This window comes from Pongo pygmaeus, chromosome 15 (assembly GCF_028885625.2).
Source record: "Pongo pygmaeus isolate AG05252 chromosome 15, NHGRI_mPonPyg2-v2.0_pri, whole genome shotgun sequence".
NCBI lineage: Eukaryota > Metazoa > Chordata > Mammalia > Primates > Hominidae > Pongo > Pongo pygmaeus.
The window spans coordinates 47,318,592-47,462,770 of NC_072388.2; positions in this window are offsets into that span (position 1 = coordinate 47,318,592).

The following is a 144,179-nucleotide window of genomic DNA, read 5'->3' on the forward strand; positions in this document are numbered from 1 at the left end:
TGACAGTGGGGTGTTAAAGTCTCCCATTATTATTGTGTGGGAGTCTAAGTCTCTTTGTAGGTCACTCAGGACTTGCTTTATGAATCTGGGTGCTCCTGTATTTGGTGCATCTATATTTAGGATAGTTAGTTCTTCTTGTTGATCCCTTTACCATTATGGTAAATTGATCCCTTTACCATTATGTAATGGCCTTCTTTGTCTCTTTTGATCTTTGTTGGTTTAAAGTCTGTTTTATCCAAGACTAGGATTGCAACCCCTGCCTTTTTTTGTTTTCCATTTGCTTGGTAGATCTTCCTCCATCCGTTTATTTTGAGCCTATGTGTGTCTCTGCATGTGAGATGGGTTTCCTGAATACAGCACACTGATGGGTCTTGACTCTTTATCCCATTTGCCAGTCTGTGCCTTTTAATTGGAGCATTTAGCCCATTTACATTTAAGTTTAGTATTGTTATGTGTGAATTTGATCCTGTCATTATGATATTAGCTGGTTATTTTGCTCGTTAGTTGATGCAGTTTCTTCCTAGCTTTGATGGTGTTTACAATTTGGCATGTTTTTGCAGCAGCTGGTACCAGTTGTTCCTTTTCGTGTTTAGTGCTTCCTTCAGGAGCTCTTTTAGGGCAGGTCTGGTGGTGGCAAAATCTCTCAGCATTTGCTTGTCTGTAAAGGATTTTATTTCTCCTTCACTTATGAAGCTTAGTTTGGCTGGATATGAAATTCTGGGTTGAAAATTCTTTAAGAATGTTGAATATTGGCTTCCACCCTCTTCTGGCTTGTAGAGTTTTTGCTGAGAGATCAGCTGTTAGTCTGATGGGCTTCCCTTTGTGGGTAATCTGACCTTTCTCTCTGGCTGCCCTTAACATTTTTTCCTTCATTTTAACTTTGGTGAATCTGACAGTTATGTGTTTTGGAGCTGCTCTTCTCGAGGAATATCTTTGTGGCATTCTCTGTATTTCCTGAATTTGAATGTTGGCCTGCCTTGCTAGATTGGGGAAGTTCTCCTGGATAATATCCTGCAGAGTGTTTTCCAACTTGGTTCCATTCTCTCCGTCACTTTCAGGTACACCAGTGAGACATAGATTTGGTCTTTTCACATAGTCCCACATTTCTTGGAGGTTTTGTTCATTTCTTTTTATTCTTGCAGACAGGGATATTTAAGTCTGCAGGGGTTGTTGCTGTCTTTTGTTTGTCTGTGCCCCGCCCCCAGAGGTAGAGCCTACAGAGGCAGGCAGGCCTCCTTGAGCTGTGGTGGGCTCCACCCAGTTCGAGCTTCCCTGCCGCTTTGTTTACCTACTCAAGCCTGAGCAATGGCGGGCGCCCCTCCCCCAGCCTCGCTGCCGCCTTGCAGTTTGATCTCAGACTGCTGTGCTAGCAATGAGTGAGGCTCCGTGGGCATAGGACCCTCCAAGCCAGGTGCAGGATATAATCTCCTGGTGTGCCGTTTGATACGCCCATTGGAAAAGCACAGTATTAGGGTGGGAGTGACCCAATTTTCCAGGTGCCTTCTGTCACCCCTTTCTTTGACTAGGAAAGGGAATTCCCTGACCTCTTGAGCTTCCCGGGTGAGGCGATGCGTCACCCTGCTTCAGCTCATGCACGGTGTGCTGCACCCACTGTCCTGTACCCACTGTCTGGCACTCCCCAGTGAGATGAACCCGGTACCTCAGTTGGAAATGCAGAAATCACCCATCTTCTGTGTCGCTCACACTGGGAGCTGTAGACTGGAGCTGTTCCTATTCAGCCATCTTGGCTTCACCAGCCATGGATGAGGTTTTAAACTTTATCTATCATCGAAGACAATTGGGACCAGCTGACAAAGTATTTTTTCAATGAATATGTATGTACAATGAATGACATTAATCCACATAACTTAGACTACATTGTTGAGGTAATAAGCCACCCACCTTTAAGGTATACTGGTAAACCTGAATAACCACTTGTCTGGAATATTGCAGAAAGTTTCAAGCATCAAACAAAGGACATCATGGCTCATATCAGGTCCATAACTCCAAGAATTTTAGTAGCCACAAGATAGTTGTTAAAACAAAAACATAAACACATTAGCTATCATGCAAATTGTAAATGACAAATGTAAGAAAAAAAGTTAAACAATTTGATAAATATATGGTTAACTGAAGTTTTAAAAGATACTTCTACATTATAATAAAATTTATTAATTTCAAAAGAATAAAAGGAAAGAATGGCAGTGTATGACTAAGATTTATGAAGAATAAAGTTCTATCAGAACTATGGAATGTGAAGTAGAAAGGTTTAGCTTGACCTTGGATGAAAAATCCAAACTATGCATGTGATATATTATAGGATATCAGAGAGCAGAGAAAAGAGAATTATGAAAAACACATGACAGAATCAGGTGAAAATGTCAATATATTTTAACTCAGTTCTCTTGAAGATTTTATTAGCTGTGTTAGAGTTGCTCTTTGAATTACACTTTGTCACCCTTAATTATGGCTACATATGCATAAGTACAAATAACTGTTCTAATCTAGAAAACTCATTGATAAAAAAAAAATGGTCAGACTGTGGGGAGACTTGAGAGATTAGTCCCATCAAAAATAGTAGATGTGGTAGTTTTAGCTTCTATTTTTACTTAAGATGCTGACTATATACCAAATCTATGTGTTCCAGTCTTCAGAGAATAGACTGGGCCCAAAGGAGCTCCTCTTTATTTAAAAATGCACCTCTATAATTTGTCTGCTCCTCTAAAGTGCTGATTCTAATATACCAAATTGTGTGGCTGTATTTTGACCTCATGATTCAAACGTTATCTGCCTAGCCTGGTATGTTTTAGAACTGAAAGGCTTGGAAACATCTAGTCCTTGCTTCCATGATTATCTCTCTGTCCCACCTTCCAAAAATGAAAGGAACAAATATATTTTTCTGCTCCATTAATATGCAAATTCAGCTTCCCTTCATTGAGAACTCTGAAGTGCATATTGTTGTAACTGATGGGGAAGTTGAAGCTGGTATAAATGCTCCTCTTGGCCTTGACATAAGAATAGATGATTAAAATAAAATTGCAGTTCTCTGGCAGTGTTAAGCATTGGCCAACTGCCCAAATTCAGCAGTGCACATTCTGGTAGGCTTAGCTTCTCTCTTGACACATTGCACAGCTGAGCTCAGACTTCCCCTGCCTGTTACTTCAGATGTGCTAGATTGATATATTTATCCTGCCTCATTGCCTGTGAGTACCTAAGGCATTAAAGAAAAGATTAACCTGCAGGTATGATTAACTCTGGGGACTCCTACATTAGATGTCACTTCTTAAAGCATTGTCCTTAAGGATCACACACACACAGCCAGATCAAAATGAAGCCTGTGTTATGTTAGTGGTTTTTAACCATTTGCTAGAAGATTGAAAATTATATTACATCGTATCATAGACTAAGAAAGGTTTTGTAGATTTTCTATTTAATTCATAGCTCCAGGCATTATAGTTAAGACACAAAACAGTATCAAAGGATTCCATTTGATTGTTCAGGGAAAAAATAAACTATAGAAATTCTTCCTTTGTATAGCATGCCAAAACCTGAAAACTTCTTTTTAAACTAATTTAAGAACATTTTCTTTTCACTCACCTACACCCTCCACTGCATTGATATCTTGATTGCATTTTTACAGATTTAATTATATATTACTACATAGAATATAAATCACTATAGTGTAGTGACTCAAATTGATGATGCAGCATTTCCAGAATTTTAATATGAGATCCACCCTTTAGTAACTGTGTGACCTAGGGTAGGTTTCTAAACATGTCTTACCATACCTGTGCCTCAGTTTCCTCATCTTCAAAAAAATGAGCTACTCTCAATAAGGTTGCTGTGAGGACTAAATTATGTAGTAAATAATAAGAACCTAGAACAGTGCTTGACACATAGTGAATGCTCAGTTAATATCAGCTACTATAATTAAGCAGAGTAGAAATGAGCACACTGAATGTTCAAGAAACCATGTCATGCATGTAATTGCTCATGTGTATCCTACAGAAAAGCAAAATTGGAAGTTAGTTGATAGCTGTCTTCAAATGTCTGAAAAGTTAAGTTATTAAGGCATTAATCTATGTACCAGAGAAAAAAACTAGTAAACACTAGTACGTAGACACTATATATATATACACATATATATACATGCCAATCATCTCTCTGTTTCCAACCCTATGGATCCTGATGTAAATTTATACAGAAATTTCATCTGCACTTTCATAGACTGCGTACTCAAAAAATAATCAGATAACGTGCAGATCCTGGCCTCTTAAGAGACTTATGTGTTCACACAGACATCATCAACTCCAAAAGTACAGTAAATTTTCAAGTGCCCTCCTCCAAATTCTATCAATTCTCAATAAAAATATATATTGTTTCTTTCAATGATGAAATAAATAGAGGGAGTAAGAAAACAGCCTTTTTTTTAAGCTTTATTACTCTGTTCTTTAGTGTTATAAGTAAACTAGTCTGACTACTTAGTTGAAATTTAAAAATCTTTAATTCTAAAATATATATATATAAATATATATATATTTATATTTAATAAGAAAAGAGAAGCCTTCTGCACTGTTGAGGCCTGCTGGCTTTTTACTAGGATGTTCCAACAGAATTCAAACAGCAGTAATGCAGTTCCGAATACAAGTTAGAATCATCTGGAAACGAGAAAATGCTGATATCCAGGTTCCTTCCCCAAGGAGTCAGATTTTATTAATCTGGACTGGCAATCTGGAACTGGTATATATGAAAGCTCTCCAGCTGGTTTTAATATTCAGCCAAAGTTAAGAAGCACTGGTGGAGTCTTAATTATTCCACAGAGGATTCTAACAGAATTAACTGGGAAAAAATATTACATAACAAAAAATTATTACATCAACAATGAAACATCATTATATAAGTTTATAAACATTGAAAGCCATGGTATGGTAGAGATCAGTAGAAGGACAGCAAGTTTGGACCCTAAGATTTCAATGTTATTATTGATAGCAGGTTTCTGTGTAAATATCAATACAATAACTACAACACATATATGAAAACAAATTTCAGATGTTTCATTACAGTGTGGCCACTGGGAAAAAGCACACTTACTAGATTCAAAAATAGGATTACAAAGATAGATAAAACAATGCCTCTGCTCACAAGCAGCTCAAAATTGAGATTTGAAACAAAATAGCAGCATAGCTGGAGCATGAGACTAAAGTTTATTTATTGAGTTCTTATTGTGTGCTGGGCACTGCTCTAAGCATAGCACATGAAATGTCTTTGCCCCATTTTACAGGTAAAGAAATGGAGGAACTTAAAGGATAAGGAAATTATCCAAAGTCATATTGTTGGTAATGGTGGAGCAAGGACTTTAACCACAACACCACACCTGGAGAACCTGCACTTGTAACCACCATGCCATACCACTTTTCAATCTCAAAATCTCTCAGATTCTGTTACTCAATGATCCACTGTGTCTTCTGTGAAAATTTGTATGCCCTTATTAAGAAAGAAGTGTTCTTTTGAAAACCGAAATTATTTGGTGCCTTATTAAAAGCAAGATTTGAGATACTTTGTTTTCTTTTTTAAGGTTTTGAACAACGTTTAACAAAAATAAATTAGTGATGTTTGACTTTCACTAGTGGAAAACAATTCTTGGTAACTTACAACCTAGATAATTTTATAGAAGTGATTGGATAAAATAACTTACAAAATTGAAAGAAAACCTGGAAAAACACATCTCGGCAAGTTCAGGGACTGAAGAGGTTCTGGCAATATGGGAAGCAAGAACAATGAATTTTTTCAGGTCTCTCAGATTTAAATAAATCATATTCAACCATGTCCTCTGCTTGTATCACTTTACTAAATATTCAGATTTCAGGAAGAGTGGGATTGGCTGAGCTTTGGGTCACATGCCCACCTGCTAACCAGGAGAGACTTGGCGTCTTGATAATTAATTCTACCATAACCACTTGAAATGTGGAGAAATATGTCTCCAGAGAAATTTCTTTAAAGAATGATGGAATCAAGCAATAATCTCTGGCTAATAAACCCCTACTGCTATTGAAACGGAGCAATGCAATAATTTTTAAAAGACTTATAAAATAAGTCTGTCTGTTGGTTAAAAACTGCCCCAAAGAGGAAGTGGGAGGGTACAAAGTGTAATTCATTTGCAAGATAGCTGCAAGGACAATTACCATGCATCAATAGGTTTATTCATCCTCCCCTGAAACCTGCCTTCCTAACCTCTTACATTATGCTTTCAGAACAAGATTTTGGAACAAGATTTGTCCTGTTTTAGATAATTAAGGCTGGAGCTGCTGATTAACCCCAAAGCTTCTATCATTGAAATGGATTTAACATGAGACCAGGAAAAGCTCTTTGCTAAGCTAAAATTTGAAATGACGACTTGTCTTCTCTTGACTAATTCCCTTCTGAAGGCTGCATCTCACTCTCCAAGTAGAACAAGAGAGGTATTTCTCCACACATTTCTGGCTAGGCCTAAGCATTTTCTCACAATATCATTTCTACATTTATGACAGTCTTTTCATCATTTGATTTCAATGGTAATGATCCTTCTGTTGTCTATGAGATCAAGTTTAAGTTCCTCATCACCAGTTTTCCAGCTGCACATCACCCTACTACTTCAGAAACACACTGCATTCCAGCCACACCAAAATATTAACTGTGCCTCCACAAAATGGGGTGCCTTTCCAAGTCTGTGTCCCTATACATTCTCTGCTTTTCTTAACTTTTCTATTTCATAAAGTGTCATTCTTGTATTAAATAAGTTCAAGGATCAAGCAACCTACTCAAGAACTATAGACCTCTCTAAGTCTCTATTAGTAGCTTGTACAGTACAACAAGCTTGATGAAGAATCTTGAGCCATATCCTATCCAGCAGCTGCTAGGGCCACCCACTCCTAGGATTCCACACCCAGCGTAGCCTGCCATGTTTTGCTCATATTTCTATTAAAATAGTTTAACAGTATTATAATTATTCGTTTACCAATACGTCTCTCCTTTTACACTGTGAACTGCTTAGGGATAGTGCCCTTTTGTAACCATCTATAACCATGAATTCAATAAACATTTATTGAGTATCTCCTATGCTGAAGAACTTACCTAAGTACTAGGGATTCAATTATAAAAATATAAATAAATCCTGCTGTCATAGCACCTAGAGCACAGGGTCTTGACAAAAACACAGACAATGAAGCAGGCCATTATAACATTCTGTGATGAGTACAATGATAGGAAAATACTGGATTGTATAGGAACACATTGAATCCTTATAACCATCCCATAAGACAGGTCCTTCATTATACTGATGAAGAAATTGGAAAGCTAAGATGTTATAATTAATTTGCTTCAAGTCAGGCAGGAGACAATAGAGCTATACACTATCCCAAACCCTGAATACCCAAAACTCAAGGCTCATCTATTGTGTTATGTTGCTTCTTTTCCCAGAAGAAGATGAGAACAGATGCAATCACCTGTGGAAGTTGGGTGAGAAAAAGAAAGGGCCTAAGACATACTCCCAGGTAAAATCAACACATAAAGACAGAGATAAAAGCTTGCCCTAAAAGGCAAAGTGAAATAGGATAAAACAAAAAGTAGGTTGAAAACCAGGACAGTTTGTATCCATAGAAGCAAATAGAATAGAATACCTGACACAATGACCAGTGTGAAATAGCCACTTAATACATTTTTTTTTTTTTGAGATGGAGTTTCCCTCTGTCACCAGGCTGGAGTACAGTGGCACAATCTCAGCTCACTGCAACCTGCGCCTCCTCGGTTCAAGCGATTATCCTGCCTCAGCCTCCCAAGTAGCTGGGACTACAGGCACGTGCCACCACGCCCAGCTAATTTTTTGTATTTTTAGTAGACATGGGGTTTCACCATGTTGGCCAGGATGGTCTCAATCTCCTGACCTCGTCATCCACCTGCCTCGGCCTTCCAAAGTGCTGGGATTATAGATGTGAGCCACTGTGTCCGGCCCACTTAATACATATTAAATGACAAACTAGCTTAATAAATACAATCATGAAACAAGTCTTCTTGTATTTCTTTCTAAAGAAAGCTTGAGGATTATTTCTAACTCTTTGTAGGAGAACTTAAACATAGTCTATGTAAAATGATGAATATAAACATGAAAATCACTTAGATGGCATTTTTCAATTATGTTAAAGTAGTCACAAACTGAGACATGCACTTTAAATTGTGTGGCTTTATTATAATTAAACTTACTGCTGTAAATACAAGATAACTGGATGATTAGATACTTGCTTAAGGTCTTATGAATACTTTCATCTTTTCTAGAAGACAGCTTACAAGTAGAAATTGCCAATTCATTGAAAGCTCTGACAACATAATCCATCAAAGATGAAACTGCTGACTAGATTCTGCCTCTAATACTGGGATAGATTCTGACTTAAGTACTTTATAAATGAATCACTATTTTTACTTGATGGATAATATAAAATACATTGCTGGACATATATGCAAATGTTCAAACATAGAAATGACCACAAATAATAAGTGAAAAAAGAAGCTTTAAATTCGGTTAGCACTCTGCAGAGATAGAATAAGGATGGAATTCATTCAAGACAAATCATTGTGGTAATCTTTCCAGATAATATTTTAAGATGTGAGAATCATGAGGTTAACTTTGCATTGGTCTGGCTTATTCCTAGACTCTGCACAATCAGATTCTATTGTGCAGTGCTATCAGATGTACTATTTTGTATATCACAGTACATGCCATTCATCAATCTGGTCAGTGAGGGGATAAAGAAGGAAGAACAAAGGTAAATAAATTATAAACTACTGTTTAATTGAAGTTACTGTAATAGTTATAATTGACTCAATTTCATAACAAGGTTAACTCACCTAATGTATTCTCTTACGTTCCATTTTAAAAGACCTTCATTGAACGAGACATTATCAAACAAGTATTGTTTTCAGTTGGTGAAATTACCTCAGTAAAAAAATAAGAAAACATAACAATACTTTCATAGTCAACATGCATTTTTTTCAAATCAAATTTTCAATCACCCATAAATTCACAAATAGTTGTACTGGAATTTGTTCTCAGCATAAGGTATAATTTATCTTATTTCTAGTATGCTAACTCACCCTATCGTGTTACTGATACATTTTCTCCTATGAAACTGAATGAAGGGGCATATGAATTGTGTGTCCAATAACCAGTCATCTACGAAGCACCTTGATTAACGATGCTTTCACATCTGTTCTCTTCCATTCATAGTCCACACTTTGATAATCTAGTCCAATGCCAGAGTCTATTGTGCAGTGCTATCAGATATACTGTCTGATGGCTAAAACAGTAAGTATCCTTAGTCACCTTTTGCTAGAATATCAATTTAAAAATCCAAACAGACTACAGCTTCTAAAGTGCTATAGCGGTGAAAGTTTCCAGTTGTTTAATTCCTTGTGTGATATTATTTTCCCAAAAGTTGTATGTCAGGTTATTCTTGCAGCTATATTTTATCAAATAATAGTTTGATAAGATAATATTTTATCAAATAATACTTTGATAAGATAATATTTTATCAAATAATAGTTTGATAAGATAATATTTTATCAAATAATAGTTTGATAAGATAATATTTTATCAAATAATAGTATGATAAGATATTTTATCAAATAATAGTTTGATAAGATATTTTATCAAATAATAGTTTGATAAGATAATATTTTATCAAATAATAGTTTGATAAGATAGTATTTTATCAAATAGTTTGATAAGATAATATTTTATCAAATAATAGTTTGATAAGATAATATTTTATCAAATAATAGTTTGATAAGATAATATTTTATCAAATAATAGTTTGATAAGATAATATTTTATCAAATAATAGTTTGATAAGATATTTTATCAAATAATAGTTTGATAAGATAATATTTTATCAAATAATAGTTTGATAAGATAATATTTTATCAAATAATAGTTTGATAAGATATTTTATCAAATAATAGTTTGATAAGATAATATTTTATCAAATAATAGTTTGATAAGATAATATTTTATCAAATAATAGTTTGATAAAATATTTTATCAAATAATACTGTTATCAAATAACAGTAAAGCAGTATTTTCTAGTTCATTTTTGCATGTCCTACCCTTTCGAAGATTGATTAAAAACCTACCATTTCAAGCACAAAAATTGAAGGACAAACAAACACTGTCCCTCGTATAAAATATGTACTGTGACAAGCACGAATATTTAAGGACAAGGAAAGCTTTTAATTACTATAAAATATGAACAAAGCTACTTATAATCACATCCAATACTTTTTCCTTTTAGGAAGTCCTTTTCCTACTACTCATTGACTACTCAATTTACTCCAGTCTGAATTGTGACATCATTCCACCAATAATTTCTTGTTAAGAGCACCAATTTAGGGGCTGGGCGTGGTGGCTCACACCTGTAATCCCAGCACTTTGGGATGCTGAAGCTGGCAGATCACTTGAGGTCAGGAGTTTGAGACCAGCCTAGCCAACAGGGTGAAATCCCGTCTCTACTAAAAATACAAAAATTAGCTGGGTGTGGTGGCATGTACCTGTAATCCTAGCTAGTGGGGAGGCTGAGGCATGAGAATCGCTTGAACCTGGGAGGTGGGGTTCGCAGTGAGCCGAGATCATGCCACTACACTCCAGGCTGGGCAACAGAGTGAGACTCTGTCTCAAAAAAAAAAAAAAGCACCACTTGATATCATTAAATTTACAACATTGATGGACCTGAAGTACATTATCCTAAGTGAAATAGGCCAGAGACAGAAAGAATCAAATAAATAGAGAAGAGAGAGAAAGAGGGAGGGGGGGAGAGAGATGGGGGGAGAGAGAGGCGGGGGGAGAGAGAGAGAGGGAGACAGAGAGAGAGAGAGAAATAGATTGATAGATTAAATACATAGAGAATAAAACAGAGGTTCACCAGAGTTGGGATGTTAGGGAGTGGGTAGAAAATGGAGAGATGGAAGTAAAGGATACAAAGTAGTAAATATATAGGATGAAAACATTGAAAGATCTAATCTACAACATGAAGGCTATAGTTAATAATAGTGTATTATATTTAGGATTTTTGCTAAATGAGTAGATTGTAGCTTCTCTTGCCAAAGGGAGAAATAGGTGGCCATGTGAGATGATAGATATGCTAATTTGTTCCACTATAATAACCATTCTAATATATACATATATATATATATACACCAACATATATATCTTAAAATATCATGATGTATACTTTTAGACAATAAAATTTATTTAAAAAATGCAATGGTCGCTCTTCTTTGTCTTTCTGGAATTATCAGAGGTATATTATACAAGTGTCTGCTCAATCTTTGTGGAAAAACTCTTCTCTTTACTTTCATGACTTAGATCCTTCTTATACTGAAGGACGTTTTTGTATGAAAAGATAAGATGAAGCCAAAACAAAACAAAACACAAAAAACAACTTTCCTTCTTCACACGTAGGCTAAGAATAAAATTTTAAATGTAGCCTTCTTCCTTGAGATAAATGGACCCAGATAGCCACGCTATTTTCAGAGTCCTACCTTTTGCAAACACTACCAAGAGATCAATTAAGAAATGATTTTTTATAATAATTTTTATGTTAAAAGTACTACATTTCCACTGGAAATATGTCACATGTTCTGATTATCAAAATAAAAAAGATCTAAACACAAAGCTTAGATTATAAAACTTCTAGAGGAAAATATAGGAAATAATATTTACAACCTTTGGGTAGGCAAAGATTTCTTAGACCACAAAAGCACTAACAATAGAAGAAAATGAACAACTGGAGTTCATAAAAAGTAAAATATTCAACTTTTCATGGTATTGTTAAGAAAACGAAAAGGCAAACCACAGGGAAAGAGAAAATGCTTGCAACACACACATAACTTAAAAAGTAGGAGTTCTTATAACTCAATAATAAAAAGACAACATGCCATTTTTTATTGGGAAAATGATTTGAATGCACAATTCACAAAATAATCTGTTAATAACATGTGAATAGTTGGCCAGCACCTTTTATCACCAGAGGAATAAAATTTAAGCTATACAGAAATTCCAGTAGGTATTTACAGGAATAGCTAAAATTTAAAAAGCTGACAATATTAAATGTTGATAGGTATATGAAGCCATTGAAACTCTCACTCATTTTTGGTGGTGGTGCAAAATGCTACAGCAACTTTGTGAAACTCTTTAGCAATTTATTGTAAAGTTAAACATACTTCTACTCTTACTCAGCAATTCTAGTTGTAGGTACATAACCAAGAGAAATAAATCATTTCCTTATAAAAAAAGACATATATAAATGTTTCTAGCAGCTTTATTTAGAATAATAAAAAAGTGGACATAATGGAAATATTCATCAAGGAGTGAATGGAAAAGCAAATTATGAAATGTTCCCGCAATGTAGCCTTCGATTAAATGGAACAAATTATTGATTCACACTGCAACAGAGATGAATCTAAAACTCAATATATTGACCAAAAGAAGATAGAAACAAAGAGGCTACTGTATGGTTCCATTTGTGTTAAAATTTCTAAAAAGCAAAATTAATTGAGAAATAAGATCAGTGGTTGTCTAGGACCAAAGGGAGAGTGGGAAGATTAACCACAAAGGCCTCTAGGACATCGTTCAGGTTGATGGTGGCACAAAGGCATACATTTCTCAAAATGCATACAAATCTACACTTAAAATTATACTTCAAAAAACTGACTATATGATTATATTCTCACTAAAATATTTTAATGTTCCATAGTCATTTCTGATTATAAAAGTAATATACGCTAATGATAAACCTTCAAATATTACAAAGGTACAAAACATAAAAATGGATATCTCCTATATTATTACCTCCTCCTGAGGAAGACATTTTAAAATAATGTGGTATATCTTACTTCAGAATGTTGTATATATAATATACATACTCATACATACACACGTATCTATGTATATACATATTTTACAAAAATGGGACAAGCTTCTTATAACCTATTTTCTACTTGTTTTCTTTTAAACTGTTGATTCTTTATGATGTTCTATGTCAGTTCATACAAAATTCTAATGAATTCAATACAATTTTCTAATGAATGCCATACTAACGGTATGGTAATATATTTTATAGCTGTACTATAATTTATCAATATCTATCAGTGGAAAAATATTCAAAATACACTTTCAGATATTTAACTTGACAAATAAATGTGTCCCCCTTATAATAAAAAGATATCTTTATTGACTACTTTAGTAAAATAATGCTTTGTGTAATTTACCCAGAGTCGGAATATATTCATATCAGCCATGCATCTTCAAAACTGATGAAAAATACTAAGAGTAGAAATACTGCATGATTAAGTGTGAAGTTTTAAGAAACCTTTGGAATCAAATGGAGAAAATGCAGCTCGGGTTGATTAAGAGAAGTATCCAAGGTCACATAGATTGTGGTTGGCAGAGCCAGCATCAGTGCCAAGCACCCGAATCTTAGTGTAGTGTTTTTCACACATTTTCCTTTGTGCAGAATTCACTAACCTGGAAGGGGCTTCAATCCACAATCTTGGCATCATTAACATTGTATCAGAACACCTGAGGTGACCAATCTTACCTGCAGTTGAATTATTCAGTAGAAACACTACGCAATGAGGGTACAGAGGTAGCATGCCACTTGTCTTTCAGGAATGATTCTTCATGCTTCACAATTTAACATACCGCAACAGCATGATGCATCTAATGATTTTTTAAAACAGCTTTCTGCTGACAGCATAAACAGAAACAAGTTTATTTTGAGTGAGCAGCTGCTGTTTTTTCATCGAGGAACGTCGCTAGCTGAAATAATGCGGCAGGCTGGCACTGCCGTGAGTGGATAAACATCTACGGGGTTTGTGGACTGGCAAACATAAGACCATTCTGCTTCTGTTGCAATTACCAATAAACCAAACAGCCCATCTTCAATTTTATGAGACTGAAAAGTTAAGCCAGTCTGCAAAAGAGTTACAGAAATGGGCTGCACAGATTGCCTTATTTTAATGAATGGATCAACTGCAGATGTCAGATTATTATTTTTTGTCCATCTATGTGGTATTTGTAAGTTTCTTTATTTTTCAGGTTTTGTTGAATTAATTATTTTTTAATGTACTCACATCCCTTTAAACATATTTCTTACATGAAACAGTTACGTTTATAGAAAAAGTTAAGTTCATTTCAGCAAAATTCCATCTTTTTGATCTGTGACAATCTATTCATTAATATTTACATTTTCTCAACAAAGATTTTAGTGCCCTAACTTTGGTCTCAAAGAAAAAAAAAAACAATATCTGAGAAAGAACATTCGGCCGGTAAATGACCTCAATAAAGTTGTGGATTGACAGTTTTGAAACAAGTGATTTCTCTTTTTTGGAGTGTTTTATGTTTTCGTCATTCCACCTTCATTTTAGTGCTTCAGGGAAGGCCAGGAAAGTATCTTGTTTGTCCACTCCTGCACACCTCTAATTATGTGACACCATCTTTTTGGCTGACCTCAAAAATTCCATTTAAGTATAATAACTAATTACGTGTTCTACTAAGAAGGTTTTTTTTAAAGTTTTAACTTACTGAAGAGTTGAGAAAATAGTACAGAAAGTCCTCATATACCCTTCACCTGGCTTCCTTCACAGTAACATGTTGCATAACCAAATAATATTTATCAAAATTAAGGAATGTTTTGTATTAGACTTTATAATTTTTAAAAATGTGATTAATATAAGAATGCTATGAAATGATAAACATACTGTACAAGCACAAGAAGCTAAAAGAAGAAAAATCAAATATCAAGAGATTTCTGAGAGGGGAGAGATTACTTCCAACCAAGTAATTCACTGAAGGGTTCATGGTTTAGAGGAATTTCCACTGGGAACTGGATGGTGACGGGGATCTAGACAGATAGCAATGAAGCTGGAGGGAGACCTTTTAAGTTTAAAAATAAGGAATGAGATAGAAAGCAAAAATTCAAGTGTACATGGAGTTGTGAAAATCACCCTAGGAAAATTTGGAAACAAAAGACTAATTTACCTTGTTTCCCTTTCATTGACTTTTCAATGTAACAATTTTATTGTTAAATCATTAAAGAACTATAAATTGTGAGAATCAGATGAAAATTAATAATTAAAAGAGAGTCTGCAAACCTTGATCCCATGGTAAGCTATTGAATGTGCCATTAAATTAGATAGTGAACTCTTTCTTGGCCTAATCCGAGATAATTATAATTCTGCTCTCACACACTCTCACCTTTGCATAGTTAGCATCTCAGCAGTTGAAGAGTCATGTCCTTAGGGTGTCAATTAATCAAATTGCAGAAACTTCATCATTTTCTTTAACACTTTAAGCACATTTAATACTGGTATCCTTGAGGATCATGGACATTTGCTAAATGGTAAGTATAAAAAGCAATCAATTATTCATGTGCTGTGTTATTAATATCATTTGGATTTCTATAACACAGCTGTTTTAACAATAGGACTAGTCTGGATTAATGAAGGTATAGGCCAGTTACAAAGGCAACAAGTTGCCAAGATAATTCCCAACGCCCCTTGGGTTAAGGAGCAATAGCATGTTGTTGGTAAGAGCAGTTGTTGATATTGGCTGCCCTACAAAGATTACTTAATGCCTACTGGATTGTTTGTAGAAAGGACAGAGGTGTTACATAAATTCTCATTCTAGAAATTTAATTTTATTTCAAAAGGAGTGAACATCTCTCCTTATATGGAACTTCCAGACCATTGAAAGCAGATTGAGCAGAAGAATGCAAACAAATTTGTTTTGATCTTTATTCAAATTCAGCAACATGAGCAATCCTTATTTTGGGAATAGAACCTGGAACTTTATGGAAGAGTGAACACAGATTACCACATATTATGCTCTTTTTTTCCTTTTTTTTTTTCGGCTTTTTTTTTTTCACTGAAGTCATCACTAACAAAAAATTCAATTCTAAAGGTAATTCCCACCTCTTCTCAATCTACCCAAATTTTATCTATTATGCATGACCCTCGACTTTCAACTTTATTGTAAAGACTTAACTGGTCACCTTTCCTCAGGAGTGTTCCCTCCTCTCATATTTCTGTAAAACATGTTCCATACCATCTATTGCACTGTTCTATATTGTATAGTTATTTGTTCATGTGCCTTATTACTTCGTCTTCCCAACTAGATTGAGCTCTCCTTGAGAACAGATCTGGTACTTATTAATAATCCTTCCATTGATAAATGTTCCTGAACTAATTGAAGCCTGACTTTTCTCTTATTTAACTTTTGTTTTAGTTTTAGAGCTACAGTTGCAGGTTGGTTGTGTAGATACACAATTACGTATTGTGGGAATTTGGTGTACAGATTATTTCATCACCCAGGTAATAAGCATAGTACTCATCAGGTAGATTTTAATCTTCACCCTTCTCCTACCCTCCACCCTCAAGTAGGCCCTGGTGTCTACTGTTCCCATCTTTGGTTCCTTGTATACTCAATGTTTAGCTCCCACTTATACGTGAAAACATGCGGTGTTTAGTATTCTATTCTGTGTTAGTTTGCTTAGGATAATGAATCCCAGCTCCATTCATGTTGATGCAAAGACATTATTTCATTGTTTTTTATGACTGTATAGTATTCCATGGTATATATGTTTCCTCATTTTATTTATCCAGTCTACCACTGATGGATATTTAGGTTGATTCTATGTCTTTGCTATTGTGAGTAATGCTGCAATGAACATATGCATGCATGTGTCTTTATGGTAAAATGATTCATATTCCTTTAAGTATATACCCAAAATTGGGATTGTTGGATCAAATGGTTGTTCTGCCTTAAATTCTTTGAGAAATTGCCAATCTGCTTTCCACAGTGGCTAAACTAATTTACATTCCCACCAGCAGTGTATAAGTATTCCCTTTTCTCAGCTTTACCAGCATCTGTTATTTTTTGACTTTTTAATAGTAGCCATTCTGACTGGTGTAACATGTTATCCTACTATGATTTTGATTTGCATTTCTCTGATGATTAGTGATGTTGAATTTTTATTAATATGTTTTTTGGCCATGTATATGTCTTCTTTTGAGAAATGTCTGTGTCCTTTGACTACTTTTTAAAGGGGTTGTTTTTTGCTTAATCTGATTAAGTTCCTTAAAGATTCTAATATTAATATCTAATATTCATATCTAACATCTAATAAAACTAAATCTAATGTCTGATTTTAATATCTAAAGACATTCTTCCTTTGTTGGATGCACAGTTTGCAAGTATCTTTTCCCATTCTGTGGGTTGTCTATTTACTCTGTTGATAATTTCCTTTGCTGTGTACCTCTTTAATTAGGTCCCATTTATCAATTTTTGTTTTTGTTGCAATTTTTAGGGTCTTCATCATGAAATCTTTTCCAGGGCTGATGTCCACAATGGTACTTCGTAGGTTTCCTTCAAGGGTTTTTACAGTTTTAGATTATCCATTTAAGTCTTTAATCCATCTTGGGTTTTCATATGTGCTGTAAGGAAGAGGTCCAGTTTCAATTTTCTGCACATGGCTAGCCAGTTATCTCAGCTTCATTTACCAAATAGGGAGTCCTTTCCCTATTGCTTGTTTTTGTCAACTTTATCTAAGATCAGGTGGTTGTAGATGTGTGGCTTTTTTTCTGGGCCCTCTATTCTGTTTTACTGGTCTATTTGTTTCGGATCTATGATGGCCACCCCAGGTATGGACCACTGCAGAGCACTATGCATCGCCTAAGTCACCAGGTCATTTTTATTCATCAAGTATTTATTAAGGGCTCATTAACAGCAAAGCACCATACTACAGATATAAAAGAATGAAGTATATCTGACGTGCGGATTCTGTTTCTAAGGGGATTGCTGCTTAAGAGAAAAATAATTCATGTCCAACAATGATAGACTGGATTAAGAAAATGTGGCACATCTACACCATGGAATACTATGCAGCCATAAGAAATGATGAGTTCATGTCCTTTGTAGGGACATGGATGAAATTGGAAATCATCATTCTCAGTAAACTATCGCAAGAACAAAAAACCAAACACCACATATTCTCACTCATAGGTGGGAATTGAACAATGAGAACACATGGACACAGGAAGGGGAACATCACACTCGGGACTGCTGTGGGGTGGGGGGAGGGGGGAGGGATAGCATTGGGAGATATACCTAATGCTAGATGACGAGTTGGTGGGTGCAGCGCACCAGCATGGCACATGTTATACATATGTAACTTACCGCACGTTGCGCACATGTACCATAGAGCCTAAAGTATAATAATAATAATAATAATAATTACAATAAAAGAAAAAATAATAATAATAATAATAATTCATGTGCATAAATAACTATAATAAAGTGGGGAAGCTCTGTGTGCTTAAGAGAATGACTGTCAAAAAAAAAAAAAATTCTCCATGTGCTAACAATGCACTTAGGTTAAGCCTTGAGGACAAGAGGATTTTAGAGTAAGAAGGTAACCAATGCAGGAAAGTATAAAAAAAAAAATCACAGGGAACAGCACATAGTTAAAATTAATAGAATAAAATAATTAATTCTAATTAATTTTGAAAATTGAAACCAGGTCTACATAATGAACATACTAAAAGTATCATTTTAGTTTTGATTTTATTGGTGTTGGATAAGAAACACTTATAAGTCTTTGTAAGTGTGAATCTAAGAAGTGGTCTTTAGATAATCTTTAGACCATGAGTAGAACATGTTGTATATTTCATCCTTCAACAAGCACTCCATCATCTCTAAGGACCCACATTTGAGATGAAAAATATATTAAAAGTAAATGAAGAATAGTAGATATTTAGAGTTCCCAGGGGAAAAATTTGAATAATTCTTTTAACAATTTTTCATACAAGTTTAACAAAAAGATTTACTAAAGAGGAGCAAAAGGGGGGTTTTAAAATAAATATTTTAGAATAAAAGAGATAAGAATTTCAGTGTGCCCCCAAAATTTAAAAGGACCAGAAACATTAGTTTATAGCAAACATTACAGCGTAAAAGAAATCCACAATGTCAAGATAAAGTTAACGGCCTAGCAACTTGGTTGTCAACTTTTTATTTAATTACACTCTGGACATATTTGAGAGGTCTTCATATGGGTAAGAAAACTATGCTGCTAAACGTCCACCAAAGATAAACGCAGGTCTATGTACCAAGAGTATATACAATCAACCTTCCCATGAGCCAAATGTTTATTATACCAAAATTCAAATGATCTTTTAGGCTATTCCTCTTTATTTCTTGTCTTTTTGTTTAGTACCTGTATTAGTCCATTCTCAACGCTGCTAATAAAGACATACCAAAGACTGGGTAATTCATAAAGGAAAGGAGGTTTAAGGGACTCACAGTTCCACATGGCTGGGGAGGTCTCACCATCATGGTGGAAGGCAAAAGAGGAGCAAAGTCACGCCTTACATGGCGGTAGGCAATAGAAGTGCTGAGCAAAAGGGGGAAAGCCCCTTATAAAACCTTAGCTCTTATGAGAACTCAGTATCATGAGAACAGCAACATGAAAGTAACCACCCCATGATTCAATTACATCCACCTGGCCCTGCCCTTGACACCTGGGGAGTATTACAATTCAAGGTGAGAGTTGGGTGGGGACACAGCCAAACCATATCAGCACCCAATATAATCATCAATCTAAAGAAGCTCTGTGAATTTAATCTTAATGTAGATTATTCTGGTATCATAATATATTATTAGTGAAATTGGAGGGATTAATACTTTGTAATAGGGTAAAATTAAGGAAAGGAAGTGTGAATCTAAGACCAAGTTGTCTACTTGCAAGGCAAAAGAATATGCTCTGAGGAGAAAAAGCCCAATAGGACCTATAGTGAAAATAAATAAATAAATAAAACTTTGTTTATAAATTAAATATAAGGTTTACTTAGTAGGCTAGGACACCTATTAACTTGTATTGATCAAAGTAGTAACATTAATACACACAGCCAAGTTTGTTTTCTATGTATCATCTCTTTCCCTCATGGAACATTCTTACAGAATTGAGCAGGTCTATGAGAAGCTGCTTCTTAAGCAAAGATGCCACTTATGATGCAGTTGGTGCTGTAGTTTTAGGTATATGACTGGAGAAGCCTGGTATGTTGGCAAGGGAGACATATATATTCAGCCATTCAGCCTCCTATTCCCCTCTGACACCATATGTTAAGTAAATATGTATCTATATCCCTAAAGATCACAGTGCCAATGATGCGATCCACAGTCAATCAGCCTATTGCTCAGACATGAGACCATACAAGTAGTCTCTGATAATTTTTTTAATCTCTTGATCTTAGTGTTAATCTAGAGATTCTAAGAAATTAAAAGTTTTATATTGTAAATTAACTATGTTTGAAAAAGACATAAGCAGATTTGGCATGTGGTGTTAATAAACATGTACCATGTCATCTAAGTTCTACAGACCAAAAGCATTATTAATTTTCTTCACCTCTCATTGGTTTGTGTCTCTGCCTCCTATAAATCCAGCAAAACTAAAAAAAACCCTAGGAAATACTATTCTAGACATAGGCCTTGGCAAAAATTTCATGACAGAGACTCCAAAAGCAATTGCAAACAAAAAACACAAAATTGACAAGTAAGACCTAAATAAAGAGTTTAGATTAAATTACACCAAAGACCTAATTAAACTATCAACAGAGTAAATAGGCAATCTACAGAATGGGAGAAAATATTTGCAAACTATGTATCTGACAAAGTCTAATATCCAGAATCTATAAGGAACTTGAACAAATTAACGAGCAAAAAAACAAACAATCTCATTTAAAAATGGGCAAAAGACATAAACAGGCACTTTTCAAAAGAAGACATATCAATAGCCAACATTATATAAAGTCTTATTAGGCTCAACATCGCTAATCATCAGAGAAATGCAAATCAAAACCACAATGAGATACCATCTCACACCAGTCAGAATGGCTGCCATTAAAAAGTCAAAAAAATAACACATGCTGGTGAGGCTGCAGAGAAAAGAGAATGCTTATACACTGCTGGTGGGAATGCAAATTAGTTCAGCCACTGTGGAAAGCAGTTTGGCAATTTCTCAAAGAATTTAGAACTACCATTCAACCCAGTAATCTAATTATTGGGTATATACCCAAAGGAATATAAATCATTCTACCATAAAGATGCACGCACACTATGTTCATCACAGCACTATTCACAATAGCAAAGACATGGAATAAACTTAGATGCCCATCAACAGTGGACTGGATAAAGCAAATGAGGTACATACACATTATGGAATTCTATGCAGCCATAAAAAAATGAGATTGTGTCCTTTGCAGGAACATAGATGCAGCTGGAGGCCATTATCCTAGTGAATTAATGCAGGAACAAAAAACCAAATACTACGTGTTCTCATTTATATGTAGACCTAGCCATTTAGTACACATGAACACAAAGATGGGAACAACAGACACCAGGGCCTACTTGAAGCTACAAGGTAGGAGGGAGGGTAAGGATCAAAATTACCTATTGAGTACTGTGCTTATTACCTGGGTAAAGAAGTAATACGTACACCAAACTCCCTTGACACTCAATTTACCCATATAACAAACCTGCAGATGTAACCCCTGAACCTAAAATAAAAGTTGGAAGGAAAAATAAAAATTGTAAAAAAATCAAAACAAAACCAGGGAAAGATTTGGCAGAAGTCAGTCCAGCAACTACTTTAAGAAAAAAAAATAATTTCCTCCCAGGAGTCCTTAACACAAAAATAGGCATACATTTCTTGCATTTATTTAATAAGATGATGCCACAGTTGTATTGGGGAAAATATGAAATAGTCATAATAAATAACTCATTTTATTCCAAAATCAACTATTAATATATGGATTCAAGTTGCTTATTAACTATTCCCACTGTTAAACAGTTCTCTGGTAATGAGATGGTCCCTCAACCATACTATAAAATAGAATATTTTACTATGTCTTAAGTACTTATGGGCAGAAACAAACATATCTCAGCATGAAATTATCTATGCCTTGTAACTAAGTATGAAAACATAGTGAGGACAGTGAGAGTTATTTCCCTGAATTATTTACTTTTAATTATTTATGATAGCAGGATAAAATTACATAATCACCTTCAGAATCCATGCTTAATGAACTTATTTCATCTACTTTGAAAAGTCATTTTTCATTTCTCCATCCTTCATAAAGCTGTGCACTTCTCAGGGTTCCCTTTTATGGAGTGTGGTACAGAAGCAAATAAAATGAAAGAAATAGTCCACAAAAGTCTTCCCAGAACAAGACATAAGAAAAAATCAGACTGTGGAATGCAGCAAGGAAATCACAGGAAATATTTTAAATGTTTCTTCTTTTAAAAAATCAGAAAATACAAATTGGCCATTAAATTCCAAAAGTACGGATTCCTAAAAATTGTTTAAATGTCCTGAAAGGTAAGGACATGTGAATTTATGACTGATGAAAGGAGATAGCAAATGCCTTACACCTGGATATTTGCAAGCATCTGGAAAAGCTTTATCTGTGGAGCAGTTCCTGAGTTCCTTCACCTACCCAAGACTATTTATTTGCTAAATGCACAGTCATTGTAAGAAACAGATGGAAGAGGTGCTCGCTTTTGTACAACAACATAATTACATTAAAATAAAGCATAGTGATTTTGTCAGAAGAGGAAAAATGCATAATGCACTTGCTTAAATTGGCTAATTGATTTCACAGAGCCAAGGAGACACAGTGGTATGAGTGGATGTGTGTGTACACACAGAATCTTTCTTCACATCTGGAGCATTAAAGAAATGCTAACTTCAACTACGCCATTACCATCCTTAGCACCACTGTGAACATTGAATTTCTCTAAGATTTTTTGAGGTACAATCGCTATACCAAAAATTATACATATCTAATGTATACATTTTGATTAGTTTGGACATATATATATACACCTGTGACACCATCACTACAATCAAGGTATTATACTAAACATATTCATTGCCTCCAACAAATTCCTTGTATTCTTTTCTGTTTTGTTTTTGGTGAGAACACATAACATGAGATCTATCTTCTTAACGTATTTTAAAGTGTGTTAACAATACAATTAGTGCATTAACAATACATACAGTGAATTGTGTTGTTAACTACGGGTACTGTATTGTACAGCAGATCTCTAGAACTAATTCATCTTGTATAACTGAAACCAATTTTTCAAAACAATGGAGAGGGATCATTATGGTAACAATCTTATGGTCCCTTAACCTTCTTGCTCTCTGATTTCATGATAATAATGGCAGCATCCAATGCTGACACTATTTTGGGTATTGTATGTACATATATACATGTATATATGTACGTACATGTATATATGTACGTATATATATATACATGTATACGTACATGTATATATATGTATGTACATATATGCATATATGTTTTCGTCTAAATGAAGAAACAAGGGAAGGGTGGGCTTGTTTTCTCCCAGTGATTCAGGGCAGAAATGTGATATTCCAACCACTGGAATAATGGAAAATATATTGCCCATACAAATACAGGATACTGCTGTTAATTTTTTCTACAGTGCCTACTAAAAAAACTTTAAGACCTTCTGTAGCCAATTACCTAGATACCAATAAGTTGCAAAGAAAGAAAGTTGGGCAGGAGCTTGAATTCAAGCATGCCAAAAGAGGGAAGAAAATGCTTGCTCAACTAGGATCACCAAATGTAAAACTGCTGAGCAAGAAAGAAGTATGTAAATTGATTAAATTTTTCAAGAGAGAGTCATTTTCCTTTCTTTTCTCCTCATGCTGAGAACATTTCTTTTTTAAATATCATGGTCACTAGAGGTTGAATATTCACTAGAAAGCACATTTCAGCACACTTATATGTCAAATCTTGCCAGACAAAATGTGTGCAGGTCTTTGGGAGTAATAATACCTTTGAAATAAATTGCGTGTTAACAAACAGTCCATTCTGGTGTTACAAGTTAATTGCATAATTATGTTGAGATAAGACAATACAATTACCACATCTCACTCTACACAGATCTCAGGATAGGTATCCAATTAACTCAGGTCAACAGACTCCTTGCTTAGGATGTGGTTTTCAGTCTGCTCCCAAGATGACATCACACAGTTGCCTATCTCCTAAAGTGCAAGAAAGCTTTTTAAGGAAATAAGGCAATTTTGAAGAGGTTAGGACCAAACTGCCCTGATCTACTTGATTCAGAAAGTAGTATTCTAATAAATCTCTTTCAGTGTGTCATGAAAATATTGTTTAAAATTGATCAGAGTGGCTAAAATATACAAAAGTTCATTATGTTGTTTTCCATAAATATTTCATTCAAGGATTATATCAAAGCTGAGGACATGAGAGTTGAAAGTAGTCTCAAAAACATCAGAAAGCATGGAAATCCTATATGATAAAGGTATATTTAAAACTGAGAAGATTACCAGACTATCACAAGCAAAGAGAGAGCCTAGCATGTAATTTTAGAAAATATGAAATGCCTTTAACAACTTGCCAAATAAATAGGTTTTGATATATAAAGAAATGTGTAATATCATGGAAGGATTCATTTTTAATTCATTTGTTATCCTGAATACAAAAGCAGCATTGAGCAGAAATGTCAAAATAGGGAACATCTGTTGGTGCCATCCCCTCCAGCAGAAACTGGTAACCCCTTTTGCAATTACATAGCATTTACTTACCACTTTTCTATACACTTGTCATATTGCAACACAATCATTTTTAAGACTCTTCCACAATAAGATAAATTGCTAAGAAACAGGGAAGGTGTCCAAATTCACCTTTTCATCTCCATCTATCATTCACTTAGTTCCCAATAAATGTGTGTTAAATAAGAGAAAAATGTATAAACAGCAATGTAATAAATTGTATTATCATGCCACACAGATATGGGTCTTTTGTAGTTATTTCAACATTAGCCATCCTTAGGTTTATTTAAAGGGGAAATGAATAGAATGGCAACGCAATGTTATATCCTACATAAATGGAATGCTCTGGTTGATGGTAATGGAATGTAGCCAGTTGGAAAAGCCATGAAGTGGAACTAAACAGTGAAGTCAGTGAAGTTGGTACAGATGCTGGGAGAAACTCCAGGTGGATAGACCTCACACAACATCCAAATATAAACCAAGATAATATGCTGGCATTGATATTTCTCATATGGGATATATGAAGCCAAATGTTATCTTGTAAATCTATATCAGCACATTGCCTAGATGTTTAAGCTCTGTCCACAATTTCCTGGCTACCACGCTGGCATTTAGAGACAGGCCTCTTTGTCTCAAATCTAGGCATTAATGAGAGCCAGCAAGGCCCTGGTCCTAAAGAGGCTAAGATATTGGGCAAAAACAAAGACATGATTTGAGCAAAAACAAAGACAGATATGCTTTTTCACTGGAAAAAGCATAGTTATCCAGAAGGCAGAGATGACATGGAATTAGACTTGCCAAATAATTCACAAGTCCAATACAGAGCTTTAAATATAATAAAGGTTGAAACTGGAGCTTGGATGACTTGATTCAAAGCCTTAAGTCACTTAATTTTCTTTTATTTTCTGTGTAAAGTCAGGATTGGATCTGGAGACAAAGCTGGTTTGAACATGTTAATGGGGGCTGAGCATCTCATTTTCAATTTAAAAATGTATGCCTTGTAGTATAGTTTGAAGTCAGGTAGTGTGATGCCTCCAGCTTTGTTCTTCTGGCTTAGGATTGACTTGGCGATGCGGGCTCTTTTTTGGTTCCATATGAACTTCAAAGAAGTTTTTTTCCAATTCTGTGAAGAAAGTCATTGGTAGCTTGATGGGGATGGCATTGAATCTATAAATTACCTTGGGCAGTATGGCCATTTTCATAATATTGATTCTTCCTACCCATGAGCATGGCATGACTTCAAACTATACTACAAGGCTACAGTAACCAAAACAGCATGGTACTGGTACCAAAACAGAGATATAGATCAATGGAACAGAACAGAGCCCTCAGAAATAACACCGCATATCTACAACTGTCTGATCTTTGACAAACCTGACAAAAACAAGAAATGGGGAAAGGATTTCCTATTTAATAAATGGTGCTGGGAAAACTGGCTAGCCATATGTAGAAAGCTGAAACTGGATCCCTTCCTTACACCTTATACAAAAATTAATTCAAGATGGATTAAAGACTTAAACATTAGACCTAAAACCATAAAAACCCTAGAAGAAAACCTAGGCATTACCATTCAAGACATAGGCATGGGCAAGGACTTCATGTCTAAAACACCAAAAGCAATGGCAACAAAAGCCAAAATTGACAAATGGGATCTAATTAAACTAAAGAGCTTCTGCACAGCAAAGGAAACTACCATCAGAGTGAACAGGCAACCTACAAAATGGGAGAAAATTTTCGCAACCTACTCATCTGACAAAGGGCTAATATCCAGAATTTACAATGAACTCCAACAAATTTACAAGAAAAAAACAAACAACCCCATCAAAAAGTGGGCGAAAGACATGAACAGACACTTCTCAAAAGAAGACATTGATGCAGCCAAAAAACACATGAAAAAATGCTCATCATCACTGGCCATCAGAGAAATGCAAATCAAAACCACAATGAGATACCATCTCACACCAGTTAGAATGGCGATCATTAAAAAGTCAGGAAACAACAGGTGCTGGAGAGGATGTGGAGAAATAGGAACACTTTTACACTGTTGGTAGGACTGTAAACTAGTGCAACCATTGTGGAAGTCAGTGTGGCGATTCCTCAGGGATCTAGAACTAGAAATACCATTTGACCCAGCCATCCCATTACTGGGTATATACCCAAAGGACTATAAATCATGCTGCTATAAAGACACACGCACACGCATGTTTATTGTGGCACTATTCACAATAGCAAAGACTTGGGACCAACCCAAATGTCCAACAGTGATAGACTGGATTAAGAAAATGTGGCACATATACACCATGGAATACTATGCAGCCATAAAAAATGATGAGTTCATGTCCTTTGTAGGGACATGGATGAAATTGGAAATCATCATTCTCAGTAAACTATCGCAAGAACAAAAAACCAAACACCGCATATTCTCACTCATAGATGGGAATTGAACAATGAGAACACATGGACACAGGAAGGGGAACATCACACTCTGGGGACTGTTGTGGGGTGGGGGGAGGGGAGAGGGATAGCTTTAGGAGATATACCTAATGCTAAATGACGAGTTAATGGGTGCAGCACACCAGCATGGCACATGTATACATATGTAACCAACCTGCACATTGTGCACATGTACCCTAAAACTTAAAGTATAATAATAATAAAATTAAATTAAAAAATTTAAAAAAAATGTATGCCACGGTAAGGAATTAGGCAGAACCTGACACAAAGTCTGCAACTTTTGTTCCCCACCAGCATATTCAATTTGCTATGGGCAGCCCCCACCCATGACTTTACGAAGTAAACATAAATAGAAAGCAACTAGAGATTTTTAGCCCCAGGATGGCTCTAGTGCATTGTTCCATTGAGATTCTGCTACCTGAGATAACCCCAGATCTATTACCCACTCCTGTTTGAATTTCACTTACTATGGACTACCCTTTTTTGGGGTTTTTTGAACCTAAATTCTTAACTACTCAAGTCTTGGACTCGCTATGTTTTATCTTTGTTTTGGAAACCTAAACACTTAGCTCAGGGGTTAGATGTATGTGTTTGGACTCAAATTAAGTTCTGAATAATCCTCTTGGCTTGATAAAAACCCACATTCCTGTAGCAGTTGGCAAGAATCTTCCTGCTTCTCACTGTTCATTCCACTCTTGAGAATGTGAGATGGTATGGCTCCCGCATTCTTCCAGCTAAGTATCCCTTGCTGTTCAACTGCAGCATGAATGACTAGACCCTGGTTAGACTATATTTTAGCTCATACCCTAAGCTCATGGACCTTGGTAAAACAGCACACAGAGTCCTAGTGCTGCCTATTTGTAGTTCTACCACCACACGCACCTCGTTGCCTAAATCTTTAAAAAATATTTGCTTAGGGTGTCCAAGCAAGGAAGACAGATTGTAGCAACTGCATGCTTCTGTTTCTGCTATTTAGAAAGATATACTGTGTACATCCAGATGGTAGCACTACCAAGTCCCTGGACATTTCTCCCCAGGAGCACAGAGTCAGACACTGTTAACTATGACATTTCTTTGTGATATTTGCAGAGAAGTGGCAAATTAATATTAATATAGATCACACAGCCAGGAAGGAAGCCCTATCCTTGAAGTGAAAATGTGCATATTCCAGGAAGGGGGCCTGCAGCAATGGGAACACTGGAGAGGCCCTTCTTCCCATTGAGTTCTAGCAAAACATATTTCCCAAACAGTGAAAGAAAATCAAGAAAAATATGTGCTAAATATTAAACTTTAAAGCCAACTCTACCAAAATGATTCAAACTCACAACTTTGTTTCAAATATTTTCAACACTGGCCTGCTTTTATAAACTAAATTCAAATTAAGTTATGAAAATATTTTGCTTATCCTCATGATACAGATGTTAGAGGCATGCTTAACAGCTTTCTCAGTTTCTTTCTTTACAATGAGTTGTCTAGTCAACCACAGAGATTTAGTGAGTATTTCCAGGTCTATTTTTACATGTCCCTCAAAAATTAATAGCTGACCTGGAAAATCATGTTATACATATTATATAAGAGAAATGAGCATGATTTTTGTTCTCATCAATCTCTCTATGTAAGTTCTCAGAAGTTAGAATACCTGAGGGTGAAGTGACATTTAACGGTATAAAATGATAAGTAGTCAAGAACTATGTGCTAAGTTTTAAATTTTCTGTTTTTAAAAATTGAAACTGATTTTTAAATATTACATCTTCTTCAAAATATTTTAGGCCGAGCGTGGTGGCTCAGGTCAGGTGCAGTGGCTCACGCCTGTAATCCCAATATTTTGGGAGGCTGAGACGAGGGGATCACCTGAGGTTTGAGACCAGCCTGGCCAAGATGATGAAACCCCATCTCTACTAAAAACACAAAAATTTAGCCAGGTGTGGTGGCACATGACTGTAACCCCAGCTACATGTCAGGCTGAGGCAGAAGAATCACTTGAACCCGGGAGGTGGAGGCTGCAGTGAGCCCAGATTGTGCCATTGTACTCCAGCCTGGGTGACGAGAGTGAAACTCCATTTAAAAAAAAAAAAAGCAAAGTTAAAATAATTAGGTTACATTTAAAAAAAAAAAACAGAAAATAAAATATACCTTTTACATCAGTTTAGTCAATAAATTTTATAAGTAAGGAAACTCTATGGAACCAGGGGATTTGGTTAAGTAACTCACATTTAGCATGAGTTTGCAATCTGAACACCGCTTCTGGTATCTTGTAAGGATTCTGGAAACACTGGAGGAATTCCATACCTTAAGATTCTAAATAGGATGGGAACATATGAATAGTATTCTAGTTTACTTAAATGTTTACCCAAAAGGTAGCCACTTGATTGATCCTGTCCTGGAACTTTTATAACAACATAAACCCCTCTACAGAATGCTAGGATAGTACACACATAGTGATGTCTAATATTTAAATGAACACTTGAACAAGTGAACGAATGAATGAATGAATGAATGAATGAATGAATGAATGAATGAACTGGAAACCTCATATTTTTTCTCACAAATGTTTCCTTCTTCCCCTCTTAAGCTGTGACAGAAAAAAAAAATCTCTCTCAACTAGATTCTATTTCCAATGGCCATAATATTCTTAAGAATTCGACATCACATACATATGCACTTAATCTTCTAAAATCCTTTCAAAATTGTGTCATATGCAATCAGTGAATTGTGTAAATTGAGCTTCTAGGAACTATAAAGTTCTTTATATGGATTCCATTTCAAATAAAAGAAAGTATTTATCTTCATAACTATGTCTTAGGTTTAAAATTCTTGACATATTATTAAAAAAAGAAACTTTCTCATCAATATTAAATAATTAAAAGTGGTCATAGTTGAACAGTAACCTACCAAGTTTTACCTTTTCCAAGTCCGGACCCACATTTTCAGTGATTTGTTTTCAGCCCGGGGCAGATGACATTCATTCCAATGAATCTGCATTTACAGAACCCATGAGCTATGGGAAATCAAATCATAGTTTTTGTTTTTGCTCTATTTATTTAAAACTATCTCAGTCGGGTGCTGTGGCTTATGCCTGTAATCCCAGCACTTTGGGAGGCTGAGGATATGAGGTCAGGAGTTCAAGAACAGCCTGGCCAACATAGAGAAACCCTGTCTCTACTAAAAATACAAAAAAGTAGCTGGACACGGTGGCGGGTGCCTGTAATCCCAGCTACTCGGGAGGCTGAGGCAGTATAATCGCTTGAACCCAGGAGGCAGAGTTTGCAGTGAGCCAAGATAGTGCCATTGCACTCCAACCTGGGCAGCAGAGCATGACTCCCTCTCAAAAAAAAAAAAAAACACCTATCTCATGTTTCCTAGGAGGTGATTTTAGCTAGCATTTATCAATAATAATTCTAGGACAATTGCAAACTCTTTAAAACCTACATATCCATAATTATGCCTTTCCCAAACTGTTTCCAGAATATTTTTGATAATAAAAATGTATTTATTTAATGAAATGTATGGTAAAGCATTATAGACTTTCATATACATAAACTCACTATTAGTCTAATCTGCCTTGAATTTAGAATTGATCCTAAAGTTCAAAATAGATTTCTCCCTTTGTTCTAAAAGTTTGCTTAGGCTTCTGGCCAAAACCAATATAATCCTAACCTAAGACCTAAGTAAAGCTTTAGTACGCTTATGCAGAGTGTATGTAATGCATGATTTCCCACATAAGAGGCAAAAAGGTGAACTTTAATAGCACAGACCTGAAGCAATATTTTCTTTCACTTGCTACTTTATAAGTATGAATTATAAGAAAACTAGACACTAACATTCTTTCATCGGGTATTTTTTTCCAGGATCAGTTTAAGATGAAAATAACTATGGTGACTAACATCATCACTCTGCTAGCTGGCACTCATATAGCTATTGTTCAACCATCACTTGTAGCATTTGAGAATTTGGGTATAGGAGGCGAATCCCAATTCAAGACTAACAGGGGCTTTCAGTAATCCAAAGAAAGGAGAAAAGAATCCTATCAAGGATCTCACAAATCGCCACTAAATAACTTACTCATGTAACCAAATACCACCTGTACCCCAATAACTTATGGAAAAATAAAGTAAAATCAAATAAAATAAAGAATCCTACCAATATGATAAGATTCACTCATGTGCCTCTTGAAAATCCCCAGACTTCATAATTGGCCTCTTCCAAATGCAAATTAAAGCCCTATTTACCCTCACTGGGTTTCCTTAGGCTCAAATCCTTTCATTCTCTTGACTATGAATTGGAATGGAAGTAGGCACAGTTGGTAGTTTCAGAACTTTATTTCCAGCCAGTTCCTTTTTCATGTCTTCCACAACTCACCACCAAACAATGTATTTAGGTACATGTATTTCATGAATGCATTTATTTATTGAAATGGTGCCGCTTCTTGTTTCAAGCTGACTGGAATTTTTTTCCATTACAACTTACTGTTGGTTTCCAACACCTGATAAATGTTCATAACAACACATATATGATTATATCAAAGCTATTCAATAATCTGAAAATGGAATATAGTTATTATGAATATTTTATATTATCCATACTTCAGATATAAAAAATAAAAAAGACTTAAAGCAAAACCCATCCATGTTCAGGACATATAATCTCATGTTAAGGCCATACAAGGTTTGTTTTGTTTTGTTTAATCTTAAATAAACTACTGGAAGCATGAATTCCCTTGACCAAATCCTCGACAAAAATTGTACTGGAGCTGGACTGAGGGGCCTAACAAAACATCTGAGCCAACTTTTCCATTTGAAAGAAAGGAAATTGAGATCCAGCTGGTGCTACATACAGGGTACTAGTGACAAGGTTGGGTCTGAGACTTCACCCTCCCAGCTTTGGGGTGAGGCTCTTTCCAGACAAGGATACATAGGAGCTGAACTGTTTCTAACTGGTTTATGTTTTTTTAAGGAAGCCCATCAAATTTTTATGTGATAAAGATAGTCATATATACAAATCTATTATATCAATTATCACGTGAAAATGGTGGAGGAATTTTAACCAAATGTGGGAATTATGTCTGGGACAATGTGACTTATATACATTGTGGGTTATGTGTATATTTGCAATTCACTTTGCAGAGCCATAATAGCTAAAGGGATCAGTAGTCATCTTTCCAAGCAGCCGACACTGAAGTCTAAAGGAGAGAACTGCATATGGGCCTTTCAGGAAAGATATAGGAACCACGGGCAGAGGGGGAGGGGCGGCACCAAATATGAGGACAGACTCTCAAATGGTAGGTTTCAAATTGAAACATGCTGTATCTAATCTGGAAATGTTTGTATAGTTTATTCCAGGGAACAGCAGCAAGATTTAATTGCACAGGAAGAGGAAGATGGTCCTGCTTTTTCTCTGTGTTTTGTAGAAGACCTCACAGCAGGTGGAAGATCCTTTCTCTCTGGCTTCACACACTCCAGAGATTTCTGCATGTCTGGTTTGGTCCCTAACCCACTAACTCCCTTAACACTGAGCCCCTGAATTCAGAATGGATAAGGAAAAGAAATACAAATCAGTATTTTTCCATATAGTCTTTTATATCCATTGCAAAAACTTTTAAAAGTAATATTTTCTGGCATCATTATATTTTTGATACTTTTATATCTGAAATAATGCCTTAAAACCCCAAACCTGAAACGAATAATATTGAATATGGATGGCAATGAAGCTGCCTCTAAGAAAGCAGCAGGGTAGGAAGTACCTATGTGCTTCAAGCTAGCAAATGAGTCGCATTTGTCTGGCAAATAAAGATATGAATCACCTCCTTGCCTAAAGCTGCTAATTCTTTGGAGCGAAATTATTGCCACAAAGAAAGTTGCTGTGCTTGTTCCTGTTACAACTAAGAGTGACAGACAGCTAACAGAAAACATTACCAAAACATTTGCTAATGATACATTTACGTTGATAAATCTGTGAAATCCCATACACAACATGTTAATAGTATATAAACCTAGATCAAGTTTTGATCAATAGCAGCAAGTGGGTATCTTGAAAAAATCTATTTTGCTTTTTCAATTTTGGATTCTGTTGTTAAGGTTATTTACTGGTTGAATTTTTGATCTTGTGCACAAAGACTGAAGATTATTAGCATTCTTTGAATATAAATGAATACTGTTATGGGATTCAATTTCTCACTGAATTTTAATTTAGAAGATGTTCTTTTTTGTTGGTTCATATTAATAATCAGAATTTTAATCATTTTCATGTGCCCATGGAAGTACTGCAAGAAAAAGAAGCAAATGTAGTTAGAAATACAAACTATACAAACTATTAAGTTTCAGTTCTATGACTACATTATGATAGTATTATACCAGAGAAAGATCTCCAAAGTAATCTCATTGCTATTTTAATCCACACAAAGAGAGATTATGATGAAAAGATGTTCTCTAACTATATCACTTTTCTGTTTCCGGGGATGATTTTTCTCAGTGAACTATATAACAACTCATCTAAGCATATTAAATCATTTTTAGTATGTACCCACATGTGGCCACTAACTGAGCTTTTTGCTCAGACACATGAACATAAACACTAGACATGCCAGTTTTTCCTCAAATTAAAAGGACATATAAAATATCAGGAAGAATTCACAGGGAGAATGGGACTAGGCTGCTATCTAGGGGAAATCTTTATAGAAAAATCTATTTTTTCAAACAAAAGATATTAAACAATAGCTCATCTTTTTCCCTCATCTCTCTCTGCCCTTCACATATATATGTGATATAGCTATAGATATAGATATAGAGATATATATTTCAGATGGAGTCTCACTCTGTTGCCCAGGCTGGAGTGCAGTGGTGTAATCTTGGCTCACTGCAACCTCCACCTCCTGGGCTCAAGAGATTCTCCCACCTCAGCCTCTTGACTAGCTCAGATTACAGGCACCTGCCACCATGCCCAGCCAATTTTTGTATTTTTAGTAGAGACAATGTTGCACTATGTTGGTCAGGCTGATCTTGAACTCCTAACCTCAGGTGATCTGCCCACCTTGGCCTCCCAAGGTGCTAGAATTGCAGGCATGAGCCACCATGCCCAGCCCCATAACATATTTTCATAAAACATTTTATTAAGTGCATTATTATAAAGTATAAAATACAACGTCCTTCCAGTTAAGGTTGATTTAACAGACTGTGACATCATAAGACTTAAATACTAAAATTAGAAGATAGTAGAATAAGTAGTTTCATTCCTGTGACTACAGGCTTCTGGATGTACATTTATTTACCCTCATTCTAAGAGTATTTAACTACTAAATATAAGGTATTTAGCACTGTACAAATAACTGTTTTGCTCTTGGTCAAAAAATCATTCTATTGTAAGTTAACTTTTAGCTGTGCTGTATATGGCAACTTTAAACTTTTATTTACTTTAAATAGGAATCAATATTAGTTCTGGTAGACTTCACTAATAATCCTTTAAGAAAAGGATGAATTGTAGGGATGTGTAACAGTAGTTGGAGATAAAAATATTGGAGCAAGAAAAGATTTGCAGTACAACAGGTCCTCAAATAACACTGTTTTGTTCAACGTCATTTCCTTATACCATTGGTGACAAAAAAAAAAAAAAACTCATTCTCATAAAAAACTGTCCATATGGAGTTTGCACATTCTTGCCATGTCTGCACAGGTTTTCTCTGGTTTCCTCACACATCCCAAACCTGTGCATGTTAGGCAAATGGGCATGTTTAAATGGTCCCAGTATGTGTGAGTATGTATGTATTATTCTGTTCTTGCACTGCTATAAAAAATTACCTGAGACTGGGTAATTTATAAAGAAAAGAAGTTTAATTGGCTCATGGTTCCCCAGGCTGTACTGGAAGCATTGCTAGAGAGGCTTCAGGAAACTTATAATCATAGCAGAAGGCGAAGAGTCACATCTTTCACAGCCAGAGAAGAAGGAAGAGAATGAGGAGGGTGGGGGGTGCTACACACTCTTAAACAAGCAGATCTCATGAGAACTCACTATCACAAAAACAGCACCAAAGGATAAATCCATCCCCATGATCTAATCCCCTCACACCAGGCTCCACCTCCAACACTGGGGACTGCAATTTGACATGAGATTTGGGCAGGGACACAGACCAAAACCATATCAATTTCCTCTGGCCCCTCCCAAATTTCATGTCCTTCTCACATTTCAAAATACAATCATGCCTTTCCAAAAGTCCTCTAAAGTCTTAACTCATTCCAACATTAACTCAAAAGTCCAAGGTTTCATCTGAGACAAGCCTGGTCACTTCCACCCATGAGCTTATAAAATCAAAAGCAAGTTAGTTACTTCCCTGATACAATGGGGTATAGGCATTGAGTAAATACTCCCTTTCCAAAAGGGAGAAATTGATCAAAACCAGAGGGCTGTAGGCCCTGTGTAAATATGAAACCCATCCGGGCAGTTGTTAAATATTAAAGCTCCAAAATAATGTCCTTGACTCCATGTCTCACATCCAGGGCAGACTGGCCCAAGGGCTGGGCTCCCAAAGACTTGGGCAGCTCTGCTCCCTGAGGCTTTGCAGGGTACAACCCCAATGGCTGATTTCACAGGCTGGTGTTGACTACCTGCAACTTTTCCAGGTGCACAGTGCAAACTGTTGTTGGATCTACCATTCTGGGGTCTGGAGGACAGTGGCTTTCTTCTCACAGCTCCACTAGGCAATGTCCCATTGGGGACTCTGTGTGGGAACTCCAAACCCACATTTCCCCTCTGCATTGCCTTAGTAGAGGTTCCCCCTGAGAGCTTCACCCCTGCAGCAGGATTCTGCCTGGACATCCAGGCTTTTCCATACATCTTCTAAAATCTAGGTGGAGGCTCCCAAACCTCTACTTTTGCACACTGTGTACCCACAGGCTTAACACTGCCTGGAAGCTACCAACACTTATGGTTTGCAATCTTTGAAGCAATGGCCGGAGCTGTACCTGGACCCCTTTTAGCCATGGCTGGAGCTGGAATAGCTGTGATTCAGGGTACCATGTCCTGAAGTTTCACACTACAGCAGGGCCCAGGGTCGGGCCCTGGGTCTGGCCCATAAAACCATTCTGCCCTCCTATGCCTCTAGGCCTGTTATGGGAGGGGCTGCTGTGGAGGTTTCTGAAATGGCTCTGAGGCTTTTTTTCCTATTGTCTTGGTTATTAGTACTTGCGTTTCTTTTAGTTATGCAAATTTCTGCCACCTGCTTCACTTCCTCCTTTGAAAATGGGTTTTCTTTTCTACCACATAACCTGGTTGCAATTTTTCCAAACTTTTATGTTCTGTTTCCCTTTTAAACATAAGTTCAAGTTTCAGATCATTTCTCTGTGTATGCGTATGAGAATAGCCTTTTAGAAGCAGCCAGGCCACATCTTTAATGCTTTTATGCTTAGAAATTTCTTTGACCAGATACCCTAAATCATCAATCTCAAGTTCAAAGTTCCATATATCATTAGAACAGGGATACAATGCCACCAGTCTCTTTACTAAAGCATAGCAAGCAAGAGTGAACTTTATTCCAGTTCCCAATAAGTTCCTCATTTCCATTTGAGACCTCCTCAGCCTGGCCTTCACTTTCCATATCACTATCAGCATTTTCGTCACAACCATTTAACAAGTCTTGAGGGAGTTCCCAGCTTTCTCTCCTCTTTCTGTCTTCTTCTGAGCCTTCCAAACCATTCCAACCTCTGCCCATTACCCAGTTGCAAAGCTGCTTCCACATTTTCCTGTACTGTTGCAGTAATTAGAGGACTGGAGAGACCAAATGGGTATTACAGGAGGATTTTTATTAAAGTGTACAATGGCTCAGTGGATTTGTATCCAAAAAGCTGAGCCTAGAACAAAGAAAGGGCTTGATTTTCATAAGCAAGCTTACAGAAGCAGAACAAAGACAGTTAATTAAATAGTGACAGGTCTCGTAATATCCAGCATAGCTTGTGACCTTGCGGCTGCATTGAAGGAGAACCCAGAACTTACAAAACTTGCAAAATATTTATGAGGAGGGGGTAAAGGGCTAAAAGAGGAATTTTGTTTTTCTTATCCTTATGTTGGGGAGTGCTGGGAGAGTCTCCAGAGAACATTCCTTTTGGGTCCTGACTTTTTAGATAGTGTTATCAGGACCTTGCCTGGGCCTGGGCTGTGTCTGTTACTGCTTTTTGGGATGCAACAGCCTAATACAGGAAAACTAGTTTTCTGTTTTAGTTTTTATTTCTTCTTTCTCTAAGTACCTCTCAGTACCTCTATAGCAATGCCCAACTTCCCTGGTACCAATTTTCTGTATTAATACATTCTTTCACTATTATAAAGAACTACCTGAGAATGGTAATTTATAAAGAAAAGAAGTTTAATTGGCTCATGGTTCTACAGGCTGCACAAGAAGCATGGCTGGGGAGGCCTCAGGAAACTTACAGTCATGGCAGAAGTTGAAGGGGAAGCAGGCACATCTTACATGGACAGAGCAGGAGAAGGAGAGCAAGGTGGGAGGTGCTACACACTTTTAAACAACCAGAACTCATGAGACCTCACTCACTATCAGGAGAACAGCACCCAAGAGGAAATCAACCCACATGATCCAATTACTTCCCACCAGGTCCAACCTTCAACATTGGGGTTATAATTTGACATGAAATGTGGGCAGAGACACAGACCCAAACTATATCAGTGGATGTGTGTGAGTGAGCACTGCAATGACATGACATCTTATCCAGGGTTGGTTCCTGCCTTCTGCCCTGAGCTACTGGGATGGACTCCAGCCATCTTCTACACTGAACTGGAAAAGAATGAACGAATGTGTACAAATTACTGTAAAATAAAAATCCATGAAGTATACAATGATCATACAAATACAAGACAATAAATAGTACAGTACATTAGGGATCAGGGAGCCCACCACATTTGTTGTTGTTTTTGAATTACACATTTGTTGTTGTTTTTGAATTACATTATTGTAAGAAGTATGCCTTGCAATTTTCGCTTTGTAAACGTTTACCCCCAGATTTAACCTACTACTGCTACAACCACCATTACTCACTGATTCACAAGCAACTGGGTAAAGAATTATCATGTTTTTATTAGTCTTTCTTAAAGGCATGTATAGCTCACATTTATTTCAATGTTTAATATTAGAAGTGTTTTGGTTTTGTTTAGAAGTTTGGTGATCTTTTTTTTTTTTTTAAAAACCAGAAATGTGCTTTAGAAACTTAACTCTTGTTATATCAATTAACCTCTGGTAAAATTGGTTTTCTTATATGTCCTTTTGCTTAAAGTCACAGTTTCCAAGAACTGATTGAAAACATTAAGCAAAGACTTACTGTTTTTTAATGTATCATCCTAATTGCCATTAAATAATTCTGGGAGGTGGGGAATTAATGCTAGATATTCCATTTACACACCAAAATATTTTTAAAAAAAGCATCAGCGTCTTTAAATCTAGTACATAAAAGTAGATTCCAACCACATGGTACATCATGTAAAACATCAAAACTCCTGTAAAATTCAAATTGAAGCCACATTTAGAGCATATAGTTGCCAACACAATGACATTTTGTTTATGTGAATGATGTAAGTGGAGATATATATGTTCTTTTTTTAATGTTTCATTTTACATTTTTCCTTATCTAAAAATTACACAACTTTAAATATTAAAATTTGGACATTTATTTTAAAATAAACTAGCAGTTCTTTCTCATTTTGTTTTTCCCCAAGGGATGATATGTCAATTTTGTCATAATTAACAGTGAGAAGGTCATAATATAAGGATATTATATTTATTTTATAACTGTCTCTTGCCTATAACACACTGCATTGTCCTCTTAGAATTTGAGGAGAGCTAGCCTTTTGAGTTGGTACACTGAGATGAAAAAGATATGTCTTGGAAAATGAGCATTTATTCACATTAGACAGATCCTCTATTCTACTAGGATCATTTAGGCCTCAGAAATTCATAAGAAATTTCTAGGAAAAAAATTTGAAAGTGCTTCATTCTTCTGAAATTTGCAATACAGAAAGACTTCTTAATTTCAGAATAACTAAGAGTTGAACCCATCTGAAGTCCTAAGATTCAGACATATAAATTACTGTTTTATATAATTAGGTAAACTATGATTTTATTTCTTCTTAAATGTTTACCACTATCTCCTGAACTTTTTCCAGAGATTTATTTATTCAGTAGTCACCCCAATACTTTGGCAAATGTCAGAGCTCCAGAAACATTTGATTTGAACTAAATATGTTGTTTTCCATTTTGACAAACCTTAATTCCTTGCTCCAGCCTTCCCTCCACCCTGTTTGCCCCACCCTAATCACTTTTAAATACATTCCAACCATTGCCCTTTTATTCTAACACTGTGCTAAATATTAAATACATGTTAACCCAACCCGATACCATGAAATGTAAGATAAATCACATTAAAGGATTAGGGGAATTTGTGTGTTTTTAAGAACTTATTTGAAATAAAACCTTCTAGAATTTTAAGTTATTTTGCACTGGAAAATGTTGGTTTCTGTATTTTCTCTGTTCAGCTTCTTAAGCCTGTGGAGAAACCTTGCCTCCCTCCAAACATATCCTCTATACAAACAAATGAGAAATCATAGAGCTCTGCCATAGCATTTGCTTTCTATGCAGCTCATTTTATGGGAGCACCTGTTCATGTAGATAAATGATGCTAAAATTGGATGTCAGCCCAAAAGATAGTGACTTCAGTGCAGGAAGCCAAGCAGGAGTTGGACCTGCACACAGTAGGCAAGTCCATCCAGCCTCTGTAGTCAGGCACTGAGGGTCCAAGTTTTCAGCAGCCAGCTAGACCTCCTACATGTCTGCATATCCTGCTTACTGTGGAAGAAATGTACATTTACAAACACAAAACCCTGAGTTAAAATCCATCTATGGCCATAAATTAAAATGGGTCCTCCATTCTATATTCATTGCTTGGCAATTAAAGAGTCCATTTGAATAAACATGGTCCTATGCAAATACTTTGAAGTGTGGCAGTTATCACAAGTGTACACATCCAACAGCCTTTGTCTGTCTTTGACTGTTGCCAACTCCACCATAAGGGGGATATTTCTGAGTCTAAAAACAGCTAGCATAGAGAAAACTTGTCAAAACTAAACAAGGCATTCCCTGTTAAAATATTCATAGAAAGAAAAATTCATTTTAGAACAAGTTTAGTTCTCAAACGAATACTACTGATTGTATGAAAACTAATATCATAAACATTAAGGTAACAGTTACTTTTTGATATACAGAGGCTCAAAACACAGATCTGTATCTATATAACTCCAGTGTTCATGTTCTGAAACTTGAGGACTTACATTATTTCATCCAATTCTCAAAACAAGTCAGTAAAATATTGTATTAGTCTTTCATTGCCGAAGTAACAAATGACCAGAAATTTGGTGGTTTAAACCCACAAAAATTATCTTACAGTTCCAGGGGTCACAAGTTCAAAATGAGTCTCAATGGGCTAAAATGAAAGTTTCGGCAAAGCTGTTTTCCATTTGGAGGCTGTGGGAGAAAATGTGTTTCCTTGCGGCCTGCATTTCTTAGCTTATGGCCCCTTCCTCCATCCTCAAAGCCAGGAAAGGTAAGTCAAGTCTTTCTCACATTGCATAACATTGACACTAACTCTTCTGCCTCCCTTGCCCACATTTAAGTACCTTGTGATTGCACTGGGCCCACGTGGATGATCCAGGATAATCCCTTTACTTAAAGTCAGTTGATTGGCGTCCTTAATCCCAACTTCATTCTTAATTCACCCTTGCCATGGAATGTAACAATTCACAGATTTGGGGGATTAGAAGTAGATATCTTTGAGGGTCAATGATTCTGTCTGCCAAAAATAGGAAGGATTGGCCTCATTAACATATGAGAAAGGTAAGGCTTAAAGAAGCTGAATAATTTGCCTAAGTGTACACAGCTTATAAGCTGAAATATTGGGAGTGCTTCCACTCATCTGTCCAATAGCTGCTGTATCCTTCAGGGTCTTGACAAGAAAGAGATGGCATATCCAAGTGGTAATTTAAGGAGAGTTTAATAAAACCATTACTTAAAAAGTGTGGCCATATGTAAGAAAATTATCATGACCTTCCCTGGGGACTAGTAACAAGGTTCTGTTATTACACTGAAGAGGTAAAGGGAAGAAGAGGTATGATCAGAACTTGAAGACAGAGAAACAGAGCCAAAAAAGAGAGATCTTAATGTACAGGCTGCCAAGAGCTACCTTGTCTTATGGAAAACAGTCAGCCATTGGTAACCCTGAAGAGAGAGTACTAGGAAATTAAGGACACTGACTTTACTCCCATTTCCCAAACTCTTCTGAGTCCTCCATATTCAAAAACCTGGTGCTAAGACAGAGGCCAACCAGGTCATTTGCTGAGTCTAAACTGGTCAGTCTCTGCAGACAGCAGAGTAGAGGAAGGCAGAGAGGGGATTGGAGGCACAGCAGAGGACACTGGGGAGTTTCTCCAAATTTATTATTGATTTATTAATTTATTGATTTACATTAATAATCATTGCTGATATCTGGGTTTTACTAAAAAATGACTTCAACATTTTGATTTTATAAGTAATTAGTATGGAGGTGGTCAAAAACTTATCTTTTCCTTCACATATTACACTTTCCACAAAAATGTATTTAGTTGGTGCAGAAGTAATTGCGGTTTTGGCCATTAAAAATAATGGCAAAAATCACAATTACTTTTGCACCACCCTAATACCTATTTACCTTTTTTTACTTTATTGGCTTTAAGCTTCAGAATCCAAAAATTTTTAAGTGCTTTTACTCTTCTGAAATTTTCAATACAGAAAGACCTAACTTCAGAAGAACTGAGAGTTGAACCAATCTGAAATCCTAAGATTCAGACATATAAATTACTGCTGTTCTATATTATTAGATAAACTATAATTTTGTTTGACCCCACTGGGAATAATTTATGATTGAACTTCCACTGGCTTCATTTTGAATAAATCTTTTCAGATACAGATAGACCAAGATACAATAGGTTAAATTATTAGAAAGGTGTCATAGGATAGAATGACTCAAGTTGAATCTGATACTTGAATATAAGTGTTAAAAAATATTTTTAAAAACTTTAAGATAGTACAGTACAATTTTTTCATCTGACAGACATTTTCTGAGACAACCTCTGAAAGATATCAGAGCAACTTGATGGCTTTTTGAGAAACCAGTTCAAGGTTGTCCCTCAGCTACCTGTTCTCCTTACTACAACTTATCTTTAGCCTTTATTTTCAGCTGTTCCATTAACAGCATTCAATATGAAAGTCAAATTTCCTGGAATTATCTCCTTATCCATATCAGGAGCTTCACCTTTCAGTCTTGCACTTTGCATGTGTCCGAGGCATTGATACCTTCAAAATGCATAAATTCACACTATTTGTACTAGATTTTTTATCCTTTGACCTCTTTCCAATTTGTTATTCAATATCAAAAGACTACAGAGCTTTGACTTGAATTGTCAACCTCAAAGGCACTTCTAAATACAAGAAAGAGAGCCTTTACATGGCCAAATACCTGTCTTCCCATTATTTGAACTCTGTCATCACGAATATATAGAAGAATGAGATAGTGGAATTAGAATGATCGAAGCCAAGAAAGAAAATAGAAGTGAAGGAGGGTGAAGAGGTCATTTATTTTATCTCAAGTCCATGACAAGGAAACGTAAAGGAAGGAATTATACCAAGTTGGGCTGGGGGATAAGGAAAGTGAAATGTAAATCTAAAGGGAATCTAAAAGCCAGAGACAACCTTAGAAAGAAATCACTGAAAAAGCTAACTTATTCTGAACTTCATAAGATACACTCCCAGGGCTGTGGAGAAAAAATACAAATAACTTAGAATCCAGAGATATCTGTTCTTTGGTATTATAACTTGAAACAAGACTTAAAGTAAGCATAAAAATCCATGTTCGCTTCAAAGTTAAACACTGTGGCTGAACAAATGCAAAAATTTTCCCAGTGATACTGCCATGGAACCATTACACTATAACCTCTTAATCAAGGAGTCAATCTTCTAAAAGCATTGATTCTATCCAGCAACCTTGTGTCAGTTTGGGCAGATCCGTACCATCAAGGTGCAACCTGAAATTTGACACGTAATGAACACAAAATCTTTCATTTAGCTATGAATTTAGGTTTGTCTTTTTGAGTAATGGCCTAACTGAAGATGAACTACTTTGGTGATTTCAAACTAAACTGAACTTGAACTTTTCCCTAATAAGGTATCTTTTTCTAAGTGTGGCATCTCTATTAACCAAAAAGAATTTGGAAATCAACAGACCATGGAGTTCCCTGCCTTCCAAATTATGTTCAGACCATGAAAACCTAGAGATCTACATAAATTGGGTCAAATAATAGAATCCTGAGCTAACTGGGGTGAGGGTTGGGGGGAAGTGTGCTAATTTTTAAATTATTCCTTAGGTATAACAATGTATATGGGCAATGGAGGGAAATTTTTAGATTCTATCAAATCAGAGAAATGCTACTAGTTTATCAAAACTTAGGCATTAATCTATTTTCCCACAAAGCTATGCAGCTGGGGGAGACACACAGATTTTTGTAATGCACATATAGATTTATGTTTTATACTTGCATATTGAATACATTTTTCAGAGGCTATACAAGGAGATGAAATAATCCTGAAAGATATACAATCAAAAGGAAAGATACTAGCAGCTCAAAAATACATGGAACCTGTTCTTCTGTGTACCTCTCAGGCCTCTCAGCACTCACCAACACCAGTAGCGAGGGGAGGACAAGTGAAGGAAGAAAGAGAGCAATGAAGCTGACTGAAGCAAAAGAGAGACAAGGAAGACTGGTGTAGAGATGGACAGGATAGCTAATGTTGACCTTTGATCAATTACAGACAGTAATTACCAATAGTTCTCTGCAATTTTTTAGAAAATTAGATTAAGAATGGCATGAATATTCTAACAAGGATGGCACAGAATGTGTGAGGGACGTAAAAAGAATTAATGAATAGCCAAGAATCAGGCAAAAGGAAGCAGGAGTTGACAGTCAAACTAGACCAAAAAGGAGATGAATATTTACCACAAACTACCTAAAGCTTCCACCAATTCCATGGTAGAGACAGATTGTGGTTAGCATCGGAATCAACTTGCATGTTCATTATAATGTATTGTTTATTCATGTTTAAGCTGTTATATGAACTATGAATAATTCATTTTATAGTCTGAGTTAAGTAATTTTCAAGTAATCCTTTTATTATATTTTTTTAAGTCCTAAGCTAAAGATTTCTCTTCCAGTGATTAAAAAATTAGAATGCCATCTGAGCTGAAGTGAGTCAAAAGTATGCTGCAGCCAGTACTTTTATGGCGTTCAGAACGGACAGACCAACTTTGTAACAACTGCCTTAGAATGCTCGCCTCACAAGACTTGTAGTGTCTGTGAGTGCTACAGATAAAAGCTACTCACTGGAGCTCAGGTTTGCCCTGAATGTTTTCTTGCTCATGATGGATTTGAAAGGCATTGCTAACATCTTCTCTCTCATTAAAAATGCAATGCTTGTTTGCAACTGGCAGTAAAAAAAGAAAAAGTCTATTTCTTTTCTATATGACATATTTTCAATGAAACAAAATGCATAAAAATTTTCATATCATTTTATGCCATTTTCTTCCCAAATGCCATTTCATAGAATTCATTCTTGCTGGAGCAGGAAGACTTGTAAGGAGCTTCCCAAAGGTGATATAGCATTCAAATATAAAATTCTGTTAACAGCAGATGACTATACTACTGCCCAGGACTGATTCTTCCTACAATGTAATCCCATTTCCCGCTGCCGAGACTAATTATCTAATGACTAGCCTTCTAATTTGTCATGCATTTTTGGTATATTTTGATTTATTTTTCACACTACAAATCTTTGATTGCCAATCTCATCTTTGCAATGGATTTTCTTGTTCCAGTTTGCATACCTAGTTTTTGACCCACTGGTTATATAAGCCCATCTGTTCAACGTTTTTCATAACCTAGTTGCAATCTCCCCCAATCTACTTTGTAACTCTGCAACTCATGATGTACCAATTGAAACTCAACTCCAGCTTCCATTATACTCACGTTTCTCTACTATAACATGACTCCTGTCTCAAGCCAGAGTCCCTAACCATCATAATTCAACTTTCGCAACTCAAGTCTTCATGTCTGCTCTCTGTAGAGAGCATTTATGGCCCACATCTTTTTACATCCCTGGTCAAAGGATACAATTCCCTGCATAGTATCTTTCTACTTGGTAGAAAAATAACTGGCAAATAATATTTGGATTGTTTCTGAACTGCAATAAAATTTTAATTTTTTAAATGAATCACCACTGAGTGTGACCTAGACAAGCTAAATGTTCTTTTGCAGCAGTAGGAATCAGAACTGCGTTTTAACTATATTCATATAAGCCATTTAAGTGTTTAATTCCTCTGAACTCAGTTTCTTCATCTGTAACACAAAAATGATTCCATCGGCCTTACATATGTCCAGAGGTTATATGACAATCAAATAAATTGAAAATAAGTGAAAAATTTATCAAAAACAGTAAGAGATCAACCATGTAGAGGAATGTGTAGAGGAACATAAAATTCAAAGCTAATGAACTCCCATACATGTCTTAAAATAGTTTTCTAGTTGTGGTGACAGGTTTGTAAAAACATAAGCAGCAGTTTTCCCCTGTCAGCATATCCTTGGAATCCTCCCTACAGTAGATGACATTGCTACCCTGCCCTAGACCCTTCTGCCCTACCACTGCAGTGACATCCACCTGCCAGGACTCACATTTAGTTTTTGCAGGGTTTATTCCAGCCATCTCAGCTCACTTTGTCATCTGCTCAGGAAGCCAGAATTCCGCATCCTCTGGGGAGAACCCTTAAACGTTAATTTTACACTGACTCTCAGAATTCCCCAGTGGAATTTGTCTGCATGTACTCAAAGGAGTAACTAGCATGATAACAAACTCAGCTGCCTTGTTTTGCTGTTTCACTGGCCTGGGATCTGTAAGTGGTATTCTGGGATCACCTAAAATATAAAAAATAATTAATGATATAATATTTTTAAAAGTCTCCTTTTACTCAAATTTTTGCTTTAGAATTTTTACTCAAATTTCAGCTTCTGAGTTAATCCAAAACAAAACAAAATTCCTCAAAAACAGAATAGAAAAAGCATTCTTGCACATAATTTTTGACCCAATTAACATTAAAAGCAATCTAATTCTGTTTTTTCTGAATTTCGAATTCAGCATGGGCTCTTCTCAACCTATCACATAGAGTTCATATTCCAGAAACATGTCCTACATATTTTCTATGCTTCAGCCATAGTGAGTCACAAATATGACATCCACTGGAAGTTTTTATGCTTCCACGTCTCTGCCTATGCTAGTTTTCTAGAACCTGAAGTATCCCTCCCCGATTCAGTACTTAGGAAGTTCCCACTGATCATTGGAGATGAAGGTTAACTATCTTCCCTTCTGTAAAGCTTGCTCAGGCTTCCCTGACACAGTTGATTTCTCTGTCATTAGTTCAACTGAGATACCTAATACAGGCTCTTGAAAAAGAGCCCCCACCAACCTGAATTTTCAAAGATTACAATTCCAAAGAGTTCTTGTATACATACAGACTCATGATCATACCCTAATGAGCACAGCTTTGATGAGATGAAGACATCAAATGGAGCCAGTTACACTTAAGATGTAACTTAATGATAGGATGAGCCTATCCGTGCCAGGATCACAACACTAATGATCAAATCAATGCCTCAAAAGTAGTGACTATTTTCATGACATGAGCTTAGGAAACACTTTCAAATAGCCAAAACAATGAACGATAAACTCAGTAATGCCAAAAGCCTTATGTTATTAGTTTTATTGCAATTACTATATTTCTTTACATTAAACATCTGCTTAGATCATGCAGTGCTTATGGGCATAATTTTTCTTTATCCCAAGACCCTAGGAAAGTACACACACATAACACAAACACAATAAATATATGTCAAATGTGGAAAAATGAAAATATTTTGGCTATTAGATTGAGAATAAACACCTTCAAATGTAATATTAGAGGTGCAAGCAGTCACTGGACTTGATGCTGGCCTAGAAGGAAGCCTCATCTGAGCCTTAAGAGGTTAAGAGATAGGAAGTGAAGCAGGGACTGCCTGTATGTTCATAAATATGCTCCTGGCTCCCTTAGTGTTTAATGTGCATTTATTTCATAATTCCTTTAGTCAGTACATCTTTACAGGGTATTTGGTATTTGCTACACATTATGAATCTGCAGAGCAACTAACAAGAACAAGAAAACTTGCAACAATGTGAAGGAGGAGTTTTGTTGTTATCATTGCTGTTTTCTAAAGGCTTTGCTGCCAGGTTTCCAGAAAAATTATTCTTAACCTCTGGTTCATAATTACCTGCTCAAATTAGATGATCCAAGAAATTATGTGTGAGTTTCTCATTTCTCTGAATGTAGAAACACTGAAATTATTTCTTATTAAAGGCCTAAGAATTTATTCCTTGAATATCTTTAAAAATAGGAGAAACTCTCATCATGCAGACATTTTAGATTATCATAATTTATCTGGAGGTAAGATGAAGGATGCACAATCATTTTAAGAGACAGGACTAGCTGGATTTCCTAGGCCGACTAAGAATCCCTAAGCCTAGCTGGGAAGGTGACCGCATCCACTTTTAAACACGGGATTTGCAACTTAGCTCACACCTGACCAGTCAGGGAGTAAAGAGAGCTCACTAAAATGCTAATTAGGCAAAAACAGGAGGTAAAGAAATAGCCAATCATCTATTGCCTGAGAGCACAGCAGGAGGGACAATGATCAGGATATAAATCCAGGCATTCGAGCCAGCAATGGCTACCCTCTTTGTGTCCCCTCCCTTTGTATGGGAGCTCTGTTTTCACTCTGTTTCACTCTATTAAATCTTGCAACTGCACTCTTCTGATCCGTGTTTGTTACGGCTCAAGCTGAGCTTTCGCTCACCATCCACGACTGTTGTTTGTCGCCGTCGCAGACCCGCTGCTGACTTCCATCCCTCCGGATCCGGCAGGGTGTCCGCTGTGCTTCTGATCCAGCAAGGCGCCCATTGCCACTACCGATTGGGCTAAAGGCTTGCCATTGTTCCTGCACAGCTAAGTTCCTGGGTTCATCCTAATCAAGCTGAACACTAGTCACTGGGTTCCACGGTTCTCTTCCATGACCCACGGCTTCTAATAGAGCTATAACACTCACCGCGTGGCCCAAGATTCCATTCCTTGGAATCTGTGAGGCCAAGAACCCCAGGTCAGAGAACACAAGGCTTGCCACCATCTTGGAAGTGGCCCACCGCCATTTTGGAAGTAGCTGCCACCATCTTGGGAGCTCTGGGAGCAAGGACCCCTCGGTAACAATTTCTTACATATGAGTCTTGAAAAGAAAGTTGAGATAATAAAGAATACCATTGGTGGAGACGTTTTCAGAGTCCAGCTGGCATATAGCAGCACATCCAGCACACTTCCTGTCTTTTACACTTTTGTTGGCGTGTAACATACCAATGCCTTCAGGTTTTCAATTCAGCGTCACAGTGCTTTCCAGCCTCTCTCCTTCTAGGGGGCTGTGAAAGCCCACGCAAGGGAGGTAAAGTCTGTCAAAAACTGCCGTCATCCTTTTACAGGTTTAAATGTTGAGGAACATTTCTTCAAAAATCCTGTGTAGACCAAGTGCCTCTTTCTAAACTTTTTACGAAGAGACCTCACCTGACTTAAATTACCAGGTTGCATGAACCAATCTAACTAGAAATTATTATTTGCATTGGAAATCCTGAGAAATGAAGTATGGAATTCATAGAATTTACTGTGAGGAATTCATAATGACAGAGAGGAGAAAGAGGGATATTCCAAAAATAACAAATGACTGAGCTTAGTAGCTCCACTATTTGTAACAGATCTCAGCTTTGCCCTTTTCTTTCTATGCATCTACTTTAGTAAGGCTTCCATGCATAAAGAAACGTGTGCAGTAGTTAGCTCTACCCTGACTGAAGAGCCCACGGTTTAATCTCAGCTGTGCATTGATGGAATATAATTTAGAGATTCAGAGAGATGTATGAAATGTATCTAAATTTAGAATCTGACACAATGGTGGTTGCTAGGAGCTCAAAAAAGAAATCAAGGAACAAAGGGAGTGGCTTTTGAAGTGGTTGAACTCATTTACAGAAGCAGAAAGACTGCCTTGTGATGTGGCCTCTGTACTGCCATAGACTATTAGGATGAATGAATAAATGACTAGAGGGGTAGCTCAGCAAAAATGTCATAAAAGCTAGAATTCCAGGAGAAGCAGAGAGGTGACTTTCATTACGATGAGCTGAGACTCAAGTATGAAAGTCACATAACAATATCTGAAGCCCATGTCTAATTTCCTGCCTGTTGAGTCCACATTTGTCTCCTGGTTTCATATAATGATAAATGTAAGGTATTTCATTTGACCTTGTCCTTTTTTTAAAGCCACATGCACAATTACTTTAGTCACTATCCATTTTCCTCTAATTCCATTCTTCCTGTATTGTTGCCAAACTCATTTTCTGCAATTTGCTTTGTTAAGCTGCTCTGTGCAAATATACAGATGGGGTGAAAAGAGGAGTTAGGAAGGAATAACAACAATAAAAAGCTTGGTTCAAATGGAAATCATCTTGATTGTGTAAAGTTATTTAATTACTTAGCTCTTTCTGTGGTACTCCCCCTAATTCCTTTAGTCACTGAATTAGGCAGATAAAGATGGAATTCCAAGAATGTTAACAAATTTCAGCTGGAACCAGCAGCTGAGTCTTCACAGTGTTTTTGGCTATTATCATTTGGCTGTTGGCACAGTACTTGTATATGAGATACTCAAAAACCTTTTATAATGATAGAGAGTTACCGTGTAATAATCCCAGTGATGAAGTTAGAAAGAATACCCTGCACATTCTAAATAGGAGTGGCAGCATGATTTCTGTTTTCACTGATAATAATCTTCTATTCAACTAGGATCAATTGAAACTATACAACAGATTCCTGGTTCACAGGTTTCTAAGAATGTCTTTATTCAAAATAAGCAGATAAACCACCAGAGACTCTCTCTCTCCTCCTTCCTCACAATCTGCTTCAAATTTATTTTAAAACTACATTTGTTTTCATACAGTCAGGAAAATTTCCTAATAAAATAATCTTACAGAAAGAATTTGCCTGGTGAAACCTAGGGAAAGAATAATGGAAGACGGGGCTCAAGGATACCCACAGACCAGGCCAGATAAAATCCCAGAGGAATGTGTGTGCTTGAGAACAGGGAACCCATCAGGAAAATGTCATGATGCTTCATGAAGAGCTCCTGAGTCGTAATGTTTATAGAAAGAGCTAAAAACCTGGAATATCAAGCTATTTAAAAGGATTGAAATAACTTATACCATGGCTTCCATGCTATCAAGCACACCTGTTGTGTTTGCTTGGTGGTTTTTCCTCAGCTCTTCTATCAGTCTTCCCCCATGTGCATCCAGAACAGCGGGGTTCCCTGGGGTTCCTTACCCAGCACTGTCTCTGTTCACCGAGTAAGCTCCTTCCAGGTGAAGGCACCTATTCAATAATTACAACTACTACTATCAATTCATTCTACCTTGAATTCACACCTCTCTTCTGAGGCCCCAGTATACAAAGGCCTCTCTATAGCTACACCAGTGCCCACAAATACATCTAAAAATGAAATATTCATCTGTCTTCACCACCTGAATTGCTCCTCCTCTCATAGTCATCATGCTTGATCATCTCTCCCTTATCATTCGTCCATTTTCTCCACATGTGGCCACTCTACTGATCTATACGTCTTATTTTGTTTATAGATATTTATTTATTGAACTCTACTGCACACTGGAAAATGGCTTGTGGTGACGCTGGTGTAAACAAACCTACTACACTGCCAGTCATAGAAAAGTAGAGCACATAGAATTATGTACAGTACACATTGCTTGAAAATGATAATAAACGACCATCTTACTGGTTTACATACTTACTATACTATACTTTATATTGTTATTTTAGAGTGTGTTCTGCCTACTTGTATTTTTTAAAAAGTTAACTACAAAACAGCCTTGGCCTGGTCTTTCAGGAGGTATTCCTGAAGAAGTTATCGTTATCATAGGAGATGACAGCTCTAGGCATGTTTTTACCCCTGAAGGCCTCTAGTGAGACAAGATGTGGAGGTGGAAGACAATGATATTGAAGGTCCTGACCCTTTATAGGCCTAGGCAAATGTGTGTATTTGTGTCTTAGTTTTTAACAAAAAGTTTAAAAGGTTAAAAAAAAATTTTTAATTAAAAAAATAGGAAATAGCAGACTGGGAGTGGTGGCTCACGCCTGTAATCCCAGCACTTTGGGAGGCAGGCGGATCATGAGGTCAGGAGTTTGAGACCAACCTGACCAACAAGGTGAAACTCCGTCTCTACTAAAAATACAAAAATTAGCCAGGAGTGGTGGCGTGCACCTGTAATACCAGCTACTCAGGAGGCTGAGGCAGGAGAATCACTTGAACCTGGGAAGCAGAGGTTGCAGTGAGCCAAGATTGCGCCACTGCACTCCAGCCTGGGCGACAGAGCAAGACTCCATCTCAAAAAAAAAGAAAAGAAAAAAAGAAAGACAATGGCTTATAGAATAAGGATATACAGAACAAAAATATTTTTGTACAGTTGTACAATCTATTTTTCTTTCCAGCTCAGTGTTATCATAAAAGAGTCAAAAAGTTAAAACAAAATTAAGTTTATAAAGTAAAAAAGTTTTGGTAAGCTAATTTCTTATTGAAGAAAGAACTTTTAAAAAATGTTTAGTGTAGCCTAAGTGTACAGTGTTTATAAAGTCTATAATAGTGTACCGTAGTGGCCTAGGCCTTCACATTCACTCACCACTCACTCACTGACTCAGCCAGGTCAACTTTCAGTTCTGCAAGCTGCATTCATAGTAAGTGTCCTATACAGGTGTGCTATTTTTTAAAAATCTCCTATGCCATATTTTTACTGTAAGTTTTCTATATTTAGATATGCTTAGATACACAAATACCATTGTACTATAATTTCCTGCAGTGTCCATTATAGCAACATGCCACACAGGTGTGTAGCCTAGGAGCCAGAGGCTATACCAGACAGCCTAGGTTGTAGTAGGCTATCCTATCTAGATTTGTGTGAGTATACTCTATGATGTTCACACCATGACAAAATCACCTAAGGATTCATTTCTCAGAACACATCCCCATTGTCAAGCTACATGGTTGTACTTATTAAATTCACACCCAGTTAAGTTACAGCCCAAACCCAATCAAGTTGAAGCCCAAAATTCTTCAACAGCTATCCATAGCCTTCAGGAAAAACAGTCCAAACTCCTCAGCATGGCATATATGACTATGATCTGTCCTCTGCCTCTCTTCCCAGTCTTGCCAAGCCTTGTTGGTATTTTTATCCTGTGCTCCTACCACACTGAATCTTTCAGAGTTCCTGAAAGTGCTCTTCCCTCTCCCCACATATACAGGAAAGAGAATCTTACAGGTGAGCATTACAGTAATTTTGCTAAAATAGACTACTTTTCTTACCATTTCTACTGTTACACATGCACCTCTCTCTGGCAAGCACATGCTCTTCCCTGTCTTGACAGCACCTCCTTACAACTATAAGTCCCTACCAGTCACTTAGCTAACTTCGCCTGCTACTCACTTTTTAAAACTCAACCCTGGAGTCACCTCCCCCAGTGGTGAGGTATAAGAAGCAGTCATCTTCTCACAGTGTCCTCTGCATACATGAAGTCTAGCACTTATCATATTGCATTTCACTTGTTGTTTTTGTGGGTCTTTCTTCCCAATAAATTATGACTGCTTTGAGTTTAGGGATTCTGTCTTATTCACATAAGCCAATGTCTGAGACACGAGATGAGCTTTAATACAAAGTTGTGTGGATGATAAAGAGGATATATAAATTAACCGCAATAATTCAGAACTTAGGCCAAAAAGTAATCAATGAGGATCAGGAGCATAATTGACTGTGTTCAGAGACCATATACCATTTCAATGATGACATCTACTAACTTATTTTACTACTTAAGACTCCCCAAACAAACAAAACTGGTACTTATTATTTGAGTCAGGTAGTGAATAATGTTTAAATATTTTTGGTAAAACAAAACATGATTCTTAGGTCATACAATTTATAATTTGGGAATTTGAAGGCAAAAATATGTTTAAAAATATTTTCTAGTATACACAGCTTCTTAATGCAAATTTTAAAAAATATTCCTGGCAATCCTGTGATATGAAACACATGTATTATTTGTAATGCCCATTTTAGAGATTAGATGATGAAGTTCTTAGAGATTACAAAGTCAGCCAGAAGTTCAGCAGCCAACAAATGGCAAAGCCCAACTGGAATGCAGATTTTTCAAATCTATGTTGCAACTTAATGTTAAACTGATATTAGGGAAGATTTTATAATATGTACCTTCTAAAATTATGTACTTGGGAAAAAAAGAGCCCCAACCATCTAATATGACTTAGGAGGAATATAGCCTATAGTAAGGCATTAATTTTTATTTTCAATTTTGCCGCAAGCTTCAAAGTTCAGACTTCTGAAACCACTTGAATTTTTAACGTATCAGCCTTGCTTCAAAGGCTTAAAATCTCTGAGCTTTTTTGTGAGTCTGAAGCAAATGTAGTTTTTGTCTTGAGAATATTCGCGTACTCCAGGCATTTTGTTATTCCCTGGCCTAGAAAATGCAAATATTATTACCTTTATCCTTTCGGCATAAACTGAATTTTAGTTAATTCATTTCTAGGCCAGAGTTAAGAGTTTTACATTTATTTGTGATGATGTTTTGTGCTGCGACCATGAAAAATTATGGTACTTTGGTTTGTGATTAACTTTAAACTTCATGTTCTGGAAAGAGAGAGAGAAAGTGAGATTGATTTCAGAGGAGAACACCTACAGCCACTTGTCAGGTTTATAGGAAAGAAATCCCTGAAAAACAGGATAGGTTTAGTTATTTGATTTAAAGAAGAAATGTACATTGAAAAACACCAAAGGAAACAGAGTAATTAAATGACCTTCAATGATTCCCACTTGTTATAGAATTGTACATTTTGCCCAAATATTTTTTTAAATTTCCAATAAAATCAGTATATCTAATGTCTATCAGCTTGAGGAAGTCATATGAGCAACAATAAAAATGGTAAAGTAAGGTCTCTGGCTTTGAATCACTTCCAGCAAACATTGCTTCAGCTGCTATCTTAAGGAGGCTGGAAATGCAGACACAGCATTCCAAACTGGGGTGGGAGGGGGTCAAGATGGCCTCAACTCAGAGATTGGATTTGCCACACCCCAACATCGCCGTGGAGCAGTGGCACTGAGCTACTCGTTACTATCAACAATTTCTTCTAAAGATCCAGAGGATAATCATCTGTTCAGGAGCATTTATTAAACAGATATCACCTAATAATTACTATTTCAACACAAAGGCAACATCCCCGGCTTGAAGGGGCTGACAATTTAGTGTTAGAGTCACATAAACAAACTACCAAAATACAATTTACTAAATGTTCAAACTGATGTTTGTACAAAGTGATCTAGGAGCACAGGAAGAGTGACTCAAACTCAGCCTGGGGAAAATAGAGAATCTAGTAACAAAGTTGAAATTAATCCAAAAAGATGAGTAGAGTTTAGCGGGACAATAATATCTTTTTTAAAATACGGACTGAGACAGAGCTTGGAGAGTTCTGGAAAATGAGATGCTTCAGTACACATACAGTACAGGATGAACAGAAGGGTATGTAGAAGATAATGCTGAAAAATTGGGAGGTGGCTAAAAATGCAGGGCATTGCATACCATGCTACAAAATTTATGTTTTATCCTTAGTGCAACAGATAGTCATTATTGTATTAAAACCAAGAGAGTGACTGATATGGTCAGATTCACACTTCTTACTGTACACTGTTGAGGCAGTATTAGGATAAATTTTAGACGGGCAGAAAAGTGGGCTAACACAACTCTCCTAGTGAAAAAAGGTTGACGATCTACTAATCAGTGATAAAGACGAAAAGGTCTGGAACTACCTCTATTGCTTTCTAACATAACATTGACTAACTGGGAGTAAAATAATCAACACGGGGAATAAAGAATAAAAAACGGAAAATGAAGATGGGAATTTTGGCTTTGCACAAATTGTACTTAGGACCACTATGGCATATCTAAGTGGAAATATGCAGGGACATTAAGAAACAATGACTTCTAACTCAAGAATAAAGTCTGGATTAAGGATATAAGTTTTGTAGTTCAATCATAAAAGTGAGAGTTAAAATAATGAGTGTGAATAATATTGTTTAAGAAATATATGTAAAATGAAAATAGATATTTTAATGAAATTTTTATTTTATCCAGATTATCACATTTTTACATGGATCATGCTTTTAGCTGATTCACCTGAGAAATCTGCTAAAAGCCATATTAGGCGTCTGCTGAATATGATGTTTCTTTTCTTTGGCTGCTTTGAGTATTCTTTCTTTGTCTCTAATTTTTGGTAGTTTATAATGTGTCTTGGGGAATTCTATATTGGGTTAATTCTGATTGGTGATCTTTGAGCAGAATGGTGCTATTTTTCTCCAGATTTGGAAATTTTTCTGCCACTATTTTTAAAAATATTCTTTTGAGGTACTTTTCTCACTTGTCTTTGGGAATTTCTATTATGCAGAAGTTAGTTTACTTAATGGTGTCATATAATTGTCGTAAGCCAGCTTCAATCTTTTTTATTCTTTTTTTTCTTTTTTCTCCTCTGATTGGCAAAATTCATATGTTCTATCTTTGAGGTTGTTAATTCTTTCCTCTGTTTGATCATGTCTTCTGTTGAAGTTTTCTAACTGGGTTTTCAATTCAGTCACTGTATGCCTTATTTCTTGAATATCTATTGTTTAAATTGCTTCTATTTCTTTGTTAAATTTCTCATTTTGTTGCTGGTTGGTTTTCCTAATTTCACTTATTTCTCTATCTATTTTCTTGTGATTTCCTGGACTTCTTTGAGATAATTATTCAAAAATCTCTGTCTGACACAGCTTAGATCTTCAATTCTTTGGAGTCTACAGCTGGAGCCTTGTTGGTATATTTTGGTGTTGTCATATTTCTGTGAGTTTTCATAGTCCTTGTGTCCTTACATTAATGCCTGCACATTTGAGGAAACAGCCACTTTTTCTAGTTCTTACAAGCAATTTTTGTAGTGTTAGACTTTTACTGCTTATTTTCAGAACTTAAATGCTGGCCCAGTGAACACTGGAAGTAAAATACTGTACTGGAACTAACACCTTACCATTGTTTCTTGGTCTGGGGAAAACTTACAGTGAGCCCCAGAAGTTAAACATGCCTTGGAGCTATATTGTTGCCCTGCCATTGTTTCCCAGTCTGGGGAAAACTAAAGCAGGCCACGTAACTTAATTCCAAACTTTTAGTCATTGCTGGACAAGGGGAAGACTCCAGGCAAGCACCTAAACTTTGTGGAAAATCTAGCCAGGGATTCAGGTCTTCCTATTAAATTTTGACACCTGTGGTACTATGGCACCAGTCATTCTCTTCAGTGCAGCATCCCCTCTGATTGGACCATAGAGTAGTCACCAAGATCCACTCATAAGTCACTGCCATTAGTACTTGCTTTTTGTTCCTAATTCACCCAAGGTGGCTCAGCCCTCCTGGCACTCCCAACAATTTCTGTGGAATAGGACCAGAGTAGGCTTCCCAGGAAGATCCCAGACCAGTGGAGAGATTCAATATTCACTTCTAATTTCCTCCTGTCACCTAAGAAACTGTGGAATCTAGGCAAATTCTCTGTGAGTGGTGTTATGCTGGCATGGGAGAGGAGTAACAGTTTGAGATGAGCATTTCTCTTCCAAGTCACAATATCTCTCGATTCTCGGGGCTCATGGGATTTCTCCACTTCTCCCTCAAGTTCTGGTGAATTCAGGGTGGTATTCTTGTCTTTGGATAGTTTGTAGGTATATTTTTTGTGGGGAAGTGAGGCCAAGGAATCTTCTATTTTGCCACCTTGCTGTAGTCACCTAATCCTATATTTACATACACTATTGTAATCAATGGTGTAGCTTGTTTCAAATGTTAAATACTAAACATAGATCATGAACACATGCTCATGAGAATGAGCATTCTCAGCCTCAAATGGTATTTCCATAAAAGAATTGGCATTATTCCTTTTAGATGCCATGAGTGTATACTCAAAGTAAAAATACAATTGACTAAAAACTACTTATTAAAGTTATCTTTGTTGTTCCAATAAAGATGAATTATGTCATTTCTGACAAATCATCTTTAATTTATAACCTGATCTATTTAAAAACATTTTACCTCGTCTGACTTTTATTGCCCTTAATATTCTGCCTCGTAATTCAACTACATATTCATACCTTTTGTCATTTTTTCTATTATTGCACTTGCTTTATCTTATTAGATTTTAAGAATTGAACCTGTACATTTTTAACCTTTATAGTATTAAAAAGTTTAAACATTGTGTAGAGAACAGTATAATATATCCCATATTCTCACCAATTATTCTAAATATGATCCATTTTTTATTATCTATATTTCTCTAGACACATTTATATCAAAACTACTCTCCCCATCACCTGTGAATTATTTTAAAGCAAATACAAGGAATCATATTAATTTATTTATAAATATTTTAGCACATATCTCTAAAAGACAAAGGCTTCTTTTAATTTAAGCAAAACATTATTATCTCTAAAAATGACATTAATTTGCTCTTCTTTTTCTAACTTCTTGAGGTGTGTACTTTATCAAATTGTATCAGTTTTTTTCTAACATTTATATTTAACACTGAAAATTTTACAGTAAGAATGTTTTACCTGCATCCTGCAAGTTGGGATGTGTCATATTTTCATTATGCTCAGTTCAAAACATGACTAAAAGAGTCATGTCTTATACAATCCATTCTTTGGCCCAAGGATTATTTAGGAGTGTATGCTTAATATCTTCATATATGGGGATTTTTTTTTATAATTGATTTTCATGTCTAGCTAATTCCACTGTGGTCAGAAAACATAGTCTGTATAATTGCCGTCTTTTGAAATTTTTAGAAACTTGCATTTCAGTGCTTTGAAATTTATAAAAATGTCCCTCATTGCCTAGCATTTAAACAATATGGTTAAATCAATATGAGTACATGCTCTAAAAGCACTTGGAAAGAATGTTTGTTCTGCAGTTGTTTGGTGCAGTGCTTTCTTGATACCAATTAGATCAATAGTGTTATCATGTCATTCCAATCATCTATATCCTTATTGATTTTATCTTTTGCTTGTTGTATCAATTTCTCCAGTTGTGGTATATGCTACGATATGCCACTCAAATTTTTTTTTTCAGAAACGAAAGACTTAGTACCATAGTTGCTGAGAGTGCAATAAGTAGACAGTTCCTAACTGTCAGCAGCCATACAGACCTTTGTGAAATGACCTACATACAATAACTGATCCACATGGGGATATAAAGACATGGCTTCCTTGTCCCATCTTGGTAAAATTTCAAAGGATCACCTCATTTTCAGAATTCTCTTCAGAGTAAACCATGAATTCTGTAGATAATGCATTATATTGCAACTTTTTCTTCTAACCAATTTTGCTTCTTTCCCTGTTCACTACAGCTGCTGATGCCAGTGGCAATCCTTGAGGAACCTACTACATTCTCATCTCCAGTCAATATATGCTTCCAGAGAACCCATCTGGTGACTGTTAGTGCTAGAAATAGTCTAAGATTGTAGCCACGGGGTTGGGATTTTAGAATAAGATCATCTGTCACCAGCTAAAATGAGGACTGCTATCTTTGGTGTAGACAGTAGGTGAAGGACAGGTAGTATCTACTAGGTAGCAGTCCAATTGTTAAACTTTCACAGGTATTGAACTGTAATGGTATCCTGGTAGAAGTGAATGCTTTTGCTGACAACATAACATAGATCCATCCTTTGAGAAATAGGAAAGAAAATTTATAAAGATAGTATAATTGGAATGTTACTATTAAACTCAATTGGAAAAAATATTTTACTAAGACACTGAGAATAATTAATCAGCAATTTAAAAGCTAAGTTGTGAAAGAAAAAGGGGCTCATTGTTTACATAGAGAGAGCTCTTGTCTCCTGCAGTTTGGAGGGCAGAGAAAGCTGAGGCCTATCCCAGAACATAATTGTGAAGGTAGCCAAACTCCTAAGAAGATTAAATTCACAGCCAACATAAATCTTCTATGTTAAGGTTGGGACCAAATAGGAAAATAACAGAATAGACCACAAAACAAGTCTCAACAAATTTAAGAAAATCAAGATTATATCAAGTTCTCTCTCAGAGCGCAGTGGAATAAAATTGAAAATCAACTCCAAAAGGAACCCTCAAAACCATGCAAATACATGGAAATTAAATAACCTGCTCCTGAATGATTGTTGGGTCAACAATGAAATCAAGATGGAAATTTAAAAAATTCTTTGAACTGAGTGATAATAGTGACACAACCTATCACAACCTCTGGGATGCAGCAAAAGTGGTGCAAGGAGGAAAGTTCACAGCATTAAATGCCTACATCAAAAAGTCTGAAAGCAAAAATAGGCAATCTAAGGTCACACATAAGGAACTATAGAAACAAGAACAAACCAAACCTAAACCCAACAGAAGAAAAGAAATAACAAAAATCAGAGCAGAACTAAATAAATGAGGGAAAAAGACATAAATAATGAATGAACCAATGCTCTTTGAAAAGATAAACAAAATTGATAGACCGTTAGTGAGATTAACCAAGAAAAGAGAGAAGATCCAAATTAGCCGAATTAGAAACAAAACAGGAGATATCAGAACCAATACCACAGAAAAACAAAAGCTTATTCAGGGCTACTACGAACACCTTTACCCAGAAAAATTAGAAAACATTGAGAAGGTGGATAAATTCCTAGAAACGTACAACCCTCCAAGATTAAACCAGAAAGAAATAGAAACTCTAAACAGACCAATAACAAGCGGCAAGATTGAAATGGTAACAAAAAATGCCAACCAAAAAATGTCCAGGATCAGATGTATTCACAGCTGATTTCTATCAGATATTCAAAGAAGAATTGGTACCGTTCCTGTTGCTGCTATTGCAAAAGATAGAGAAAGAGGGATCTCTCCTTAAATCATTCTATGAAGCCAGTATCACCCTAATACCAAACAAGGAAAGAATATAACAGAAAAAGACCAATATCCCTGATGAACATAGACGCAAAAATCTTCAGCAAAATACTAGCTAACTGAACCCAACAGCGTATCAAAAAGACAATTCACCATGATCAAGTGGGTTTCATACCAGGGATGCAGGGATGGCATAACATACACAAGTCAATAAATGTAATACACCACATAAACAAAATTAAAAACAAAAGTTACATGATCATCTCAATAGATGCAGAAAAAGCATTTGTCAAAATTCAGTATCCCTTTATAATTAAAATCCTGAGCAATATCACCGTAGAAGGGACGTACCTTAAGGTAATAAAATCCATCTATGACACACCCACAGCCAACATTATATTGAACAAGGAAAAGTTGAAAGCATTCCCCCCGAGAACTGGAACAAGACAAGGATGTCCACTTTCAACACTTCTATTCAACATAGTACTGGATGTCCTAGCCACAGCAATCAGACAAGAGAAGGAAATAAAGGGCATCCATACCAGTAAAGAGGAAATCAAACTGTCACTGTTTGCAGATGATATGATCATATACCTAGAAAATCTAAAGACTCATCCAAAAATCTCCTAGAACTGATAAATGAATTTGGTAAAGTTTCAGGATACAAAATCAATGTAAACAAATCAGTAGCACTGCCACATACCAACAGCTGGAAAACCAAACATCATATGTTCTCACATATAAGTGGTAGCTCAGCTATGAGGATGCAAAGGCATAAGAATGACACAGTAGACTTTGGGGACTTGGGGGGAAGGGTGGTAGAGGAGCAAGGATTAAAAGACTACACATTGGGTACAGTGTACACTGTGCAGATGATGGGTGCACCAAAAATCTCAGAAACCACCACTAAAGAACTTATCCATGTATCCAAACACCACCTGTTCCCCCAAAACTTATTGAAATAAAAAATGGAAAATTTATATTTTCAAATAAAAAAATATATACAATAAATTGTTAACTATGCTAACCCTATTGTGTTATAAAATACTAGATTTGTTTCATTAATCTAACAGTATTTTTGTAGTCATTATTCATATGTACTTTATCACCCCCTCCTCCCTATACTTACCGGTCTCTGACAATATCATTCCTCTCTCTGTCTCCATGAATTGAATTTTATTTTTAGCACCCAGATATCAGTGAGAATATACAATATTTGTCTTTCTATGCCTAGATTATTTCATTTAACATAATGTCCTTCAGTGCCATCCATGTTGTTGCAAATGACAGGATTGCATTTTTCTTTATTGCTGAATCATATCCCATTGTCTATATGCTACGCAGCACATATGCATCCTTTGATGGACACCTAAGTTGACTCTATCTCTTGGCTATTGCAAATAGTACTTTAATAAACATGGGAGTGCAGATGGATATCTCTTCAATATATTGATTTCCTTTCTTTTGTATATTTACCCAGCAGTGGCATTGTTGGGTCATATGGTCCTTTTATTTTTAGCTTTTTGGGGTATCTCCATATTGTTTTCCATAGTGGATACACTAATTTACATTTCCATCAAAAGTATATGAGGGGTCCCCTTTCTCCACATCCTCACCAGCATTCATGACTTCCTGTCTTGGGGATGGGGAAAGCCATTTTAACTGGGCTGAGATAATATCTCACTGTAATATATCAATTTGCATTCTCTAATAATTAGTGATGTTGAGCATTATTTTCATATGCCTATTAGCCATTTGTACATCTTCTTTTGAGAAATATGTATCCAGATCATTTGCCCATCTGGTTTGTTTGCTTGTTTTTGTTTTGTTTTCATTCTGTAGTCCAGGTTGGAGTGCAGTGGTGCGATCTCGGCTCACTGCAATATCTGCCTCTCAGGCTCAAGTGATTCTCTGCCTCCACCTCCTGAGTAGGTGGGACTACAAATGCGCCCCACCTACCCGGCTAATTCTCTGCATTTTCGCAGAGACGGGGTTTCATCATGATGCCCAGGGTGGTCTCCAATTCCTGAGCTCAGGCGATCCACCCACCTCGGGCTCCCAAAGTCTTGAGATTACAGGCATGAGCCACGGTGCCTGGCCCATTTGCCCATCTTTCAATCATTTTATTTGTATTTTTCCTATTGAGTTTTTTGAGCTCCTTACACATCCAAGTTATTAACCCCTTGTTAAGTGAATGATTTGCAAATATTTTCTCCTATTCTATGGGTTGCTCGTGCTGCCTCAGTGGTGGGAGAGGAAGAAGAAAATTCATGTATAAATGGACCTAGGTAGTTTAAACCCATGTGTTTCTGGGGTCAACTATAAACTATTACAAGATTTCTACCTTGTTTGTTAAGTAACAAAATGATAATTCAAGTTAGACTGTAATAAATTAAGGATAAATGATGAAATACCTAGGATAACCAGTTTAAAATTATTTTAAAGTATACTTTAAAAGCCAAAAAAATAGATAAACTGGAATAATGAACAGCACTTGAAGGCAGAATAAAGGAAGAATCAGTAAAAAGGAACAGATGGCACAAATAGAAAACAAATAGCAAAATGGTGAACTTAAACCCAACTATATTAATAAATATTTACAGAAGTAATGAATTGGCAGCCATCTCTTGGTTTTAAAAAGTTATAGAATCATTTAACTTAATTAATGGTTTTTAATCATTTTTACAATGTGTTTAGCCGGTGTAAAAATGATATATTTCAATGTATAAAAGTAAAATACTGAAGTGAATACATGACATGGCTTTTACTCTTAGTCCTTTCTTAAAGTAAAATAAAAGATTTGAAATATCATTTGAATTTATTGACCTCAGTGTTCTTGTATGTAAAATATAAAGGTAGACTAAAATACTTCTACTTGTAAAAATCTAAATATTCTGAAGCCATAGATAAGTTTACACTGTAAATAAAGGCTATGTAATATTGTAAATAAATATTACTGTGACTAACATGTTAAAAATTTAATGGAAGATAAAAATCTAAAATTCTGTACATTATATTACAAAAATCTATTTAATGAAGTTATATAGTGTGGATAATTTTTGCACATTCAGGCCTTGTTAAAAAGTAAAAATAATTTAATTTATACATGCACATCCAAGACTAAAGACATTCTTAAGGAAAAATTGCCTATTAAGACAAAACTACTTCTGCCTTTGAATTTTCAAACACAATATTTTCGTTGCTCTGTATTAACGGAAAAAGATGAGAGAATAAGCTATTCCTAGTATATAAAACAAAGGGATTTTGAAAGTGAAGGCAACAAATGATGAGCTTGCTCTGTAATATAAACAAGCCTCCTTGAGGTTTTCACACTGGGTGGAAAATTGTAACCCAGAAATATTTTTCTCTAAGACATTCCTTTCCATGAATGATCAGAAATTAGATTTCAGTGGTTATAGCCAGATTGAACACAGTAAGTCCAGAATGGCAATGAGGCAAAATGTCATGAGAGGCAAAGTCTCTGAAGGGAAAGAGAGTAAGGCTGGACCTCCATTGTATAGAATGGAGGGAAAGCAGCACCACATCAGTATAGCACCATTTTTACCAAATGGATAAACCTAACATTTATTTTAAGAAGATTTACAGCCCAGTGCAGTGGCTCACGCCTGTAATCCCAGAACTTTGGGAGGTCGAGGCGGGCGGATCGCCTGAGGTTGGAAGTTCGAGACCAGTCTAGCATGGAGAAACCCCGTCTCTACTAAAAGTACAAAATTAGCCAGGCATGGTGGCACATGCCTGTAGTCCCAGCTACTTGGGAGGCTGAGACAGTAGAATTGCTTGAATGAGGGAGGCGTAGGTTGTGGTGAGCCGAGATCGCACCATTGCACTCCAGCCTGAGCAACAAGACCGAAACTCCGTCACAAAAAAAAAAAAAAAAAAAGAAGATTTAGTGAACTGCTGTAGTTGGAAGGGATTACATTGTTAATAACCCTTAGGATTTCCCCCTTTGCTGCTGAGTTCAGGTGGCTTAAATTGATTACTGTATGAGAAAATAAACACTGTTTCCAAGCCTAACATTGTCTCTATATTGAGAATATACAAAGCTGATAGAGTTGGGGGCCATCTTTAAAAAAAAAAACAAAAAAAACAAAACTTATATTTAGTGGTGCTGAGCTTAATAAAACAGCTGGAGAATTACAAAAAAATTCTCAAATGTATTGTTAACAAGACCAACTAGTCTATAGTAAAGTGAAATAAACTTCAAACCTTTGAAATCCTACAACTATTAAGATCTGCCACAGCCATTTTTATGGGACATTTTTCCTAAATATTTGTGTTTCCTTGATATCTTATGTAATTTTCCAATTACATAAGATGTCAGGGAATATAATAAAATATTCTGGAAACCAATAATGAGTTCTAAGATTATGATGATTCTCATAAAAATATTTGCTTACAATAGTGGTATTTACTACTAATCTTTCCATAATTTTTCAGATGCTTTGACTTTATTATGTAATACTGCTTTTTAAATCTATTTATATTTATTTTCTATTGTTTTGGATACATAATAGTTGCATATATTTATGGGGTGTATATGATATTTTGATGCAAGCATATAATTGTAATGATCAAATCACAGTAACTGTGATTTAATCCATTGCCTGGAATATCTATCATTTGTGTTAGGAGCATTCTAATCCCACTCTTCTTGTTATTTTGAAATATAAAATAAATTATTTTTAACTATAGTTATCCTTTTGCCATCAAACACTAGATCTTATTGCTTTTATCTAGCTATATTTTTGTGCCTATTAACCATCCCTTCCTGATCTCCCATTCCTCACTATCCTTCCCAGCTTCTGGCAATCCTGCATAAAAACAACACAGCTGAAAGCATTACATTAACTGACTTTAAATTAAACTATAAGGCTATAGTAAGTAAAAGAGCATAGTACTGGCATAAAAACAGGCACATAGACCAGCAGAACAGAATAGAGAATTCAATAAAAACATCCACATATTTACAGCGAACTTATTTTTTACAAAAGTTCAAGGAACATATATTGGAGAAAGGACATTCTCTTCAATAGATGGTGCTGGGTAAACTGGATATCTATATAGAGAAGGATATAATTAGACCACTATCTCTTTCCATATACAACATCAAATCTAAATAGATTAAAGACTTAAATCTAAGACCCTGAAACTATGAAACTATTAGAAGTAAACATTGGAGAAACATTTTAGAATATTGTCTAGGCAAAGATTTCTTGAGAAAGACCTCAAAAGCACAGGCAACCATGGCAAAAATGGACAAATGGGATCACAACAATCTAAAAAGCTTCTGCACAGCAAACGAAACAATCAACAAAATGAAGAGAAAACTCACTATAAGGGAGAAAATATTTGCAAATTACTAATCTGCCAGGAGATTAATAACCAAAATGTGTAAGGAGCTCAGACAATAAGAAAAAAATCCAATTTAAAAAATGGGCAAAAGATATGAATAGACATTTCTCAAAAGAAGACATACAAATGGCCAATAAGTCTATAAAAAATGCCCAACATCACTAATCATCAGAGAAATGCAAATCAAAACTACAATGAGATATCATCTCACTCTAGTTAAAATGGCTTTTATCCAAAAGATGGGTAATAATGAATGCTGACGAGGATGTGGAGAAATGGGAACCCTCATACACTCTTTGTGGGAATGTAAAGTAGTATATCTACTATGGAAAATAGGATGGAAGTTTCTCAACAAACTAAAAGTAGAACTACCATTTGGTACAGAAATGCCACTGTTGGGTATATATGCAAAAGAAAGGAAATCAGTATACTGAAGATATATCTGCACTCCCATATTTATTAAATTACTATTCACAATAGCCAAGACATGGAATGAGCCTCAGTGTCCATCAACGAATGTATAAAGAAAATGTGATGCATACAGACAATGGAATATTACTTAGCAATAAAGAAGAATGAAATCCTGTCATTTGCAACAACATGGATGGCACTGGAGGACATTATGTTAAGTGAAATAATCTAAGCACAGAATGACAAATATTGCATGTTCTCACTCATAGATGGGGGCTTAAAAATTAAACTCATAAAATGTTTTCTAAAAATATTAAAAGTTGATATACTCTAAACTAATTCTATGAAGTATTAACTCATTTTGGTATTACGCTGATACCAAAACCAGACAAAGACACATCAAAAAAGAAACTACAGGCCAATATCTCTGATAAATATTGATGCAGAAAAATCTTCAACAAAATACTGGCAAACTAAATTCAACAATACATTAAGAAGATCATTCATCATGACCAAAGTAGAATTTGTCCCTGGAATGCAAGGTTGGTTCAAGATTTGCAAATCAAACAAGGTGATACATCATATCAACAGAATGAGGGATAAAAACCATATAATTTCAAGTGATGTTGAAAAAGCAGTTGATAAAATTCAACATCACTTTATAATGAACACCCTAAAAAACTGCGGATAGAAGAAGCATACCTAAATATAATTAAAGCTATAGATGACAGACTCACTGCTAATATCATACTGAATGGGGAAAAACTGAAAGCCTTTCCTTTAAGGTCTGGAACACAGCAAGGATGCCCACTACCACCACTGTTATTCAACATAGTACTGGAAGTCCTAGCTAGAGCCATCAGACAAAAGAAAGATATAAATGGCATCCAGATGGGAAAGAAAGAAGTCAAATTATCATTGTTTGCAGATAATATGATTTTATATTTGGAAAACCTAATTCCACAAAACAAGTATTTGATTTCACAAAACAACTATTAGAACTGGGAAAACTGGATATACATATGAAGAAGAATGCAACTCAAACCTTATCTCCCACCATATACAAATATTAAATGAAAATGAATTAACGACTGAAATCTAAGACTTCAAACTATTAAACAACTACAAGAAAACATTGAATAAAATCTCCAGGACACTGCTCTGGGCAAATATTTCTTGAGTAATACCACATAAGCACAGGAAACCAAGGCAAAAATGGACAAATAGGATTACAACAAACTAAAAAGCTTTGGTACAGCAAAGGAAATAATCAACAATGTAAAGAGACAACCCGTAGAATGGGAGAAAATATTTGCAAACTATCCATCTGACAAGGGATTAATAACCAGAATATATAAAGAGCTCAAACAATTCTTAGGAAAAAAATCAAATAATTCAATCAATAAATGGGTAAAATATTTGAATAGACATTTCTCAAAAGAAGACATACAAATGGCAAAAAGGTATATGAAAAGGTGCTCAACATCATTGATGATCAGATAAGTGCAATCAAAACTACAGTGAAATATCATCCCCCCCGCCCCAGTTAAAATGGCTTTTATCCGAAAGAAAGGCAATAACAAATATTGAAGAGGATGTGGGGATAAGGGAACCCTCGTACGCCACTGGTAGGAATGTAAATTAGTTCAACTGCTATAGAGAACAATATGGAGGTTCCTCAGAAAATTAAAAATAGAGCTATCATATGATCCAGCAATCACACCTCTGGTTATATACCCAAAATAAAACAAATCAGTGTATCATATCTACACTCCCATGTTTGTTGCAGCAATATTTTTTTTTTTTTTTAGACAGAGTCTCACTCTGTCACCCAGGCTGGAGTGCAATGGCATGATCTCCGCTCACTGCAAGCCCCACCCCCCGGGCTCATGCCATTCTCCCACCTCAGCCTCCTGAGTAGCTGAGACTACAGGTGCCTGCCACCATGCCCGGCTAATTTTTTTGTATTTTTAGTAGAGACAGGGTTTCACCGTGTTCGCCAGGATGGTCTCAATCTCCTGACCTCGTGATCTGCCCGCCTCAGCCTCCCAAAGTGCTGGGATTACAGGCGTGAGCCACAGCACCTGGCCTGTTGCAGCACCATTTACAATAGGACCAAAATTTGAAACCAACGTATGTGTACAATAGATGAATGGATAATGAAAATGTGGTACTCATACATAATGGAGTACTATTCAGTCATAAAAAGAATGTGGTCCTGTCATTTGCAACAACGTGGATGGAACTGGAGGTCATACGTTAAGTAAAATAAGCCAAGTAGAGAAAGACAAACATCACATGTTGTCAATTATTTGTGGAATATAAAAATCAAAACAATTGAACATGGAGACAGAGAGTAAAGGATAGTTTATCGAAGGCTGGGAAGGGTAGTGGAGGGGGTGGAGCAGAGTGGGGATTGCTAATGGGTACAAACAAACAGAAAAAATAAATAGCTAGTATTTCATAGCACAACGTGGTGATTATAGTCAAAATAATTTAATTGTGCATTTTAAAATAATTAAAAGTAGAATTGGATTACTTATAATACAAAGGATAAATACTTGAGGGGATGGATACCCCATTTTCTATGATGTGATTATTACACATTGCATGACTGTATTGAAACATCTCATGTAGCCCAGAAATATATACCTCTACTATGTACCCGCAAAAAATAAAAATGAAATAAAAGTTGATCTACTTGCTTTGTTTGGTGTTTCTCGTTAAAATACTATTTTTTTTTTTGGTAATGACTTCAGTTGAGAGTTTTAACAGTTAATGAAATAACATATTTTATTATGGCATTTACATATTAAACAAAAAAGACGAAAATTACTTTTGCACAATGCTTGTAACATGTTTAGACTATAAATAGTTATATTCTGAAAGTTTGGTGAGTTAGTTCAAGAGTGTTAAAGAACGTTATTGTTACTTTCAAGTAACGGATGAATAATTTAAAACCTAGGATGCAATGTTGTACAATAACATATATTGATGGCTTGGCTATTTTTAGCCCAGCTATAGAAATAAGCCTGAAAGATTTAGAGACAGTTGACTAGGAAATTCAGAATACTAGCTTAATGGTAAAAGGAAATGGTTTGGATGCCTTAAAGGTGCATATACAATTATTAGTATACTTAATGTGGAGTGCAATAAACACTTTTCTGAGATGTTGTTGAGGTCATTAACATGAAGGAATGAGTACTCAAAAATAATTTCTGTAGCTAATTACTGAAATATGTGTACATCTGTGCTATTGCTAAACTTCTTCTCTTATTGGTTTAGTGAGTAAGAAGTTAGACAAAATAATTTGGACATAAAGATGCATGGCAGGAGTCTCTTGGATCAATAACAGATTGTCTGGAACTAGATTTCTGAATACCCAAATTATAATGAAACACGTTGTAAACTGAAAACTCAGAAAAGGATTTAGAAGACAGGTGAAAAGAAAAAAGTTTGCATTTTATCAGTCAGAAACTGATTCATGGAGAAGACTGACGGAGCAGAGAGGGAAAGAATGCTATTATGAGTTCAATTTGTGTGACTTTCAAGAGAATACCTCCGCTAACCAGGATCTAGCTTTCTCCTGGAGGTAATAAACACTTCTTTTCACTTATTCATGGTTCTGTGGTAGTGAGAATACTTAGTTCAAAACAACCAACTTTAATCTATAAATGGATATACATAAAAATGATATAACAAAACAATGATATAAAAGCAGAGAAAATATGACCAAAAAGAAAAATTAAGATAATAATAGAAAATCAGAGATACAATTAGCATGCAAAATGTACCTTACCAATTTCTAGAGCCCAGAGTTGCTAGAAGGAAGTAACAGATTAGTACTGTACTTCTTAGTGGTAAAGACAAGGAAGGGAAGCTAATTACTGTATCCAGTGAATAAAAGCCATATAATCCATGAGAATAGGAATAGCTACTGCTGGATTTGAAAACTGAGAGAAAGTAATCAATGAAGATGTCACCAACATCCCTATGATAAATATTTCAAGCTTCAATTGAGTAATTATTGTATTGACCCTAAATGCAAGCCAAATACAAAGCAAATCAATGAGTAAAATTCTACACATCAGAAAACAATGTTACCTATCTAAGCAGCTTTCTGATCTGGTTTGATCTAAGGATAAAATCTAATAAAATTCCTATGCCTTAGAGCTCAGGTTTTCTATATTTCAGTAACATAAGGTGCTTGTTAACTTGCAGATCTCAGGACTTTGTTTAAAGGTGTTCTATGGTTCACAGATCACTTTAAACACGGCTTTAGGAAGTCTTTCATGAATATTGTATGAGGTAGAAAGATATTCAGATAAAAAAGTGGAAACTTAACATCATGGGCTTAAGTAAGGAATGTTAGTCTAACAAAAAGTGTGAAGGAGAGAAAAAAGACAGTTCTTCGGTGTCATAAAGACATTCTATCTTTTTGCTCTGCCATCTTTAGAATGTAGCTTTTATCTATTTGATCACAAAATTTTTCCTGTTCCTTCAATGCACCACATACAAGAATGAGTGAAAGAGAAATGCAAAAAATGAAGGTGGATACAGCCTTACTCTGTTGCTTTAAAATTTGTTTTCCCAAGAAGTCCCACCTAGCTATATCTTCTTGCAATTCTTCTTATATTTCATTGACTTGAATTAAATCACATGACTACTGCTAGAAGCAAAAAGTCTGAGAATGTGGGTATTTTAAACAGATAGATAATCTCAAGTTTTAATTCTCTGCTATGACATTACAAAAATCCAAAGTATTTTTAGACATTAAGTGGTTAAAACTAAATATGAATGTAATTTGATATGTAATGAATAAAATATTTAAGATCAATGTTAGCAAAGTTTTGTATTATTTTCTACTTTAAAAAAGTCAAACCACATGTCTGTGATTTTGTTCTACTACTCTCTATTTGGATAGTGTCTCATTTCCTACATGTAATGTCATTTTTGAGTTTACTAATGACTTTTTGTGTGTGTTCCCTATAGTTAAGTTTTGCTCTCCCCAGCAATTACGCTTTGTAAACCAAACCCCTATTTCCAATACCCAAGCCAATCTTGGAAGTAAAAGTAACAGCTCCAAAAATCTGAAAGATTAACATTTCTACTAAAGAAACCCTATTAAGATTCTTATTTTGGATTATAATGTTGTCCCTTCTGTCCTCAATCCCATCCTAAAAGTTGAGAACTCGGAAAGTAGTTGAGAAGAAATAGAGAATCAGAAAATTATATTTTTATTTCCTATTTGAGTTGCATTTTGAGAAAATTTGCAACCTCTGTATAGCATTTGCAAAAGTCCCTATAAAATAATTAATTAAAAATTAATATAAGGTCATATATAAACATATATATTTATATGAATTTACATATTAGAGTTATATTCCTATTACATATATAGTATTTATAAAATGTTGGTAAATACATGATCCAGAAAACTAACATCAAACATTTTTAAATGTCTCAGATATCCATTTAAAGTTCCATTTACTTCATTGAATAAACTAAATAAAATTACTTTCTAAAAGGAACTTCAGGTGGATTTCACAATGCTTAATATTTCCCAACTTTTATACTAATTATAGGGCTTAAGAGTGGGGTTTTGGCAACAATCATGTCTTTTTCTCTGTATCAACAGTTGATATTATATCAATGTGGCAAAATAACTTATGGAAGAAACTGCACTGATAATTATTAAACCCTAAAGGACTACTGCATACAACTATAGGAATTCAAAAGGAACAAATGACTGAAAGTAGTAGAGAAATAAGTTGATAAAGTGTCTAATAACATCCCATTTGTATTCCAAGACCAAAATAACTACCTCTATTTAATTTAAATTTTCGGCCAGTCACAGTGGCTAACACCTGTAATCCCAGCACTTTGGGAGACTGAGGCGGACAGATCATGAGGTCAAGAGATCGAGACCATCCTACAAAAATTAGCTGGGCATGGTGGCGTGTGCCTATAGTCCCAGCTACTTGGGAGGCTAAGGCAGGAGAATCTCTTGAACCTGGGAGGCCAAGGTTGCAGTAAGCCAAGATTCTGCCACTGCACTCCAGCCTGGGCAGCAGAGTAAGACTCCATCTAAAAAAATAAAAAATAAAAAAATCTAAATTTTTATCTGACTTATGACCTCCCACAGCAATTACTCACTAACAAAGCTGTAATAATATAGAAAATTGCCTGCTAACTTTCCAAAATTATACTTACATAAAATAAATTGGTGGAAATTAAATATAAATATGCTACATTGTACTAAATAGGTTATCAATAAATATTTGTTGATATTAAGAGAATACAAATTCAATATTACTTGAGTCTCAGCTATATAAACTGTTGGTATTAAAAATTTGGTATTAGGTGACACAGGATTCCTACTATAAATGAAGAGTTGCAGGATTCCTACTATACTTGAAAATGAAGAGTTGCTACATCTTCTAACACTAACCTTATTTGCAAGGTTATTCTATTCTACATGAAGAGACTTAAAGACAATGACAGTGAAAAGTTAAATTAAATGCTTTAAAGATGTGGCTTGTGGTGACCTACATGGGTGCAAAATCCTCTATTAAATTATTATCTATTTAATTGTACTGTGTAGAAGTGAGATTGCATTTTTCATCTATTTGTCATGTTTCATGAGCAATTTGTATTGTTTAAGGACAAAAAGAGATTACGGGATTTTTTGTGTGGGGAGACTCAAGTCACGTACGCATACCTTATCTTAATGAAAGCATTTAGCAAGGACTGTAAGTTTATTCCACTTAAAATATTTTAAACACAGCCTTTTGCATTTTCATGCTTGAAACCAGCTTACATAGAGAGATGAGTCAGTGCAATGGATACTCCTGATGCCTCAAGGTTCCAGAGACAACAGCTTCAAAGAAAAGAAAGATAGAAAAAGCATTCATTCATACTTTGTGACAGGCACATCTCTGTTAGCTTATAAAGCCTAAAATGAACAGCTACTGCAAAAGATATTTGAAGTGATGAATCCAACGTTTGAGAGCACTTGACATGCCTGGGAAGGCAGCTATGTGAAAGATTAAAATAGCCCACTCTGATTTTGGCTCCATTGAAGAGTACCAGAATCAGTCATGGAGGATGATTCAGAGAGCATTTATTTCACTGTGATATTATTTTCACACAGGTCCCATTTATTTGCTAATAAAATTATTCTTGAGGTTTATAATTTGTTGTAATACTTGTAGTTTCATTTTTTTATAATTTGTCCATAAATATGAAGCCTATTTCAGATGATGTATTTGATTATTATGAGTATCGCATGAAGAGAAGAAGCAAGGTCCATGCATTAGGTTTCACCCAGTGCTATGTTGAAAAGCACTGCTGGAATTCTTTTGAGGCTTTCTTGTTTGGTTTTTATTCCCTGTAAGTCTGGTTTACCTCCATCATTCACACAACAAGACTGAAGTTCACTGTCTTTTCATCCCTTAATAACTTATTATAATTGGCAATGTGATTTTTAAGTACCAGCTAATTTGGTACTATTTGCTCTTTGCACTTAAACATGTTACCTACTCTGAGTAAGCAACTGTGAGTTTATAAAACTACTCAATGGTATGGTCACCGGTTAAGAAATTTTACTCCCAGTTGACAGTTCTGCTTTGAAGCCCAGTTCTAATGACTGTGTGATTCTAGATGTGAATTTTAACTTTTCTGATCATCAGAAAATAAACACACTCCTTTTATAGAATTATGAGGACTAAAATGAAATTATCAACATAGAGTTTATCAAAATACATAATAAGGATGTAGCAAAGGTTAGCTATTATTATTTTTAAGTGTGTGTGTGTGTGTGTGTGTTTTAATCTGGACAAAAGTACAGGTGGCAAAAAGGAAAAAGTGCTGGCACGAGAACATAATCTCAGCAAATGTATTTGGGAACTGAGTGTAGACCTTTGATATGTTGGAACCAATGTTGCAGTTTGAAAGCAAAGCTTGACCTTGGAAATAACCTATAGGCTAACACATTCAAGACCTGGACACAAATGATGGTCTTTGCGTATCATTTTAGCCTTCAGCAGAAACTACTACACTGGAATCTGACATCTATAGATGTACTTGGATCAACTCTCTGATCTATAAAAGAGCTAGGATAATTTGATATTTAAGATTTAAACAACACAACAAAAACATAAGTGATGGCCTTCCTTAAGGTACTTTTAACAATCTTCTATGGAACTAACAGTGGATTTCCACACAAAATTTAAATATAGAGAACAAAGAGTCACACACACGAAAAGTCATTAGTAAACTCAAAAAACACATCAGACACAGGAAATGAGACACTATCCAAGTAGAGGGAAGTAGAACAAAACCACAGGCATGTGGTTTGACTTTTTTTTAATCAGAAAACAATACATAATCTTGCTAAAATTGATCTGAAATATTTCATTCATTACTTACCAAACTATATTCATATGGTCGGGCGTGGTGGCTCTCGCCTGTAATCTCAGCACTTTGGGAGGCCATGGCGAGCAGATCACAAGGTCAAGAGATCGAGACCATCTTGGCCAACATCATGAAACCCCATCTCTACTAAAAATACAAAAATTAGCTAGGTGTGGTGGTACATGCCTGTAGTCCCAGCTACTCAGGAGACTGAGGCAGGTGAATTGCTTGAACTCAGGAGGCAGAGGTTGCGGTGAGCCAAGATCGTGCCACTGCACTTCAGCCTGGTGATGGAGTCAGACTCCATCTCAAAAAAAAAAAATTACATTCATATTTAGTTTTAGCCATTTAATGTCTAAAAATATTTTTAATATCTGTAATTTCATTCTAGAGAAGTAAAACTTCAGATTATTTTTCCAACAAAAGTTTCTCCTATGTTTTTATGTAAATTTTTATTCTGTTTAGTTGGTAAAAATGTATTATATTTCTGCAATTTACCACAATACAATTCAGTATAAAAATATAAATTAAATATAAATTTGACTACATGAAAATGTATTTAAAACTCTAAGGCAAAAAAAAAAAAAAACCATAAGTAGAGTCTGAAGACAACTGAAAAGTAGAGATAAAAATATTTGCAAAATATATTTTAGATAAAAGGTTAATATCCCTAACACATTTTTAAATACCTAAAAATAAGGAGAGGAGGAAAAGCAAAATCACAACAGAAAATGGGCAAAAGACATGAACAATTTTTACAAAAATATAGAAACATGGCTCATAAATATATCAAATGATATATTCTCTTCAAAATAAGATAATTACAAATTAAACTACACTGCTATATCATCTTTCACTAATCAGTGCATATTTTAAAAGTGTAAATGCTGGTAAGGCTGTAGAAAATGAGCACTAGTGAGAATTCAAACGTATAGGTGACAGAGCAAGTCTCCGTCTCAAAAAAATAAAACAAAAACAAAAAACAAAAGAAAATAAACTGGTATATTATCTATAGAGGGGAATTTTGCAATATCTATTTTAACAACATATGTGTTTAGCTTTCTACCCAGCAATCTCATTTCTAGGAATTTATCCCAAAGATACACCCAACGATAAAAAAATATATATTCATAGTTATTCACTGCAGCATTGTTTGCAATTGTTTGTAATCTCCTATATGACCTTACATTGGTAAGTGCTTGAAAAAATAACTGTAGTAAAGCCACACTATGTATCTGTTAAAAAAAAAAAAAGGAGAGAGAGTGAGAGAAAGGAATGAGACTCAATGAACCCATATACAGAGATGTCAAGGATACGCTAAGGATTAAGTGAAAAAGCAAAGTCAAAAACCAAATATTGCCTGTTTTCTCACTTATAAGTGGAAGCTAAATGATGAGAACACATGGGCACATAGAGTGGAACACCACACACTGGGGTCTAGCAGAGGGTGGAGGTTGGGAGGAGAGAGAGGATCAGGAAAAATAACTAATGAATACTGGCTTACTACCTGAGTGATGAAATAATCTGTACAACAAACCCCCATGACACAATTACCTATGTAACAAACCAGCACATGTACCCCTGAAATTAAAAGTTAAAATAAATAAATATTTTTTAAAGAGTAACTTTATAATGCTTTTTTGTAAGTAAAAAGGAATTAGGAAAATATGCAGATATCTGCTCATTATAAAAAGAAACACAAGTAAAAACTAGAGACTAGTGAGGTTGGTTATCTGTAGGGGATGGGTGAGAACAAGGGGAAAACATAGAAGAAATGTGAGGAGGGAGTGAATGACACTTCTCTAAAAGAATTTTTCACACAATTCTGGCTTTCAAAACCATGTTGATATGATTTGGCTATGTGTTCCCACCCACATCTCATGTTGAATTGTAATCTCTGACATTCGGGGAGAGACCTCATGGGAGATGATTAGATCATGGGACATATTTCCTCCTTGCAATTCTTGTGATAGTGAGTAAGTTCTCAAAAGATCTGATGGCTTAAAAGTGTGCGGCACTTCCCCCTTTACTCTCTCTCTCTTCTGCCACCAGGTGATGATGTGCTTGCTTCCTCTTTGCCTTCTGTCATGACTATGTTTCCAGAGCCTTCCCAGCCATGCTTCCTGAACTGTGAGGCAATTAAATCTCTTTTCTTTATAAATTACCCGGTCTCATATATTTCTTTATAGCAATGTGAGAATGGACTAATACAGAAAATTGGTACTGGAGAAGTGGAGTACTGCTATAAAGACACCAGAAAATATGGAAGCAGCTTAGGAACTGGGTAAAGGGCAGAGGTTGGAACAGTTTCTAGGGCTCAGAGGAAGACAGGAAGATGAGGAAAAGTTTGGAACTTCCTAGAAACTTGTTGAATGGTTGTGACTGAAATGCTAATAGTGATATGGACAATGAAGTCAAGACTGAGGAGGTCTCAGATGAAGATGAGGAACTTACTGGGAACTAGAGTAAAGGTAACTCTTGCTATGCTTTAGCAAAGAGACTGGCAGCATTGTGCCCATCTTCTAGGGAACTATGGAACTTTGAACTCAAGAGAGATGATTTAGGGCATCTTGAGGAAGAAATTTCTAAGCAGCAAAGCATTAAAGATGTGGCCTGGTTGCTTCTAAAAGCCTATACTTATTTGCATAAACAAAGAAATGACCTGAAACTACTTATATTTAAAAGAGGAGCAGAGTATAAAAGTTTGAAAAATTTGCATCCTGACCACACAGTAAAAAAGAAAAACCCATTTTCTGGGGAGAAATTCAAGCTGCAAAAATTTGCATAAATAAAAAGGAGCCGAATTTTAATAGCCAAGACAATGGGGAAAGTGCCTCCAGGACATTTCAGAGACCTTCACAGCAGCCCCTCCCATCACAAACCTGGAGGCCTAGGAGGAAAGAATGGTTTCATGGGCCAGGGCCAGGGACCCAGTGCTCTGTGCAGCCTCAGGACATGGCATCTTGCATAGCGGCCATGCCAGCTATGGCCATGGCTAAAAGGGGCCAAGATATAGCTCAGACCATTGCTTCAGAGGGTGCAAGCCCCAGCTTTGGCAGCTTCCACATGGGGTAGGGCCTGTGGGTGCACAGAAGACACAAGTTGAGCTTTGGGAGATTCCATCTAGATTTCAGAGGATGTATGGAAACGCCTAGATAACCAGGCAGAAGTCTGCTACAGAGGTGGAGCCCCCATGGAGAACCTCTACAGGGGCAGTGCAGAGGGGAAGTGTGAGGTTGGATCCCACACACGGAGTCCCTACTTGGACACTGCCTAGTGGAGCTGTGAGAAGAGGGCCACCATCCTCCAGACCCCAGAATGGTAGGTCCACCAACAGCTGGCACCACGTGCCTGGAAAAGCCACAGGCACTCAACACCAGCCCATGAAAGCAGCTGTAGTGGATATACCCAGCAGAGCCACAGGGGCAGAGCTGCCCAAGTTCTTGGGAGCCCACCCCTTGCATCTGCATGCCCTGGATGTGAGACATGGAGTCAAAGGAGATCATTTGGGAGCTTTAAGGTTTAATGACTGCCCTGCTGGGTTTTGGACTTGTGTAGATCCCAGAGCTCCTTTGTTTTGGCCAATATCTCCCATTTGAAATAGGATCATTTACCTAATGTCTGTACCCACATTGTATCATGTAAGTAACTAACTCGTTTTTGAATTTACAGGCTCATAGTTGGAAGAGAATTGTCTTGTCTCAGATGAGATTTTTGACATGGACTTTTGAGTTCATGCTGGAATGAGTTAAGATTTGGGGGGACTGTTGGGAAGATATGATTGTATTTTGAAATGTGAGAAGGACATGAGATTTAGGAGTGGTCAGGGGTGGAATGATATGGTTTGGCTCCATGTCCCCAGCCAAATCTCAGGTTGAGTTATAATCCCTAATGTTGGGGCATGGACCTTGTGGGAGGAGGTTGAATCCTGGGGGCGATTTTCCTCCTTGCTGTTTTCATGATAGTGAGAGAGTTCTCATGAGATCTGATGGTTTGAAAGTGTGTGTCACTTCCTACTTCTGTCTCTCTCCTGCTGCCATGTGAAGATGTGCTTGTTTCCCCTTCACTTTCTGCCATAATTGTAAGTTTCCTGAGGCCTGTCAGTCATGCTTTCTATACAGCCTGTGGAACTGTGAGTGAACTAAACCTCTTTTCTTTATAAATTGCTCAGTCTCAGGTAGTTCTTCATAGCAGTGTGAGAACAGAGTAACACACTTGTTAATGTTTGATACACTCAAGGAACTTTTTAAAAATTAATTGGGCTAGGGAAAACTCTACAAACACAAAAACAAATTAAACCATATTTCACATGAATAATACAACCTACCTAAAGGGGAAAGAGAAAGAAACTAACTTTTAAACATAATATTTATAAAACCAGAAACAAATATTGAACTGTAGTTTTTTTTACAGTGATATAGGTTAATAATTCTCACACAAATTTCTGTATATTCTAGGATTAAGCAAAGTAGTAAATATATCATAGACGCCTGAACTTTCAAATGACTCAGAATAAAAGTTATAATAATGGGAAGGACAAACACGAATTAAAAATAAGAGGCTTAATTCTCCCTGTTAAAAATAAGAGTAGAGAACACTCTTCTATTTTCTTAAAGCATGTGCTTTAGAACAATTGTGATTATAAACGTTCTCTGACTCTGAAATGTATGTAAAACTTTTTAGAAGCTATATAAGGCTCCTACCAGCTTGAAGACCCAGGAATGTTTTTCTCAAATAACTAGGAATTAACTCTTTGAAATGTAGTCATCTAGGAAGATAACTCCCCTATCTCCTGGTGTCTGTGAGAGAGTAAGAAGGTAACTTGGACAGACCTCAGCTCTAGGTTACAAATAGATTGTATCTGCTGGACTATAATAAATGAGAGAGATTTCTTTCAGTCTAGGCACTCTCTTAGCAGATTGCCTGTAATATGCATCACATTCCAGATTAATGCTTATTCAATAATAAAATTTTATTTCTCTTCTACGTTTGTGGGGAGATTTTTCTGGACTGGAAAGAGATTTTGTTGTAATTATATTTCATCAACTGTGTGTGTGTGTGTGTGTGTGTGTGTAGAAAGAGAGACAGAGAAGAGGAAGTAAGAAGGAAAAGTAAACATAGTGTTAACATTTTGGGAATCTGGATAAAGATTTTAAAGGAATACTTTATATTATTCTTTAAACTCTCAATAAGTCTGAAATTATTTCAAAATAAAACGATAAAATAAAAAATAGAATAAAATGAAGTAAAAAGCACAGGGCACAGGAAAATTCTGAGCATGAAACTCAACATTCTTGGATTAGTTTTATTTGAGAAATCCATGACCTTTACACAATTTTCGGAGTTTTTTCTACTGTTCACCACTAATGAGATATCAAGCCTGGTCTATAAAAAATTTACCTATCTCATCACTTAAGGACAATTAATCAAACTTTTTAGAATTATATAACTCTTAGCTCTCAACATTCTAACAGGGATCATTTTATTCAATCTTTTGACAAATCAAGATGAGATTAAATTTTCAAAAATGACTAAGAAGTTATTATCATCTTTGATTTGCAGATTCTGAAATAATGCATGATGCAATGAATATTTAACAAATTCAGAAAATCTTCCATTTACAAAGGTAAAAATATTTGTAAGTCACTCTATATAATAAACAACAAAAACTATATTATAAGCTGGGTGCAGTGGCTCATGCCTGTAATCCCAGCACTTTAGGACGCCAAGGCAGGCAGATCACGAGGTCAGGAGATCGAGACCACCCTGGCCAATATGGTGAAAGTCTGTCTCTACTAAAATACAAAAAATTAGCTGGGCATGGTGGTGCTTGCCTGTAGTCCCAGCTACTTTGGAGGCTGGGGCAGGGGAATCGCTTCAACCCAGGAGACAGAGGTTGCAGTGAGTCAAGGTCGCGCCACTGCACTCCAGCCTGGTGATAGAGCAAGACTCCATCTCAAAAAAAAAAAAAAAAAAAAAGAAAAAGAAAAAGAAAAAAACTATAATATATACAAAAATTAAACTGTGACTTGAAATTAGAAAAGGTTTCAGTAATTTGTAATCAACCATTTGAGTTTAGAAACAACTACACTGGGCCGGGCGTGGTGGCTTATGCCTGTAATCCCAGTACTTTGGGAGGCAGAGGCGGGTGGATCATGAGGTCAAGAGATTGAGACCATCCTGGCCAACATGGCGAAACCCCATCTCTACTAAAAATACAAAAATTAGCTGGGCATGGTAGCATGTGCCTGTAGTCCCAGCTACTCAGGAGGCTGAGGCAGGAGAATCGCTTGAACCTGGGAGGAGGAGGTTGCAGTGAGTTGAGATCGCGCCACTGCGCTCCAGCCTGGTGACAGAGCAAGACTCCTTCTCAAAAATCAAACAAACAAACATACCAAAAAAAAAAACCTACACTGAGCTTCGGAAGTGAAAAAGATTTAGTCTCATGAACTATTTGCTTTAGTCTGTTTTCACACTTCTATAACAAACTACCTGAGACCTGGTCATTTATAAGGAAAAGAGATTTAACTGATTCACAGTTCCACAGGCTTAACAGGAAGCAAGACTGAGAGGCCTCAGGAAACTTACAATCATGGTGGAAGGGGAAGGGGAAGCAAGGACCCTCTTCACATGGTGGCAGGAAATCGAAAGAGTGAGGGGGGAAGTGCCACAAGCAAACAGATCTCATGAGAACTCACTCACTATCACAAGAGCAACAAGGGAGAAATCCCACCCCCATGATTCAGTAACCTCCCTCCAGGCCCCTCCCCCGACACGTCGGGATTAAAATGTGAAATCAGACTTGGGTGGGGACACAGAGCCAAACCATATCACTATTTGCAAAGGGAGTGTCTCAATAAACTAAAAAATAACTTCGTAACTCTATGTACTAAAAACACTTATTTTGATATACATGTCAGTTGTACAAGTTCAGTTTTCTAAGGTTATGCACTTACTTTTGGGGTGGACAGTCTTTTAAATGTGTATTATTCACCAGCTATATATAATAGCATTACATATTTCTTTTTGTCTAATCAATTAATCTCATAATTCAAACCATCTTTACTCATCAAAATTATATAAAATGCAATAGGCTGAAAACAAAAGGCCCATCTTGTAATTTTTTTATACTCCTATTATCCTTTTGGCAAATCTTCTTTTAGTACTTAACACCAGCTTTATTAGTTGCATTTGCAAAATATTCTAAAAGTATACAAACAATCATTATAAAAAATCATTATAAAATCATTTTGCATTTGCAAAATATTCTAAAAGTATACAAATAATCATCATAAAAATAGCTAACATGTCATGAGAACTTGGTCTATGTCATGTACTATGACAACCAAGTGTACATTTATGTGATTTATTACAGCAATCCTCAGAATATTATCTCCAGTTTATAGATGAATTAACTGAGGCTCAGAAAGATTAAGTAACTTTCCCTATGTCACACAGCTAGTACATAGGTTGCTGAAGAATAAATCTAGTGTGTCTGGTTTTGAAGCCTATAAAAATTATCCTCGACAGTATTTCTCTATCTGTATTCATCATGTGAAAACAGAACACAGAAAATGATCTGACGGACCATTTTCTCAGTTTTTCCAAGAATGGTATATAATTAGAACTAGTCTAGGTGAATAGAAAAGAAGTTAATTCATTAGTTTCTATTCAGTAGTGAATAGTTTGTGCCAGACACCAGGAAAAGTACTACATGTACATTAACTTATTTAATTACCAAAGCCATCCTGAGGGAAACATGGTATCCGCTCAATCTTCTAGGCTGGGAAACTGTTGCTCTGAATGAAAAAGATGAATTGACCAAGTTCATACAGAATTTATCCCTCCTCACCACCAGAATTCCTAGCCTAATCTCATTTATAATCACTCTCTTGACAATTGTTTACATAGAACTTTAAACATGAAAAGTCAAAACTGGAAAATGCTTAAAATGGAAATAAAATGGCTAAGGAAATTTTCAGCCTAAAAAGTAGAAAGTCCACCTAAAATTTGCAGACTGTATTTCTACCTCTAAATCTTATAGGATTATCAGAGCTCTATAATAATAATGTAGCCAGCATTTCTTCTCACTCAAAAGTCATCATGAAAGGACATTTTGTATGCATGTTTCTCATTTATGTATTTAAATTACCATACCAGTAAGAAGCCTACTCTTAGAGATGGAATTTTCACATTTAACTGGATCATATCCTGTTATTATAAAATCCTCAAACTCAATCCTGCAGTCAGTTTCAGGCAAAATGTCTTATATGTGTAAAAATTTTAAGGGCTTACAACTCCAAGTTTAGGCATGCAGGCCTCTAGTGTTATAATGTCTATAATTCATGTCAAATGTCAGAATCATTGTAATGAGAAACAGTGAGATAGAGTGGCATCGTTACATGTCATCTGCAGAGTATCAAAAATATCTTCAATGCCAACGTGAAGGCTACATTTAGAGGGGCAATTCGTGACAGGTTAGAGTCAATACTTTAATCTGAAGAGGCCACTACCATTTGTCTGCTGTAATCACTGACTAACAAAATGGTTCCATTTTGCAGCTAAAATCAAAATGGGTTTACAGTCTTTGTGCAAGTTCTAAGCCTTTCTTTTCAAAGTTACTGAGTAAGTCTGATTTTCATGAGGTCAGCATGAAAGCTGAAGCAAGAGACATTTCATCCACTTGGTGACATTTTCTTTAAACTTAAATAGAAATTATTGCTCTTCTTTTCTCCTTACGTTTTCTCCTTACTTTTATATTAAAATTTAAGTTCAAATATTAGTATTTACTTCAACTGTTTTTGAGTTTTCTAATATAATAAAGTCTAATGGCTTAATGTAATTAAGCAAACAACATTTAGCATATATTCTGTGTTTTCTCCAAAGAAACTACTTATTTTTTAAAAATTATTGAAGGGAAAGATAGTTTTACATTCAGATCTTTTACCACATAACATCTTTCACCATACAATTAAACATATGCATTTGTTAACAGGCAAACTATGTGATTGAGGCCAACCTTCTTGACTGTGGTAGTAAAAATGTATATAAATAAATCATTAAAAAACTAGTGAAAATTTGAAATAGCCCCTATGGAGAACTGAAAAGGGGTAAACTAGGAATGAATAAAAGAATTTCCAATTAGAAACAAGGTTGCAAAAGTGAGAACTCCTTTATTTGTAGCAAAGGCAATAAGTATGAGTATGGAAATTTTCCCCAAAGCAATTTTAATGATATAATAACATAATAAAAACAAGAGGGTAGATACTAGGGATATTGATGAAGATGAATGAAAGGTACCTGGTGATTCTTAGAGTGAGACTCAGGGCAGACTAGGACAACTCCCAGGTTTCTGGCTTAGTGGCTTGGGATATTAGGTGGATAGTAATGCTCTGTCATAAGAGAAAACTCAGATTAAGATAAAAATGTGGTAAGATGGACAAAATAATTACTTCAATTCAGTCGAGAAGTCAAGGTAACTGAGAAACCTCCAAGTAGGAAATTTATATATACTTGAACATATGAGTTCAGAGTTTAGGAAAGTAATCTCCGTTACATCCTGAAGTTATTAATGCCTCAATATTTGGAGTTCTGTGCTTTCCTTACTTTGGAAGTAAATAGCAAGAAAATAATATGGTCAATTAAGGACCTGAGTAACACCAACTTTTCAGGCTACATTATGGGATCACATGAAGAAAATTCCATGAAGGAGACCGAGAAGGATTTCTATGAAAAGTAGAGGGGAAACTGGGAGTGACAGTGACTTAGTGTATCAAGATCAAAAAAGAGTAAGCTCTAATACAGAAGAAATTGTCAAGTGTCAAGATCAATCTTGTCTTTTTCAGGCAGGCATGAAAACATATTCAGGAGAATGAACGCAATGAATTTAGAAACTGGGATGTCACTGGTGACCTTGGAAGATCAGGTTCCTTGGTTACTGTAGGAAGTAGCCAGATTCTAGAGAACCTAAATGTGAGGTGGAAGAGTATAGACTATTTTTTTAAAAAAGCTTAGCCATGAAGTGGTGGAGACAAGTAGTAACTAGAAAGTGTAAAAGAATTGAAGGAATATTATTTTGTATTGTAAGAGAACGATAATTATTTTATATTCCAAAAAAAGGCCATTGGAAAAGTACAAAGAATGTATGGAAGAATTGATGTAGCAAGATCTTTAGGGAGGTGATTGAGACAGAGATCCAGAGGAGACCTAGAACTTAGTCTCGGGGAGCAGAAGAAACCCCCTTTCAGTGGAGATATATTTATTATGCAAGGGCACAAAATCAGGAAGGTTTTCTTGCATCTCAGATTTATCTCTGGTGTCCTCATTCCCCATTGCTATTTCAAGGCCATGTTATCTCCTTTCTCCAACAATGCTTACCCTTTTTTAAATTTACTAATTTACCTTGACATTTCTGTTTTGTTAGCATGAGCTTACATCTCCTGACTGTTTCCTGTCATTCACTGACAACTTAGGGACTTGGATAACAGTTTTCTTTTCCTCTTGAAATTCTGAAAGCATTTCAGTCTATGTTGGTGATAGTTCTAATTCTCTAGCAATGTGTACAGTGGTCTTTTAACCTCAAACAATTGTTATCCCTATGTCATGACCCTGGTCTGAATGTCACCTGGAAAATCTGAAACTCTAAAATGTAATTAATGATTAATTAATTTAAGTTATTAGCTCTATTATTAATTACAATTAGAATCTTCTACAAGTGTAACTCTTACTTCATCCAGTCATCCTATCCTCTCACTTGCATTAATTTCCATTTTTATTTAGCCACAAATTCATGGCAAAACACTTCAACACATACCAGTTATTTATCTGTCATATTTTTCTTTGTAGTTTTTGCACTTTTCCTTGGACCAAGAAAAATTCAAACATCTCCTTTCTGTTTTCTTGCTCTCATGCTGATGAGCATGGTCAAGCAGGCATAGAGGGAACATGACAATTGGATCCGCTAGAAATGTATTTATTCTAGCTCATCTGGATCCTTAGTGCTGATTAGGAACTATTTTATACTGCTTAATGGACACCCATTTCAATCCTCACAATAATCCTCCCAAATCTTTACCAACCTATTTATCATTTCTTAAGTATTGTCCTCATTATAACTCCATTATGATGCCATATTCACTTCAGGCCTTTATACTTTTCCTGGACTATTGCAATTGTATCCTAACTAGGCTGCTGGCAAATAGTCCATTCTTGTGCCAATTCTTCATCCAATTGCTACCAAAATAATATTTAATACAGAGGCCTAATTATGACAGTTTTCCATATTTAAAATTCTAACTAGACTATATGCTTTCAGGATAAAGTTCAAAAACTTCAGAGGTAAAAAACAAATATTTATAAGTCTTCAACAAGCCGGTTTCAAACTAAATTTTTGAACCCATCATGAATCTGCCAATCTTTCCTCTTTTTCTAAATTTTCAAAACTTTGAAATACAATATAATATATTCTATTCTCCATTTAAAATAACTTTTTTATTTTTGTGAGGTAAAATACCATACATTCTTTTCAATGATAAAATTATCACAACCTCTGTAAATTCTTCTCACTTTAGAACCCCTATGGCTCTATTTACATAACCCTCTTTTGGAAAATATCAGGTTATATTATTATGTCTTCTGAGGGAAGACATTCTGTCTTATTCATCTTCCATATCAGGATGCTTATAAAATAAACAAGCTTACAATTAGAACTGCACTGGCTTCAGAACACCCATTCTTCTAAGAATGACTGTGATTTTCATGACTTGCCAAGGGCTCTATCGAACCAGAAGGAACACTTAATCAACCCTGTTCTATCCCATGCCCAAAGTTCTAAAGTTTTGCTGGTCTCCAAGTACTCTCCAAGAAGTGAGGAAGCAGAAGAAGGAAACTTTATCTGCAGAATCATATAGATAGATCTTAAGATCATAATGTAAAAAGGAAAGTTGCAGGCAATAAATAAAAACTGATAAAATCTATAAATTAAAAAGACCGAATAATATTAGGTACCAGTCACTTCTGTATCTATGTTTGTGTGTGTGTGTGTGTGTGTGTGTGTGTGTGTATAATTCAAACAAGTTAGCTATATACTCATCTTTGGAAAATATGTATAATACAGATTTTATGTGTTATCTCACATATTTTCTGTTTGGAAAATGTGTAGAACACATTTTAGGTGTTCTATGGAAAGGATACATAAGATATCTCAATAGCAGAAATTCTGTAAAGAGAGAGAATAGGATTAGGTGGGAGGATCTAGAAAGTCAAAAATGATTCAATTTTATATTTAACATTTTATCAGGAAAAAATAGAATAAACTAAATATAATATTATCTTGACTATTTTAAGTTGTACATAATATGCATTTCTGTATTTCTGAGTTTTCAATTTTTTTGAAACTATTATTTTTAAATGATAAAATATACAGTAAACCTATTGCTTTTCTCAGTTTTTGTTGAGTGAAAATGCTTATATTCTGGCTATGAAGAGGAAACACAAACATTTAAGATAAAAATAAAATAAACTTTATTCAGTTTTAGCTTTGAGTTGTTGAGTAAACTGGGCCTTGAGAAAAGCCCATAGTTTCCTTAGAAATCAAGTACTTCATCCTAGACACAGAGGAATAAAAGGAAATTGTTCTATAGAATAGTATGGCACATTCTTAAGAGAATGGTGTTGACAGTTCTATAATTACACAGTCTGAAGTAGTTCCCAAAAGACTATTAAACATACAGAGTCTGATAGAGAATTGATAATACTATGTTTCCTGTCTACTCCCAAAAATGCTGATCTAAAGGGCTATCTCACTGAAATGTGTTCAGCTATGGAGATTGTTAGCTCTTATTTTACAATAAGATTTTGCAATAAATACACACTGATAAAATCTATAAATTAAAAAGACCAAATAATATTAGGTACCAGTCACCTCTGTATCTGTACTTGTGTGTGTGTGTGTGTATGTGTGTGTGTGTGTGTATAATTCAAACAAGTTAACTATATATTCATCTTTGGAAAATATGTATAAGACAGATTTTATGTGTTTTTTTTTCTAACAGGAATAACAAACACACAATAAAGAATTATGTTGTCTTTCTATTGGCCATCTCAAATTTCTGATTGGTTTTTAACATTTGACATCTATCTGCATAGGTTGCTATCTATGTAATCAGGTAGAGAAAAGGTTTATAACATTAGCAAAGCTTACACTAATACTTTTTATAATTTTAATACACCAAATATATTTAAATGTTATATATTTTACGCTTTATAGTCCATGATGTATCTTATTTTACTTGAACATTTCAGAAAATAGCAAAAAGTCATTTATAAAGCCACTCTTTTTTGGAAGGGTATAAAGTAAAAAATTAATACCTAGCTCTCCAATTCTTTTGAAGTGACAACAACTAACAGTTCTTGTAAACAAATGCACAATAGTGTGAAAAATCTATCTCAGGTAGAAGAATGGAAGCACAGGACATAAAAAGCAAATGCACAAAGGATAAATATGAAAGACTGCTAACTGCTTAAAGTGACAGTGTGAACAAATCACTCCGGTGCTTACAACATATCTGGAAGTAAAATATATAACAATAGTGAATAAAAGAGCAAGAGGAATTAAGTAAATTTAAAAACTGTTTCGAAGTTTTCACGTTGTACTGGACTTGGTAAGTGGTCTAATTTAAGGTACATGGTAATAAGTTACAGACATCTCTTGTAATATCTGAAGTACCTAGTAAGAGAATGATAGTTAAAGACATAGCAAGTCAGATAATAGAAGAAGTCCATTGAAATGACTTTTAAAAGTATGCAATTAATACAAACAAAAACAAGAAAGAAAAAAGTGAGTAAATAAATGATGTCACAAATAAAACAGAGAGCAAGATCGTACACTCCAACACTGTGTGTATATGTGTGTGTGTTTATATATAGGCAAGCAAGAATAAAGCTGGTTTGGCTATATTTATATTTATATATTATTATATTTTAAATTATTGTTAACATGTAATATTAACATAGCACAAAAGTAGACCTTAAGAGTAACAGGGATAAAGAAGGACGTTTCATAATGATCGTTAATTTAACAGAAATATGTAACGTTAATGACATACCATTAAATATATATCTATAATTGATAATATGACATTAAAATTTATAAATCAAAAATTGACTAAAATGAGATAACAAATCTACAATGTAAATAGAAGACACTAAAGTACTTATTTCAGTAACTTATAGAAAAAGAAGACAGTTATAGACTACTTAAGCAACATACTTAACCAATTCAACCTAATCAACATTTGCAGAATACTGCTCCCACAAATACAGAATATGTATATTTTTCAAGTGCGTATAGAACATTTACCAAAATATTGTGAACCAAGACAGAATAGGTTGTACAAATACAGTAGAATTAAATTGGAAGTCAATAAGGAAAAAAATAACTAGAACATCTCCACATTTGTGAAAATAAATGAAACCACTTTAATCTTTGGGTAAAACTTTAAAATTTAATCACATGGGAAATTAGAAAATATTTTGAACTCAATGATAATGAAAACATAGCAGATCAAAATTTTAAGGATGAAACCAAAGCAATCAGAACAGTTAAGTCCTCACTTAACATCATTAATCTGTTCTTGGAAACTGCAACTTTAAGCAAAACAACATAAAACAAAACTAGTTTTACCATGGGCTAACTGATATAGACAAAAGTTAAGTTTCTGTGGCGTATTTCCAGTCACAAAAGCATCACTGAACTTCTAAATAAAGACTAAACACCTCTAACATTAAACGCTGAAATAAATGGGCTACACATACACTTAAGAAAGATTAATAAATACAAGTATAATGATTATTTACCAACTTATTCCAGTTCAGAGGTGCAGGAAGCTGGAGCTTATCCTGGCAGCTCAGTGCTCAATGCAGCAACTGACCCTGGACAGGAGCCCATGCCAGCACAGGGCACACTCCCACACACCCACCCTCACTCAGACTGGGACCACATAGACATGCCCATTCTTCTAACACACATGGCTTTGGGCAGAGGTAGCACTGGCTGGGAATTGATTTTTCGTCCCTCATCAATGTTATAAAGAAACATTATTTGAGGACTTGCTGTACAGGAAATTTTTATAACTTTATATGGTTATATTAAAGAAAAATAAAGATTTTAAATCAATGATTCAAGTTTCAACCTTAAGAAGGTAGAAGGTGATGAGCATTTTAATGTAAAAGAAAATAGATGGAAAGAAATAATACACGTGAGCTGAGAAATTAATGAAATGGGACAACAAGCAATAGAGCAAATTTAAAAAGCAAAAAATCTTTGAGAAGATTAATAAAACTGATGCACCTCTAGCAATAGAGCTCAATTACCAACAACAGAAAAGAAAAGGTGCTGATCACTATAGGTGTTAAGGACATCGAAAGGAAAAATAACAAAATATTATAAACAAGGTTATCACAAGAGATTAAAAATTTGGGTAATATAGGCAAATTTCTTGAAAAACACAATTTGCTAAACTAATGAAAGAGTAAATATAAACTTTGACTATATAATATACATAATCTATATCTACATATATAGATAAATATGTGCTTAAATTCATGTTTAAAAATCAATGTTATTCAAATCCTTTAAAATAAAAGGTGTAAATAGCTACACTGGTGAGTTCTTCCCAATAGTTTAAGGAAAAAAATAATATCTTCTACAAATTTTTCCGAGGTTAGAATCACAAATTATTTTATGAAGCCAGAATAATCTCAGTACCAAAACCTGACAAAGAGAATAATAGAAAGACCAATTATGAGTATCTATCATGATCATAGAAGCCAAATCCTAAACAAACATCAAATGGATATACAGATATATAAAAGATTAATACATCAAGACCACATGGAACTTATTCTAGAGATACACATTAATTAGTTTTTTGAAAACAAATCAATGATATTCAAAACATTAACACAAAAAGAAAAATAAACCTATGAACTTCTCCACCAAAACAGAAAATCACCCATTCACAATACCAAAAAATCTCTCCAAAAATTAAGAAAAGTAGAAAACTACCTTTTTCTGAAAGAGGATGCTTAGAAAAATCTACAGCTGACATCGTATTCTATCATGAAATACCGTATACTTTTACTTCTAAAGTTTGTACTATTTGTTCAACAAATGTTGAATTTACTCAACATTAATGCACAAAAAGGAAACAAAAGGCATAAAATCAAAAAGGAAGGAGTTAAACTATCTTTATAGATGGTTTCATTTGGAATTTACAAAATCCAGTTGAATCTACAAAATAAACTGTTAAAATTAATAAGTAAATTTAGGAAAGTCACTGTTTACAACATGAATCTATTTTTCACATAAAATATATTTGTCTTTATATATATTCAAAGGAAACACAATTAAAAAATATTAAAATATTAAAATAAAATTTATAAGATCATAAAAACATTGCTGAGAAAAAATTTTAATGAAAGAACAATAAAAATAATAGACAGGAAAGGAGGGAATGATGAAAGGAGGGAAGAAGGAAGGAAGAAAAGAAGGAAAGAAAGGAGTTAAGTTTCACGGATTAGAAAACTCAACATTTGTCAATTTTTCATATTTCAATTCTCCTCAGACTTATCTTTGCAATACAATGCTGATCAAAACTTGCTAATGCATTTTGAAATCTGACAGGCTGATTGTAAATTTACATTGAAATAGTACATATGTGAAATATCTAAGCAAATATTGAAAGAGAAGAAATATTTGAAGAATTTACATTACCAAATTTGAAGACTTAATATAAAGTTACAATAATGAAGACATAAAGTGAGGGTTAAAAGATAGCTAAATACGAAATGGAACAGATTAACAGCCCAGGGACACATCCATGCATATATACTTTCTTGATTTTCTCTGCAAGTATCATTGCAATCTAATGGGAAAATATTTTTTTTTCAATAAATGGAGCAATTGAAAATCCTTATGTAGGAAAAAATGAGTCTTGACCCCTACCTCACATCTTACAATAAAATTAATTTAAAGTGGATCCTTGACTTAAATGTGAAAGTGAAACATTTAAGCTTATACTAAAGAACAGCAACAAAAATAAATCACAGAGAATAACTTTACAAATGAGAGGCTGGCAAAGATTCCTTAAATAAACAAAAAGCACTAAATTTTATAATAACTCTATTGGGCATCATTAAAGTTGACTTATTTTTGTCAGAACACATCATGAAGAAAGCAAATAAGCATGCAGCACTGGTCGCAGACATTTTCAATGTATATATTTAAGAAAGTATTCATTTCCATGACATATAAATACTTCCTATATCTCAGTAACAAAGAGACAGACAATCCAATTAGAAAATGAAAAAAAAAAAGAATGGAAACCAGTATTTCACAAAAGGGGATTTCCAAATACCCAGGATTCATATTAGAAAAAAAATTTATTACCTTATGGGAGTGAAAATTAAAATAACAACAACATATCAACATATCAACCAGAAAAGTTCAAATGAAAAAGACAAATTCTAACATAAGCAAAGATGTGAAGCAACTGGATATTCATACATTACCAGTGTTGATGCAAACAGTATAATCATTTTGAAAATATAGCTTGGCATTTTCATACAGAGTAATACATACACTTACTACATAATGGTATTTCAAGTCTAGGTATTTTCACAAGATAACATAAAACAAATGTCTACAAATCACACATATAAGAATATTCAGAATTACTTTATTTATAATAGCCACAAACTGGAAATAATCCAAAAGTCTACAACAGGAGAATAAGTAACCAAATTATGGTATATTTAATCAATGGACTACAAAAATAACAATAATAAAAAAGCACACTTCTGAAATTTATAAAACCTAGCTTTATCAAAAATATTATGTTGAGTCAAACACAAAAGAGTGTTGGAATTTGATTCCACCTTATAGGAAGCTCAAAACGAGACAAATCTAACCCATGGTACTGAAAGTTCCACTAGTAGTAAGTAATCTCTTGGGCATGAGAGATATTCTATATCTGTATCTCAGTGCTGGTTACAAGGGTATAATACATACCTATATAAAACTCCACTGAGCTGCACACTGAATATTGTGTCCTTTACTACATTTAAATAATATCTTTTTAAAAAAATCCCTTGCTGGCAAAATGGCTGAACAGGAACAGCTCCAACCCACAGCTCCCAGCGAGATTGACGCAGAAGGTGGGTGATTTCTGCATTTCCAACTGAGGTACCCGGTTCATCTCACTGGGAATGGTTGGACAGTAGGTGCAGCCCAAGGAGGGCAAGCCGAAGCAGGGTGGGGCATCTTCTCACTCAGGAAGCCCAAGGGGTTGGGGAACTCCCTCTCCTAGCCAAGGGAAGCCAGTAGGGACTGTACCATGCACTCCGGCCCAGATACTGAGCTTTTCCAAAGGTCTTCGGAACCCACAGACCAGGAGATTTGGTCCAGTGCCCACACCACCAGGGCCCTGGGTTTCCAGCACAAAACTGGGCAGCTGTTTGGGCAGACACCGAACTAGCCCCAGGAGTATTTTTTCATAACCCAGTGGTACCCGGAACGCCAGTGAGACAGAACCATTCACTCCCCTGGAAAGGGGGCTGAAGCCAGAGAGCCAAGTTTTCTGGCCTGGCATTTTCCACCCCCATGGAGCCCAGCAAGCTAAGATCCACTGGCTTGAAATTCTCGCTGCTAGCACAGCAGTCTGAGCTCGACCTGGGACTCTCTAGAGCTTGGTGCAGGGAGGAATGTCCTCCATTGCTGAGGCTTGAGTAGGCAGTTTTACCCTCACAGTGTAAACAAAGCTACCAGGAAGTTCAAACTGGGCTGAGATCACCACAGCTCACCAGGGCCACTGCAGCCAGACTGTCTATATAGATTCCCTCCTCTCTGGGCAGAGCATCTCTGAAAAAAACGCTCAGTCAGGGACTTGTAGATAAAACCCCCACCTCCCTGGGACAGAGCACCTTGGGGAAAGGGGCGGTTGGGGGCACAGCTTCAGCAGACTTAAATGTCCCTGCCTGGCAGCTCTGAAGAGAACAGCAGATCTCCCAGCACAGCATTCAAACTCTGATACGGGACAGACTGCCTCCTCAAATGGGTCCCTGAACCTCGTGTATCCTTACTGGGAGACAACTCTCAGTAGGGGCCGATGGACACCTCATACAGGAGAGCTCTGGCTGGCATCTGGCATGTGCCCTTCCAGGACAAATCTTCCAGAGGAAGGAACAGGCAGCAATCTTTGCTGTTCTGCAGCCTCTGCTGGTGATACCCAGGAAAACAGGGTCTGGCATGGACCTCCCACAAACTCCAGGAGACCTGCAGCAGAGTGGCCTGACTGTTAGGAGGAAAACTAACAAACAAAAAGGAATAGTATCAACATCAACAAAGAGGACATCCACGCAGAGAACTCAGCCAAAGGTCACTGAATTCAAAGACCAAAGATAGATAAATCCAGGAAGATGGGGAGAAACCAGTGCAAAACGGCTGAAAATTCCAAAAACCAGAACGCCTCTTCTCTTCCAAAGGTTCACAACTTCTTGCCAACAAGGGAACAAAACTGGACAGAGAATGAGTTTGACAAATTGTCATATTGAAATAGGCTTAAGAAGGTGGGTAATAACAAACTCCTCCAAGCTAAAGGAGCATGTTCTAACCCAATGCAAGGAAGCTAAGAACCTTGATAAAAGGTTAGACGAATTGCTAACTACAATAACCAGCTTACAGAAGAACATAAATGACCTGATAGAGCTGAAAAACACAGCACAAGAACTTCGTGAAGCATACACAAGTATCAATAGCCAAATCGATCAAGTGAAAGGATATCAGAGATTGAAGATCAACTCAATGAAATGAAGGGAGAAAACAAGATTAGAGAAAAAAGAGTGAAAAGAAACAAAGCCTCCAAGAAATACAAGACTATGAGAAAAGACCAAATCTACATTTGATTGGTGTACCTGAAAGTGATGGGGAGAATGGAACCAAACTGGAAAACACTCTTCAAGATATTATCCAGGAGAACTTCCCCAACCTAGCAAGGCAGGCCAACATTCAAATTCAGGTAATACAGAGAACAACACAAAGATACTCTGAAGAAGAGCAACCCCAAGACACATAATCATCAGATTCACCAAAGTTGAAATGAAGGAAATAATATTAAGGGCAGCCAGAAAGAAAGGTTGGGTTACCCACAAAGGGAAGCCCATCAGACTAACAGCAGATGTTTCTGCAGAAATCCTACAAGCCAGAAGAGAGTGGGAACCAATATTCAACATTCTTAAAGAAAATAATTTTCAACCCAGAATTTCATATCCAGCCAAAATAAGCTTTATAAGCAAAAGAGAAATAAAATCCTTTACAAACAAGGAAATACTGAGAGATTTTTGTCACCACAAGCCATGCCTTACAAGAGCTCCTGAAGGAAGCACTAAACATGGAAAGAATCAAGTGGTACCAGCTACTGTAAAAACATACCAAATTGTAAAGACCATCAACACTATAAAGACGCTGTATCAACTAAAGGGTAAAATAACCAGCTAGTATCATAATGGCAGGATCAAATTAACATATAACAATATTAACCTTAAATGTAAGTGGGCTAAATGCCCCAGTTAAAAGACACAGACTGGCAAATTGGATAAAGAGTCAAGACCCATCAGTGTGCTATATTCAGGAGACCCATCTCACATGCAAAGACACACACAGGCTCAAAATAAATGGATGAAGGAATATTTAGCAAGCAAATGGAAAGGAAAATAAAGCAGGGGTTGCAATCCTAGTCTCTGATAAAACAGACTTTAAGCCAACAAAGATCAAAAGAGACAAAGAAGGGCGTTACATAATGGTAAAGAGATCAATGCAACAAGAAGAGCTAATTATCCTAAATATATATGCACCCAATACAGGAGCACCCAGATTCATAAAGAAAGTTCATAGAGACCTACAAAGAAACTTAGACTCCCACACAATAATAGTGGGAGACTTTAACACCCCACTGTCAATATTAGACAAATCAACGAGACAGAAAGTTAACAAGGATATCCAGGGCTTGAACTCAGCTCTGGACCAGGCAGACCTAATAGACGTCTACAGAACTCTTCACCCCATACCAACAGAATATACATTCTTCTCAGCACCACATTGCACTTATTCTAAAATTGACCACATAATTGGAAGTAAAACACTCCTCAGCAAATGCAAAAGACCAGAAATCATAACAAACCATCTCTCAGAACACAGTGCAATCAAATTAGAACTCAGGATTAAGAAACTCTCTCAAAACCGAAAAACTACATGGAACTGAACAACCTGCTCCCGAATGACTACTGGGCAATAACGAAATGAAGGCAGAAATACAGATGTTCTTTGAAACCAATGGGAACAAAGACACAACATGCCAGAATCTCTGGGACACATTTAAAGCAGTGTGTAGAGGGAAATTTATAGCACTAAATGCCCACAAAAGAAAGCAGGAAAGATCTAAAATTGACACCCTAACAACACATTTGAAAGAACTAGAGAAGCGGAAGGAAAAAAATTCAAAAGCTAGAAGAAGGCAAGAAATAACTAAGATCAGAGCAGAAATGAAGGAGATAGAGACACGATAAACCCTTCAAAAAAATCAGTGAATCCAGGAGCTGTTTTTTTTTTTTTTAAAGATCAGCAAAATAGACCGCTAGCCAGACTAATAAAGAAGAAAAAGAGAATAATCAAATAGACACAATAAAAAAATGATAAAGAGGATATCACCACCAATCCCACAGAAATACAAACTACCATCAGAGAATATTATAAACACCTCTACAAAAATAAACTAGAAAATGTAGAAGAAATGGATAAATTCCTGGAGAGACGTGTCCTCCCAAAACTAAACCAGGAAGAAGTTCAATCCCTGAATAGAGCAATAACAAGTTCTGAAATTGAGGCAGGAATTAATAGCCTAGCAACCAAAAAAGTCCAGGACCAGAAAGATTTACAGTTGAATTCAATCAGAGGTACAAGGAGGAGCTGGTACCATTTCTTCTGAAACTATTCCAAACAATAGAAAAAGAGGGAATCCTCCGTAATTCATTTTATGAAGCCAGCATCATCCTAATACCAAAACCTGGCAGAGACACAACAAAAAAATAAAATGTCAGGTCAATATCCCTGATGAAAATCAGTGCCAAAATCCTCAATAAAGTACTAGCAAACCGAATCCAGCAGTACATCAAAAAGCTTATCTACCATGATCAAGTTGGCTTCATCCTGGGGATGTGAGGCTGGTTCAACATATGCAAATCAATAAATGTAATCCATCACGTAAACAGAACTGATGACAAAAACCACATGATTATCTCAATAGATGCAGAAAAGGCCTTTGATAAAATTCAACACCCCTTCATGCTAAAAACTCTCAATAAACTAGGTATTGATATAAGGTATCTCAAAATAATAAGAGCTATTTATGACAAACCCACAGACAATATCATACTGAATGGGCAAAAACTGGAACCATTCCCTTTGAAAACCAGCACAAGACAAGGATGCCCTGTCTCACCACCCCTATTCAACATAGTATTGAAAATTCTGGCCAGAGCAATCAGGCAAGAGAAAGAAACAAAGAGTATTCAGTCAGGAAAAGAGGAAGTCAAATTGTCTCTGTTTGCAGATGACATGATTGTATATTGAGAAAACCCCATCGCCTCAGCCCAAAATCTCTTTAAGCTGATAAGCAACTTCAGCAAAGTCTCAGGATACAAAATCAGTGTGCAAAATCACAAGCATTCCTATATACCAATTACAGACAGAGAGCCAAATCATGAATGAACTCCCATTCACAATTGCTACAAAGAGAAATAAATACCTAGGAATCCAACCTACAAGGGATATGAAAGACCTTTTCAAGGAGAACTACAAACCACTGCTCAAGGAAATAAGAGAGGACACAAACAAATGGAAAAAAATATTCCATGCTCATAGATAGGAAGAATCAATACCATGAGAATGGCATCGCATGTTCTCACTCATAGGTGGGAATTGAACAATGAGAACACTTGGACACAGGAAGGGGGACATCACACACCAGGGCCTGTTGTGGGGTGGGGGGAGGGGGGAGGGATAGTGTTAGGAGATATACCTAATGTAAATGATGAGTTAATGGGTGCAGCACACCAACATGGCACATGTATACATATGTAACAAACCTGCACGTTGTGCACAAGTACCCTAGAACTTAAAGTATAATAATAAAAAAAAGAAAATGGTCATACTGCCAAAAGTAATTTATAGATTAAATGTTATCCCCATTAAGTTACCACTGACTTTCTTCACAGAATTGGAAAAAAACTACTTTAAATTTCATATGGAAGCAAAAAATTGTTCACAAAGCCAAGACAATCCTAAGCAAAAAGAACAAAGCTGGAGGCATCACACTACCTGACTTCAAACTATACTGCAAGGCTACAGTAATAAAAACAGCATTGTACTGGCATCAAAACAGATATATAGACCAATGGAATGGAACAGAGGCCTCAGAAATAATGCCACACATCTACAAACCATCTGATCTTTGACAAACCTGACAAAAACAAGCAATGGGGATAGTATTCCCTATTTAATAAATGGTGTTGGGAAAACTGGCTAACCATATGCAGAAAACTGAAACTGGATCCCTTCCTTACACCTTAAACAAAAATTAACTCAAAATGCATAAAAGACTGAAACATAAGACCTAAAACCATAAAAACCCTAGAAGAAAACTTAGGCAATACCATTCAGGATTTAGGCATGGGCAAAGACTTCATGACTAAAACACCAAAAGCAATGGCAACCACAGCCAAAATAGACAAATGGGATCTAATTAAACTAAAGAGCTTCTGGACAGCAAACTAAATTATCATCAGAGTGAACAGGCAACCTACAGAATGGGAGAAAATTTTTGCAATATATCCATTTGACAAAGGGCTGATATTAGAATCAATGAAGAACTTAAATTTACAAGAAAAAAAAACTATCAAAAAGTGGGCGAAGGATAGGAACATACACTCCTCAAAGAAAATATTTATGCAGCCAACAAACATAAGGAAAAAAAGCTCATCATCACTGGTCATTAGAGAAATGCAAATCAAAATCACAATGAGATACCATCTCACACCAGTTAGAATGGCGATCTTTAAAAAGTCAGGAAACAACAGATGCTGGAGAGGATGTGGAGAAATAGGAATGCTTTCACACTGTTGGTGGGAGTGTAAATTAGTTCAACCATTGTGGAAGACAGTGTGGTGATTCCTCAAGGATCTAGAACTAGAAGTACCATTTGAACCAGCAATCCCATTACTGGGTATATACCCAAAGGATTATAAATCATTCTACTATAAAGACACATGCACATGTATGTTTATTGTGGCACTATTCACAGTAGCAAAGCCTTGGAGCCAACCCAAATGTCCATCAATGATAAACTAGATAAAGAAAATGTAGCACATATACACCATGGAATACTATGCAGCCATAAAAAAGGATGAGTTCCTGTCCTTAGCAGGGACATGAATGAAACTGGAATCCCTCATTCTCAGCAAACTATCACAAGAACAGAAAACCAAACACCGCATGTTCTCACTCATAAGTGGGAGCTGAACAATGAGAACACATGGACATAGGGAGGGGAACATCACACTGGGGCCTGTAGAAGGGTGGGGGCCTAGGGGAGGCATAACATTAGGAGAAATACCTAATCTAGGTGATGGGTTGATGGGTGCAGCAAACCACCATGGCAAGTGTATACCTATGTAACAAACCTGCACGCTCTGTACATGTACCCCAGAACTTAAAGTATAATAAAAACAAAACAAAAAAATCCCTTAAGGAATTATTTATAAGATGCAAAAAGTAGACAATGAAAGACACTCATTCTAGGAGGTTCCTTTGAAACCAAAGTAGCCATAGTGTGTTGAATTATCAATGTTGCCCTGAAAACTAAAGAGACTGTGTACTGTTTTGGAGCAGCAGTCAGAGATGTTAGGAAATGTCTATTACAGAATATTTCTTTACCAATTAGCTGTACCAGAAAAGTTCCAAATGGTAGTTCTCAAGTAATAAAAACCTCTTTTACAAAATGTAGATATGTTGGGTTGACAAAGCTGGTTCTATTCATCAGGATGATATTGCAGCATTTACGACTTACTTTTATTGTCACATTAGCTAAATACTGGATGATATTGCAGAATTTATGATTTGCTTTTATTGTCACATCAGCTAAATACTGGATGTTATTGCACAATTTATGATTTGCTTTTATTGTCACACCAGCATTATTAGCTATTACCTATTTAGAAAATACTGTTTTATTTGCTTTGAGAACTGAATGCAAAATTTAAAACAAAATCTCAAAGAATGATAGAAAAACTGAAGAAACAAAAGGAAAAACAGTAGAGCCTACTCTGACAGTATCAACATCATGATTTCAGCCTTGGTTCAGTTCTTGCATTCCCTCAAAACATATGCACCACAGAAAAGCCTGAGCAGACATTGTTAGAATCCCAACTTTTCATATAAGAAAACTAAAGATAAATTCATAAAGTAAAACTGGCTCACATACTTTTAGGAATTGTCTGATGACCAAAGAATTAATTCCTTGTTATAAAAATGGTATTTTTTAGCGAGAGTCTCAAATTTCACAATAGATCATGCTACGAACACAGCTACTACACAGCTATTTAATCTCGAAAACATTATACCAGCAATCTGGGGTTTTTTTTTTTTCATTTTTAAAATTGAGGTTACTTTTTTAGTTTTGATACACGTATAGAGGTTAAATTTTTAGTTTTGATACATTGTGTACATTGTGGAATGATCAATCAGGCTAAGTAACATATCCATCACCTCAAATATTTATCATTTTGGGGGTAAGAACATTTTAAATTGTTAGTTATTTTTAAATACACAATACACTATTATTAACTCTATATTGTGCAATAGATCACCAGAACTTATTTCTCCTGTCTGACTGAAATTTAGTTCCCTTTCACTAATGTCTTTCCTTTCCCCATCAATCTCCCCTTACCCCCCCAACCTCTGGGAACCACCATTCTGATCTATACTTCTACAAGTCTGACTTTCTTAGATTCCTCGTACAAGTGAGATTATACTTGTCTTTCTGTGTCTGATTTATTTTACTTAGCATAAAGCTGGTTCTATCCTCTAGGTTCACCCATGTTTTCAAAAATGAGAGAATTTTCTGGTTTTTTGAGGCTGAATTGTATTCTATTGTATATATAGGTTTTTTAAAAATCTCTTCCTTCACTGTTGGACAAGTTGTTTTCATTTCTTAGCTATTGTAAGTAATGTTGCAGTGAACATGGGAGTGCAGATATCTCTTTGACATATTGATATTAGTCCCTTTGACTATAAACCAGAAGAGCAATTACTAGGTCTTATGGTGATTCTGTTTTTATTTTTTTGGAAGAACCTCCATATTGTTTACCAAAATATGTGTACTAATTTACAATACCACCAACGGTGTACAAGGCTTCCCTTTTCTTCACATTTTTGACAAGCTTATTTATCATCTTTTTTATAATAACTAATCAAACAGGTGTAAAGTGATATCTCATTGTGGTCTAATTTGGATCTCTGATAAGAGATGTTCAGCCTTTTTTCATATGTCTGTTGGCCTTTTGTATGTTTTCTTTTGAGAACTGTCTATTCAGATTCCTTTGCCAATTTTTAATAGAGTTATTTGTTGTCCTAATATTGAGTAATTTGAGTTCCTTGATATTTTGAATATCGGCCACTTATCCAATGTATAATTTGAAAATATTTTTGTCAGTATGTAGGTTGTCCCTTCACTCTGTTGTTTCCTTTTTCTGTGCAGAAGCTTTTTAGCTTGATGCAATCCCAATTGTCTATTTTTGCTTTTGTTTACTATTCTTTTGGGATCTTTTCCAAAAAATCACTGGCCAGATCAATGGCATAGAGCTTTTACCTTATGTTTTCTTCTAGTAGTTTTACAGTTTCAGTCCTTATATTTAAGTCTTTAATTCATTTTGAGTTGATTTTTGTAGAAAGAGTGAGATAAGAGTCTAATTTCATTCTCCTGTATGGAGATATCCCATTTTCCCAAAACTTACCGAAGAGATACTCTTTGTCGCATTGTGTGTTCTTGGAACCTTTGTCACAAATCAACTGACCATAAATGTGTGGGTTTATTTCTGGGCTCTATATCCTATTCTATTGTTTCATGTGTTTGTTTTTATGCAATGCCATATTGTTTTTATAATTATAGCTTTGTAGTATATTTTGAAATCTGTAGTGTGTTGCCTCCAGCTTAGTTCATTTTTGCTCAAGATGGCTTTGGCTGTTTTGGGTCTTTTGTGGTTTAATATTAATTTTAAGATAGTTTTTTCTGTGTTCATGAATAATGACATTGGAATTCTGTAAGGTATTACATCTGTAGATTTATTTAGGTAGTATAGACATTTTAACAATATTGATTATTCCAATCCAAGAATATGAGTTTTTTATTTATTTGTATCATCGATTTATTTCATTGATGTTTTACAATTTTCAGCGTACAGATCTTTTACTTCCTTGGTTAAATTTACTTTTAAGCATTTTTCTGATGCTGCTACAAATGGAATTGTTTTCTTTACTTCTTTTTTAGATAGTTCTTTATTAATGTATACAAATATTACTGACTTTTGTAAGTTGATTTTGTAACTTGCAACTTTATTGAATTTTTTATTTCAAATAATTTGTGGTAGAGTCTTTAAGATTTTCTACATTACAAGATCATGTCATCAGCAAACAGAGACAATTACATAATCATTTCCTATTTAGATGCAATTTCTTTCTTTCTCTTGCCTAATTGCTCTGGCTAAGGTGTCCAGTACTATGTTGAATAGAAGTGGTGAGAGTGAACATCCTTGCCTTATTACTGATCTTAGAAGAAAAGCCTTCAACTATTCAATTGTTGAGTATGTTGTTAGCTGTGGGCTCGTCATTACTGTTTTGAGATACAGTCCTTCTATATTTTATTTGTTGAGAGTTTTAATCTTGAAAGACTGCTGAATTTTGTCAAATGCTTTTTCTGCATCTATTGAGAGGATCATATGGTTTTTGTCCCTCATTCTGTTAATATGGCAAATCATATTTATTGATTTGTGTACATTGAGCCATCTTTGCACCCCATGGATAAATCTTACTTGATCTTGATTAATGATCCTTTTAATATACTGTTGAATATATTTTCCTAGTATTTTATTGAGGATTTTTGCTTCTATGTTCATTAGTGATATTAGCCTGTAGTTTCCTTTTCTTGCAGTGTCTTTGCCTGGCTTTGGTATCAAAGTGATGCTGACCTTGTAAACTGAGTTTGGAAGTATTCCTTCTGGTTCAAATTTTCGGAAGTGTTTGAGAAAGATTGGCATTAATTCTTCATATATTTGGTAAAATTGAGCCAAATAGCGTCCTGGTCCTGGGCTTTTCTTTGATAGAAGACCTTTAAGTACTAATTAAATCTCCTTACTCTGTATTGGTCTGTTCAGATTTCCTATTTCCTTGTGATTCAGTCTTGGTAGGTTATATGTTTCTAGGAATTTGTGAATTTCTTCTACGTTGTCCAATTGGTTGTAATATATTTGGCCATAGTAATCTCTTATGATTCTTTGTATTTCTATGTTATCTCTTCTAATATCTTCTCTTTCATTTCTGATTTTGAGTCTTCTTTTTTTTCTCTATTAAGGGTTTGTCCATTTTATTAAGCTTTTCCAAAAAAAGTCCCTCAATTTTATTGATCTTTTGTATTGTTTTTCTAGTGTCTATTTGATTTATTGCTTCTCTGATCTTTATGTTTTAGATAAACTAGAAAAACAGAACTACTATCCAGATAATGTTAATTAAACACCCTCTTGAGCTGTGCAAAAACAAAAATTTCTGTTCTATAGTACTGGGATCCACAAATGCACTTCAGAATAAGAATATGAGAGATGGACAGCCTTCAGATACATTCCAAGGAGCAGACAGGAGGTCAAGCATCTTAACATAAAAATTGAATTATAAAATTTAGAACCTTCATATTAGTTGTTCATGACATAAAGCAAGCATATCAACAGAGTAGAATTCAACACTGAATTTCAGTTGCCACAGACTGAAGACTGAAAGTGATATGATTTCAAACCTACACAAAAATATATAAAGCTGATGTCTAATCAGAGTGCTTTGATAACTCTGAGATTTCCAGTTCTCACTTCTGGTCAAATGCAGAGTTCCCTGGGGAATTAATCAGAAAAGAACGAAATGTGTGGGTCATTTTTGCTGGGCTGGCTCATAGACTGTGCTGACAGTTCAACAAAAGAGGTAGCTTGCATGATTAACAAAATCACTCTGCTCCATTTCTGTAAATTTAGCCAGAAACACTAACTGGATTTTAAAGAAGAGGATTAAGATATTTCAAGACAAGTGAGAAACATGAAGAAAAATTTCCTGTGTCCAACCAGGCATAATAAACATCATAATTAGTAGCAGCATGTTAAATTATCCTTAATCATGAAAATTAACTTATATTATGCATTCTTCTCATTTTATATCTTTCAAATTACTTTAACTTTAATTAGCACCAGTAGTATTTTTCTCTTAATCGCTTTCATGAAAATGAAGATTATCTTTTAAAAATGTCTATTATGTTGAGTTATCTTAAATCCCCAATCATATTTTATGTTAGGCAAATATTAACTTGATTTATAAACATCAAATAATCCTTATTTTCCTCTTTATTTTAAAGGATTTTATAGAGTTTCGTGATAACTAGCATTATTTTCTTCTCAGTCTGACTTTATATTTCAGTATTTTGGAAATTAAAATGTTTATTTCTATTACCCCCATGGATTTAATATCCCCACATATTCATGCTAGATAAATTGCATATTTTTAGGTATTGCCATATTTTCTAGATAGGAAATATCTGGTCATCTTTTCACAAACAAAAGAGAAATTATGTGTGAACTAATGTTTTTCAAAACACAGTACACTGGCATCAGAGTACTTGTTGCAAATACAAACTGCAGGCTCCACAGCAGATCTACTGAAAAGAAGTTAGGGGGAGAGCAGGTGCCTGTATTTTTGATAAGCTCCTCAGGAGAATTCTTATGTACACTCAAGTGCATAAAAATGCTGGAGACAGATATCTGGAATATGCAGATTTAATTTTAAATATTTTTTTACAGCAATCTGCATTGAAATGACAAATTTAAAGTGTAGAGTGGAAAATTTTTTTAAGAGAAATCTACTTTATAAGGAGTTTGGAGTAGCATCCCAGTTCTCTTACAGAACCAGAATGAGTAAAATTAGTAAATCAGCCAAAAATAGTGTAGGTCAGTTGAACCTTGGAGAGGGAAAGAAAAATAAAACAGGGAGTGAGCAGAATTGCAGAATAGTTAGAATTCTCTTCAGTTTAAGAGAAACAGTTTCTAGGGCATTATGGGAATTAAAGATCAATGCTGTTCTGCACATATACCATTCCTGGTTGCTCCATGTATAGGACCTTCACATTATCAAAATAATGTCATGATGAAATGCACAAGCAAATAAAATGGCAATTAGAGGAGAAGCCCCACTTATTTTAGGTAGGATGTTTGATAAACATTTGCTGAGGCTGAGCCAAAATAAGAGTATCAGGAAAAAAAATATGAGTGATGTAGAAAATCATTAACTTGAGCCTGCCTACCTAAAAAAGAGAGAGAGCTTTATTCCAGGAACTGCTGAGTTGCTATTTCTAGTGATTATTCCAGTGGGTTTCAGTATTAAACAATTAATGATGCCCCTGTATATGTATGTTGCCTCACCTGCTTAACTCATTGGCTTCAAGTTTCCCACTCCCTCTGCTCCACAGAAGCCCAGGCAGCTTGCTGTTTGATGGCTCTCCTCCCTGCCCTTAAGTCTCAAGAGTAAGAAGCTAGCCACAGTATTATAAACATTGGTCCATTTATTTAGACAGGTAGCCTTTATTACCATGTTTTATTTTCTGTGAATTTTTTTTATCAAAGTAATACATGTACACTTTTAAAGTCTAACTATAATGAAAAACAATTCTCTTCCTCACCTCTCCCTATTCCTGCATCCGTCTCCTCTAAAATTTTTAGCTGTTTTTTTTTCTGACACTAACCCACCTGGTTATAATGCTATACTCCCATTTCTTATCGACTTAAGACATTAACAATTTTATAGTATTATGTATGAAGAAGATTTAAACTTTCACTTACTAGCTCTATTTTAGTGCCAGCCTCTCTTGCTCTCCTGCTATGCTTTGGGTGTCCTTCAGTATGGAGCCTCTAGTTCAATTTCTCCACCAAATAAACCTCTCTTCTCTTGCAGGGGTGAACGAGGCAGCTGCTTCACTGTACATTGCGGGAGTCCATCCCGCAGACCCTGACCCAACAACGGATGAATAACGTACACTGACACAGATACTCTGCTTGTCAGTCGGGCTGAAAGTCCAGGCTGCTTACAGACTCCAAGGAGAGTGCTGTAAAGAGTCAGCAGCCATAGACTGGACTCGCTGGCTCTCTGGGTATTTATTTAGCACACATTAAATGACAAAAGTCCTAAGTAAACACCACTAGAAGGTAATTACCATTGCTGACCCCCGAGTAGAGAGCAATCATGCACCCACAGATAGTCAAAAGTTAGTCTTAGGACTACATGAGTAAACAAGCTATTTAGATAGACTCCTGTACATTCCTATGTTAATTACCTGGGCTATAGCTCAAAGAGGATTAGGCTGCCTTCAAACATAACTTTATCCTGAGGCTTTTGCAAAAACCTTTGGCCTTCCAAGAAGGTTTATTTTTATTTTACAATTTTTCCCACCATCCTGACTGAACCCCTACAGTACAGGTTTAGGGAGGGGCTTGGGGGGGAAAATGTCTTGCAAACACTTTCAATTCATCCTTCTTGAGTCCACGTCCCATCCCACGCCAGCCAAACCTGGTACACTCCAATGTGAGAGCCCTCCCAGCAAGACCTGCCTCGCTTTGCTTTGGTGTTCTCTTCCTAGCTCATACCACTTACTGACTTCTAAAACATATGTTGTCATTTCCTATCCAATATTTTGTTGGCTTATACCATATTTATTTTCGTACTCCCACTTTACCCAGATTTAAGAAAGGGGCTGAGATAAACGCATATGTGCAGTACACCACGGTTAAACTCAAATCTCCTGAATAGTATAATCCCTCAATTGTGTCAACGGGTCACTTATGTATAAACTAAGAGTCACTAGTTTCTGTTTTGGTTTGGTTTAATCTCATAAAACATACTCTTATTGTTTGAATTTTGATAATGTGATGAGCCTACAGTAAAAACAGGCATTCTCATATATTCGTCATGGTCGTGTAAATTAGTACAAGTTTTTTGGAAAACAATTTAGCAGTACGTATTTAAAAGCCTTTAAAATGCTAAGTCTCCTGGACCCAGTAAAATTCCACTTCTAAAAATCTGTTCTAAAGAAAGAATCTTAAAAATAAGAAAACTATGCACAAAGATATTTATTATGTACATATTCTGAAAGGATAAAATAGGGGATAATCTCATACTAACAGTAAGAAAATGGCCAAGTAAGGAAAGGCATAAACACCAAATAGAATAGACAGATATTTTAAAATGTTGTTTACAAAGACTGAAAAAAATGAATTTGGCAACTAGGCTAAAGGCCCACTCAAAATATTTCTAGGCTTTAGTGAGAAAGGTTTCTTCAAATATTGAACAAAACCTTGGAAATCAGTTTACTGAAGATGTGTTTATACATTATTAGTATGTTAAAGATGTTATTTGGTCTTGGATAAGAATTATTCAGTATTTAAAATATCTTCTAGGAACAAATTCTTAGAAAATTATAAGCTATGTTTTACAAAAGAAAATACAAGTATTTAAAAAACACAAGGCAGATCAGTTCCAAACGAGTTGGGGTGTATTGGAATCAGTAAAACTTATTTTTATAGCAGTACTAAATAGCTTCTGAATGTCTATTTTGATAATGACACATGAATATTCTTACTCCAGGGGATAGTGAAACTAATTATTTGGGAACATTGGTGTTTTGAATTTATGCCACGATTCTCTTTTTTGAGAATAATGAAAACCACTACGTATAAATTAACCCATTTGTTTACATCATTTCTCGCAGATTACAGGGATGGAGCAAGTAGTTTCCCAAGTTTATAATTAGTGAGCTACAAAGAATATTTAGCATGTAGTTGAAATCTGTATTATAAAACCCAGCTCTCCTGTGCTCTAAATCAATTGTTCTTTGCTCTGGCCTTCGTTGTCATTTTATTATTGTGAAAAGGATCTCTCAACTGTGATCAACTGTACTGCTGAAGAGATTAACCTCTAATTTCCTGGTTATGATTTTAAAGTATTTTTTTAATAACCTACAGTGAGCCTGAAGCAAATGAGAACATTAATGATCAATTATGTTGTCTGAGCAAAGTTTATCACTGAAATTCAATGACTGAAGTCGTTGTGACAACATTACTTTAAATGAATCTGAATGGCTTAATGACCTATGTCAGAATGAAGTATCACTATATATCATTAGTATCATCTTACCAGTGCTAAGAAAATAACTAGTGAAATGTTTTATGGTAAATGACTGTCTGGAAAGATTGTTTATTTTAAAAATATATTAAAAAAAAGTTTGTCCTCCTTGATTACTACAGACTACTTCAGTCAAACTAATAACATTTATTTCATTGTCTAAGATGAAAATCTGACCCATAATTAGTATTGTACCTTAAATAATCCTCCAGTGTATACAGAATTCCATTTTAATGACTGCCATCATACCATTTCATTCTATGTGATCACTATTTTCATTTCCCAGATAAAAGACTCAATTAATAATACTTTGATGCTATAAATATAATACATTCTATTAAATGAAAGCCCTATAAAATACATGTTCTTGTAAATTCCTGTCTATATGTCTGTTTGAAATAGCATCTTTTTCCTTCAATATTAATGTGCATATGTACAATAAATTTGTATGAATGTGAATTTTAGGTTATTTTTCTGCATTATGAATATTTTCTTATATTAAGAGATGCTGGGGACGGGAGCACTGGCTCACGCCTGTAACCCCAGCACTTTAGGAGGCAGAGGCAGGCAGATCATCTGAGGTCAGGAGTTCAAGAACAGCCTGGCCAACATGGTGAAATCCTGTCTCTACTAAAAATACAAAACTAGTCAAGTGTGGTAGCACATGCTTGTAATCCCAACTACTCAGGAGGTTGAGACAGGAGAATCGCTTGAACCAGAGAAGCGGAGGTTACAGTGAGCTAAGATCACGCCATTGCACTCCAGCCTGGGAGACAGAGCCAGACCCCATCTCACAAAAAAAAAAAAAAAAGGAGAGAGAGAGAGAGACAGAGAGAGATGCTGGTACTTTGAAGAGTGTGGATGGAACTGTAATAGGAATTGGGTTCTGAATGGATTCCCTTCTTATGTGTGCCAATAGCAATACAGTTACATTTGACTTAACTGTGTGGTGATTTGAGAAAGAAAAAGAAAAGAAATATGTAACTTTAGGTTACCCCCAAACTTACCAGAAATGTGGGCATGTTCCCTTACTAAATATCAAGTCCTTGTGGCAAGGTGAAAAAGGGAAAGAAAATTGCCTTGAGAATAAGATCGAGGCCTGTAATTCCATTGTGTTACCAGTTGTCAACTTTCTGTAGTACAAGCTTATTTAAAAGGAAAGATTAAAATGTCCATATTCACAAATCGCCAATACATTTTGGAAAAGATGCCAAATTGTATTAGAAATATATTCAAACATATGTATTCTCTTCCTTGAATACGCTAATCAAATACTCAACTCTTGTTTAACAGTTTTTCTTGATATGTTTTTTTCTCCCAAAAATATTATTGCTCGATTTTCAGAATTCCCATAGGATATTGTACTTAGTTAATTTTCCACAAGGATCTCTCTATTGTGTAATGGTTTTTCTTCATGATTATTTCTTCCACCAAGCCAGGAGCTCTTTAAAGACTGAGACTATCTTACTTATCTTTATACTCCAGGTTAAAGTCATAGGAACAATTAATTCTAAATCAATGTTTTAAAATCATCAAATTTTATCAACAAATATTTATTGATTGCCTACTATTTTGTAATGAATAAGATAAAGCCCTTCATGGAATTTACATACTAATGTAACGTGACAGACAAATAAACAAATAAATATCTCTTCTGTGAAAAATAAAACTAGTTTGAGGATATAGAAAGTGATGAACAGGTGTTGTTTTAGATAGAATAGACATGGAAAGCCTTTCTGGATTGGTAATTAGATTGGAATGAAGATCTCAGGGAATAAGATAATGCCATTGGGTGGAGATGACAAAGATTCTCTCCTTGGACAAACTCTAGTCAAGCTTCTCTGAGGCCTCTTCTTGACTAGACCTCAACCTTATCCCATAAAACCTGCAGACTCTCAGTACAAATTATTTTCATCTACTGCATCCCATCCCCTATATACACACACTGTTTAAGAGACTTGAACAAACATTAGTATATTTTCTAACAGCTCAAGGCCACATCACTAGGATGATGACTTCCCCCTTAAGTGCCTGCCTGAAAACGCTCAATGCTACCAGGAGAATTTACTATTCTTTCCAGCCAAAACCTGGTAATAGGCAAATAGGCCCTAACCTTCTCTTAGAGGAGTTACTTTAGAAAGCTTGCAATTAGAAATCTTTTTCCTACCCCTTTAGGCAGTAAATCTACTACCCCAGAGAACTGTCTTCCCAAGGACCTAAGAGCTGTTTCTTTGACATGCAATCATTCACTGAGATCACTTTCTCCCTTGTTCTCGCTGTGGGAAAGTACTTAACTTTGCTTAACTTGCACCACTGCCTACTGTCATAAAGATATGAGAAGTTTGTTTCTCTTATGGGTAAGATCTAATTAGCACACCCAGTTGATGGGCCAAACACCTTAAGACCCCCAAGAGTCTTTCCCTTAGTCCACTCCAGTCTTTAAATGTCTCCTGCTTTTTGTTTCAGTAAAGTTGAGTTGAGTTTAGGTCATGCTGGGCCCTCTTCCCTATTGCAGTAGTCATTTCTGAATAAAATAATTCCTTGTTGCTTTAGCCAGTGTCTGGTTTTGTTTATCTTTACAGGGTTGTATATGGGGAATCATCTCTTAGGCTGAAAGAAAAGCTCTTAGGTTGAAGTTTGCTTGGTGCTTTTGAGGAACATCAAGGAGGCCAGTGAGGCTAAAGCACAAAAGGAGGAGGACAGGGTTGTGGGGATAAGACCAGAGAGTGCAGGGACATGTATGCCCTGGTTAGAGCTTTGGGTTTTACCTGAATGAGATGGAAAGCACTGGAGCATTGTGAACAGGGTATATTGCAATCCAATTTACTTTACAAGAATTGCTTTGAATAAGGAATAGACAAAAGATGAGTGGAGAGCTATTGGCAAAAAAAATGGAAAGAATAAGTCCAATTAGGAGGCGATGGCAATGTCCAAAAGAGAAATAGCATTGCTTTGGCCAAGACAGTGATGGTGGTGAAAGTGTTGAGAAGCAGTCAGACTCCATATAGATGTTGAAGGAAAAGCCGGCAAAATTTGCTACATGAGTATCAAGCAATAGGTTCAGCAAAAGAAATAAATATAAACATTCCCATAGTTATACTACTGGAGGCTATGCTTTTAGAAGTAGCAAAACCTTAGCTTTGATGTAATCTCTAATTTATAATTTTTGGCAAATAAATTCTCTATTAAATCCTATCAGAAAATTTTAAATTTCAATGTATCTCCCCTGAATCATGTATTTTTAGAAGAGTTGGATTCAAAGTTCATCTCCTATGTAGTGAGGTTTCTACAAACTTGCTGTAATTATGTCTACCTGGTCAAGGGCAGACAGTAGATAGTGCTTCATGCAATCTACAATCTTTTATATATTTTTATTGAAGCCACCTAAAATCAGTGTCTCATCTACTAACCATAACTATGGCCCTCCTGGCACGCACTGGGCCAACTGCCATTGCATTTCTAATCACTGAATGCATGAATACTTTTTGCACAGGTCGGACATTTTCATTCCGCATTAGAGGTAACTTTGATGTGCATGCTTTTGACCCACATGCAGAAAATAGGTCATAGTAAATATGATAGTCTGCTCTACTTAACTTGGAAAAATATATTTATAACTATTCAAAACCACAGGGAACATTGCTCTGACATGAAATAAGAAAGATTTACCTAGCCCAATGATTTGACTCATCTTTATTAGTCATTGCAGGCCATTATCTCTAATACTAAAGGTTTATACAATTCTAAAGGACTCATAGCAAATATATCCATAAGAAACCACTTAAAAATGTTTCCTATACACAAGAATCTTCTAAAGACTTTGCATTGAATCTAGAAGACACAGAGTTTATAAAATGGATTTTAAAAATGATCTTGGGGTTCAACTTAAATCCCCATATCTAAAATATAATTTCAGATGAAGCCATTTAAAAAGCAATCATCTGGAAGCCTATTTTAGCTGTATTTGGGGTCTAGTATAGTGCCATTCACTCATCCATGCATTGAACTTATACTGAGAGCCTATGATATGCTTGCCACAGTATTCTACACTGGGATAAGTCAGGGTGTTCCCTGAAGTGCTCAGGGTGTTCCCTGAAGTAACTCGGAGTTACTACCCTAACTCCGAGTAGAAACTATAGCCCTCAGCTTACTGACAGACCCAACATTAGTTTAGTTACTTCCTTTATGGTATTTATTTTTAGTGTCTGAAGCAGTTTGCATTCACATTGAATCCAGACCCTGACCTCAGGTCAGTGTTACGAACTAACAAATTCTTGATTTACTCCTGTATAAATTGGATTGTGGAAGAAATGTATTTCTCTCTCTGTATTCCTCTCCCAGAGTGTACTAACATATTGGTATATACAGAATATTCTTTAAAGATACTATGCATTTGTTGCTAGCTGATTAATCCACTCTAAAATAGCCTCAGTCTCCTACAAATAAAAGGAGGGCTACATAAGAACTATGGAAAATCTTCCTGGGAATGTTTTTTAAAGTTAAAAGAATTATGTAACTACACTAAATCTTTATAAAATAAACATAGTTTTCTTTAGGGCTCTAAACAGTTTTCAAAGTTATAACTTCCAACAATAAGGTACTGGATAGACTATTGTGCTGCTCTCCTGAGTTTCAGCCCTTTCCTGTGGTATCGGTTTTTTATCCTTTGACCCAGACATACTGAGGATAACTTCTCATTCACTTTGCATTATACTGCTTTTGGAAGCAACTGTGAAGATTAAGATACATACATAGTACATGTCCTTATGTGTATTATCAATCCAGAGTTATTTCAACATTAATGTTCAGCCTACTGAACAATAATTCCTAGGGTTCCCAAAAAGAGAAAAGAGAGAGTCCAAATTGTAATCTTATTTATTATCATTATTCCTTTTATGCCTTTGACACAGGAATCTCATCTTCTTTTCTTATGAACAATCCTAGACTCCCAGCAATATTGCTTTATAAAGTGATAAATAAAAACTAAAGCAAAGAAATAAGACATTTGAGGTAAAATATATATTTTATTCATTTCTCTGTCTTTCTTATAGGGAATTCTAAAAGTATCATTAAAATAATTTTAACACTTCTTTTAGTTCTTTATATTAGATTTTTTTGTGTTGGTTCATACATATTGAGAAAATAATTCACATTATTGCCAGAAAAATTTACAATAGATAAATTATATTAACATAAAGTGTTTACTTTTGTCAAGCCACAATTACATATTAAAGCTTTTTACCTAAGAAATTCTATATAATAAGCACATTATCATTTTTTCAAATGAACAAACTTAAGCAAAAAATATTTTTTTAAAAAAAGTTATCCAGGTGCGGTTATCCAGGGGCGGGCATGGTGGTTCATGCCTGTAATGCCAGCACTTTGGGAGGCCAAGGCGTGTGGATCACCTGAGGCAACAAGAGCGAAACTGTGTCTCAAAAGAAAAAAAGTTATCTCAATCATTGATTGAATTGGTCTGAACTACTCCTACTCTGTCAGAAAAAAAAAGCAAATAACAATCCTCCTTCAAAGAACAATGTCTACATATTCAAAATATCTCTATTTTTATATAAAACAATCAACATTATAAAAGGCAGAAAAAAAGACATGAACCGACCAAAAGTAAGGAAAAGAGAGAAAATAGAGAACAGAAACAAAATGACAGGAGAACCAGATAATAAAATTAACATGTAGATATAAAAATAATTCATTTTGTCATGAAATTAAAGAACAAAATGAAGAATATTTAGACAATAACTAGAAAGTAGGACAAGAATAAAATGGGCATTCTCACAATGAAAAATACAGTAGCTGAAATTAAAAGCTAAATACTTTGGTTTAATAATCATATACATTGAAGATAATTAGAGAATTAGAAGATAGACCCGAAAATATTATGCATACTGAGTAACAGAAAGAAAAAATGACGAACATTAACAGAAAAGATTTTGAGAAACATTCACTGTGCGAAATGGTAAAAAGGTCTAAACCATATTTAATTAGAGTCCAAAAGGAAAAAGGAAAGAATGGTAGTAATTGAAAATATAATTGCTAAGAATATTTTTAAACTGGTTAAAGACACCAGGTTATAGGCTCAAGAAGTGCTACAAATTCCAAGCAGGATAAATATAAGTGATACATAGAATGATAATAATAAAACTGATGGTAATGAAAGACCAAAAGAAAATATTAAGAGCAGCCAGAGAAAAGGCATATTACTTTCAAAGGAGTCTGACAGCTAACAAATCAATGGAAACAATGAAAGCCAGAAAACAATCACATTATGTCTTTGAATGGTAAAACTACAGAACAGCCAATCAAGAATTCTACACCAAGCAAAAGTATTGTTCAAAAATGAAAATGAACTTAAGATATTTTTAGACAAACAAAACTCACATAATTCAGCATCACCTGATTAACAGCAAAAGAAATACTATAAGATGCTTTTAAGGCAAAGGAAATTACAGCAGATAGTAACAGGGAATGTATGAAAGAACAAAAGTAAATATAGTATTTGTGAGAGAAAATATAAATTCAAATTGACTATATTTTTAAGTGACTGGTGAAAAGTAAGATATATATAAAATTAAAATATTCCACAAATGATACTTTCAATTTCAAAATGGCAACATAGAAGCAAGCTGGCTTCATTTTCCCTACCCCACACCAAAAACTAAAAACAAATATACAGTGCCAAGATTAATACCAACAATATCTTAGAATGCAAATATGAGGATTAGGCAGTTTCCAGGGCCATGGAGAAGTGAAAAAAAATCAGGGAAAACAGTAAAAGAATTGGACATCCATATCTGTGACACATCTGCTCCCAACCTGCCCAGCAAAAAGTATGTGAAAAACTTCCCCCTGACTCACTGCCTCTACACCAGAAAAAGTCAGATTGAGGTAGACAACCAGCTTCTCCATTATCTCAGGTTTTCTGGTAGAGATATGTCCCTGCCTCAACCCATGGGAATCATAGGGAACACTTGAAGGGAGGAATAACCCTAAGGACAGCCAAAGACAAAGGGAAGAGGAAAGACTATCACCCTCAACCCTGGCAACTCTGCTCTGCAACTTGGACTGAGGAGAAGCCAAATAAGAGTGGCTGTTCAGTAGCACTATGCAGCAGGAAGTTTGTCCCAAAGATCCCCTGGACATGAACCCCTAGCCAGCCTTCCCAAACTACTGGAAAATGCCCTTCGGTACCAACCCCATTCAGTACAGGCAGCACTTTGATTGTTTACTCTAATAAGTCAAACCTGGGTTTAAGGAGCCATATAGTGCTGAAAAAGGAGGCATAAACCCAGAGGAAAAATAAAATAAAATCAATAGGTAAATTACAAAGAATCTCTAAGAAAACACATGCAATAAAAAATAAAAGCCAGACAGAGAAGACTGAAATAAATAATATTTCAAAGATAAGACACAGACATACATCCATAAGAAACAACACAAACAAGGAAACAAGACCTCATCAAACAGAAAAATCAAGGCACCAGTGATTGACCCTAACAAGAAAGTGAAAAATAAGTATGTCCACGCATTTACAGTTAACTCATTTTCAACAAAGCTGCCAAGAACATACAATTGGGGAAAGGACAATCTATTCAAAAAGCAGTGCTGGGAAAACTAAATAACCATATGCAGAAGAATGAAAGTAGACACGTATCCCTCATCATACACAAAAATAAAATAGAAAGTGGATAAAAGACTTAAATTTAAGACCTCAAACTGTGAAACAACTAGATGACAATATTGGGTATACTCTACAGGACATTGGTCTGGGCAAAGATTTCTTCAATAAAACTTCAAAAGCACAGAGAATGGAAGCAAAAGAAGACAAAGGATTACATCAAACTACAAAGCTTCTGTGCAACAACGAAAACAACAAACGAAATGAAGAGACAGCCCGCAGAATGGGAGAATATATCCACAGACTACCCATCTGACAAAGAATTAAAAACCAGAATATATAAAAAGCTCAAACAACTCAATAAAAGAAAAAACAAAGTCTGATGAAAAAAAAGGGGGCAAAAGACCAGAATAGACATTTCTCAAAAGAAGGCACACAAATGGCCAACAGGCATATGAAAAATTGTTCAACATCACTAATCAAAGAAATGCAAATCAAATCTACAATGAGATATCATCTCACCCCAGTTAAAATGGCATTTATCTAAAAGACAGGGAATAGCAGATACTGCTGAGGTTATGCAGATGGGAATGTAAACCTGCATAGCCATGATGGAGAAAAGTATAGAGATTCCTCAAAAAAACTAAAAATAGAAGTACCATGCAATCTAGCAATTCTACTATTGGATATACACTCAGAAAAGAGGAAATCAATATAATGAAGAGATATCTACACTCTCATGTTTATTGCAGCACTATTCAGAATAGCCAACATACAGAATCAACCTGTGTCTATGAATGAATGAATGGATAAAGAAATCATGGTATATATACAAAATGGAAAATCAGCCATAAAAATTAATTATATCTTGCCATTTGAAGCAACATGGGTGAAACTGGAAGTTACTGTGTTAAGTGAAATAGGTCAAGCACAGAAAGACAAATATTGTATGTTCTCACTAGCACGTGGGAGCTAATAAAGTGGATATCATGAAGATAGAGAGTAGAGTGGTGGTTATCAGAAGCCAGGAAGGGTAGAAGGAAGTGGGAGATGAAAAGGGGTTGATTAATGGGTACAAATATATAGTTTGATAAAAGAAATAAGACATCATATTTGATAGATTAGTAGGAGGACTATAGTTTGTGATACTATTACATATTTCAAAATAACTAGAAGAAAATAATTTGAATATATCTAACATAAAGAAAAGACAAATAATTAAGGTAATAAATATCCTAATTATAGTGATTTGATGTTTACAAATAATGAATATATTAAATTTTCACATGTACTGTCAAAGTATATACATCTATTATATATCAATAAAAATTAAAATACATATATATTCTACAGTAAACCAGATAATTGGGAGTTGAATAAATAGTGTTCTAAAGCTCTGGCTTTATCTGAAACATGGGATAGTAAGTGTTCCTGTAATAGTGATAATCAAACAACAGAGGAGAAAACTGGAATAATTTTTAAAACAACTGACTGGTTCAACTGAGGCAAGAAAGTAAAAGAAAAAGGGAAATAGAAAAAATGAAATCAAATTTAACATGGTACATATCAGTAAATATATTAAAATTAAATTGAAAAAATAATACATTATCACAGAAAGCAATTATCATGCAGGAAACAAAGTAAAATTCAATTATATACTGCTTACAAGAAGCACAACATATATAAGTACACTAAAAGGTTAAAAGTAAATAGAAAAGTTATACCATATAAGGCCGGGCGCAGTGGCTCATGCCTGTAATCCCATCACTTTGGGAGGCCAAAGCAGGCTGATCACTTGAGGCCAGGAGTTTGGGACCAGCCTGGCCAACATGGCAAAACCCTGCCTCTACTAAAAATACAAAAATTAGCTGGGTGTCATGACGTGCACCTGTAATCCCAGCTACTCAAGAGGCTGAGGCAGGAGAATTGCTTGAACCCGGGAGGTGGAGGTTGAGTGAGCCAAGATTGCACCATTGTACTCCAGCCTGGGCAACAGAGGGACACAAAGAAAAATTGTAACTTAAAGTAAGAAGTATGTATTAGTCTGTTCTCATGCTGCTGACAAAGGCATACACAAAACTGGGTAATTTATAAGGAAAAAAAGGTTTAATGGACTTACAGTTCCATGTGGCTGGGGAAGCCTCACACTCATAGCAGAAGGTGAAAGGCGTGCCTCACGTGACGACAGACAAGAGAAAAATGAGAGCCAAACAAAAAGGGGTTTGCCCTTAAAAAAACATCAGATCTCATGAGACTTACTCACTACCAGTACCACCTGCACGATTTAATTGTCTCCCACTGGGTCCCTCCCACAACATGAGAGAATTATGGGAGCTACAATTCAAGATGAGATTTGGGTGGGGACACAGCCAGACCATATCAAAGTATAACCAGGTCTAGAGAGAGCTTCTTCATGATGATAAAAGGCTCAGTAAATCAAGAATGTATGACAATTCTCAGTTTGTATCAAATAAGATAGCCTCGTCATATAAAGGAAACTGACAGAAAATCAAGAACAAATTAAAAATCTACAATTATATACAAAAAGTTTTTTTTTTGTAGAGACAGGGTCTCCTTTTGTCATCCCAGGCTGGAGTGCTGTGAATAATTAGCTCACTGCCACCTCAAATTCTTAAGCTCAAGCAGTCCCATTCTCAGCCTTCTAAGTAGCTGGGACTACAGTCACATTCCACCACAGCCAAGTTATTTTTGTATTCTTTGTAGAGAAAGGGTCTCGCCATCTTGCCTAGGCTGGTCTCCAACTCCTTGGCACAAGTTATCCTCCCACCTCAGTCTCCCAAAGTGCTAGGATTACAGGCATGAGACACCATGCCCAACCTAAAAGATTTTTAACAAATCTCTTTTAGTAACAAATAAATCAGTCAAATTAAAATTAAGAATACAACAATAAGTTTAAACACGACTTTATTTTATTTTTATTGAGACAGCATCTTGCTCTGTCGCCCAGGCTGGAATGCAGTGGCACAATCTCGGCTCACTGCAACCTCTGCCTCCCAAGTTCAAGTGATTTTCCTGACTTAGCCTCCTGAGTAGCTGGGATTACAGACACGCACCACCATGTCCAGCTAATTTTTGTATTTTTAATAGAAATGCAGTTTCACCATGTTGGCCATGCTGGTCTCGAACTCCTGACCTCAAGAGATTCACTCACCTAGGCCTCCCAAAGTGCTGGGATTATAGGCATGAGCCACCATGCCTGGCCTCAACAAGACTTTAATTTAAACTAATTACACATACAGAACAGTATACACTACAATAAACATCTCCAAATTAAAATTGTTTTATGTACATATAGGTACATTGCAAAGACCATATGCCAAATCATAAAACACGCCTCAGTAAATTTCAAAGGATTGAAATTATACAGAGAATATTAGTTGACTTCTACAGGATTAAGCTAGAAAGCAATAACAATTAATAGAAAATACTTTAAATTGAATACATAATAGTAAAAATATGAAAATGCCACACTGTGGGATAAACCTAAATCTGTTTGTAAAGGGGAATACATAGCCTTAAATGTATGCATTAGAAAAAAAGAAGCTTGAAAATCACACATTTACGGATCTGCCTCAATAAATTAGAGAAGTAAAGCAACATTAAACTCAAAGACAAAAGAAAAAATAATACTTTAAAAACACAAGGTAACTGTAAAATACAGAGAATTGAAAAACCCAAAGTCTAATTAATAACAATATACATGTTACAAAATTAATCAATTTAAAAATTATAGAAAATACAAAACAAATATCAGGAATAAAAATGTGGCCATAACTTCAGATCATATAATTAAGATGCAAGAGGTTATATGAAACAATGTTAGGCTCATAAATAGTAAAAATTTAAGTAGAATGGACAAACTTCTTGAAAAATTCATTTTACCAAACAGGGCCCATAAAATAACAAAAAAGTTGAACAGTACAAAATTTTATAAAATAATTTAATCAACAATAAAATTTTTCCTGCACAAATAAAACTCTAACCCAGACAGATTCAAACATGAATTCTCAAAACATTTAAGAAAAAGTAAATAACATCAATCTCATACAATATCTCCCAGAGAAAACTAAAAGAGGGAATACTATTCTACTAGTTTCATGATAGTAGTATAACTTTAATATTATATCTAAAAAAGGACATTACAATAAAACAAAGCAATGTTACAGGTTCTCTCTCATGGACACAAATTTTTTTTAATCCTAAATAAAATATTCAAAAATAAGAAAACCCTTGAGAGAGAGAGTGCCCAATATTTCAAAGCTATTAACATAGTGAAGCAGAAACTACAAGACCTTTATCATGCTGTCTTTAGTAGGTTAAGAGGTAATAAAACTAGGCCAGTTACTACAAACCAATATGTTCTTCAGTGCAACCATAATGGAAGTATTTTGATTGAACCAAAAAACTGATGACCTCAGGCCACAAAAAGGAAACCCAAAAGGGAAAGAGAAGAAATTGAAGATGGATTCCATTACATGGATAAAGCAGTAATGTTCAGAAACTGATTGTTTGGATCACAAACCATTGAAACTGCTTCAACTGTTACAACTTTAAGTGCTTCTACTTGAATCACTAGGTTAAAGCTACCCTTTGATGCTTCTATGGAAAGATGTTTAGGACTTCAAGCATATATTCGTGGGATGGGGAAAGCCTCAAATTTTCATGAAATTCTTCTGCATTGTACACAAAATTCTAAATAGTTGTGTTCAAAGAATATAATAACATGAAAACATGATATGACTTTCCAGTCACTTTGACAGCTATGTTTTTTAGTAAAATGGTCACCTTAAAAACAAGAAACATTGGGGATCTAATTATTTTAAGATGCATTTCTTTTTTTATGACCTAAAATGCAAAGTAGACATATTCATTTAGTTTATTAGCTCTGAAGTATAGTGAGATTTTCAAAAGTTACTTTAGTTTAATTTTTATGAATATTTAACTTACAATTTTTTTCCTGTAGAAAAAACTTTATGTTTGAATTTATAAAAAAAAAAAAAAAAACTTTCTCTTGTATAGAAATTTCAAGCAAATTTATCTTAGCTGTTTGGAGGCAGAGAAGTATAATCACTGGTAGTTTAGGCCACAGGCCTCCCTCCTGTAACCAGATAGAAAGCAGCTACCTGCATAGAGACGCAGAACTCCTTTATGTATATTATTAAATCCATAGAACCCCTTGGAGTAGTAAAGACAGCCCGTAGGGATGGCCTCACAGTTGAGAAAACTGAGGTCTCACTAAGCTCGTCGACATATTACAAGCCATACAAAGAAAAGAAAACAACAGTAGAGGAAGAATCAACAGATGAACATACAAATTTTTTAACCAAAGACATTTGAATAATTGGACCTAATACACACCTACAGAATAATCCACACAACAGAGTATGCTTTCTTCTCATCTGCACTTGTACATTCTCTAAGACTGACCACATATGCAGCCATAAAGCAAGTCTCAACAAATTTAAAAAATAATCAAAGTCTTACCAAACACACTCTCAGACTACAGTACAATAAAAATAGAAATCAACACCAAGAAGATCTATCAAAACCACACAGTTACATGGAAGCTAAACAACCTGTTTCTGAATGACTTTGAGGTAAAGAAAGAAATTAAGGCAGAAATAAAAAAATTCTTTGAATCTAACAAAAACAGAGATGCAACATACAAGAATATTTGGGACACAGCTAAAGCAGTATAAGAGGAAAGTTTCTAGCACTAAATACCTACCTCAAGAAGTTGGAAAGATTACAAACTAACAACCTAATTTCATGCCTACTGTAACTAGAAAAACAGGAGCAAACCAACCCCAAAGCCAGAAGAAGAAAAGAAATGACCAAAATTAGAACTAAGCTAAACAAAATTGAAATGTAAAAATCCACACAGTAGATCAATGAAATCAAAAGTTGGTATTTTGAAAGACTAAACAAGATTGATGACTGCTAGCTAGATTAATTTAAAAAAAAAAGAAAAGCCAAATAAACACAATCAGAAACTAAAAGGGTGACATTACAACTGACCCCACAGAAATGCAAAAAATTCTAAGAGATTATGAACACCTCTATGCACACAAACTTGAAAATCTAGAATAAATGGATAAACTCCTGAAAATACAAAGCCTCACAAGATTGAATCAGGAAAAATGCTGAAATCCTGAACATACCATTAACGAGCTCTGAAATTGAATCAGTGATAAAAACCTTACCAACCCAAAAAAAAATGCCCCAGACAAGATGGATTCACAGCTGAATTCTACCAGGTGTACGAAGAAGAGTTAGTACCAATCCTAACAAAATTATTCCAAAAAATTGAGGAGGAACTCATCCTTAACACATTGTATAAAGCCAGCATCATTCTGATACCAAAACCTGACAGAGACACAACAAAAAAAGGAAAACTTCATGCCAATATCCCTGATGAACAGACACAAAAATCGTCAACAAAATACTAGCAAACGAAATCCAGCAGTTAATTTATCATGATAAAATAGACTTTATTCCTGGGATGCAAGGTTGATTCAACATACAGAAATCAATAAATGTGATTCTTCACATAAACAGAAGTAAAAACAAAAACTCCGTGATCATCTCAGTAGATACAGAAAAGCCTTTAATAAAATTCAATATCTCTTCATGTTAAAAATCCTAAAGAAATTAGGCATCAAAGGAACATACCTCAGAATAATAAGAGCCATCTATGACAAACCCACAGGCAACAACATACTGAATGGGCAAAAGCTGGAAGCATTCTCCTTGAGAACTGGAACAAGAAAAGGATGCCCACTCTCACAACTCCTATTCAGCATAGTATTGGAAATCCTAGCCACAGCAATCAGGCAAGAGAAAAAAATAAAATGCATCCAAATAGAAACAGCGGAAGTCAAACCATCTCTCTTCACGGACAGTGTGGATGCTATACCTAGAAAACCACATGGATTCCACCAGAAAGCTCTCAGAACTGATAAACTACTTTAGCAAACTTTTAGGATACAAAAATCAGTGTACCAGAAGCAGTAGCATTTCTGTATACCAATAATGTGCAAGCTGAGAGCCAAATCAAGAATGAAATCCCATTCACAATAGCCGCAAAAGAGAATCAAATATCCAGTAATACGGCTTACCAAGGAGGTGAAAGATCTCCACAGTGAGAATTACAAAACACTGATGAAATAAATCAGAGGTGATATAAACAAATGGAAAAACATTCCATGCTATTTCTTTTTCTTTTCTTTTTATTTTCTTTGAGACAGCATCTCACTCTGTCGCCAGGCTGGAGTGCAGTCGTGTGATCTTGGCACTCACTGCAACCTGTGCCTCCCCACTTCAAGCGATTCTCCTGCATCAGCCTCCCGAGTAGCTGGGATTACAGGTACATGCCCAGCTAATTTTTGTATTTTTAGTACAGTCAGGGTTTCACCATGTTTGCCAGGATGGTCTCGATCTCTTGACCTCGTGATCCGCCTGCCTCAGCCTCCCAAAGTGCTGAGATTACAGGTGTGAGCCACCACACCCAACCTAGATTCAATGCTATTTCTATCAAACTACCAATGTTAATTTTTAACAGAACTAGAAACAAAATTTTTAAATTCATATGGAACCAAAAAAGACTACCTGAATAGCCAAAGTAACCCTAAACAAAAAGAACAAAGCTGAAGGCATCACACTACTGATTTCAAACTATTCAACACAGCTACAGTAACCAAAATAACATTGTACTGGTACAAAAACAGTGTGACATAGACCAATGGAACAGGATAGAGAACCCAGAAATAAAGCCACATAACTACAACTACCTCATCTTTGACAAAGTTGACAAAAATAAGCAAGAGGGAAAGGACTACTATATTAGGCCATTCTTGCATTGCTATACAGAAAGACCTGAGACTGGGTAATTTATAAGAAAATATGTTCAATTGTCTCATAGTTCTACTGGCTGTATAGGAAGCATAGTGCCGCATCTGCTTCTGGGGAGGCTTTAGGAACCTTTCAATCACTGTGGAAGGTGAATGGGTAACAGGCATCTCACATAGCTGGAGCAGAAGCAAGAGAGTGTGAAGGGGAGATTTCACACTTTACAACAACCAGATCTCACAAGAAATCACTCACTATCACAAGGACAGCACCAGGCCATAGGGAACCTGCCTTCATAACTCACACACCTCCCACCAGGCCCTTCCTCCAACGTTGGGGATTGCAATTTAACATAAGATTTGGCAAGGGCATATATTCAAACCTATTCCCTATTCAAATCAACTCCCTATTCAAAAAATGGTGCTGGGATAACTGGCTAGCCATATACAGAAGATTGAAACTAGACCCCTTCAATTCATCATACACAAAATTTAACATAAGATGGATTAAAGACTTAAATGTAATATGTAAAACTATTAAAAACTCTAAGAGAAAACCTAGGGGAAACCATTCTGGACATCTGACTTGGCAAAGAATTTATGACTAAGTACCCAAAAGCAATTGCAACAAAAACAAAAATTGACAAGTGAGACCTAATTAAACTAAAGAACTTCTGCACAGCAAAAGAAACTATCAACAGAGTAAACAGACAACCTACAGAATGAGAGAAAATATTCTCAATCTATTCATTCAAGAAAGGTCTAATATCCAGAATCTATAAGGAAGTTAAACAATTTATAAGCAAAAGACAACCCCATTAAAAACGGGCAAAGTACATGATCAGACACTTCTCAAAAGAAGACATACATGCAGCCAACAAATATATTACAAAATGCTCATCATCACTAATCATTAGAGAAATGCAAATTAAAACCATAATGAGATTCCATCTCATACCAATCAGAATGGCTACTATTAAAAAGTATAAAAATGGCCAGGCACAGTGGCTCATGCCTATAATGTTAGCACTTTGGGAGGCTGAGGTGGGTGGAGTGTCTGAGCTCAGGAGTTTGAGACCAGCCTTGGCAACATGGTGAAACCCCCTCTCTACCAAAATACAAAAAAAAAAAAAAATTAGCCAGGCATGGTGTGGTGGAACACACCTGCAGTCTCAGCTACTTGGGAGGCTTAGGCAGGAGAATCACTTGAACCTGGGAGGTGGAGGTTGCAGTGAGCCGAGATCAACCCACTGCACTCCAGCCTGGGTGACAGAGTGATACTCTGTCTCAAAAAAAACAAAACAAAAAAAGAAGGCTAAAAACAACGGATGCTGGCAAGACTGCAGAGAAAAGGGAAAACTTATACACTGCTAGAGGGAATGTAAACTAGTTCAGCCACTGTTGAAAGCAGTTTAGAGATTTCTCAAAGAACTTAAAACAGAGCTACCATTCAACCCAGCAATTGCACTGCTGTGTATATACCCAAAGAAAAATAAATTGTTCTACTAAAAAGATACATGCATTCATATGTTTATTGCAGCACTATTCACAATAGTAAAGACATGGAATCGATGGAAATGCCCAACAATAATGGAGGGGATAAAGAAAATTTGGTACATATACATCATGGAATACTACATAGACATAAAAAAACAAAATCATGTCCTTTGCTGCAACATAGATGCAGCTGGAGGCCATTATACTAAGCGAACTAATGCAGGAACAGAAAACCAAATACCATACGTTCTCACTTGTAATTGGGAACTAAATATTGAATACACAAGGACACAAATTGGGGAAGAATAGACAAAAAGAACTGCTTGATGGAGGAGGATGGGAAGAGGGTATGGTTTGGAAGGCTATTTATCATGCACTGTGCTCACTACCCAAGTGACAGGATCATTTTGGACACCAAGCCTCAGTAACATAAAAATTACCCATGTAACAAACATGCATATGTATCTCCCAAATCTAAAATAAAAGTAGAAGACCAGATGCCATGGTTCACACTTCCAATTCCAGCACTTTGGGAGGCCAAAGTGGGAGGATCACTTGAACCTAGGAGTTGACCAGCCTGAGCAATAGTGAGACCACGTCCCTACAAAAAAATAAAATAAAAATTTGCCAGGTGTTGTGGGGCACACCTGTGGTCCTAGTTACTCAGGAGGCTGAGGTGGGAGGATAGCTTAAGCCCAAGAGTTTGAGGCTGCAGTAAGCCATGGCCATGCCACTGCACTCCAGCCTGGGTGACAGAGTGAGACCTTGTCTCTAAATAAATAAATAAATAAATAAATAGAAAAGTAGAAAGGGAAAAAATAAAGAACTCACTTGACTTCACATCCTCTAAAAAGTAATTAAAATATAATTCAACTTCCATTCATAAAATTTTAAAACATCTTAAAGTAGTATTAAAAATAAACTTTCTTTTTTTTTTTTTTTTTTTTTTTTTTTTGAGACGGAGTCTTGCTCTGTCGACCAGGCTGGAGTGCAGTGGCCCGATCTCGGCTCACTGCAAGCTCCACCTCCCGGGCTCACGCCATTCTCCTGCCTCAGCATCCCAAGTAGCTGGGACTCCAGGCGCCCGCCACCATGCCTGGCTAATTTTTTTGTATTTTTAGTAGAGACGGGGTTTCACCGTGTTAGCCAGGATGGTCTTGATCTCCTGACCTCGTGATCCACCCGCCTCGGCCTCCGAAAGTGCTGGGATTACAGGCGCGAGCCACCGCGCCCGGCCAAAAACAAACTTTCTTAATTTGATAAAGATTATCTGCAAAATATTTTCAACTCTACACATAATGATGAAATATCAAAAGATTTCTCCTGAAACTCAAAACAAGATAAGAATGTCATATGATCAACACTTCTTTTAATACTGTACTAGGATCCAAATCCAGAACAATAAGGGAAGAACACATCAAAAACGCTTAAGAAAGCTCCAGGGAAGAAAAAAAAAAACATATCATTAGAAATGACTTGTTCATAGACAATCAAAATTACTCATTGTTTACAAGTAATTACTATTTAACAAGTTCCATGGATATGAGATCAACATATGCAAATCAATTGTATTTAAATATAACAAAAACTGAAAAATGGAAAACAATATTTAAAATTCAACAAGCCTTTTATGATCTATCAGAAAACACGTATCTAGGCAAAAATCTAATGTAAGACATCTTCACTGAAACTATGACATATCAAGAGAAATCAAAAACCAAAATAAATGGAAGAAATTATCACATTTAATAATTTGAAGATTCATTATCACGAAATTGAGAATTCTTCACCAAATTGTTCTCAAATCTTAATGCAATGTAATCACAATGTAAATCTCGGCAGGTTTGGTGCGCAGGGGGAAAGTTAGAAAGTATAGTGAGGGAGACCGATAAACTGTATCAAAAACATCAAAGACAGTCTTGGAGAAGAGGAACATAGTTGGAGGATGTATGCATCCAGATATAAGGACTTACGTTAGCACTGCAGTAATCCAGATGACATCCTATTGATGCAAAGATAAACAACCAGAAGAAGCCAAGGAGACTTTAGAAACAACCACACAAGTATGAAAAATTTATGACAGAGATGGCACTTACATTTTAGTAAACATTGAAATTCAAAAAGTATTGTATCCTACCCTGTACCAAACACACACACACACCCCTCAATTCTAGATAGTTTGCAAATAAAAACGTGAAACAACAATCATTCTGGAAAATATCAGGAGACTATCTTCATTAACTCTGTGTACTAGGCTGAACAATGGCCTCCTAATCCTTAAAATCTGTAAATGTTACCTTATTTGGAAAAAGCAACGTTTTAGATGTAATTAAGGATCTTTAGATGGAGAAATTGTCCAGGATAATGAGTGCACACTAAATGCAGTTACACGTATTCTTATGAAAGGAAGGCTGAGGGAGATGCTGACTAAACAGACAGAAGAGGTGAAGGCAACGTGAAGAGGCGGTGAGCACAGTGACACAGCCACAAGTCACAGGACAACAGCAGCCATCAGAAGCTGGAGGAAGCAAGGAAGGGATTCTCCCTTGAAACCTCCAGAGAGTATATGGCCCTACCAATTCTTTGATTTCCACCCAGTGATACTAATTTTGGGCTTTTGGCTTCAGAACTGTGAGAGAAAAAAAATTCCATTTTTTAAGCCACCAAATTTTTGAGAATGTGTTCTAGCAGGTACAGGAAATGAATACACATAGAGTAAATAGAGATAGTCAAAATATATCACCAGAAAACACCGATCATAAAGAAAAATGTCGATAAGTTAGATTTTATTAAAAGGAAGATGTTCATCAAAAGACATCATTAAGACAATGAAAAAGGAGGCTAGCAATGGAGAAGATATTTACAGCATATAAAACTGACAAAGGACTTTTGTCCAGAAAAACATATGTAAATCAATAAGAAAAAAAAGACACCTTAACAAAAAATAGATGAAAATATCTAGGAAGATACTCTACAAAATAGCAGGTGTAAATCATCAGTAAGAAAATGTTGTCAACTCCACTATTCATTGGGAAGCATAAAGTAATACCATAATGATATACAACTACATCCCTGCCAAACTGGCTATGATAAAGCAATTGACAATATGAAGCATTGGTGTGTCCATGAATAGAAACTTTGCAAAAGTGACTATAACTTAGCAAAGCTATTCTGGGAATGTGACAGGGAGTGTAAACTGAAGTTGAACATACACATTCTTATGACCTCAAAATCCTATTCTATTTCTAGATGTACACACAAAAGAAGCGTTAAGTATGTGTTTGTGTGTGTGTACCCAAAATATGTACAAGATCATTATAATAGTGTTTCTAATAACACCAAACATGAAACAAAAAAAAATGAATTTCCAATGGAGAAGAATGTGAGGGTGGCTGATGATGTGCTGATAACATTTGTCACTCAGTCTGTGTAGTGACACAGTTTATTTAGTGACAATGCATTGAGCTTTACCATAACAATTTGTATACATTTTTGTATGTTATACTTTCATAAAAATATTTTTTTTTAAAAATGTCACTTTTAAACCTCTTTACTCTTCCATATGTAATTCCAACAAATATTCTTGGAATTTTTAATGAAAATTGTCGGAATATATACATTTTTATGAGAGGAATTGTCATTCTAATAACACTGCGTCTCCCCATACATAAGCATAGTTTTATTTAGTATTTACATAATGTTTAGATATATGCGTGTGTGTGTATATATATATACATATATATCACTAATGCATATATACATAGCATACTGTGTATATATTCCACCATGTGGGTCTTGCACTTCGTAGGTTTTGTACTTAAATGCTACTGTGAAAAGTATTTTTTTAAATACACTTTCCCAATTGGCTTTTTTACTGCATAGAGAATTGCTCTTGGTACTACTTTATCTGTTAATACTATTGGATTTTTTTCAATTCAGCAATCATTTTATCAACAAATAATAAAATTTTATTTTTCCTTTTTTATAATTGTATCTCCTCTTTTAAAAATGTTGCTTTATTGGACACCTCAAGTTAAATATTGAATAGAAGCCATTGTAACTAGTATCCTTTCTTTTTCTTGACATTAAATGTTTCTAATATTTGTGCCTTAATTATTATGGTTATTTTGGGGTTTATAGCATTTAAAATAAATATATTTTAAAATATTCAACAAATTCTTGCATATTGATGTGAAATCCTACTTGCTTCTGACGCATTTTATCTATGTATTATTTGATAGATTTTGTAAATAATTTCATAGTATTTTTACCTCTATGTTCATAACGTATAATTTTTATTTTTCTTACTGTCCTTGTCCAGCTTTATGGCAAAGTAATACTAGCCCTTCAGAAGGATTTGGAAGACCAATTGCTCTTTAATCTATAGAGTAGTTTATTTGAGATTGGCATGATCCTTTCTTTAAGGTTTTACAGAGTGCCCATGTAATCCCTTCTAAACCCAGGATTTTGAAAGCTGGGCACAGAATATGGAACAAAGATTCCATTTATTCAGTAGTTGTACGTTTCATTTAGTTTTTACTTCTTCTCCGAGGCTATTTTGATACTTTAAGTGTTTTTTGGAACATTTTTTATCTAATCTTTCAGCTTTATTCGTATAAATTTGCTCATTTTGTTGATAATGTGAACAAGTAAAATGTAACATAATCTATGTCCTCTTTTTATAATGAATACTGTTTTTTCATCTCTTAATCATTCTTGCTAGGTGGTGGTGAATTTATCTTTTCAAATAATCAGCTCCAGGTTGAGTTTATCTTAGCTACTATCTCTTTGTGAAAAATATATTTTTCAGTTGAATACAATTAAATTTGAAGTGATCTGAAATTATATCATCAATTTATATACAATAGATGATATATCTGGCTAGATTACCAATATGAGTAATTTTCTAATAAAATTCACTCTTGGTAGGGAAGATCAATCATAAGATTTTTGAATTAATAAAGATTTTTTAAGAGATTTTTTACAAGCATGGCTAGATGGATGACAGTTATTCTTCAATTAAGGCATATTTCTGTCTTAAGTACCAGAATTATTCCTTAGGAATCAATGTCTTCTTTCCTCTTCATTGTCTGTCATATATTAATAACAGGCACTCAATCTTATGTCTTAAGTTGAATAAGTGAAGGAGGCAAACTAACGCATTTTTATGTTCTGTCGTTTTTTTATTTCAGTTGTATTCTTCTCATCTTTATTGACTAATTCCAGAAATAAATATTCAGCACTATTCTGGGACATGACAACACACTTGAAATAGCAACAGGAAGGTCCTGATTCCCAGAGCTTACATTCTTTCACGAGGAAAGTTTGAAAATAGACAAGTAAAGAAATGAAGACAATGCCAAAAAGAGGGGAAGGAGCATACTATCTGAAGTGGTTATCAAAGGTATCTCTGAAAAATATATTTCTGATACCAAAATTATGAAAATGAACCAGTCATGAGAAAATAAACTACTGGCCAGGCACAGTGGCTCACACCTGGAATTCTAACACTTTGGGAAGCCAAGGCAGGTGGATTGCCCGAGCTCAAGACCAGCCTGGGCAACATGGCGAAGCCATATCTCTACTAAAAATACAAAAAATTAACTGGGCGTGGTGGCCTGTGCCTGTAATCTCAGCTACTCAGGAGGCTGAGGCATGAGAATTACTTGAACCTGGGAGGCAGAGGTTGCAGTGAGCCAAGATCATGCCACTGAACTCCAGCCCTAGGCCACAGAGCGAGACTCTGTGGAAGGAAGGGAGGGAGGGGAGGGGAGGAGATGGGAGAGAGAGAGAGAGGGGAGAGAGAAGAGAGAGAGAGAGAGGAGAGAGAGGAGAGAGAAGAGAGAGAGAAGAGAGAGAGAGGAGAGAGAGAGGAGAGAGAGGAGAAAGAGAGGGGAGAGAGAGGGGGGAGAGGGGGAGAGAGGGAGAGAGAGGGGGGAGAGGGGGAGAGAGAGGGGGGAGAGGGGGGGAGAGAGGGAGAGAGAGGGAGAGAGAGAGAGAGGGAGAGAGAGGGAGAGAGAGAGAGAGGGAGAGAGAAAGAGAGAGAAAGAGAGAAAGAGAGAAAGAAAGAGAAAAAAAGAACTGGGAATGCAATTGAAAGAAAAGTGTATAATGAATACAAAGACCAAAGAGCTTGGCATGTTTGAGTAAGAGCAGGAACCCAGGGAAGAAGACGGGCCCTGAAGATGATGGAGTACGTGGGAGTCAGATCATACCATGCCCTGTAGGCCAAGTTTTGTTTTGATCCTGAACACAGTAGCAAGTTACTACACATTTTTTATTATTTTGCTTTTTGTTTATATTTATGTTTTAACAGATTGTTATGACCTAGTTTCCCTTTTTAAAAGATAATTTTAAAACATTTTGGCATCTTTGTTCCTATTCTCACTGCTTTACAAGCTATTCTTTGCATAATTAATAACTTATAATTTTTATTTTTCTTACTGTCCTCGTCCAGTTTTATGGCAAAGTAATACTAGCTCTTCAGAATGTATTTGCAAAGAATGGCTTGTAAGGTGGTAAGAGTTGGGTTAAAGATGCCAATTCAGTTTAAAGATAATGGGTTTGAACTAGCACAATGACAGTGAAGATGGTGAGAAGTGAGCCAATTAAAGACACAATTTAGAGGTAGAACAATCATGATTTATTGATGAGTTAAATGTGAGTCGTGGGGAGAAATAAAGGATAATAAATAAAGGATAAATCCATGGTTTGGGTCTTGAGAAGAGGAATACTAGAACAACATTATGACACATTGCAATACAGTTATCAAGATGCCAAATTTATTTCCACTAATTATATTGCACAGAAATTTTCCTGACAGTACATAAGCATTAAAGTACAATGTACAGGCTAGGCACGGTGGCTCACGCCTGTAATCCCAGCACTTTGGGAGGCCGAGGTGGGTGGATCACCTGAAGTCAGGAGTTCGAGACCAGCCTGACCAACATGGTCAAATCCCATCTCTTCTAAAAATACAAAAATCAGCTGGAATCCCAGCTACTTGGGAGGCTGATGCAGGAGAATCGCTTGAACCCAGGAGGTGGAGGTTGCAGTGTGCTGAGACCACGCCATTGCACTCCAGCGTGGGTGACAGACTGAGACTCAATCTCAAACAAACACACAAACAAACAAAAAAGTACAATGTACAGAGCAATTAATTATGGGTCCAGATAATTTGGTACAACTCTTATAAAGCTCACCCACTGCATAAGACTTTCTCTCAAACGAAAATTATAAAATTTGAACAAATGATTGTGAGCATTAAATTAGATAACAAGGGCAAAAGTAACCAGCACAATACCAGCACATAAAAATTGGTAAGATCTGGATCTATATATATTCTGATCACCTCAATGAGTGATGGAAGATATCCTGGTACCCTTGGATTAATTTTGACCTTTTTCTCTCTTCAGATGTGGAGACTGAGGACCATCGTATACTGAAGGTTCCTAAGTTGATCTATTATCTCAAGTGAATTACTTATTCAGAAGCTTAATTTTGTCAATTTTCATACGGAATATATTTAACTTGAAGTAATTTTTGAATGCTATTGTCGCATTTTCTAAAATGTGTCACACTTTAAACTGTCAAAAGAGAAATATAAGGAAGGCATTGAATAATTTGATGTTAGATTGTTTAGGGGTAAATTCCATCTCAGTGCTTCCTTATGATTTGTGCAAATCAAATATCTCTAAGCTCAAGTTTTCATAATAGCAGACAATGACAGTTGAAATAGATAATCTTTTAAACTGCATTTACATATTGCCTTCCTTACTAATACTTGTTAATTGGATAATGAGTTTACAGGCATAAAAACCCTTTGTGAATTGTAAAATATTAATGAAATAATTCCCTGCAAATGTTTATTGACCATTTATTAAATCCAAGACCAAGCACACCTGCTCTGTCAGAGCCAATAAAATAGTAATAGAGAAACAAGCAATAATTGAATAAATGAATCAATAAAAACACAAGACAATGATTAAGCGTCTAGAAGGTAAGAAATGGATAACAACGTGGAGTGAGTGGGTTATTTTAGTCAGTGTAGGCCCCACTAAGAAATAATTTCAATAAAGAGTTGAAATATGAAAACAATTCAGCATTACAATCCAACGAAAACAAAAGGAGACTTCCAAAAATAATAGCAAATATAAATGTCTAAGATGAGAATAAGTATGGATTGTCAGAGAAAAAAATAGAAAAGCTAAAGTGGGCAGAGAAAGGAAACTGGGTAGAGAATAGCACAGTAAGAGATGAGAGTAGGCAGGGGCCATATCATTTATGACTTCATAGGCTGTGGAACATAATTTGGATTTTTATCATAAGGGAAAATTATTAGAAGATTATAGCAACAAAATAACCAATTGGTATAGGGGAAAGATTAGAGACAAAGGGACCATTTAAAAGACTAGTAATCATGAAGGTAGTAGTCACAGAGAAGGTGAAAAGTAATGAAGTTTGGGAAATATAGGGTTCACAAGAATTGCTGATGAATTGGATACATGAAAAATGGAAGTCAACAGTAACTTTTATTTTTCTTTAGTAACTGGATCAATGATGGCATCATTTACTGAGATGTTAAAGGCCAGAAGAGTAGGAGGATGACAGGAGGTGGGGGATGGAGCCAAAATTGAGAGGGACACTTGGGATAAATTAGGTTTAGTATGCCTACTGCATAGCCACATGGAGTTGGTGAAAAGGTAAGAGAGTCAGGTACATCATTGTGAAGCTGAAAGGTTAGGACTAGATATCCAAACGGGATAGTCATGCATATAGGATGGTATGAAAAGCCACGGAACTATATCAGATCACATAAGGAGACGGTGTGGACATGAAAGGTTGAATTATTTTTGTTATTTAAAGGTTGGGAAAAGGACAATTCAGCAGAAGAGATTAAGAAATAGGATAGAAGGAAGAAAGAATGGTCTTCCAAGAGACAAGTAAAGGAAGTGTAATTTCAGGAAGAAAGAGTAATCAACTATGTAAATCCTGCTGGGAATTTCAAAGTTGAAATAAAAGAATTGACCATTGGACTTATCAAGATTGAAAATATTGACAAAATTTGAATTTGACAAAATTTGAATTTGACAAAAGCAATTTCAATGGATTAATGAACAAAAGTTTAATTGAAGTGGATAGAAGAGAGAATGGGAGGACAGACAATTAGAGACAGTGTGCTAGAATGCATGTTTGTAGAAGAGCAGAGAAATGGGGTTAAGAGCTAAAAGAACATGTGGGGACTAGGACTCATTTTTAAGAGGAAGATACTCTCATTGTTTTAATTTTGGTGGTGATTTTCAGATGGAAGAAATGAAATTGATTATGAGACAAACTAAGCTGTGATTACATGATCAAAATCCTTAAGTTGACCAAAGTATCTAATAACCAACAAGTAGAAAAAAATTGGCTTCCTATGGACACAGAGGAGAGTTTTGACAGGAAGCAAGAGAATGTACATGGGTACAGATGAAGACGGTATGTGGATCAATGTCTATTCACAAATATCTTCATCTCAACCTCCTTCCCCTGCGAGAGCCGTCTGTATATGGTGGTTAAAAGTGTAGGCGAGGCCAGGTGCCGTGAATCAGGCCTGTAATGAGTGTAAATAAGTGTAAACCTAGCACTTTGGGAGGCTAAGGTGGGCGGATCATGAGGTCAGGAGATTGAGACCATCCTGGCCAACATGGTGAAACCTTGTCTCTACTAAAATACAAAAAATTAGCCAGGTGTGGTGGTGTGCCCCTGTAGTCCCAGCTACTGGGGAGGCTGAGGCAGGAGGCTAGAACCTGGGAGGCAGAGATTGCCATGAGCCAAGATCGTGCCACTGCACTCCAGACCGGTGACAGAGCAAGACTCCGTCCCCACAATCAAAAAAAAAAAAAAAAAAAGTGTAGGCTATGGAGTCCAACTGACATGGTTCAAATCCCAACTCAGTGTGACTATGAACAAGCTGCTCATTTGTGTCTCAGTCTCTTCATCTGTAAAATGGGGATAATAATAGTACCAACCCCATAAATACTGTTTAGGTGACTCAAGGTTTTAAGACCCACAGTTGAAAGGAAATGTCAAGTAAATGTTTTTATTATTATGACCTATTATTATTAGTATGTCACTATATCCAACTGCTTATTCTACATTGCTACGTGGTTGTCTGAATATCTAGTACCAAGCATCTTTTTGTTTGTTTGTTTGAGATGGAGTCTCGCTCTGTCTCCCAGGCTCCAGTGCAGTGCCGTGATCTTGGCTCACTGCAAACTCTGCCTCCCGGATTCAAGCAATTATCCTGCCTCAGCCTCCTGAGTATCTGGGATTACAGGCACACACCACCACGTCCAGCTAATTTTTGTATTTTTAGTAGAGGTAGGGTTTCACCATATTGGCCAGGTTGGTCTCAAACTCCTGACCTCGTGATCCACCCGTCTCAGCCTCCCAAAGTGCTGGGATTACAGGCATGAGTCACCGCACCTGACCTAGTACCAAGCATCTTAAGCACAGCATATCTAAAACCAAATATGCAATAAATTTCTAAATTTGTGAATGCAAAGCCAGAAAAGGGTGTTCCTAAACCAAAACCCAGCTAATATTTGTCTGAATTTATTTTCTTTTTCTTATCCTTTTTATCTTCTCTGGAATTTATCAACAATAATAAGTGCTATTATTTCTAACATGCATTTCAAAACTTGAGATACTATTTTTCTAATCTACAACTTAATTCATGATGAAATACAAAGTAATATCAATTTAGAAATCATTTGTATTTTTCCCTCCATACCTAATGTAAACATTGTAACAGCTTCTCAAAAACCTTTTAGTCATACTAAAATTGTGTTGGTGTCTCACGATTTGGCACAGAGTCAATTTATAAGTATAAAAACCTGAAGTATTCTGTACCGAACTTGAAAGTGGATATAAATGCTGAAGTGTGCTTTAATGCAGTCACATGTAATGAAACCTAAAACTTAATTTTAACTTAATAAAATACTTTTTAAATTGAAATGTCTTTTCCTTTCAATTGAGAATATTTTCATTTTAATTATATTTCATTAAAGAGAAGAAAAAACATACTCAGACAGCTAAATGACAACTTTAAATATTTTCTACCAAATATTTCAAGAATGTTTTGATAAAATAAATTAGAATAATCGGAAACAGGCCAATTTTAATATAGATTCTTATATTTATCAAGTATGTCATATTGTTTTACTAAAAAGAGTAAGTGTTCTTAGGAAATGAAATCTTACCAAATTATAAGATATAATAATCACTATCAGCAATTAATGACCTGTAACAAAAATGGACATATAAAATTTTAAACCTTATAATGAAATATTCCTAGGAACAATATTAGGTAAATGTACTTCAAGCTTATTGAAGTTATTATTTAATTAGGTGGTTACTGCGGCATATACATTTCCTCTAAAAAGCTTCCAGAGAAGTAGTTTAACTCTCTTTGATTGTCTTTTAGTAAAAACAAAAAAAGCAAATAGAATCAAGCTGTTTATATACAATAATATACTATACATTAAATTGTGTATTATACAGAATCCTAAAATAAGATTTCACTAATGCTAATTATTGGGTACTATATTGAGTGTTGGAAACAATGTACCTTAAATATATTTAACCAAGAATATTTCGTATAGACACTAGAAGACAGCAAAATTGAATTATCTCTAATTGTCATTAATATAAACCCCTTTTTATATAATATACTTTTAAGAACCCAAGTAAAAGCAAATGAAAAAATATTCATAGATCTAAGGATATTAATGACACATATATTGTCTAATGCTCTTTGTACAACATCTGAAGAAAGACCATGCCCTTCGCAAAACAAGATTAGAAAGGAGAAACAAAGAGAATAGGTTTAAACATACAAAACTGCTGAGATTTGGTCATGTTTTTAATCACAAATATATTTTTATATGATTCAGCTTATTATATGACAGCAAGAGCGTGGCAAATACATTAATCAGTTTTTTTATGTGTTTGAGATACAAGGACTTAATTTTCCAGTTATTAAGAAATGGATAGAATCTAACTTTTTTAAGTAACTCAAGCTTTTAAAAAGTCTGAAGTTACATATGTATCTAACCTTGAAATTGATCAATTCAATTTAAGAGAATCATGTGGAAGAAAGAAAACTGAATAAATTTTTATCCTAAGATGAAGAAGTTAAACAATCAATTTTGGTTCCATTATTATCTAAGAAACCACAGTTTATAACAGATTATAATTTGTATTTTATTTTAAAGAGCATTTTTTCCACTTTCACCTAACCATTTCCTCAAAAGTTTTCATGTGCTACCTTAGAAACTTCACATTAAGTAATCATCTATTGTGTACCACACTGGCTTTTTTTCTAGGTACATCTCTCCTCTAATCTTGTCTTCATTTTAATTTTTATCAATATGTAATAATTGTACATATTTATGGGGTACTGTGATATTTTGATACATGCATACAAGGTATAGTGATCAAGTCAGGGCATTTAGGATATATGTCACCTCAAATATCATTTCTTTGTGTTGCAAACAGTTCAAATCTTTCTTGTAAATATTTTGAAATCTACAATAAATTAACCATAGTTACCTGACTGTGCTATCAAGCAAGAGAACTTATTCCTTCTAGCTATGTTTATACCCACTAACCAACCCCTCTTCACTCCCTCCCCTCCCCCCAACACACTCTTGACAGCCTCTAGTAACTATCATTCTAATCTACACCTCCATGATATCAACATTTTTAGCTCCCATATCAGAATGAGAACATGTGCTATTTGTCTTTCTGTGCCTGGCTTATTTAAGTTAATGATCTCCAGTTCCATCTATGTTGTTGCAAATGACAAGATTATATTCTTTTTTATGGCTAACTAGTATTATGTTATGTTTTCTATCCATACCTATTCCATATGTTCTTTATCCATTCATGTCTTGATGGATACTTAGGTTGCTTCCATATCTTGGCTATTGTGAATAGTGCCTCAATAAACATGTGGGTGCAAGTACCTCTTTGATACACGGATTTCCTTTCCTTTCCTTTGGGTGAATACCAAGTAGAGGGATAGTTGGATCATATGGTAGTTCTATTTTCAGTTTTTTTTGAAAAACATTTATCTGTTATCCATAATGGCTCTGATAATTTACCTTCCTGCTGACCATGTGTAAGAGTTCCCTTTTCCCTGCATCCTTGCCAGCATTTGCTATTCTTTTGTCTTTTCTATTACAGCCATTCTAAATGAGGTGAGATGATATTTAAAGTAACCAAAACAGCATGGTATTGGTCTAAAAATAGGTACATAGACTAAAAGAACATAATACAGAACCCAGAAATAAATCCACTTATTTACAGCCAACTGATTTTCAACAAAGGTGCCAAGGACATACACTGGGGAAAAGACACCCTCTTCAATATATGGTTCTGAAGAAACTGGATGTCAACATGCAGAAGAATGAAACTAAATCCACCTCTTATCATACACAAAAATTAACTCAAGATGGATTAAAGACTTCAATACAAGACCCAAAACTATAAAACTTCTACTAGACAAAAACATATGGAAAATGTGTCAGGACATTAATCTAGGCAAATATTTTATGGCTAAGACATCAAAAGCACAGGCAACAAAAACAAAAATAGACAAATGTGACTGCATTAAACCCAAAAGCTTCTGCACAGCAAAGGAAACAACAGAATAAAGAGACAACCTGTAGAATGGGAGAAAATATTAGCAAACTATTCATTCAAGGACTAATATCCAGAATATGCAGGGAACTTATCAGCAAAAATAAAAAATAATACTCCCCTTAAAAAATGAACAAAGGACACGAGTAGACATTTCTCAAAGAAAGACCTACAAATGGTCAAAGAGTATATGAAGAATTCTCAACATCACTAATCATCAGGTAAATGTAAATCAAAACCACATTGGCTTTTTAATATAAGCTTAATATTATCTGACTACTTAGAATTTAACTTAGAGGAAATACAACTGTGGGCAAACGTAACTATTTTAAAACTGCTGCTCAGTAAGTCCTCAGTATCAAGGAACTGGTTAAGAATCCACCATCCCCCAGATAGAAAGGTCTTTAGATAGATAGAAAGGTCTTTCCATCTATGGTCTTGGGAAATTGAAAGAAATTATGCTTCAATGAGACTAGCAATTGTGGTTCAACAAAAATCAGTAAAGGGTCAGCAGGTTCAGTCTGATCTTTCTTCTTTAATATTTGCACACCTTAAATATAGAAGTCTCACAGATTCCATATTTAAAGCTAAGCAGAAAGGAGAAGCTGGGGACATATTTAATAATGCTACCTCCACAAATTTCCTGTATGTACTAAAAATCATGACTCCAATAATTTAGGTATCGGGTCTTACCTGCCTTTTACTTATCACACACATTCAGAAAATCCTTGAAGGAAAAGTCATAAGAAACATGCTAATTTCACAAAATGTCAAGTTTGCTTTTTGTTCACTAAAATTAAATGAGACAAATCCAAAGAAGGTAATTATATTACTAGTGTATATGTGAAATTAAATGTTAGTTATCATGTCAAAGGCAAAAAAAAAGTCTTCGCAAATAAATAATGTTTTTCTGTTTCTAAAGTGCTTTTACATGTTATTTCATTTTATCATAACTAACATAAGGTACATAAAATCTCACTTTACTATTGATGAAAAGCAAGCTTTAATGGATTAGGTTTGTCCAAGCTGACATAGCAAGTAGCGGAAATAAAACTCAAATACTTATTATCTGATTACATATCTCTCTTTAAAATTGTAGACTATTTTAACAAGATTACTAAACACATTATGAAATATACAAAGCAATCCTACTAAATCTTAAACACTTTTTTGCATTTTCTGCAAATTATGATGCTATCATTTAGTCCTTGACATTTGGGGACTTGATTGCAGTCAATTCCTGTTACCATTTGATGGTTATAATCACAGTCACTGAGGAACACATGACATCTCTGAAGTCACAGTATCAAGTGACTCATAGTTGTATTTCAGCTCTAAAAGAGAACTAACTTGGGTTGTTGAGAGAGGACTTTGGGTGACAAAACAGAACCAAGCAAACAAACAAACCAATAAATGAATAAAATGAAAATATAGTAAGACAGAACAAAAATAAACAAGACAAAAAAACTGTTTATGAAATCCAGCTTTTGCACAGCTATGCCAATCTCTAGTAAATAATTATTCTTCTGTACTTTTTTGTCCCTCATGCTTTTTTAATGAATGAAATTACTGATTTGGAGAAAAAAGATAATATCAAATATAATTTCTGTCTTGATAGTTCTCTTCCACCAGTGAAACTGAATAATCTTTTAGCTTTACAGTTGTTATAAATTTTAGCAGGTAATTTTTAAGAAAAATATATAAATTAAAAATATAAAAATCTTCACCATGGAATACTATGCAGCCATAAAAAATGATGAGTTCAGGTCCTTTGTAGGGACATGGATGAAATTGGAAATCATCATTCTCAGTAAACTATTGCAAGAACAAAAAACCAAACACCGCATATTCTCACTCATAGGTGGGAGTTGAACAATGAGAACACATGGACACAGGAAGGGGAACATCACACTTCGGGGACTGTTGTGGGGTGGGGGGAGGGGGGAGGGATAGCATTGGGAGATATACCTAATGCTAGATGGCAAGTTGGTGGGTGCAGCGCACCAGCATGGCACATGTATACATATGTAACTTACCTGCACGTTGCGCACATGTACCATAGAGCCTAAAGTATAATAATAATAATAATAAAAGAATATTAAATTAAACCTAAAATAAAAACAAAGAAGAAAATAATAAAGATATAAATGGAAATCAATGAAATGAAAAACAAACAGTGGAAATAAATCAATAAAACAAAAAACAAAACAAAAAAATATATATATATAAATCTTGGTGTTTATTTTTACATTCTACTACATTTCCTTCTTGAATATGATACTTAGAAAACTAAGACCAGCAAACAGTTTTTTCACAATTACTTCACCAACTTTATCATATTTGCCTTCTACTTAATCATGTTTTGAAAAAACCATGATAATTGTTAACTTAGTTAATTTTGCTAAATAATTTTTGTTTTCTAATAGCAATATAGTGGAAGCATTAGGAATTCAAAGCACATTTAAAATTCTCTGAGAAAACAGATGAAAGTTACAATCAAATAAATTTTGTTCTTATTGATGTGTATGTGTTTAACAGTATTACCAAATTAAAACATTAGTCCATGCATGGAATAAACAATAGAAAGGAATTGGCCAGCTGTAATGTAGATTATATGTAAGGTTAATTAATTTAGTATTCCTAACTTTGTAGACATTTGTATATAATTTTAAGAATATTAAAACAGAATCTCAGTAAAAAATGTAGTGCTAGATATATAGAAGTTGATACTCCTAGAGCAACGTACCATTTAGCCTTCATAGGGAAGACAAGAATATTGTTGTGCAGTGGACTGGAGGGAACTTGAATTAGTTCACTCAATTAAGCCATGATTAATTTATGTTAGATCCTGCTCTCCTAAGTCTATAAAATCCAAGAGACTTTAGTTAACCAGCAGTATTTAGTTTAATAAAAGTAAAGTCTTTAAAAATGAATTCTAGGCCAGGCGCAGTGGCTCACGCCTGTAATCCCAACACTTTGGGAGGCTGAGGTGGGCGGATCACGAGGTCAAGAGATCGACACCAGCCTGGCCAAAATGGTGAAACCCCGTATTTACTAAAAATACAAAAATTAGCTGGATACGGTGGCACACGCCTGTAGTCCCAGCTACTCGGGAGGCTGAGGCAGGAGACTCGCTTGAACCCAGGAGGAGGAGGTTGCACTGAGCTAAGATCATGCCACTGCACTCCAGCCTGGGCAACAGAGTAAGACTCCATCTCAAAAAAAAAAAAAGAAAGAATTCTAAAGAGAAAATAATTTACTACTGACACAATCAATAGACAGCAAGATTCCTATTTTAATCTGAGTCAAGGGAAGTTAAAATAAACTTAGAAATTAATAAGAACAAGGTTGCTCCCTTCAAATGGATTACCAAATTTCCCAAATAGTTATTAGCATGGCTTATACAGCAGCTCTTCCCTGACGTGTGATAAATTTTAAGTATGCACATAGAGCAAAGACTTTCTTTGCAGCAAGAACTGCCACTAGTGATAAGTTCATGTTCTCTCTCGGTCTAAAGAGAAACATTCAGATGCTAATACCTTCGGTTAAAAATGATTCTGCAGAGGCTGTGAGTAGATTTTGATTACTCTAATTATCTATCAGAACATAATACATGAGTCTAATGGACCTTTGTGTATTTAGGGTATATTGAGAGAACGTGTGGTTGTAGGCCTAGCTGGGTTCCCAAACCACTGAGAAAATAATAGCGGCTTACTCAGTCTCTTCAAGGAAAGAACAAAAATGAATCTTAAGGAAGATGCTTTAGCTCCATTCACAGAGTGGCTGAGATACTCTAAATATTATGCAAAGTGTTTGACTGAAGGCAAGCATAGCACTTATAACAGATCTTTATCTACAAGAAACCAATGATGGAAGTATGCACCTTCAGGAATATCTTGTTTGATGAAGAAAAATTACGTAGCTGATTTGAGTCACATAGTTTTTCAGAAGCATTTCAATAAATCCTACCTGTGTAATCTGAGTTCTATAAAAGTTGTAAATAATGTCATCATATGGGGTTGACTTTGATAGGGCTACTACTGCATATGTTTTTGTTTTTTATTTTTTAAATTAGAGATGGGATCTCGCTACGTTGACAAGGATAGTCTGGAAATCCTGGGCTCAAGTGATCCTCCTACCTCTACCTCCCAAAGTTCTGGGATTACAGGTGTAAGCCACAGCTCCTGGCCATATTTGTTATGTAAAAAATAGTAGTTAAACAGATAATTCTTCCCAGATATGCTCTTATATTCACCTGAATGTAAACTCCTAACCACTTTTTGTCATTACTTTAAAAATATTTCAGCTTAATACTGTTATATATACTTGAAACCATAGCGTGTCATATAAAGTGTCTGAGATCATAACATTCCATTTTCTTTTTCTTCATTTACACTTTTGATTTTTAAACATATAAAGGACAGGGGGCCATACTTGAGACTTTTTTCCAAACTGAGTGTGTTTTAGTTGTTCCTAAGAATTGTGGCTAATGGCATCAATGTCAGATATGAAGTCACTGTTCAAAAAAAATGACAATGAGAAAGACACACTCTCCATGATAGTAAATGCCTAAGTGCTCACATTATCCCTCATGAACTGCACGCTTCAAGTAGCAATCAAGCACAGCCATCCATCCTTCTTACAGCCAATGTGGCGGAAAGTAAGAGGAGTCCCATCTTTGTGACATGCCATGTTTCATTGCCAACATGAAAGATTTTTTTTTTTTTTTGCCAGAGTCATTCAGTAATGATATACTAGCTCAAATGTGTTATTTTCAGCAGTAACTATCACAGTTTCTATTGGTCTAGAAAATCAACAACGGCTTGCTCACATTGAATTAAGCATTAAGTGCACAATGGAGGAAAGGTATTTTTGACAACAATGGCACTTGTTGAGTTAGGGTCTTGAAAACAAAACCAACAGAGAAGGGTATAAAAAGTGATGTGTTTTCTGCTGTGGATATGAAGATGCCCTTGTATAATGATAGACTGATGTCTCCAAAAAGGAAAATAAAACAGTGAACTGCTTTCTATGTCTCCCAAAGATAAATCACTAAAAATAACTTTTAAGAGTTGATTAGGAAAAAAAAAAAAAACCGGAAATATGCATATATCTATACAAAAGTCAAGCCCTTTTGGAAGTTGTGGAAAATGATGAAAATAGTAATTATCCCATGTGCCTAATTGTTAAAAAATTATTTATTTTCTTATAAAGGAATACCTGAGCATTGTAAGTGTTTTGGAAAATACAGACGAACAAAAAGAGAATAATTTAATAATCCATTGTCCCACTATTTTTTCCCCAGGGTAGTCTACAAAGCAATTAATGTGATCTTTTAAAATTGTTAATCTGTTCACCACCCTCT